The sequence below is a fragment of the Scardinius erythrophthalmus genome (assembly GCF_964197995.2).
Source record: "Scardinius erythrophthalmus genome assembly, chromosome: 2".
Classification (NCBI taxonomy): domain Eukaryota; kingdom Metazoa; phylum Chordata; class Actinopteri; order Cypriniformes; family Leuciscidae; genus Scardinius; species Scardinius erythrophthalmus.
This window is the reverse complement of record NC_138222.1, coordinates 25,208,655-25,314,892: the sequence shown is the minus strand read 5'-3', so window position 1 is coordinate 25,314,892 and position 106,238 is coordinate 25,208,655. Positions and strand designations below refer to the sequence as shown.

General features: G+C 37.8%; 1 protein-coding gene across 3 annotated transcripts; it reads right to left on the bottom strand.

The window, feature by feature from the left end:
• Positions 1 to 37,493: 37,493 nt before the first annotated feature.
• On the bottom strand, positions 37,494 to 97,579 carry stim2b (stromal interaction molecule 2b). Of its 3 annotated transcripts, none has more exons than XM_081357260.1 (13): positions 96,650 to 97,579; positions 96,342 to 96,455; positions 70,139 to 70,269; positions 66,948 to 67,059; positions 55,173 to 55,284; positions 53,265 to 53,380; positions 50,823 to 51,000; positions 48,168 to 48,345; positions 47,240 to 47,401; positions 46,712 to 46,812; positions 46,362 to 46,600; positions 39,190 to 39,370; positions 37,494 to 38,580 (listed from the first exon to the last, which is right to left on the bottom strand). In XM_081357260.1, exons 3-13 carry the CDS (start codon positions 70,238 to 70,240, stop codon positions 38,049 to 38,051), a joined length of 2,013 nt encoding a protein of 670 aa, XP_081213386.1. In that variant the 5' UTR covers positions 70,241 to 70,269; positions 96,342 to 96,455; positions 96,650 to 97,579; the 3' UTR covers positions 37,494 to 38,048. The 3 variants fall into 3 exon arrangements, with proteins under 3 accessions (XP_081213386.1, XP_081213385.1, XP_081213384.1); XM_081357259.1 differs by having other exon boundaries at positions 96,626 to 97,255; XM_081357258.1 differs by lacking the exon at positions 96,650 to 97,579 and having other exon boundaries at positions 96,342 to 96,607.
• Between the last annotated feature and the right edge of the window lie 8,659 nt (positions 97,580 to 106,238).

The following is a 106,238-nucleotide window of genomic DNA, read 5'->3' as shown; positions in this document are numbered from 1 at the left end:
CATTTTCAATTAAGTTTGTAAATTGCAAGTCTGGAAGCAATATCCTGTGTGCAGTTTCCCTAAATTTTGTAAGTTTAATATCTTACTACATGATCATTGTCTATCTTTTTATTTGGCTGTCTCTATATCTACATAGTCTGTGACTCTACAACTGATCTGTTTTCTCACAGGAAACATTAGACTGTCAGATAGGCCCTCAATCTCATTTAGGAGTTTTGCAAAGGTGTTACAAAGCTGTTGATATGCATCTCATCATGACTGAATTCCTCTTTCCTCTAGTCATACTGACAGCTAACGTAGCATACACACACACTCAGAATGCATATAGGGGTGGGCGGTATGGCAATATATACAATAGCGGAAATTAAGAGTGTCTATTGATAGAGATTTTGCTATATAGTTTAAATTGTGGTATGTAAAGCGAAAAAGAAAGATGCATTTTACACCTGAAGGGTGTACACAAGAAGCAGACGAGTATTCACATAAACACAGTTGGTCACATCTTAAAGTCCCACTGGTGAAAATGTCTATGTGGTGTTTTTAATGTGCTATAAGACAAACCATGTGGTGTTTTTAATGTGCTATAAGACAAACCATGTGCAAATTCATAAGTCAACACCATTGCTCAGTATTTTCTCTTTAAAACTGCAGTGAACTAAAGACAGTCTCAAAAACGCTGTTTGAAATCGCTGGTGTTTCTGACGTCACAAACTACCTTGTAACTCTGAGCTGGTGCGAGTGAGTGGAGGAGGGGCTATTGTAGAGTTCCATTCGAGTTATTTTAAGGCATGAAGAAGAAAAAAATTTCAAAGAAAAAACGTTTAAATATGTCATTTTGGTGATCAGAGATGAGTTTTAAAGGAATAGCTCACTCAAAAATGAAAATTAGCCAATGATTTACTCACCCTGAAGCCATCCTATGTGCATATGGCATTCTTCTTTCAGACGAATACAATCGGAGTTTTATTAAAAAATGTCCTGGCTCTTCCAAGCTTGATAATGGGAGTGAATGGCTGTTTGACTTTGAAAGTCCATTAAAGCGCATCTATTGCATGATTAAAGTCCTCCACACGGCTCTGTGAGGGTTAATAAAGGTCTTCAGAAGTGAAGTGATGTGTTTGTGTAAGAAAAATATCCATATTTAAAACTTTATCGACTAAAATAATAGCTTCCGGCAGATGGCCGCATCGATTTACGCCAAAAGTGGAACCCTTGAACTTGACGCACAATGGATATTTTTCTTACACGAACGCATCGCTTCACTTCAGAAGATCTTTTTTTAACCCCCCCCCCAGATCCGTATCGAGCACTCTAATCATGAATAGATGAGCTTTATTGGTCTTTCAAAGCCAAACAGCCATTCACTCCCATTATCAAGCTTGGAAGAGCCAGGACATTTTTTTTATATACAATCTCCGATTGTATTCGTCTGAAAGAAGAATGCCATATACACGGATGGCTTCAGGGTGAGTAAATCATGGGCTAATTTTCATTTTTGGGTGAACTATCCCTTTAAGGGATCAAATCATTGATTACAGGGGGACTTTGAGTAAATGTAAACAGTTATGTATCATTATATTGGATCTGTGCATTTAGGTCTTAAAGTGGCAGCAGCCTAATATACCTGTTGCTCTCTGTGTTGTTAATGTATTCAAACAACACAAGAATGAGAGACCCACTCACTGCTCTTGACTGAATAACTGTTGCAGCTTTAATGGGGATCAATGTCTATTTAATTCATAAGATTATTTGATTTCTGTAGTATGTTGTACCTAAATACTACTGTAACATAGTCCTACTTGAAAAACAAAGCATTTTTATTTCATTTGTATATTTTTATTGTATTTCTCCTATTGTTTTGTGTTTGCATTTTTCTACTCTAAGATTTTTTTTTTTTTAAATGAATAACTATCCTGATATTAAATTGTTATTGTGAAATAAGATTTTGAGCGCAATAGTAGTGAGTTCTGGGTGTATATTTGTACATTTTATAAGAACTTTATGATAGTTATACTTGTATAACACTTTGTTGTTTCAAAGTTAAGGCTTTAAAACATTTTTATTTCTCAGATTATTATGTTTTCTGTGTTAGGAGCACATTACTTTTCACTTTTGACAACTGGAAAATGAATCTGTTAACCTTTCATTCTGGATTATGAAGGCGTAATGTTTAAGCAGAATTATACTGTGAGATAGATGCATTTCCTCAGGCCGGTCAGGTTGGAACATTCATAGCATGTAGTATTTCAGATCTATTTTAAAACCACCTGGACATCCCACCTGAAGGTCACTGAGGTTAAGTGCTTTTCTTGAAGACCACACAGTGGTGATACAGCAAAACTGCAGTTTCACTGATTCTGCAGTTCACACGTATATGAGAACAAATAAGGCAATCCCCCTTAATTTATGGCTCTGGAATAGAGGACAGTAGCTGAATGACATTCATATATTGTACCTTGCCTTACTAGATTCACTTTCACTTTGGAGATTCACTCTAAATTTAATGTGGCAGCTGTTAGCTAGATATCATAAATACAGGTGTCTTGACATGGGTTGTGAAAAAGCAAGGAGAAAATTTGCAGCTGGAAAGAGGGAAATAGACGTGTAAAAAAAAAAAAAAAAGTGTGACAGAGTAAGAGAAAGAGAGAGATAGATGATGATTTGGAACAATAATCCAGCCAAACTCTCTCTCAGCCCCTCACTGTTGGCATCACCTTCAATCATGTGTAAAATATTACAGAGTAAAAACCCACTATTTTTCAAACTTCCCCAAAGGGAAAATTGGGATGGGAAAAGAGACGGAAAGAGAAAGGATCAGACACACAAACGTCAGGCTTTCCTCTGTGGATACATACATTCTCTTTCTAGTTCGGTCTGAAAATGGAGTATCTTTTTTTCTCTCTTATTCTGTCAGACATTTCCCCTCGACACGGTTATAGAATTACAAATTTACTTAGACCTACTGAAAACAGAAACATATACGAGCGTTTGAGTATTATTGAGCCAGCGAAGTAAGTGAATGAGTGTGTAGGAGGGACTCCATCTCCTTCGGGGGTCTATCTGGAAACTCAGGTCCTCAGTTTGTGCATCTTTGAAACACCTACACAAACACATTTAATTTAGTCTCACATACGAACTCTCCAACTAACTACACAATGGCAAGGTGCCCTACCACCTGCTGTTACATCTGAGTTATAATGTCCCCATAGACAGAGAAAGAGACAAAATTGTGTGCGAATCCAGCTTCTCATATGTTGAAGTCTTAATTGCACAGAGTAATTTAGCAAACGGGCACCTTTTGTGTTCCTGTGATGACTTTTGTTAGACTGGATCAGCAAATTTAACAATGTGTGAAATGTAGCTATAAAAGTGAAACCAGTAAATGTGGGTTTCATTAGAGAAGGCACTTTTTTTTAACATCTACAAAGAATCACAGGGATATATGCTATATATGTGAACATTGCATTTTCAATTTCATTTTCAGTACTTGTAAGACTTTCTAATGTTTTTTTTTTTATCTCATTGGTTGCATTGTCACAAAATCTCATTGGTTATGATTGTGTTAAGATTAAGATCATTACAGTTTTAAATAACTGATTTATACTCTAACATATTTTATAATGTAATTCATTCCTGTGATGAAAATGTTTAATTTTCAGAAGCCATAACTCCAGCCTTCAGTGTCACATGATCATTCAGATCCTTAATTTGGTACTCAAGAAATATTTCTAAATATTATCAGTACTGAAAAAAGTTCTGCTGCTAAATATTTAAACAAGAAAATTCAAAACAATAGCATTTCTTTGAAATAGAAACATTTTGAAGTGATGCACAAGTCTTGAAATGTCAATAAATGTTTCATAAGCACCAAATCAGCATGTCAGAATGATTTCTGAAGGATTATACGACATGTTTAAAAATATTAGGGGGAAATGTGTGTGCGTGCATGTGTGTGTGTGTGTCTGTGTGTACGTTATGAGGACCCAAATGTCCCCACAAAGATTGTAATACCAGTCATTTTTGTTCTTGTGGGGACTTTTTCGTGCACCAATATGAACATTTTGGCCGTTACAATAATTCTTTATATGTGCAAGCCAATAAGCGCTTTTTTTTTTTTTTTTTTTTTTTTTGAGAGCCTGATTCCAAAAACAAAAGGCTCACCATTAAAATCCATGTCCCAAGCACTTTAACATAAATCTAACATATAATGTACAGTGGCCTAATTTGAACCATTGTAAGATTCCTTATACACTCCTATGGCCAACTTGCTTTAAAAAAGATAGATAGATAGATAGATAGATGGATGGATGGATGGATGGATGGATGGATGGATGGATGGATGGATGGATGGATGGATGGATGGATGGATGGATGGATGGATGGATGGATAGATGGATGGATGGATGGATGGATGGATGGATGGATGGATGGATGGATGGATGGATGGATGGATGGATGGATGGATGGATGGATAGATAGATAGATAGATCTTAACTTAGAAATCTTAAATTAATATTACGGTTTCAAATAACAGCATTGCATGTTTGTGTTGCGTGCGCTGAAGCTGAAGAGCTGAATGAACACCGGGAAACTAGCGGGTTAAATAACTCAACGAAAAACATCCAATATCAGATTAATCCGATATTTAGCCAACGTAAAAATAATATATCTGCACAAAAAGACGTAAATGCCCAAGTGAACTTGAACTAAGCTAGGTGCTTCTCAGAATGAGTAACTGCTGTTGTGGATGCGCTTTACAACACTGGCCAAGAACATGCTGAACACTAAGTATTTTCCATCTTGTTGCTAGGACCTGATTTACTCCAATCTCAATAACTTGATTGAACCAAACATACACACGGAGACAGATTAAGGGGTGGATACGCATATATGCACACTTACACGCATCTCAACAGGGCATCCATTCCAAAAATCACGCAGTCCAAACACATGCACACTCATGTCTTGACAGCCTCTGCTCTCAGGCTGTTTGCCCAAGCTGTCTTGATTATAGTTGTTTGTGACACTCAGAGGTCCACTCTCTCCATTTTGAGTGTGGTTCACTCTCCCTCACTGTCCGGCCTTACAGGCTAATGGGAACTCACTAAAATGCTCATTAATCTCAATCTCACAGTTAGCTGCCTTCAATTCACCTCTGAATGATAGTATTTTCTTCCCTCTGAGAAAATAGCTTTTAAAATTGCTATTGTATGGCAACAAATCATATTTTGACATGCCCAAATACAACGGGTTAGAATCAATCAGCCACCGTCGTGAACTCTGACATTCAATAAACGTCAGCGATATTTATATGCACTGCTAAACGTCTGATGAAACCAAGGCTCATAGATTACTAAATAGGATAACAATTACTGGAGAGCTGGTCGTCCCAAGGGGTGTGGATCATCAATGATGAAGAGAAGAGCGCGAGGGGATGAGGGACGGGGAGGGGGGACCATCAAATTAGCCTGGTCGTTTACTTGAGTGCTATGACTCGTGAGGGGGAGAATTGCTTTAGACTGTTTGCTTCTAATGAAGCATGTGCATGTGTGAGATGGAACCCAGAAGTGTGAAATCAAAAAACAAGTTTAAAAATGAAAATGCAAAAACCCTCCCCCTATCCCCAAACACACATTTGCAAGTTATCTTGTACCCTGCTCGCCTTTTTTTATCTGAGGAAATGTCATTCAAGAAATGTTTACTTTGCAAGTTTGAGGTCACTGTGAGTTTGAGATGGAACTGTGAAAAACAGATCATAACTAAGATTTAATACGAGATGGAAAGGAAAGAGTGGAAAGCAGTGATTCCATAATGCACTGTCAAACATGCGAGCTGAGCCTGTGCCTGGACGAATACCTTAAATGGCACACATTTTTCACGTAACCCTTTTAAAGGTAGAGCTGCATTGGATCAAAGTAATGGAAATGTCACCTTGTTACATGTAATTGTTTTTTGTTTGTTTTTCAACAGAAAAAAATTATATTTGAATAGAGAACTGTATCTAATTTATTTTTGAGATACTGATAAGATACTGATAATTTAAGAACTGATAAGAATGTAATTGTGTACCTTGAAATGCAATATAAGTCGCTTTGGATAAAAGCATCTGTCAAATGCATACATGTAAATGTAATATTTATCTAAAAATAAGAAAAAAAAATCTGTAATCATAAGGTTCATTAGTTAACATTAGGTAATGTATTAACTAACATGAACAAACCATGAGCAATACATTTGCTATTGTATTTATACATCTTTGTTAATGTTAGTTAATACAATAAAAATAAAGCTGTTCATTGTTTTTTCATAGTGAATTAACTAATTAACAAGATTAATAAAGTATTAGTAAATGTTGAAATTAACAACATTTCATTCAGTGCAGTTCATTATTACTGTAGTTCATGCTAACTAATGTAGTTAATGCACCTTATTGTAAAGTGTTACCAATATTTCCTTAATCATAATATCGATAACACGTAGTTTAGGGTCCAATTCACACTATTAACTAGTTGCTTATTAACATGCATATTACTCTGCTATTGGCGGTTTATTAGTACTTCCAGTATAAAGCACATATTAATGCCTTATTCTGCATGACCATATTCTACATCTCTTACCCAATTCCTAAACTTAACAACTACCTTACAATAACTATTATTAACTATTAATAAGCAGTAATTAGAAGTTTACTGAGGCATAAGTTGTAATTAATAGTGAGAATGGGACCCTAAACTAAAGTGTGACCATAATATCTTATAAACAATTCCTAACTATGAATTAAAAGTTAAGCATGCCATTAGGCAATGACTTTGCAGGCAGTTTGAGCACGAAGGTACTTCACGAAACTGATTTCGGACAGACTCCTGAGGCAGTGTAACGGTTTAATGATCTACAACAAGAGAGAGCTTGGGTGACAAAGCAAATAATTTCTACAATACAAATTTCTCGCTATAAATGACACATAAACTGACCACCAACCTCAGATCTTTATTTTTTAGCTCAACTGTCATGAAATGGAACGCACATGACTGTGTGATATCAAAGGCAGCGAAGGATCAATCTACGCTGCCTTCAAAAATCGATGGGATGAAGGTGTCTGAGGAGACAGGATGTGGCACGATCATTGGATTCCGACATGCCTTATTGCCTTCCTACCTCTGTATCCTGCCTGCGGAGGCAGCATTTTATCCGTCCTCAACCCGAGCAACCAAGCTCCACTCTTCACTCTTAAACCGTCAACATGACAGAACATTGAACACTAACAAGTCTCTTCTTTTTTCTTGCTAAAAACACACTTTTGACATTCAGTCCCATGCTTGAAATCCTTTCTTTCAGAATGGGAAGTTTGAGTTGAACATGGTAGTTATATTAAACAAGAAGTCATTTTGTAAATAAACGTAAATCAACTCATTTCTAATATGACAAGACAAAAAAGGTAGATTTATCAGATCAAGTATAAAAGTTATTTTGTCCTTTGACGACCCATTCACACTTTTTTTATTTTTTTTTTTTTAAGCACGCTTAACCTATTATCCCATCTAATCGTGCCAGTCTCCACCACTGGACAAAGCAATTTCACAACCAATTGACCATTTTATTCATTTTATGATGGAATCAGATTTTGTGGCTGTTAGATTGAGTACAACACATGGGAAATAGTTTTGTTTCATATAGATAAAGGACAGGTCTTGCACAGTAACTCTTCCTCCAGTATACTGTTATATCAACCAGGTTAAATGCAGCAAGCCAAGCAAGATGACCATCAAATCCATCAGAGCTATCGGCTCAGACACTCAAATCACCCCATTGAGTACTGATGGCCTTGCCTGTCGGTTGTCTGTGTCTTCAGGTGGGGGGAAATAGTGGTCAGCAGCACAGAGCTTTCACTCTACATACATTTCTCACACTTTTAGGATGAAGACTTCATACTCGTTTAAAGCTCTGACTGCTTGTATCCTAAATTTGTTCAAGGCTGGCATTGCTCAAATCAAGCTGGTAGCTGTTAAAATCACATCACTCATATTTCATACACCATCATTCTACATAGACTAAATGCTTTCCTTTGGAAGTAAGCAAATACACATTGAAATACTGGTTGTTGTTGTTTTTCAGTACCTGTCTATGTGTGCTTGATTCAATGGGAAACAGAGGTGTGTGCAGTTTGTGTATTTGTTGTGCAACTTTTGAAAATGGTGTGTGTATGTGCAGGGTGCACATGCTTATGGTGAGTAAGTGAGAGTAGAATTGGAAATGGCACTCTTGGAAAATGGTACTCTAAGTGCCAGTGGAGCATCATGGGAAATGGGCTGTTGTTGTGGCGTTTCATGATTTGCAGATGATGTCATTTATTTTTTTATTTTTTTGATGTGCTGTTTTTTAACAGTTTTCTATTCTGTTGATTTCTTTAAAATAAAGTACAGTTTTATATAACACACTTTGTGTCTCTCTCCCTCTGAACGCTGGTGTAATTAAGGATTACCATAGAATTAATTAAAGAAGTTTTACAGGGGCTCCAAATGGCTGCTATAGAACATTGCATTTTGGATTATGATTCCTGCTGAGAAAAAAAAGCTGTGTAACATTTATGTGAAAGAGGAACTGTAGATAATAATGTAATATGCAGTACTTACCAAAAATCATTTAAATTATAATTTAAGTATAGCAATGATGTTTCTTCTTTTTTGATTACATAATAATGGCAATATATACCCGTCACAGTCAGTCATGACACTACAGCAGCTGTAATGTCGGATTAAACTGGTCCAGGTTTCATTTTCAATATCTTTTACTATAGATATTAGTAAACAAGGTTAATACACAACACACCAATCAGAATACAGTTTACAGATAGTTAAGGAATTTATTTTTATTTATTTTCCAAGTAGAAACAGCTTTTTAAACCAGCTTAAACTGGTTGAAAGCTGAAAAGTGCCCCCAAACCCCTCTAAAGCCACCAAATAGACAGCATGACCAGGTTTAAGATGTTTTTCTTTTTAGCGCAATTTTCCACCGGACAAAATTGCGATTGTTAACTCATGATTTCTGTTGTGCGTCTGTGCGCACCAATCTTGCACTTCTATCTACTCCTCAACCAGACCACCTAGAGACTTCGGGTTTTCGGCATTATGTTAAGGAAGGTCTAATCTCGGGAACGCACAAAAAAAATCCAGGAAAAGATTTACTATCTCTTAGTGTTGTGATCCCATGAGGTGAGAAAATTGCGCTAAAACACTCACCGAGTTTTTATTACTTGTTTATATAATAAGATGTGTTTTCATAACTTGTGGGGCCTTGTCAATGCCAAGTCATCACAAAATACAACTTCATGCCGATTTTAACTCCTTCCTACTTTATACAGTAGGGGGACGATACTACGCATACCGATATTCTGAAATACTGCTGAATCTCCAGATTAAAATGGGCAAAGAAACAAGAAACAAGCAACAGAAGCATTGCTTAGGCACATGTAACGTGATCATCAAACAAGTAACAGCACATCGAAACTGCCTAATGTTACCGGATAAAATGTCTGTGCAAGCTTTGGGGGTGTTGATGGACACAATATATTCAATCTATGTTTTGATCATCATTCTGAATCCGATCTGGACGTAGTATTTGACAAAAACGTATGCGATTTTCTCAGCTTTTTGTTTAAAATGGAGCTTTTTTTATGAAACTTACAAGTGTTGATAAAAAAGAATGCATGAATCAAGAATAATTTTGTTTGTTTGTTTGTTTTTTAAGCAGAGGGTCTGTTCTTTCTTTTAATATATATGTTCAGATATTCATACAAAAAATATATACTAGGGGCCATGAAAGTTTGTGAAAATGATAAAAAATGCTATACACTTGAAAGAGTTAAAGTGTGTGTGTGTGTGTGTGTGTGTGTGTGTGTGTGTGTGTGTGTGTGTGTGTGTGTGTGTGTGTGTGTGTGTGTGTGTGTGTGTGTGTGTGTGTGTGTGTGTGTGTGTGTGTGTGTGTGTGTGTGTGTGTGTGTGTGTGTGTGTGTGTGTGTGTGTGTGTGTGTGTGTGTGTGTGTGTGTGTGTGTGTGTGTGTGTGTGTGTGTGTGTGTGTGTGTGTGTGTGTGTGTGTGTGTGTGTGTGTGTGTGTGTGTGTGTGTGGACATGTTTTTCTACACCGGTGGGGACTTAAACCTGAATGCACACAGACTCATGGGGACTCATGTCACTGTGGGGACCTAAATTGAGGTCCCCATGGGTACAAAAGCTTATAAATCATACAGAATTAGTTTTTTTGAAAATGTAAAAATGCAGAAAGTTTCCTGTGATGGGTAGGTTTAGGGATAGGGGCAGTGTAAGGGGATAGAATATACAGTTTGTACAGTATAAAAACCATTACGTCTATGGAGAGTCCTCACAAAGATAGTGCACCAGACATGTGTGTGTGTGTGTGTGTGTACAATGACACTTAGTTGAGGGTATGATCTCCATTATCCAGATTCAGTGCTTTCTCTCTCTATCTCACTGTGACGTTTTCATTAAGGTCCTCATGATCACACTTATACAATCTCTCTGTCTTTCTTTAAGGTCACTGTGTCAGGGTCAAAGTGAACTTTGTATCATTGGCCTCAACTGTTTTTTTGAGTCAAACAGATGAAACAAGTCGAAGTACATTTAAACAAGTACACAGCAAATAACAGTCTAGAAACATACAGTGTTTATTTGCGTGAACCTACACTTTTTTTAGAGTACACCGATGATGGTGGTAATGATGTGCTCTCCCACACCTCCTTGTCTCCTCTACTGAGTGTGTATCCTGAGATGTGCCAAGCCATCTGCTGTGTCTGAGTGTGTGTTTTTATGTGTGTGCATGCAACCACTTTCTTTTGATCATGTCTGATCAAGTCCCTGTTCCCCATGTGCTGTTACTGACTTTGATATATTTTAAGGAACCACTCCATATTTTGTCAGATCCAATAATTCTGCTCACAGTTATCACCCCCCCCCCCCCCCCCCCAAAAAAAATAATAAAAGAAAAGCATTTCATAACGCCCACACTTTGAAATTTACTCAGCCAAAAACTGTCCTTTTAAGATCTGTGCTTTTTATTTGAATGAGGGACATGACTTAGAAAATACTTTTTGACTGGGTTTTGTGATTATGTGATTGCATTAAATGCAGCAGAGCAGCTAAAATCATAGCTGAGAGTCGCAGTTATGGAAAGAGAGAGTGCACAAACAATGTGTACTGTACATGACAGAATGAAACTGATTGTCTGAAATTGAATGGACATTGAGAGGAAGCTAGTTTCTTGTGAAATCAAATGGCTTGTGCTGCTACTTTACCAAGCATTCAGACTTATACTGGTAGATGGGAAATTTGGTTAAAAAAATCCCACATACAGTAGAAATACCGTGGAAAACACATAGAACATGGTAATGCACTGGCAACAAACTAACAGAGGTTAAGCTCAATCAACTTGTGGCATGAATAATGATCATCAAATAAATAAACAAATTAATTAATTAATGAATTAACAGTAGGGCACTTACAATGGAAGTGAATGGGTCTGATTTGTAACTACTCACTGTTTCAATACTATAGCTAAACAAGATTTTAGTGTTGGCAGAATATCATTACAGGTTAAAAAACAAGTCAAAATTGTTTGTGGTAATAGAAACATTGTGCTTTCAAATGCTGTCAGTTGAGCTGAACTTGTATTGAATCCAGAATATTCCTTTAAAGGTGCACCCGAAGTTATTTAGCTAGCATTAGCATTGTTGTTCTTCGTGTACTTCAAGACCCGACAGACAGTACAATACTGTTAGACGCTATAGTGTGATTCAGCATGATTGTCTCTGAGGTTTATGTAAATTGCGCTGATACTATTTCTAGAGTGGTGTCTACACAATTCATTCCCTTACCTGTCCAACAAAATAAGAAGAAACTTGGGCATCACTACTAAGCATTTTCTCTGTCATCAAATATTTCCACCTTATGTATGTCGTACCGATGTTTACAGTTGGTTTTTGTATTTGTCTGTCTTTATGTCTTCAACGTTTTTTCTGTCTTCAGACCTTTTCTGTTTCTTTGGCCGTACAGTTCTCCCATTGTCTCCGCTGGTACATTTTTTACTCTTTGCATCACAGTACTACAGTACATTAACTAGCATATCTACAGAAGCAGCAGCCAATCCCTGCTGAAAAATGAATTCCATGCTGGTCCAGAGGCCCGTTCTTCATACATGGATTACTCAGTTATCTGGATTTTACTGTTGACGATTTGACATGATCCAGGATTGTTAGGTTCTTTGAAGCTCATCCCGGAGTTGCTGTCATAGCAACAGGTCCATAAGCTCAAAACTGCCCGGGAGCCGGCTTATTTCATGTAAACAGGACAAGATTGCATCTTTTTAAGTGGAGTTGATACTTAAAGTCTGTCCCAGCCATTGCTACTTTCTTACAAGAGTACCCTACTGAACCAGTGACAATAATAATTTAAAAATTTATTTGAAAATAATATTATAATGTTGTGTGTCCTATCATAATATAGACACAATGACGTTTTAATAATTGAGAGATTTATTTGTGAGGGAATAATTACCTAATTATTTTATTGGAATCTTATGGTGCACAGTAGTCTACTATGCCGTGCATTAATTTCAACAGTGACAGCTATATTATGGGAGTGGCTTGATGCAGCAAGACATGCAGATACCTTAGTAAAAAATGTTGTCTGCTGTGCCATTAGAAAAATGCTCCATTAAGAAATTTTAATTAATGCTTTCACGTAACAAATCTGCTATACATGTCAAATTAAATGAATTGATCAATTAAAAATGTAAAGCTTGTACAAATACTAGAAATCGTGAAATAATGGAAATAACTGGGAATCATGTAACAAACCGTACACATTTCATTGATCTACTATAACTTTCATGTTGTTTTGGTCGCTTGGCTGTTTTCTTTATAAAGGTCCAGAAATTTGTCAAGTTTTTCGTCAGGTGTGTGATGTTCTTTTTTAATATGATGTCATTACGTTGCTGTCTTGCCGTCAGCCAATCACTGCATAGCTGATCATGGTTTCGAGTATCGATATATCTGCCAAAGAACACAAGAAAGCACAGTAATCTCAGACAAATTAATCCAGATATTTAATCAAATCCGTGAATTTGTTTGATAAACCAAATTAGCCAGAGATCAGTTTTCACGAATAGAAGATCTGGCATCTGTCAAATTATATTAGATGTATTAAGTGAGGTATGAGAAATGGGCCCCAGGCTGGTTTATGCATGTATAGTGCTGGTCTAACTGGTGGACCAGCATAATCATGCTGTTCTCAAGCAAACCGGAGCTGGTGAACAGTCTTGCGGGGTTGGGTGTGAGGCCAGTTGTCTGTATGCAGGCAGTGTTTTAGGGTAAAAAGCTTCTTTTTTTTTTTTTTTTTTTTTTGCTTCCATATTTCTATTTTAACACATTAATGATGTAAAAATGAAGAAAACAGCACAATCATAAGCAGTTTGTTCAATAACAGGTGTTATGAGAAGAGCTCTTGCTAAGAAAGACTCAAAATTGAAAGTTGCTGTTTTTAAAGACTTGAATGGTCATTTGGGAAATCCCATGTCAAAATCCAGCTGGGAGTCACTGATCCCAAAAATTGTACATAGTAAAAGGTGTAATTGCTGTCAGGAGCATGAAATAATGTAGTAAATAGTGATAGCATGCACTTTCAACAATTGCTGAAAGAGAACTAATTCAACCAAAGTCAAGGGCCAAGTGTCCTACTCAAAGTCACATAATGAAACACTCAAGCAGAATTCAACAAATTTCAACATATATGCAAGTTTTGTTGTGGTCTTGCTGGAATCATATCAGGACACAAAAGACAACATATGCTGGTCCACCAGCACACCTGTTTCTCATGCTGGGGACAGGCAAACCAGCAGCCAGTAAGGGTGTAACACAAAACTGACGGTCAGTACGTACCTCGGTTTTGATTTCACGGTTCGGTTTGCTATGCAGTGGGGGAGAAAACTAAACATAAAATTGCTTTTTTTGTAATAAACAGTGGCATAATGAGGCGCCTATATAGTGATATGTCATGCCACTTTAAGGAGCGTCAAAACGGCATTTATTGTTTTGTGATAAAATGGACATGATTTGAAAAATGACACTGTATCTTATCGAAAGTAACAAAACGCGGAGCATATTGTGATTATTGGTGGTTAATGGTGGTTAGGCTACAACGCTGTATTCGTCTTGTACACAAGACACAAGAATTTGCGGGATGAATACGGGTGCTGTTACACCCTAATTACTATTTAATCAAATGTCAAGGAAAAAAAATTGTTTTGTGACAGAAGGTAAAGTGCGGTCAACCTTAACAATGGGCTAGGGATGGGCAGGGTGGGTTCTGTATGCCATGAGAGTATCGCGCTTCATACCGTATCACGGTTTTTCGGTTCGGTTTGAATATTGTTACACCCCTAGCAACCAGCATCCCATGTTGGGCACCAGCAAACCAGCAACCAACATCCCATGCTAGGGACAAGCAAACCAGCAACCAGCATCTCATGTTGGGGACCAGCAAACCAGCAATCAGCATCCCATGCTGGGGACCAGCAAACCAGCATCTCATGCTGAGGACCAGCAAACCAGCATTCCATGCCGAGGAACAGCAAACCAGCACCCAGCATCCCATGCTGGGGGCCAGCAAACCAGCACCCTGCATCCCATGCTGGGGACTAGTGAACCAGCATCCCATGCTGGGGACCAGCAAACCAGCACCCAGCATATCATGCTGGGGACCATTACATCAGCAACCAACATCCCATGTTGGGGTCCAGCATCCAGCATCCCAGGCTGGGGACCAGCAAACCAGCAACCAGTGTCCCATGCTGGGGACCAGCAAACCACTATCCTATGGTGGGGACCAGCAAACCAGTAAACCAGCAACCAGCAAACCATAACCCCATGTTGAGTACCAGCTAGTCTTCAGACTGACGGCAGAAGGTATGGACTCTATTGCAGCTTTTCTTAGTCAAGGACCGCACAAGAGGACGTTTGAGTGACATGTAATGAAACCACAGTTTGTTTTGTTCCGTGTCAGGTTTTGGGGCGTGACAATCAAATGTTGATGTCCCTACAATAACAGACTGGCGTGCATCTAATAAATTATTCATTCAGTAAGTTTACATATAGTTTACATATAGTTACATATACAGTAAGTTTACAATAGTTCCGCGAACTTCACATACCAACTTCAAAATCTAGCGCTTAGTTGATCCTGATAAGCGTTCATTGTCACAGTTGTAAACACTACAGCGTTCTTCTTCCACAACGGGTTTTGGCGCCAGAGCATTTGTTTCCAGGTGGACCGTTAAAGAATGCAACACACACGTCTCGCAGACATCCTGTAGAATTCAACCAATCAGCTCGTGACCTCGAATCTCCTGAAGTGTTTCCAGAAAAGTGTGCCATATGCATCAGACATTCAGCCAGCGGTCCGTGGGTGTGACGTCTGAGGCTGAGACTAGGGACCAGCAAACCAGCATCCCATGCGGAGGACCAGCAAACCAGCAACCAGTGTCCATGCTGGGGACAAGCAAACCAGCACCCAGCATCCTATGCTGGGGACAGGTGAACAAGCAATCCAGCATCCCATGTTGGGGACCAGCAACCAGCATCCCATGCTGGCTACCAGCAAACAAGCAACCAGCATCCCATGTTGGGCACTAGCAAACCTTTTCAGCAGAGATGAGTGTGAGGATTCTCTTTGACGTTTACTTCTGCATGTCAATGTGGATGTCAAAATTATTAGAACAGTGTAGTAACTGAAAAATGACACATTTACATTGTTTGAGCCAGCCGCAGGAGGTGTGACCACTGCAGAAGTTAAAAGCCACCATCTCCATGACCCCAGTGGGTTGTTTGTGCAGGAAAAGAGTGGAGATATCAGGTATGACTGCAACGCTGCGGGACTTCGTTTCAACCATACATTTGTTGCATGACACCTACATTTTGCTGACCGCGCTGCCTCTGTCAACTTATCTGCTCTCCGTAGGGGCTCAGGCAAGTCCTTCATACACAATGGAAATTGACGGGTGAAAAGAAGGCATCATTTGAGCGGTTATAGTATTTTCCTGCGAACTAAAGAACGTTTTGAAGAATTAGTCCAAATGGACTCGGTTTCAAAGCTGGAATCCACTGTTCCAGTACAAATATAAACGTGACAGCGTGAAATGGTGCATGCTCACAGCCAGTATTAAAAGGCCATTTTGTACAGGACGCGGCAGTCATGAGCATCTAGTACATTCACAGAGAATGCATTTATGCATTCCAAAACACTGTTTTTCCATGTAAACCTGTACTAAGCGGACATGGTGGATGTCTTTTGCAGCATCTAATGCATGATGAAGCATTATAAACACATGGCCCTCAAGTTAAAAGAAGTTCAACATTTAAAAAAAACACACCTCTAGAAAAATAATTCAGCAGCAGATGTGGCCTGTTGAGGCATCTGTGCCTTTGTTCGTATGGACATCTGACTGCTAAGTAGGGTTTCAGAATGCACCCTTATTTTACTGAGAAAAGAAGGAAAGGGAAAAATCTGTAGATGGAAAATCTCCATACAAGTGCCTTTTATGCATTTGCAACTAAGTCTGTTTATTTATTTATTTTTTCTATTTGTTACTTTGCAAAGGTTTTTGTACAATTTATTCAACTTTTTCTTTTTTTTTTTCTTTTTTTTAGGATATTAAATTGTTTGACACTTTAATTCCAATATCTAAATATTCGTAAGAATTACAAGTTTGTTGTCATTTGAAAGTGTGTAGGCCTACTTGCATTATTATGCAGATTCAGTGGCATAAAATGGTCTTAAAATGACAATAATATATTGTTTATCTCAATTATTTCTGGGACAATATATGGCCCAACAAAAAGTAGTTATCGTGACAGGTTTACAGTCACAGAGACAAACTCCGTGGTTCCCTCTTCCGGCCATCAGAGCGCTCCCTCACCCGAATATTGACTCTTTTCACATGAATTCTACATTTCCCATCATCCCTGGCACTGATCATATTGCCCAGCTGTAGCCTATCTGCTGGTCTTTTTAAACTGTCTCTTTCCCATCCCTCTTTGCAAGGTCTTGTTTTACTACAGTTGACATTTCTGAGCGTTCATTCACGTTTTTGCCAGCCTGTTGTGACCCTGTTTGTACATTGTTTATGATTCACTGCTGCCTGCCTTTTGGATTATCTGCAATGTCTCTGGTTTGTGACTGTTCTCCGCCTGCCCTGACTTACTGCCTGTTTATCGACCACGATTGTGTTTTCTCTATGTTTGCTGGTGCTTGACCTTTCCCTGTTTGATCACGATCTTAATAAAAGCCTGCTTATGGATCCCTCTTCGAGTGACGCTTTGTTACACCTACATCAAAACTTTTATCAAAGATTCCATCCAGACACTTGTATAAAGTACATTTAACAACTAAACAGAGGTTTAGTATAAAATGTAAGCCCCTTTTTACCAGGGTGCTTTGAATTAAGAAACTGATGGCTTTGTTAAGCTGGTTAACTGACTATTACTGTACGTTTCCATAGCTTCAATCCCCTGTTTCTGTTTCATTCCAAACTACTGAATGCATCTTTAATACAGCTCAGTCCATTCCCTTGTTTTAGCTAAGCATGCATTTCACAGAGGTTGCATTCAACTGTGATGGTTTTTAAGAGGAATTCTTATTTGCTCATTATGATTCCACTCTATTCAGCTCTTCTCTGTAGCCCATGAAGAAGAAAAAGCAGAAAGATTAGAAGAACGGAGAGAGGTGGTTGCCTTTGGTCTGAGAAACATGATGTTATAACACTCGCACAAACACACACAATGTACGAACAGTGGTGTGTAAGGACAAAGATGCCAGCACACTTTGAGTAAAAGAAGAAGCAGTCTTTGATCTTGGAAGGTCTATTGCGTTTCAAAGCAGAGACAAAGCACAGAGTCAACACACACTGATACTTCACACACACACACGTATAGCGGCACTCGGCAGAACCCCACAGCACTGAATGTCCTTGAACGGCTGACTGACTGACAAACCAAGGCTTAGGTCACCGAATAGAGCCTTCGGCTGGTCTTACACACACACAACACTCAGAGCTGTCATCTATACTGTCACAAAAAGCGCCTCCATACCGCCAATAATAAGACTCACTTTATCAAATTAATGTGTCTCTCTCTTCTGTCTTTTTTTTCTACTGAGAGAATGAGAGATTCGAAAGGAAACCGAGGGAGTATATAGCGCAGGGCAAAGGGAGCGGGAGAGAGGAAGGAGATAAGGCTTCTCCTCCCAGGGCTCTGGCAGTGGGGCGACAGTGGAAGCAGGGACTGCTGGGGGAATGAAGGGATGCTAGGGAGATATTTAATAAGGAAGAATACAATGAAGGAAAGAGGCATGTATTATTCATCCCCACTCTCATCCGCTGAGTTTGCACAAATCAAATAGAAGCTCTCTTTGTTTGAGAGATCAAGCCTGGCTGTTTGACTTGTATAGAATTTATTAAATTCATTTGATCGAAGTCGAAGGAGGATGAGGAGGGAAGACGTGCTCCAGTCAAAGTGTGGAGAGGGAAATTTTGACCCTTAAACGGGACAGAGTGAATTGCAATGGAAGAATAAATTTAGACAGCAGGGACGAAAATGATCTTAGCATGTTGCTGTAACTCTGCATCGCTCTCTGAATCTCTGGAGGGAAGAAATTTCCTGTAGGTTTTCATGGCAAGCAGGCCGACAGTGTGCGCGCGTGTATTAAGAATGTAAGAAAAACACCCTCGGATTGTGATACCAAATGTGCAACATCTAAATATGCACAGCCTTATGGTGACATATCACTTACATAAATATGCTCATGCACTGCAGGAAAGTGTGACGGCGTGAAAGAAGCAGAAAGAAAGCGTGCGCAACATGGAGTGGAATGAGCCGGTGAACGTGCAAAAAAACGTACAGAGTGAGTAAGACAATGTACAGAGTTAAAGTTTCTGAAAGCTGCGGAAGAACTGTGTGTGTTGATATATTTTAGTTCTGGACACAAAATGGCTGCGTAAACAAATCTTGAGTAAAGGTACAGATACCCTCATAAAATATTACGCAAAGAAAAGGTATAGGTATTACTTAAGTATTAAAAGTAATTGATGAACCATGTTTATTTATTTTGGAAGATGATGAAGACATTGAATATGTATTGACCTGCAAAAGCAAAAGTTTTTTTTATTGTATTACCAAAGCACACACTATAAAAACATTAAACGTCTTCTTGAACAAGTAAAAATGTAGACCGGGACTGAATTTTTTTGACCATTGGGAACTTATTGGATTGTTGGGGTTTGATATGTACTCTTGTCATAAGGAATGCTGTTTCCGTGTCCAGGCCTCTACTTGTTTCACTTGAGAAAACTATCTCAAACAGCTGTTTTATGAGCTCTATTTATTCATATTACACATTTAGGCTAGGCATTTAAAATAGGCTACAGTCTCTAAGCTCACTGCGTTCCGGACACTTATATTTTAACGAATTAAAAAAGGATGAATCACTGTATGGCCATCTGGGATTTCAGTATGGAGATAAAGGTTAGGATCGTGATTTTTCAGTAGTTCGTTTCAGCACTGGTCGTTATTTTCTTTTAGATTCCGATAGAGCGTTTGGACCCTGAAGAGGTGACACGTGACAAACTTCACGAGCGGATTGCTGTGATCTCATGCGAGTGACAGGTTGCCCCGCCCTCATGCTGAAAAACACATCAGAGAAGAGAAGAGAAAAGATGTCATTCCAAGAGGGGAAGTTATTTTGACTAAAGATTATGATATAGCACATAAATGAAAAAATAAATAATGATGTTTGTGAATAAATCGTTTATAAAGGCCCTTGCACACTAAGTCCAAAATTCGCATCTGGAACTCGCATTTTGAATGGTGTTTATACTCAGTGTGCAAGGACCTTAATAAATACTGCAATATTCCATTAAAGGTCTGTTTTGATTTCATGGCAACTTTAGAAATTATTTAAAAATGGAGAAAAACAAAATGTGTGTATGTGGTGACAAATAGTAAACATACAATAAAACAGACATCACAAGAGCCAAAATGTGTTAACATTCTATAAAGAACGCTAGGCAAACAGACTAGTTTTAGCCTATATCATTTGAAACTGCCACAGCAGCTACGTGCAAAGATGCATGGCCATTTTTATGTTAATTTAACGTTATTTTTAATTAAGTAGCCAACCCCATTCAGACGGTGACATGCAACACGTCCACATTAAAGCATTTCATACAATGGGCTTTAACAGCTCACAGAAGATTTAGTTGACAAATTACTGAGAGTCAGGACCTAAATATGATTTCCTTTTACAATAATCACTCAAATTCGGCAATGTTAACTTACTTTTCGTGTCATTTGAACTGGACACTAGACCTAACCTGATCATTGAATCACGTTTGCATGTACACCAGTACGCTGATAACTCACAAAAATCAGCTTATTTAAATAACCAGTTGTGTTTACATGCAAACAAATAAGCCGACAACGCAAGTAAACTGCGTTTACAAGACTTTCTTGATAAATCAGGTTATTTAGCCTTAACTGATAGTGACGTCAAACCTAATCATTTGCGTATTGATAAATCAGGTTATTTACTGGTAGTGAAGTCAAAACCTAATAATTTGCGTATCTGGCGTATGAGTATTGAGTATTTAATTTATGTCGCTTGTGATTAAATAAAGCATTAAAAATCAAAGAAGAGTAGCCTACAACATGTCGGCAGGCTATATTATCCTCTCATGCAGTTACAGATGCAGCATTTTGACTGTAGGCCTACCACTTCTTCTGCAGCTGCACGAGATGAGAGCATTTTTATCATTTTTTGGGTCAAGAAAGAGTCTGAGTTTGCGATATGTTTCCTCTTCCCTTACTGCAAAACTCTTGCTCTGTCTGGATGCACTTAAATCCTGTCACATATCACACATGCGCACTTCAATAAGCTGACAGAAAGCAGGTTATGCTCTGCGAAATCACCGTATGGAGCAAAAATATAGCTGTGCTTAAGCCGTTTATGACCTTACTCTGATAAAGGAAAACGGGTTAACGCGTTTATCTATTTGCACAATTTAAAACACAGTATTGCATTGAACAATCAGTTGTCAAAATAATCTTTAAACCCTGAATTAAACTTTAAAACACTGCATAGTCTTCATTATATTAATTCAATATACACTATTCTTATTAAAACTGCTGAAGTTATTCAGTCAAGAGCAGTGAGTGATTTTGCCTTTGTCTTTTGTTTAACATTAATGACACAGACAGGTATTTGCATTAGGCTTTAAGACCAAATGCATGGATTATAATGGAATATAATTAAACACATCCAATTTCTTTACCAACTGTTTATTCACTTAAAGGATTAGTTCACTTCAGAATTAAAATTTGCTTATTATTTACTCAACCCTACGTCATACAAGATGTTTATGTGATTCTTTCTTCAGTTGAAAAGAAATTGAGGTTTTTGAGGAAAACATTCAAGGATTTTTCTCCATAAAGTGGACTTCAGTGGGGTACAATGGTTGGGGTACAATGGTTTGAAGGTCCAAATTGCAGTTTCAATGAAGCTTCAATGGGCTCCACACGATCCCAGCCGAGGAATAAGGGTCTTATCTAGCATAACGATCTGTCATTTTCAACAACAAAAAAATATAGAATAATAATAATTATATATATATATATATATATATATATATATATATATATATATATATATATATACTGTATATATACTGTATATATATATATAAATATATATAAATATATATATATATATAAATATAAATATATATATATATATATATATATGTCATGATTCTTGTCTTGTGTTCCACTTGTTTTGTGTGTTCTTTTGTCATTTCCTGTCTTGTGCTGAGTTTTGTAGTCCTTTGTAGTTTTTCTAGTTTATTAGTATCCCCAGGTGTTTCTCATTAGCCACACCCCCTTGTTATCTTGTTTAGCTTGTTGGTCCCTGTGTATTTATAGCCCTTGTGTTTCACTTGTTACTTTGTCAGTTGTTGTACATGTATGGGTGCTTCTAGTTCGGTCCTGCTCGTGGTTTTGTTTCTTTTGTCCTTCGTGTTCTTTATTATATGTACTACGTGTTTCTCTATTAAAATCCTGCAAATAGATCCTGCTTTCTCCAGCATCATTACAGAACAACTGACCACTATGGATCTAGCAGGTTTTATCGGGAACCCACTGAGCAAACTTTGTTCTATTTATCAGTATGATCGCAGAATTGAGAATTATGTGGAGGAGTTCATTTTTTATAGTCACCTTGTTCCTGCTGACGATGCTATGCTAAAGGACTGTTTCTGGAGTGGACTACAACAGGAAATTAGCTTAAGTTTGCCAGAGGAAGACCCCAGCTGGACCCTGGTACAGTACATTGACTTTGTCCTGCAGTTTTGTGGTTCCCCCTTCACTGTAGGGGAGGTGGAGACACTTCACGCCGAGCCTGCACTTCACACCAGTCCAGCCAAACCTGCACCCGTCATGTCAGCTGGGACTGAGGATGTCGCTTCTGCTGATCCAGAGACTGTTCACGTCGCTTCTGCTGATCCAGAGACTGTTCACGTCGCTTCTGCTGATCCAGAGACTGTTCTCGTCGCTTCTGCTGATCCAGAGACTGTTCACGTCGCTTCTGCTGATCCAGAGACTGTTCACGTCACTTCTGTTGATCCAGAGACTGTTCACGTCGCTTCTGCTGATCCAGAGACTGTTCACGTCGCTTCTGTTGACCCAGAGACTGTTCACGTCGCTTCTGCTGATCTAGAGACTGTTCACGTCGCTTCTGCTGATCCAGAGACTGTTCACGTCACTTCTGCCAATACAGAGTCTTCACCGCTGGTCCCGTCCAGTTCAGAGCCCTCTTCACCACTGGTCCCGTCCAGCTCAGAGCCCTCTTCGCCGCTGGTCCCGCCCAGCTCAGAGCCTTCTTCGCCGCTGGTCCTGCCCAGCTCAGAGCCTTCTTCGCCGCTGGTCCTGCCCAGCTCAGAGCCTTCTTCGCCGCTGGTCCTGCCCAGCTCAGAGCCTTCTTCGCCGCTGGTCCTGCCCAGCTCAGAGCCTTCTTCGCCGCTGGTCCTGCCCAGCTCAGAGCCTTCTTCGCCGCTGGTCCTGCCCAGCTCAGAGCCTTCTTCGCCGCTGGTCCTGCCCAGCTCAGAGCCTTCTTCGCCGCTGGTCCTGCCCAGCTCAGAGCCTTCTTCGCCGCTGGTCCTGCCCAGCTCAGAGCCTTCTTCGCCGCTGGTCCTGCCCAGCTCAGAGCCTTCTTCGCCGCTGGTCCTGCCCAGCTCAGAGCCTTCTTCACCGCTGGTCCTGCCCAGCTCAGAGCCTTCTTCGCCGCTGGTCCTGCCCAGCTCAGAGCCTTCTTCGCCGCTGGTCCTGTCCAGCTCAGAGCCTTCTTCGTCGCTGGATCTGCCCAGCACAAAGCCCTCATCGCTGGATCTGCCCAGCACAAAGCCCTCATCGTTGGATCTGCCCAGCACAAAGCCCTCGTCGCTGGATCTGCCCAGCACCGAGCCCTCGTCGCTGGATCTGTCCAGTACCGAGCCCTCGTCGCTGGATCTGTCCAGCACCGAGCCCTCGTCGCTGGATCTGCCCAGCACTGAGCCCTCGTCGCTGGATCTGCCCAGTACCGAGCCCTCATCGCTGCCCTGCACCGAGCCCTCTCTGGTACCCGGGACTTTTCCCAAGTATTTTTTTGGGGGGGGGCATAGGGCTCCGTCCTGGCCACTCGAGGGGCCATGGCCACCTGAGGGGTCCTCACCACCATGGCCACCTGAAGGGTCTTCGCCACCATGGCCACCTGAAGGGTCTTCTCCGCCGTGGCCACCCGAAGGGTCTTCACCACCATGGCCACCCGAAGGGTCTTCTCCGCCATGGCCACCCGAAGGGTCTTCTCCGCCATGGCCACCTGAAGGGTCTTCTCCGCCGTGGCCACCCGAGGGGTCTTCACCGCCGTGGCCACCCGAGGGGTCTTCACCGCCGTGGCTGCCCGAGGGGTCTTCACCGCCGTGGCCGCCCGAGGGGTCTTCACCGCCGTGGCCACCCGAAGGGTCGTCTCCGCCATGGCCACCTGAGGGTTCGCCTCCGCCCTGGCCGCCTGAGGGTTCGCCTCCGCCCTGGCCGCCTGAGGGTTCGCCTCCGCCCTGGCCGCCTGAGGGGTCGCCTCCGCCCTGGCCGCCTGAGGGGTCGCCTCCGCCCTGGCCGCCTGAGGGGTCGCCTCCGCCCTGGCCGCCTGAGGGTTCGCCTCCGCCCTGGCCGCCTGAGGGTTCGCCTCCGCCCTGGCCGCCTGAGGGTTCGCCTCCGCCCTGGCCGCCTGAGGGTTCGCCTCCGCCCTGGCCGCCTGAGGGGTCGCCTCCGCCCTGGCCGCCTGAGGGTTCGTCTCCGCCCTGGCCGCCTGAGGGGTCGCCTCCGCCCTGGTCGCCTGCACAGCCTGCTCCGCCTGCTCCGCCCTGGTCGCCTGCACAGCCTGCTCCGCCCTGGTCGCCTGCACAGCCTGCTCCGCCCCGGTCGACTGCACAGCCTGATCTGCTCTGGCCTCCCGTACTGCCGCAGTCTCCAGGTCCTCTGCCGTTCCACGGGCCTGGCCCTCCATCCCTCCCCCGTTCCGCCTCTGCTCCACCACCCTCCTTGACATTTATTTATTTTTTGTGGAGTGTCTGGAATCCACTCCTTAAAGGGGGGGCTCTGTCATGATTCTTGTCTTGTGTTCCACTTGTTTTGTGTGTTCTTTTGTCATTTCCTGTCTTGTGCTGAGTTTTGTAGTCCTTTGTAGTTTTTCTAGTTTATTAGTATCCCCAGGTGTTTCTCATTAGCCACACCCCCTTGTTATCTTGTTTAGCTTGTTGGTCCCTGTGTATTTATAGCCCTTGTGTTTCACTTGTTACTTTGTCAGTTGTTGTACATGTATGGGTGCTTCTAGTTCGGTCCTGCTCGTGGTTTTGTTTCTTTTGTCCTTCGTGTTCTTTATTATATGTACTACGTGTTTCTCTATTAAAATCCTGCAAATAGATCCTCACTTCCGCCTGCTTTCTCCAGCATCATTACAATATATACAATATATTTATTTATATATACACACACACAGATATTTTAACCACAAATGCTTGTCTTGCACTAGCTCTGCAATGCACGTATTACGTAATCACGTTGAATAGTCACGCGTGTTCCGGTTCAAAAAGGTAGGGTAGGGGAGGGTGAACATCTACTCCATTTACTCCAACTTCAAAATTGTCCGATATCGTTGTTTTATATATATATATATATATATATATATATATATATATTTATTTGTATTTTTGGGGGGGGAAATGGTGTTTGACTTAGGGTGCTTTCACACTGGCAGTTTGGTTCGGAAAAATTGCTAATGTGAACGCTGTCATGTGGACCCGGGTGCGCACGTAATGGGTAGGGCATCACAGAGCTAGTGCAAGATGGGCATTTGTGGTTAAAAAAATATATAAATGTTCATTTGCTGGGGACAGGTGAACAAGCAATCCAGCATCCCATGTTGGGGACCAGCAACCAGCATCCCATCAGCAACCAGCAACCAGCTACTTAAATGTTCATGCCGATCATTTCAAGCTGCATTGAAACTGCAATTTGGACCTTCAAACCATTGTACCCCATTGAGTAACTTCCAGTGTTTGAACGCTGTGTGGGAATGCTGTGCACAACTGGCTGCCGCTCCATGCTTCGTCATTTATTGTTTACATTTGTTGTGTTCGTTTCTCAGTCTGCTCTTTCTGCATCCCTCTACAAACTGGACTTAACTTTTTCTGCTTGGCTTGGCGTATTTTTCTGTTGCCGTTGGGAACTCTCTGTTGTCAGCCTGCTGCGAGCCCTCTCACCCTTCTCTCCTCCATCTGTTGGACTGACTGTGAGGTGAGTTAACACTTCTCCTTACCAGTAGTTCGAATGGCTTACTGTCGGGTCAGGTAGCTTTCCTCTCCGTAAACTTTTTATAGATGTTGCGATGGTTGTTGTCCTGGCTAACGTGACTTTGCTGACAGCTGACTTTCTCTTGGCTATTGCCAACATGTCAAAGGCTTTAGCACTCGTGCTGTCTCTGGTTTCCCTTATTTTTACCTGGTTACCTTCCAACATGGATATTGGATACCTGTCATGCGAACTCAGGGCGCTTAATCGGCACCCACGCCTCGATTCGGGATCATCCGGCACCCGCGCTACGTCGTTCAGTCCGAAAGATTTTTAATTATCAGTAAACAACACAAACTGTTATCCCGTGCATCTGGTCAAATAACAGAGCTCAGGTCAAACTGAAATGCCTACTAAGAGACTGTGGTCTGCCGCGATCACTTGTCTGCATAAAAAAGTCAGACTTCAATGACAATTTAACTGAAAATACAGATGTGCAGCAAAACCACTTTGCTCTGCTGAACTGTCGCTTTATCTCGGACAAGGGCCCCTATCTAAATGAACTTATTACCGACACAAACCTGGATATGATTTTTTTACTGAGACCTGGCAAACACCTAACGATTTCATGCACCTTAATCTGCTAACACCATACGGATACCAGCACCTGTCTAAGCCACGTTTATTAACCAGCTTTGAACACAGCTCACTCTTCCTATATCTCTAAAATCATTAATAACACAAACAACAGGCCTAAAAAACGATTTAACATTGTAAACAAGCTAGTCCAGGCACCCGTGCATAATACCTGTCAACAAGAATCAGGTGACTTGTGCTGTTCTTTTTTTGCACCACTTTCAGGGAAAGCTGGATGCTTCACGTGGGACTTTTGGTGATGAACTGACCTGTGAGCAAGATGAACCTGATGAACCTACTTTTGAGCAAGCTCAGTCTATACAAACACTTAATAACTTTATGTTGACCAACCCCATCTCAATTAGTGAAATCATATCCCACACCAACAATCCTAACCCTAACCCCTAACCCTAACCCTAACCCTAACCCTAACCCTAACCTTTAGAAACACTACCTCTGTCATTTCTGCTCCTATCTCACATCTTGTAAGTCCCTTCTCTCTGCCTCTGTTCCAGTTTCACTAAAGACGGCTGCGGTTACTCCCATCCTTAAAAAAATTAATCCGGACACAACTGACTTCGCTAATTATCGCCCAATCTCCAATCTACCGTATGTCTCAAAAATCATTGTTGCCACTCAATTGCAGTCATTTCTATCTCTCAACGATAGTTTTGATTTATTTCAGTCTGGTTTTCGCCAACATCACAGTACTGAAACTACATTAGTAAGGGTTATCAATGACCTCTTACTCTCTGGTGACTCGGGAAACCTCTCCATACTTTTATTACCCGACTTCAGCTCATCTTTTGATACTGTCTGTCATAAATTCTTATCCATGCACCTCTCAGATATTGGTATCTCAGGAGCCGCACTATCCTGGTTTTCCTCCTATCTGACAGGCAGAAAATACTATATCACCATGCACAATTATAAATCTCCCACTGTCGTTCTCAAACAAGGTGTTCCACAGGGATCAATTCTCGGCCCATTACTATTTACTCTTCACATTTTGCCTATCGGACAGATTATTTGCCGCCATGGTTTTTATCACCACTGTTATGCCAACGATATTCAGATATATACTGCTTGTCAACCGGACTCTATTCACCAGACTACATCACTATCATCATCTATTGATGAATTAAAGACCTGGATAAACTGCAATTTTCTCAGTTTGAATGTGACTAAAACAGAAATCTTAATTACTGGTCCACCATCTCTAACGAAAAATATAACTAATACTCCCACAGTTGACCTTGAAGCTACATCAATTATTCCATCTGCCACTGTCAAAACTAGGCTACATCGACGCTTATATTAGTCAACTCTGTAAAGCTGCCTTTTTTCAACTCTGCCATACTGCCAAACTCCGTCCCTATGTCAGCCCAAAAGACGCTGAATCGCTGGTACATGCATTTATCACATCTCGCCTCGACTACTGTAATGTTTTTTTTTTCTGGACTACCAGCACACTCTATCTCACATTTGCAATATATTCAAAACTCTGCCGCAAGATTGCTAACTTACACCAAACGATCTGCTCATATCACTCCAATTCTGTTCAACCTCCACTGGCTAGACGTGTCTTCTCGTATTTCTTAAAAAATTATTCTGCTTACATTTAAGTCACTCAATGGTCTTGCTCCTTCCAATCTCTCGGACTTACTTTCTCCTTATATTCCCCCTCGACCTCTCCGATCTTCTGGCTGTGAACTCCTCTGTGAGCCGAGATTTCGTCTTTCATCTATGGGTGGCAGTTCTTTCTCCGTTATAGCCCCTAAGCCCCTAAGCTCTTCCCTTGGCTCTTAGGACAACAGCCACGCTGCATGAATTTAAGTCTAAACTCAAAACCCATTTGTTTAAACAGTATTATCAGTCAGGACATGTAAATTATCAGAAATGTTTTTATTCTGAAGTAATCCTTTAAGACATAACTGTCTTTATGTAAATACTCGCCAAGACGGACAGTTTGACATATTTTTGAGTATATTTGTGACCCTGGATCACAAAACCGGTCACAAGTCGCACGGGTGTATTTGTGGCAATAGCCAACAATACATTGTATGGGTCAAAATTATCGATTTTTCTTTTATGCCAAAAATCATTAGGATATTAAGTAAAGATCATGTTCCATGAAGATATTTAGTAAATTTCCTACCGTAAATATATAAAACATGTATTTGTGTGAGTGAATGCAGCACAATCGCCAACATAAATGAACAACTTTAAAGGAGATTTTCTCAATGTTTCGATTTTTTTGCACCCTTAGATTCCAGATTTTCAATAGTTGTATCTCGACCAAATATTGTCCTATCATAACAAACCACATACATCAATGGAAAGCTTATATATTCAGCTTACAGATGGTGTATAAAACTCAATTTCAAAAAAATGACCCATGTGACTGGTTTCGTGATCCAGGGTCACATTTGACCATTTAGGCACATGCCTAAAACACCAAGTTCACTTTGCTTGTCCGTGTTCCGCTCCGTCTCGCAGTGCGCACACAGAAAGCGCGCGGGGGTCTCTTCCGCAGTTTAATGTGCTTTTAATAACTCTTTTAAAAATAAAGCATGTCCCACAGTAGACTGCATTTTACGACATTACACGATTTGACTGATTCGGACGTTAAGTTTAGGCTTTTAAGGAGGGGCGAGAGCATACTGCTTTAAAGGAAAGGAGCAGCATGCGGCACGATGATCATTTTATCTTGATTATCACGTTTTCATAATCGTTGGAAGTCAGAATCTGAACTAAAATTTGATTAATCGACAGCCCTACTGTGCAAGATTGCACTCTAGGGACAGCCAAATTTAAGCAAATTACAATTCTGCAGTACAGTACATCTTCGTTTAGATAAGAAAAGACAATGCATGTGTCCAGACAGTGTTTCCCCCCTTAGAGACCTGAGCTGCATTAGCTGTGATTTCTCTCCAGCAGAGAGAATATGAGCCACGGTGACACTTGAAAACCACAGCCCTCATCTTTCAGCGGTACTCTCCGCTCACCCAGAAGGAGCGTCAAAAGGTGTGGGTGAAAATCTGCTGTCGGCAAACCACTTATTACATTCCGCAGACATGAAACCATTCAGGAGCTAGTCACCATGACTCTGTCCCAATGATCTAGCACACCCCACATCCAAAGATGACTACCTCCCAACTATATAGTATGTGAAAAGCTATACGTCAAATAAATAGTATTTAGTCCATTGTCCAAATACACACCAAGCAAAAAAAATACCAGGATGACCTACTACTTCCACAGAGATAGAAGTATGCATTTGATGGACATTTTACTATCCAATGAGTCACAGGAAAGAAGTTTTCATTTTAGTAAACGTCGAGAAACAGTTATGCGGCTTACGTTGTAAGTCACATAACATTGTCAACATGATGGCTATGCCTGGATTAAATTCAAACTACACACGCATACTACAGAATGCACTTTATGAACTGTCAAGAATCACATTTTTCAAACGCAGTACTGACAGAACACAATTTACTTCGGTCATTGCAGGTGTGCACAGCTACATTGATGATGATGATGTTCCTGTGGTGACCTCATATGCAATGAACAAACACCATTATTATGCAAAATGTATTTCCCTTTTAAAGAAAAGACAAAAATCAATGAAAACATAAGCTTGTTTATGTTAGATTTAGTTTTTTTTTTTTTTTTTTTGTGAGATAGCACCAAGGGTCATTGTGGTTACAAACAACATATGCTGACACACGTACACACAGGAGACGTGTTAAACCTGTGAGCTGGGAGTGGTACTGGGGGCTTTACTTCATTCCACTACATTCCTTCAGTGGTACATGACTGCCATCTAGTGCAACATCTGTTTTTGCTGCGAGCAGGATCATTAAGAGAGACTTTGCAGGTTTTCTCTCTCTCTCTCTCTCTCTGTGTGTGTGTGTGTGTGTGTGTGTGTGTGTGTGTGTGTGTGTGTGTGTGTGTGTGTGTGTGTGTGTGTGTGTGTGTGTGTGTGTGTGTGTGTGTGTGTGTGTGTGTGTGTGTGTGTGTGTGTGTGTGTGTGTGTGTGTGTGTGTGTAGATAGAGAATGCCACTGAATGAACAAGAAAGAGAGACAGCATGTTGGGGAAACATATGAGAGCGAGCAAGGTTGAGTTGTTTTAACATTTCTCCTTCTTGCTCTTGCTCTCTCTCTCTCTCTGAGCAGACCATTCATCATAAGAATCTTCTCGGCGTATCTCTGTGTGGAATTGATGAACCATCAACACAATTCTCCTCACTTTCTCTTTATATTGATAAAGCAATCATGCATGTTTCTCCTCCAGTCACCAGTGCCCACTTATAAGATAAATGGGGTGTCACACAAACACATTTTTGCTTTTTCTATTGCTCTAATGTATACTTCAACCTCCCTAAAAGACAGAGAGAGAGAAAGACTGAGGAAAAAGAGGACAAAAATAGTATTCTCCACCATTTCAATACTGATTCTAATGTCTTAAAACTATTTTCCAGAAATGTGAATGCTTAAGGGTGGTGCAGAAATAAGTCCTAACCCCCGGGATATAAGTTAGCATTTTTGAACTTCCAGCCCATCATTCTGAAGTCAATTGGTTTTTAGAATATGTTTTGGGTTAAATCACTAAAATAAGGTCTATGGTTAACAAGCTCGGGATATTTTCACGTTTTATTCTACAACATAAAATAAATAATAGATATAATAGGTTATAATAGATTAAAGCTATTCACAAGGTTATAGTAAATGCCTAGTGGGCTGACTGAATTACTGTATGAGTTTCTGCCAATATCTCTCACTACAAATAATTAAAAATGTGCCAGGGGCTGAAGTCAGGGCTGTTTTTTTAGTTTTTTTTATCACAGAGCATGCAAATGTTAGGGGGGGTAGGGGGCATGGCCCAGGAATGCCACCCCCTTGTTGCCGGCCCTGCAAGCTGTGCTTCTATGTGAAAATTATCTTGGTGAACAAAATGTGTATGAGTCATAGTTTTGTTCATCACAGAGCTTGTTTTCTGCAATAATCCAAAAGCCAATGGAAAAATCTGTGGCTTTCCAAGGGAAACAGGGTGATGCTAACTTTTGAGTTTCAATCAAAAGTTTGAAACTTTTGAGTTTCAAACTGAATAAGTCCATTACAACCCTACTGCACGTTTCAAAGCATATAAATTTCAACCAATATAGGTTTCATATACATATGATACAAACTATGAATTCCTTCTGTACAATGTAGCTGATACACTGCTTTTCACATATCTAAAATAGCTGTACATTGGAAATGGAGCACAATTAAATTATACAATATGTAAAAAACTGTCTGATGTTAAGTGACTGAAAAAGGTAAGATTCTCAAAATACTATTACAAAGAGCTGGATACAAATCCCACATGATAACTCTTCAGTTTAAACTCAATTATGAGGTGCATTTGATTGTCTTTATTTTATGAATTTACTTACTTGATTAAATTGACCTGTGCTTTTTTTTTTTATATGCACAACGCATGATGTAACCTAGTCAGCCCGGATCCGGGCCATATCCAGATCAGATGGTGGACCTGCGCCTAGACACGTCCACAACGCATCCCTGAAGTGTCAGCAGAGGTTGTGTCAACTAAACTCTCCCTTGTGAAGGAGCCAGCGACACGACAGCCAACGGCACTGATCCTCAACAAACCAATTCCTTGCCACTGTCGCCTTTTCCACCTTTGTTGCCATTGGCTTGGCTTGCTTAGTTGGGGACATTAAATGTAACATTTAATTTAATATTCAACAATAATATTGATCTGTCTGCATTGACACTATTATACAAGAACTGAACTGAGCTGATGATGACATCACGGTTTACTCAAGAGCGGCTATATATATATATATATATATATATATATATATATATATATATATATATATATATATATATATATAACTAAATAACTACATAAACTAAATTAATAACCTTTTTAAAACAAAAATTAAACATCACTGAATTTACTAGCTTATTATCTGGACTGTGACACTATTTTCTTCTGGAAACAAACTTTTTTGCATTATTTTCCTGTTATCACTGGAGAGCTGCTTTGAAACAATCTGTATTGTAAAAAGCGCTATATAAATAAATGTGACTTGACTTGAAGACATTGACTAGCTTGTTCAGGTGTGTTTGGTTAGGATTGGAACTAAACTCTGCAAGTTATTTCCCCTCCGGGACCAGATTTGAGGAAGCCTGCATTATGTTAAGACTGTGGCTAAATCTGAAATCACCCCCTATAGCCTCAAATAGGGTGTTATTTAAGGATACAGCCATTTATAGTGGTGTCCAAAACCATAGTGGGTGTTACTGAGTGCACTCATTCTATCCCGATATATCAATACCGAGTGTACAGCCGATGTGCGCTCAACGGCTGTTCGAATTCGCTCACTCGTTTTCATTCGCTCCTTCAAGTTAACAGTATTAGTGGATTAACGTAGGGAATAGTGATTGAGGGTTTAGGTGGCGATTTCGGATTTAGCCTGTGTCTTAAAGGGATAGTTCACCCAAAAATGAAAAGGCTGTTATCATTTACTCACCCTAATGTTGTTCCAAACCTGTATGATTTCCTTTCTTCTGCTGAACACAAAAGAAGATATTTTAAAGAAGGTTGGTAATTAAACAGTTGCTGGTCCCCATTGACTTCCATAGTAGTTTTTTTTCCTACTATGGAAGTCAATGGGGTCCATCAGTCGTTTGGTTACCAACTTTCTTCAAAATATCTCCTTTTGTGTTCAGCAAAAGAAAGAAAGTCATACAGGTTTGGAACAACATGAGGGTGAGTAAATGATGACAGCATTTTCATTTTTGGGTGAACTATCCCTTTAGCCTAGACTAGAATGAGCAACTAGCGGTTAGTCAAGGGGCAATCAGTCTTACTTTTTAATATCAAATTAGACCAGTCTACGTTATGCAGCTGACTTAAAACAGATATTAACAGAAAAAATAAATGAAATGTGATGGCCTTTAAAACTATTGGCAGTTATGCAACTGGCCCCAGTACTGCTCTACAGAGCGGTGAAATCCTCTCATTCCCATATTAGAGAAACTAGAGTGATGATAACTTCCAGATCATTGCAGCTATGGTCAGGCAATCACTACTTACAAAAATTACAGCTGAAGTGTATACAGCTTTAAAAAAAAAAATAATAATTTTAAGTAAAATACTTATAGGTTAGACTTATAATAATAGGCTAATCCGCAACATGGCCTGGAAAACAGATACCCTGCAGAACTAACACATACCTTGTTTTTTCATGACTTCTGTGATGCTTCACCAAACGGCATGGTTTTAATGGTTTTTCTTTGTGGAACTCGACGAATTAAATTAATGATTCTGACCTTCCGTAATCTGTCTCTAGTCACCCAAGTTAGCTAGGATGCGCTAGGTGTGGGCAGATTTTACTAGCGTGACGTTGCAGAAATCATAGAAGAGAAGAGATACCTTTTATCGTTTGTTTAGGTTTTTTTTTTTACTTTATTTTTTAGCTTCAGCGCCAGTATGAGAGAGCGCCAAGTGGTGACAACTGTTCTGATTGGTCCTTTATGATTGATTGCGATGCGTCACGCCAATCACGCTTGGTTAGGACACAGCGACAGAGTTTTTTCTGACTGAAATCGGCTGTGTCAGAGTAATATAATAACTCACAGACAATGTTTAATTGATTGCACAGATGAGACTTTTGCCTCTTTTTTTATTAATTTGTTCTACTGTATACAAATATTCACACAAAAAAAAAAACAGATCAGCTCAATCATCTCAACATTCATGTGTCCATGTAAGTCACTGTATAAATATATATACACACAAACACACGTGTATATGCATAAAACATGTTTTCCCTTCATCTATGTATCAGCGTATACAATGCTGAGAGAGTGAGTTCTGAGACAAACAAATTTAGGCACCACTGTCACGCTGTCCTCTCTGGCACTGGACAAAGGTCTTGCAATTAAAAAAAAAAAAAACTGGGTTTTTTTTCTTCTTTTTTTTGCCAAAACATAATCAGTTTAGTGCCCCATTGTGGATGATTTGTATGAGTGGAGAGAGGTAATGATCACAGTGATGGTAACGCCCTTGAAACAGGGCACTCAGTCCAAGAGAGAGGGATTTTGGGTCAAAATCTGCATATACATTTGTCCTCAGAAAAAAATAAAAAATCTTTCCTCAGCTACCCAAAAGAAATCAAATGTCTACAATTTAATAATTCCTAATAAACATATTTATAATATTTCAGAGAATAAATATGGTAAGAGGCGTCAAATCCATCAAATTGATTTTTTTTTTTTTTCTGGCTCTGATATCAATTTGCTGCTTTTTAACGCATCTTTACAAATATTCTCCTTAATCTAACAAACATAACTTACTCTTATGCCGCCAAAAGCGACTCTTTCCCGGTAAGGAAAGCAATAGTGCAACAACCTTTAGCAGGATAATTCAGTAGCGCTTTCCACACAGCAGTTAGTCAAGACGCCTTATAAACGCCACACCTGAAAATGTCTTCAAAACACTTCTAAAGGTCAGCTGTGAATTTTATACTGCTATGAATTTGCTGGCATCAATCTTGTATTGCAGAATTGTGTTTTAAATCAAAACAGAAGAGTGTAATGATCATTAAAATATAGTGCTTAAGTATTTAATACATTTTAAGAACGTAAAGTAATTTTTATTAATTTACTAAACTATTGTGTTCATCATAGGCAGTCTGACATGCTGCTTTATGTTAAGTGTTACCTCTTTTTTTTACTTAAAAAAATATTGTCAAGTACAGGAGCTCTGTGGCAGTAAACAAAAATGACAAAGCTGAAAGCCCACCCTGGGCCCTTGAGAGGAGGGGAAAGGATTTTTGACGGTTTTCACACTATAGGAAAACCTCAACCTTACCGATGAACTTAATGTCAAAGGCAGGGATATTTGAAGCAACATCCAGCTGTCGTTGAAAGTATTGTGAATTCAAGGCCTGGTTTCACAGACAGCATTTAGATTAAGCCAGGATTAGGACATTTAGGATTAGTTCAATTAGGACATTTAAGTAGCTTTTATAAATGTGCCTTAGAAAAAAACATTACTGGCGTGCATCTTGAGACAAAACAATGACACCGACATATTTTAAGATGTGTCAGTGCAAGTTGTTTTCAGTTAAAACAGCTCAAACATGCATTTTAGTCTGGTACTAGGCTTAAAGGGATAGCTCACCCAAAAATGAAAATGACCCCATGATTTACTCACCCTCAAGCCATCCTAGGTGTATATGACTTTCTTCTTTCAGCCAAACACAATCAGAGTTATATTAAAAAATATCCTAGCTCTTCAAGCTTTATAATGGCAGTGAATGGCAGTCCTGATTTTGAAGTCCAAAAAAGTGCCTCCATCCATCATAAAAGTGCTCCATAGGGGGTTAATAAAGGCCTTCTGAAGCGAAGCGATGCATTTGTGTAAGAAAAATATCCATTTTTAAAACGTTATGAACTAAAATAAATAGCTTCCGACAGACGGCCGAACGCATCGATTTACGGCGAAAGAGTAACCCTTGACCTGACACATATGCATTGAAGAACACGGAAGAGCAGAGGATAGAGCAAAACAGTAGGCACGAATTAGAAGTCTAAAACAAGAATTTTTAAAGAGAAATGTCAGAGGTTTTGATATAAGACAAGAGGAGCTTGAGTTTATTGTCCAGCTCTATTTGTTTGAGCTTAAAGGGTTAGTTCATCCAAAAATGAAAATTCTGTCAGTAATTACTCACCCTCATGTTGTTCCAATCCGTAAGACTTTCGTTCATCTTCGGAACACAAATTAAGATATTTTTGATGAAATCTGAGAGCTGGATCACTCCTCCATGTGCTTCAACGTTATTGAAACTTGTCGTCCCAGAAAAGTTAGTAACGACAATGTTTAAAATAGTCCAAGTGACTACAGTGAATCAACAAGTTTATCAAGCGACGAGAATACTTTTTGTGCGAAAAACAAAACAAAAATAACGACTTTATTCAACGATTCATTTTCTTCTATGTGGGCCTCTTGAGTGAGTTCACGTAGTGTAACAGCGCAACGCTTCTGTGTTGTACGTCACACGCATAACACACATGACCAGCGTCGGCCAATAGTGAGCCTACGTGCTGACGTACAACACAGAGGCGCTGCGCTTTTACACTACTAATTTTCAATAACATAGAAGCCTATGGAGGAGTGAGACAGCTCTCAGATTTCATCAAAAATATCTTGATTTGTGTTCCGAAGATGAACGAAAGTCTTAAGGGGTTGGAACAACATGAGGGTGAGTAATTACTGACAGAATTTTCATTTTTGGGTGAACTAACCCTTTTATGCTACTCCTACATCCTACTTCACACATCGCGTCAGGGGTTACTCTTTTGCCGTATATAACGACTTGCGTAGGCTGTCTGCCAGAAGCTAGTTATTTTAGTTGATAATGTTTAAAATATGGATATTTATCTTACAAAAACCCATCGTTTTGATTCAGAAGGTCTTTATTAACCCCCTGGAGTCGTATGGATAACTTATGATGGATGGATGCACTTATTTTGGACTTCAAAATCAAGACCACCATTTAGGCTACTACCATTATAAAGCTTGAAAGAGCCAGGATATATATGTTTTTATATATATAACTCAGATTGAGTTTGTCTGAAAGAAGACAGTCATATACACCTAGAATGGCTTGAGGGTGAGTAAATCATGGGTTAATTTTCATTTTTGGGTGAACTATTCCTTTAAGCCTTGTCTGTGAAACCGGGGGAATATGTTACATTTTGGCATAAAAGAAATAGTTCAACCAAAAGTAAAAAAAAATCTGTCATTGTTTACTCTCCCTCAGTTCGTCCCAAACCTGAAAGCTAATAATTTCTCTGTGGATCACAAAATTTTTATATATATATATATATTTTTTTTTAATTGTTACATAGGTCTTGCCATACAACCACAGTTCATGATGTCCCACATACAAAAAACAAAACAAAAAAACAACATAGGCCTACAGGTTAAGAAGGGCATGATGGAAAGACAATAATGACTGAATTTTCACTTGTGGATCATCATACATTTAGGACAAATTTCAAGGAGATTTTTACAATGTTGATCGTCCAACATCCCCCCCCCCCTTCTTGTTTTTGGTATGCTTCCTGACCCCTTCCTAGTGACATCATTTGGGTGCACTTTATTGAAAACAAAACCTTAACAGAAGACAGTGAAAAGGCCATGTTCTGCAAAATGCTATGACATTTTCTGGCCTTCAAAGGCATACATGTGAGGCTAAAAAAAGAAATCACCATAAAAAAGGCTTCCAACCCAGGACTGTAACCAGATGGACTTACATTCCATTTAAATAAAAATAAAAAAGGACAAAGAAACTGAAAAATGTTTTGGCTTCTGGTTGACAGCATTACCCTCATTTATTTTGTTTTAAGGCTTCTTTTTCTCTCCATGTCATCCTCTTCTCTACTGTTCTTCACAGCTTTTTGCTTTTCTTGAACAAGCTCTTGATCTTGGAGCGTTTTTTCTCTCCGTTATCGCAAGAGTCCTGGGAGGAGGTGGTTTGGAGTTGCTTGGGCTCCTTGATAGCTTTGCTTTCTATGTCGAGTGAGCTAATCGAGGGGTAATGTCCCTCTGGAGGCGTCCCACCAGCGGGCAGCTGCCCCATGCTGTATGACTTTTCCAGAATGCCATTATAGGCCACAGCTTTGGTTCTGGGTTGAAAGGTTAAACTTTGAGATTCTGGGAGGACGGAATAGTGGGTAAGGTCAGGAGAGCCCTTGTGACCTAAGGAGGAGTCAAGAGGAGATGAGGGGGAGGATGTGGAAGGAGGTAAGGTCTCCATGGCCGCAGCCTGGGCCTCTTGCGCCAGGAGAAGAAGTTCCTCACGAGAGATTTTACGTGGTGGGGTATCCGTGCCCGTAACATATGTACTTTGACCAGAGAACTGCTTCCTGCCCAAAGAGGAACTGAGAGAGTCTGAATCTGAGCATGTGTCCTGAGGGTCCCTGTGAAACAAAAACATAAAAAAAACACAAAATGCATCATAATAATCTAAAAAAAGATACACTATCAGTCAGTAGTTTGGAATGATCCATTTGTTTTATGTTTTTGAAAGAAGTCTATTATGCTCACCATTTATTTGATCAAAAATATAGTAAAAATAGTGTTATTTGTGTAGCAAAAACTCAACGTTCATAATAATAAAAACCATTATTAATAATTGAGCACCAATAATAATTGAGCACCAACTGAGCATATTAGAATGATTTCTGAAGGATTGTGTGACTGGAAAAATAGCTGCTGAAAATTCAGCTTTGCCATCACAAGAATAAATAACTTTTCTAAAATACTGTTATACTATCTCACAATATTACAGTTTACTGTATTTTTTATTAAATAAATGCTGTGTTGGTGAGCATATGAGACTTTCAAAACATAAAAAGAAATTTGACCGGTAGTGTACATTCACAGACATTACTCACATACCTGTATACAATAAAAGCGATTTTTTTAAAGACAGGTAAGTTAACAAATTAACGTACAGAATTTTTAAAGCTTTATATATAAAATAAAATTCTAGTAAGATATGAAAAAAAAAGAAAAGCTGTAGATACCCCTTCCTTTCTACAGTGAAGAAGATGTGATCATCGTCTCCGTCGGGTCTGTAGGCCAGGGGGGCCGAAGCCATGGACAGCAGGTCAGGGTCAGCAGAGAGGGACGAAGGCTGAGACAAAAGACTTCTGCGAGAACGACAAACACTGCTGTTGCGGGTCAGAGGAGGTCGAATCAAAGAAGCTGTGAGGACAGATAGATCATTAGCAGTCTTTCATGGTATGCTTATCATAACAAAGAATGTACATTATGAATTAAAAAGAACTGTCCAATGAAAAGTCCAAACCAGATATAATAAAAGAACATTTCAAACACACTAGAATCTGACACACTAACACGGTGTCTGTACAAAGCACGCAAATATGTACGCGATTGGTTTTCTTTTGCTAAGAGTCTAGCTTTAACATTCTAACACCACATCGTTTCACACTGTACAAGTTTAGCACTGAAATGCAGGGTTAACACTGCAAAAGCTGTACTAACCCTGCTCCAGAGCATAACCCCAGGTAAAAAGCGGGCCAACCCCCGCTTCTGAATTACAATTGTGAAACGTTCCTTTAACCAGGGTTAAAGGGTTAGTTCACCCAAAAATGAAAATTCTGTCAGTAATTACTCACCCTCATGTTGTTCCAACCCCTTAAGACTTTCGTTCATCTTCGGAACACAAATTAAGATATTTTTGATCAAATCTGAGAGCTGGCTCACTCCTCCACAGGCTTATGGACACTATAACTTGCTGGCCCAGAAAATGTATTAAAGACATTGTTAAAGGGATAGTTCACTTTGAAAATAAATTTTGGTATGTTTTAGCTTACCTCAAGGGCATCCAAGATGTAGGTGTCTTTTTTTCCGCAGTAGTTTCAATTTGGATATTTTTAGGTCAAACCGTTCTTGTCTGTCAGTCGTATAATGCAGGCCGATGGTCACTGTATCAAAACACAAGCACAGAGTCCAAATTAAAACAATTCCCCATCGTCCAAATTAAACAATTCCCCATCGTAAGTACACATTGACGGCCTAAGACACGAAACGAGCGGTTTGTGTGAGAAAATGAACAGTATTTATATCGTTTTTTACCTCTTGTAACACAGCACGTCCAAATGATCTGACGGCGCGGGCGGGTATAGATATATGAATAGATGTCGCCTTGGCTACGGTTTCATTCCAATGAACTGCAGTAGCAAAGGCGACATCTAGTGTATACATCTATACCCACTCGTGGGCGGGTATAGATATATACACTAGATGTCGCTTGGCTACGGTTTCGTTCCAATGAACTGCGTAGCCAAGGCGACATCTATGTATACACATCTATACCCACCCGCGCCGTCAGATCATTTAGACGTGTGCTGTTTTCAAGAGATAACAACGATATAAATACTGTTCGTTTTCTCACACAAACCGCTCGTTTCGTGTCTTAGGCCATCAATGTGTACTTACGATGGGGAATTGTTTAATTTGGACGATGGGGAATTGTTTTAATTTGGACTCTGTGCTTGTGTTTTGATACAGTGACCATCGACCTGCATTATACGACTGACAGACAAGAACGGTTTGACCTAAAAATATCCAAATTGAAACTACTGCGGAAAAAAAGACACCTACATCTTGGATGCCCTTGAGGTAAGCTAAAACATATCAAAAATTAATTTCAAAGTGAACTATCCCTTTAATATAGTCCAAGTGACTACAGTGGCTCAATCTTAAGTTTATAAAGTGGCGAGAATACTTTTTGTGCACAAAAACAAACAAAAATAACGACTTTATTCCACTTTTCATTTCCTTCTCTCTGGGCCTCGAGTCTTTTCACGCAGTGTTTTTACGTAGCGCGTCTGTGTTGTACGTCACCACGCATCACACACATGACCAGCGTTGCCCAATAGTGAGCCTACATGGTGACGTGCAACACACTACATAAACTAACTCGAGGCACAGAGAGAGAATGAAATGAATAGTGGAATAAAGTCTTTATTTTTGTTAGTTTTTGCGCACAAAAAGTATTCTCGTCGCTTGGACTACATTAACGATGTCTTTAATAAATTTTCTGGGCCAGCAAGTTATAGTGTCCATAAGCCTATGGAGGAGTGAGACAGCTCTCAGATTTCATCAAAAATATCTTAATTTGTGTTCCGAAGATGAACGAAAGTCTTACGGGGTTGGAACAACATGAGGGTGAGTAATTACTGACAGAATTTTCATTTTTAGGTCAACTAACCCTTTAAAAGCAGTGTTTTTAGAACGACCATAACTCGTGGATAATCGCAGTGTGTTCTTTTTAACTTTCTATTTACCCAAAAATCCTGAAAAACAGTACAGTTTCACAAAAAAAATAAATAAATTATATATATATATATATATATATATATAAAGTCATGTGAAAAATAAAGAACACCCTTTAGAATTGTAAAATTTTATGTATCAGAACATAATTTAATAATTTAACATTAAATAATCTGGTCGTTAACAGGTCTTAAAAGTAGGTAAATACAACTTCAGATGAACAACCACACATGACATATTACACAGTGTCATTATTATTTAACAAAAATAAAACCAAAATGGAAAATCCATCAGTGACAAACTACAGCCTTTAATTCAATTGCTTGTAAAGCCACTTATAGCAGCAATAAGTTGAAGAAATCATTTTCTGTATGACAGTATCAGTCTCTGGCATTAATCTGGAGGAATTTAGGACCACTCTTCTTTACAACATTGCTCAGTTCATTGAGGTTTGCAGGCATTTGCTTGTGCACAGCTCTCTAAAGGTCCCGCCACAACATTTCAGTCAGGTTGAGGTCTGGACTTTGACTGGGCCACCAACACCTTGATTATTTTCTTTTTCAGCCATTTTCTAGATTAGCTCTTCCAGCAGCGCAGCCTAGTCCCCAAAGGACCTCTGCTTCGTCCCACAAAGCTCCTCAGTGATGCAGCCAGTCTGCAAAAGACCCTGTGAATATTCAACAGACCCAGCTGCCCAGTCCACCATCCGAAGTTCAGCATCCTCCAAGCCCAGCGTGGCAATGACTACTGGATTGCAACTCTGCGCCCTTCCCACTGCACGCATCACCAGTGGAAGACTGATCACCCGACTGTGTGGAGCGTAAATATACACTTATCAAACCTCTTTCTAGAAACCTTGGCATTAGTTTATACCTGCAGCCTATGTTTTTCTAACTTGCTTAGATAACAATTACCTGGGGTCAGTTTGTTACAAATAATCGGTATATTATTTGTTTAATGATAAATAAGCTAAGATAAATTTGTTTAATGATAAATAAGTCTCGTGGTTCCATCACAGAAAGCCACAAAATCACTTTCCAGAACATTCTCATTCACAGTTCCATGCTGGTGGAATGCTCTCCCCACCCTCATCCGGAATGCAGAATCCCTGACAACATTCAAAAGACAGCTGAAAACCCATCTCTTCCATGAGCACTTAACCTCATACATTTTTTTTTTTATTATTATTAAAAAAAATCTCCTTTTTCCTTTAAATCCTCGCTTATCGGGCTTATGCTACTCTGAACAATGCCTGAACTTCGTATTTTGAGCACTTCTTGCGTTGTTTCTTGCCTCTTCACGATGACTCACTTAATTTAGTCCTAATTTGTAAGTCGCTTTGGACAAAAGCGTCTGCTAAATGACTAAATGTAAATAAGCATTTATTTATCACCATTTTGTCACAGCCATCTAGGTGGTTTCTCATAAGAAGCATTCCCATACAATTCTCTTCCATCGCTACATTCAGTTCAACAACATTGTATTTATCCATTCTGTGTTTACATCATTTGTTTGTTTTATTGTTTAATTCAGTACTTTCCCTTTTGGTTATTAGTTTATTATCCTATAGCAGTGCATATTCATTATTAGCATTATTAATCATTGTGGTATTTGCTCTTGCATATACTATTAATACATTTCATTAAATTAATTACAACTGTGTCTTCATTGTGTTGATGATCAAATCCTTCAGATAAATCATCTGACCAACTCTCTCTAATTTACATTCATTCTAAATTATTGAGCAACTCTTTTGGGAATTGGGAGTGCTAACCACACCTTAAGTGAAACATGATAAAAAAATCATTGGTCATCAAGTCATTGGTGAATTGAGTAGAAATCATTACAGTTGTAATTTTGCAAACCTAAGCCGTGCAACCAAGTTCTTTTTAGAGAGAAGAGGCTTTCTCCTGGCAACCCTTCCAAACATGCCATACTTTTTCTTTTTCTAATTGTACTGCCATGACCTTTAACATTTAACATGTTAACTTAGGCCTGTAGAGTCTGAGGTGTATTTCTTGGGTGTTTTGCGATTTCTCTGAGCCTTTGCACAGTCTGACCTGGGGGTAAATTTGCTGGGACGTCCACTCCTTGGAAGATCTTCCTCACTGTAGAATGATGGACTTTAAAATGGTTTGGAAATAGCCGTATAAGCCTCCTCAGATTGATGGCAGCAACAATTGCTTCTCTAAGATCATCGCTGATGTCTTTCTCCTTGGCATTGCGTTAACACACGCCTAAAGGCTCCAGACCAGCAAACTGCCAAAACTTCAGCTTTTATAGAGGTGATCACACTTGCTGATGATCAGTTAGTCAAAGACATTTGATTAGCAGTGTCTGACTGCTATTTACCCTTTTCATTCCTATGGAAGCTGTAAGGGTGTACTTAGTTTGTCACCCATGGCTTTTCCATTTTGGCCTAGTTTTTGTTAAATAAATAATTACATGGTGTAATATGTCACATGTTGTTGTTCATATGAGGTTGTATTTACCTAATTTTAAGACCTGCCAAGGACCAGGTGTTTTTTTTTTTTTTTTTTTTTTTTTTTATATGTCCTGATATAAAACCATAGAATTCAATAGGGAGTATGTTGGCCATTCTACAGAATTGATGTTGGCCATTCTACAGAATTGGTGCAAACTGCTGTCCCACAACCAAAAATGTAAAAAGCATTTAAGTATTCAAATGTTAAATGTTTACTAAGATCCTTCTATTATCTATTGAATACACAATAATATGTATAGCTAATAAGGTTTATATTCATAAATGTTCATAAAGTTTTTTTTTTTCATTGTTGTTTTTAAAAATAAAGTTAAAATTTAAAAAAAAACATTTATTTAATATTTTATTTTTAAATCATGAAACTTTATGTTAAAAAATGTGTCCAGCATTTTTCTGTCCCTACCGAAACAGTGTGTGTTTTATTCCATTGGCTGAGATTTTAACCACAGCCGTACATTTTTGATCAGGAAATATTCCTGTGTCACTCTCTCTTATAGCCTCTCTTACATTGTAGATATTTCGCAAATCATTTTGAGGGAAATGTGTTCAAAAGTCTGAAAATCTGTGTGTAACTTTAAGGAACGTCACTACCAAACACCTTTTTTCTGCAATTAAGTAAACTTTGTTGGGTGTTACTCCATAAAATTTAGTTTGTATGTGTGTACAAGTGTTCAGAACTGTGCTAGGTAACCATGTGCTGGTTATCACCTTTGAACTAGGCTCAAACGTATCTAAAATTGTCACTACCGAAACAGTCACTACCGAAACATGTTATGCAAATCATTAGTATCTTAGTATGTTTTAGTAGTGTTTTAGTATTTGAGTTAAAATTCTGTAATGTGATATGGTTGCAACCAAACATTACTGTCACTACTGAAAATGTGCCGCCACGACCGAAACATGGGATGTTTTGTCTAAAATAAAGTATATTGAATTATCAACTAAGATGTTATTATAGTGTTTGGTTCAATGTATATTCAGACTAATAAATCATTAACTTTGAAATCAGTATGATTAACTTAATGACTTTTACAAAGAAAGATTGTATTGAAAATACAACAAATCTTTTAAATTACACTTGAAATATTGTTAAAATTGTAATTGTTATTGATTTACCTGTGAAAACTTTTTTTTAAAGCTACACTGTGTAATTTTTTTAGTTGATTCTTAGCAAAAAAACACTTAGTTCTTTCAAAAATATATGTGCTCATTAATGTATATTTACTTCTTTCAAGTAATAAAGTATTCTCGTAAGTTTATAATCTGCCATTGAATGTACATACGGGTGAGGGGTTCGAATGCCGGTCACCATGTTGCCCCTCCATCTTGAAACTACATTAGCCAAAGAGGGACATACCTGTAAATTCAAGCTTCGCCTTTCGCGCTTTACACTCAGTGACACAGAGACGAATGCGAGGGGGAGATTACTCGCGACTGCCGGCAGATTTGAAAGATTGCTGATGGAGGATCATGCCTATTTTCGAGGACATGTAGCAGAGTCGCCAAGGAAGCGAAAGAGAGAATTAAAACGTCAACGCGTCAGGCAAATTAGCAAGACCAAAGTCAATACTGGAGTAACTTTTCCCAGATGGAAAGAGCTCATGAGGAGCAAAGATTTTAAAACGGACGGCAAAGTTGCCTGCTTTCTTCTCGACAGGTAATTCAGCCTATTTGTGTAAATTCAAAGTTTTATAGTTGCTTGTCTAACCATAGCATGGTTGTGCATAACGCCAGAACGACCTCTAGTATAACTTGCGTTACTTTCCTCACGTCAATGGTGAAAAAGTATTGTTTACCTTGTAACATAAATCTGTGCTGCGACGGATCACAGGTGATGAATAGTTTTAAAGGCGCAATTGGACGAAGTCGAACTGGAAGCCATGTTAATTTTGGAATAATACGGCCACCGTAGGAGTTAAAATGCCCTCGAATTTGAAAGGAACAGAAACTAATATTCACTGGGTAGTCATATACAATTTCACCGCTAGATAGGGGAAAATATCACACAGTGTAGCTTTAAATAGCAAAAAATATATTTACAAGGTAGATGTAAACAAAATATGAATAGGTCAATATAAGCCTTCTTATTAAATAATTTATTATTGTGTTTGGGTAGTGAAAAATTTGGGGAGAGGAAAAATATTCCAAAACTTTCTGAAAATACAATATGATAAATAACTGCACAGTTACTAGAAATGTGTACCATGGATATTATACAATTTGCATAGATAAAAAATTTGTGGGAAAAGACCTTTTTTTTTCAAGACGTTTCCAACTCTGACTTTGAACCAATTCTGTTGAATGGCCCATATATGTGTGTGTGTGTGTGTGTGTGTGAAGTCACATTTTCACAACATTTCTCACAGTTTGATCCTGAAGAGAGAAACTTACAGGTGAACTGTGGAATGATTGGTGGTGTGTCCTCGTCAAGATCGTCCACCCCGCCAGCGATTGGGTAGGGTGGCACCGACATCCGCGGCATGACCACCCAGCTGTGGTCAGCGTACAGGGAGGCGGTGAGGCTGGGCAGCCCAGAGTTATTAACTAATGGAAAGCAACATAATTTCTCTATTTGGTGCCAGCGGTGGAGACGTTCCCGCAAACACGCTGTGACCTCTGATAGAGATTTTCTAAAAAGCAAAAAACACTGATAAGCTTTCATGTAATGCGAGAAACCATTAGCTTTTTGTGTGGGTGGTTGGTAAAGTGACTGCATGTCTATTGCTTATAAGTGTGCTTACTTAGCCTCAAGTATTTTGTGGTCTACTTCATCCAGCGATGAGCTGTGTGCAACATGGAGGGTACCAAACACAGAGTTCCTCTTCTTCTTGATCTTTTCTGCCTGAAATTCACACAACATGAACATAGAAACACACAAGTGATGAAAACACAAAGATACTGCATGGAAATCGTTGGTTGACCTGAACTCAAGCTCTTCTCTCCTGCTGCAGTGGCTGCTAATTGCTTTAGTTTAACTGCTGATGACTCATTCCAGAAGCAAATAACAAACGGAAAAACAAACCATGTAGTTAAAAGGTAATTTAACCACATCATTAGAAATCTAAATTAAAGGGGAGAAGTTTCAGCTTCGTTTGTGTTAGTCTCTGAGAGAGAAAGATATTTGTTCAGGTAGTTTAAAACTGAAAAGGAAACTTCACTTGTAACGCATAAGGGTTGAAGTACAACGTAAATCTTTTAGAAACTCAAAGAACCTATAATTGTTTGGTCATTTCCTGTCCTAACAGGAAGTGACAACATAAATCACTCACCTCGTCCTTTGCGACCATGAGCTGCTGTTCAGCATTCTGTTTTTTAATGTTGTAGTACTGCACTTCCACCTCATGTGTGAGCTGTAGCCACATCTGCAGGGCTTCAGGCACCGACCAATCTGACTGCATCTCCTTCTCTGCTCTCTTCAGCGCCATTCGCACCTGGAAATACCCAACAAACACTCATTATTAATTATTAATCATTATTATCAATATTAATCCTCAAGGCAATTTTAATAGCTTGAAAAATATATTTATCATTACTGTATCATGTCCATAGCTCATATGTACTGTATTACTTTTAGACAGACAGAAATTCTGACACACATAAAATAGTCTATTATTGGTTAGTTATTGTGTTAAAATAAAATAAAAAATAGCAGTAATGACTTTTAAATTGTTAAAAGATTAGTATTTCTAATAAATACTTTTCTTTTGAACATTCTATTCATCAAAGAATTCACCTGACACTGAAGACTGGAGTAATGGCGGATGAAAATGTAGCTTTGCCATCACAGGAATAAATTACATTTTAAAATATATTCAAATACAAACTTGTAATAATATTTCACAATTTACTGTATTTTAAATCAACTAAATGTAGTCTCTGTGTTTCAAAAACATTTTTAAAAAACGTACCAATCCAAAACATCTGAACGGTAGCGTATGTATACTGTACACGGCCATGTATACTGTACAAAAACACACCAATCATGCCAATTATTACAATTTTATTGTAAAAAAAAAAAAAAAATAACTGTGGTTGTAAAAAAATTTAACTGTGTTTTACATGACAGTCAGGCTTTTTACTATGTAGGTGGGAAGTTCTTAGCCAGAATAAACTACAATATGAATAAAGTCTGGCTTATCACACTAAAGACCAACTCACATCTATGACAGACCTTGTGTGATTTATATTGGTTCCTACCTGCACTAGTTCCTCCTCTGCGTACTTGAGTCTGCTGAGTTCACATTCAGCCCCCTCTCGCAGCTCTCGCAGTCTGCTAGCTTCTCTCTTTGCTCCGTTGATCTCATCACGCATCTTCTGCTCCAGGTTCTGCTTCTCCACCGCCACTGTCCGGTTCTCCTCCTGAGCCTTTTCCAACCTGATGAAACCACAGAGCAATTCAAGTCACATCTGAAATCTGGTGTGTTAGAATTTAAATATATTATTAATGATTAGTATTATATTCTGTCATCATTTATTCACTCTCATGTTGTTCCAAAACTTTGACTTCTTTCTTCTGTGGAAGATAAAAGAAACGGTATCCTATCCACTCTTTTCCATTTAATGAAAGTGAGTGTGGATATAGGCTGTAAAGCTTCATAATAGTATCATAAATAGAGTTCACATGACTTGTGTACTATATTCCAAGTCATATGATAGCTTTGTGTAAGTTTTGTGTAAGTCTTATACCTTTATGAATGTAATGCCAACATCATTGACAGTGTAACATCAAACATGACATATTGCGTCTACAGACTCCATATGTAGTATCTTAGATCGATTACAAAATTACACTGGTATTCAGGGACAGGCATTAAGGTTGTTTAGATCCTACCTGTCTGACCGTTACCATTTTATTTAAACAGGGAATTATCTAAGTTAACGCCAGTATATTATGGAGTGCCGCAAGGACCTGTTTTAGGCCCTCTGCTATATTAATTATACATGCAGCCCCTTGGTAATATTATTAGAAAACTTGGAGTTTCCATTGCTATATGCTGATGATACTCAGATAATTTTGAAATTTCATCTGGTCTTGATGAAATATATAACTAAGTTGACAGAATGTGTTAAAAATATAAAATACTGGATGACCAGATTAGACAGAGATATTACTTATTGGAACGAATATCTGTACACGGGAGCTCTTAGAATACAATTTGAATTACATAAGACAGCAATTTGTCTATTGAAAACCATATTTCACAAGTTACAAAAACATCATTCTTCCCCCTCAGAAACATCGGCAATCTATTCTCTATGTGTTATCTGTATCTGATGCAGAAAATCTAGTTCATGCATTCCTGACATCTAGACTGGATTACTGTAATGCACTACTATAGGTGGTTGTCCTGCATCCTCAATAAACAAGTTACAGTTAGTCCAAAATTTAGTTGCTAGAGTTCTCACCAGGTCAAGAAAATATGATCATATAACCCAAATTTAATGCAAATAAAACTAATATAGCTGTATTAATTAAGTTACAAAAAAGAGCTATTAGAATTATTAATAAAGTAGGATATCGTGAACCAACTAACAAACTATTTATTCATAGTAATACCTTAAAATTTACAGATATCGTATACATAAAAATATTGGAAATAATGTACAGAGCACTTAATAAAAGTCTTCCATCTGGTATTCAGAAATTATTTAAGTTACGAGAGGGTAGATATAACTTAAGAGGCCTGTTTATGTTTGAATGTGGAAAAGAAAGAATTAATGTAAAATCTAGATGTGTATCAGTTATAGGTGTGAAATTATGGAATTTACTAGAAGATGATTTGAAATTATGTACTTTTCTGTTTAGTTTAAAAAAAATGTAAAAAGAAAATTGTTAATGAGTATTCAGTTAGTATGTACATTTTGTTAATATTATGTAAAGGAAAAGAAAGGGAGAAAAAAAATGTATGTGCAGTATTGTATTGTATGTATTGTATAATTATGTATACTGTTATTTTTTTATTTCATTTTTTTTATAATTTATAATGCTGATTCTTCAGGTATGTGGTAAAATAGGGTAGGCAAATATAAGCCTCGGCTTCAGCCTACTCTTTTTTTTTTTTTTTTTTTTTTGGTTATTTCATTGTTAAATTTACCAGAAAAAAAAAATTAAAATAAAATGTCATCATCTCTACACTGATTACCTATTAAGTTTCGTATCAATTACAAAATATTGCTGCTCACTTATAAGGCACTAAATGGTTCAGCTCCTGTGAATTTAACCAATCTTTTATCATGCTTTTATCAATCATGTTCTTTAAAGAGTCGCAAAACTCTGGACTTTTGGTGATGCCTAGGATAGCAAAGTCCACTAAAGGATGGAGGGAGTTTTCACATTTGGCTCCTTAACTCTTGAATAGCCTTCCTGATAATGTTCGGGGCTCAGACACAATTTCCCAGTTCAAATCTAGATTAAAGACACACCTTTAGCCGAGTACATTGTACATTTCTGCAATATGAACATTACTTTCACACCTCTGATAGTGTATAGTGTGTGTGCGCGTGGATACAGACAGCTAAATTTAGTTTGTTCTTCATATACAGCTATAGCATGGCTTCAGAATGGACAACTTTTATGGTGCTTTTGCCATATTAAAGCTAGTCTCTCCTTTTGTGTTCTACAGAAGAAACTCATATGGATCTGGAATGACATGATGGTGAGTAAATTGATGATAGTATTTCCTATTTAGGACGAACTATTGCCTTGAGGAATAGAGGAATAAAAGAGCTTAATGAGCCTTCTCATAACAAGAAATGAAATATGATGTTATACAGATGAAAGAATAAGGCAGAATATCCCATGGTTTTATTCAGACAGGCACAGTCTCTCTTTCACTGTCTGTTTTTGCTCACCGGCTCTGTAGCTCTGTCAGGCTCAGTTCAGCATTCTGTAGACTCTCCAAATCTTTCATCATCTGGGAGATGTGAACTTTAGACGATTTGTTCTGTATGTATGCAAACCAGCAGCCCCCAACACCAATGATGATTGAAATCATCAAAATAAAGTCCTTCAGCCAGTGATGGTGTGGACCTAGAGGGAGGAGACAGGAAAAGAAAGTATTTAAACAGATACTTTTATACAATCATTTTGTATAAAACACTAACCAAACTTTATATTACTTATAGTGAGCTGTTAAACCTATAATCCACCCAAAACTGAAAATTATGTCATCATTTACTCTCTCATTTCGTTCCTGTTCAGTTGGTAACTAAACAGTTGCGGCTTGCATTGACTTCCATTGTATGGACAAAGAAATATATAATGTAAGTCAATGCGAACCAAAACTGTTTGGTCAACATTCTTCCAAATATCTTCTTTTGTGTTAAGCAGAAAAAAAGAAATGCATACAGGTTTGGAACGACATGAGAATGACAAAAATGATGACATAATTTTCATTTTTGGGTAGATTATCCCTTTAACTGCTGCAACCGGATGACTGAAACGGTTGTAAAAAGTGATGACTCAACTTAAAAAAAAGCGAGGGAATTACCTTAAAATTATTAAGTAAATAAACTAATTAAAAAAATTAAGTTATGTGGAATTGATCAACTGATCACTTTTTACAGTGAATTTTATATCATTTCCACCTGCTTTGAGAACGGGATCAACTGATTCATTAAAAAGATCTGACTCAAAAAAGAAAAATTAACAATTCATTAATAAATTGCACATTGTACTTTCTCTCATTAACTTTTGAATGTACCAATTGTGGTCTGTTCCTTGCACAAAGCTGCTTGACTGCAGAATAGCCCAGAAGAATTCAGCACATACACTTCCATTCAATTTTTTTTTGAAATATGATTAATTTAAAATAAATGTATATTTATTTTAAATATATTTTTAAAAATGTATTCTTGTGATGGCAAAAGTTAATTTTCAGCAGTCATTCTATTCTTCAGTGTCATGATCCTTCAGAAATCAATAAAATATGCTGATTTAGTGTTTAAGAAAAATTCCTTGTTATTATCTTTGTGTATTATTGTGCAGCTTAATTTTTTTAGAAACCATGACACATTTTTTAAAGATTTTCTTTTTTTTATGGATAGAATGTTCAAAAGAATGTTTAAAAGGGTAACACTTTACTTGAAGGGGTGTGCATAAGACTGACATGACACCTTCATAATCATGACATGGCAGATGTCATAAATATGAAGGAGGTCTCATGCATGTTTATGACAACTGTCATTAAGTGTCATTCGCTCAATTATGACATTTTTAATGCAAATATGACATTCATTGAGATGTCTTTGTTATGACAACTTGACATAAACCAATACATCATAACCTGTCAGTGTCTTTGTCATGACAACTTGACATTACCAAGACAACATAAATTGTCATAAATATGTCATAAACATGACATAGCAGATTAATTATCATACTTAAGAAACCACTTAGCTTTATGGGTTAACATTTCATTAAACTGTCAGGTGGTTGGTTTTGACATTGGCTGTCATGAAGCCTTTACAACTGTGTCATGAATGTTTTTCTTGACCTCAACAACAGTGGTACAAATTTAATTTGTCATTAAAATGTCATAATGGCCTCATGACAGCCAATGTCAAAACCAACCACATGACAGTTTAATGAAATGTTAACCCATAAAGCTAAGTGGTTTCTTAAGTTTGATAATTAATCTGCTATGTCATGTTTATGACATATTTATGACAGGTTGTGTTGTCTTAGTAATGTCAAGTTGCCATAACAAAGACATCTCACACAATATCATACTTCCATTAAAAATGTCATAATTGAGCGAATGACACTTAATGGCAGTTGTCATAAACATGCATAAAACCTCCTTCATATTCATGACATGTGTCATGTCAGTCTTATGCACACCCCTTCAAGTAAAGTGTTACCAATAAAAGTATTAATTTATCTCCAAATAAAAGTCTTGCTAAATAAAAGTATCAATTTCTCTACTGACCCCAAACCTCACTGTAAAAATATATGATCAATAAGTTATAACAACATATTTTACATTGCTTTAAGTTAAGCAATTTTCAACTTTCTACATAAGTTAAACAAGATTCAACTACTTTTTTAAAGTCAGTTTAATGTAATTAAAGTTGAAATGACCTAAACATCCAAGTTATACCTAAAAAAAAATGTATTTTACAGTATAGTGTAGTCATATGAACTACATACATTTTGACTGCATTGAAAAAAGGACTAGTACGTTATTTGTTTTCCAAGGAAGCAAAGCCAAATGGTTTTGTAACAACATCCATTTTGGGCTGAACTATCCTTTTAAATAAACAATTAAACTAAACATGTCTCAGTGCACTTACGTAGTGGAGGTCCAAAAAGCACCGCGTCCAATGCTTTTAGATTTAATTTCTGTTTATGTCGTTGGTCTAATATCTTTAGCTGCATAGACATAAACGACGGTTCATTGGCCGCTAATCTGTAACAGAAAGGAAAAACAATGCAGGTCAGGAGTAAGAATGTGAGTCAAGATCACACAAAATCAGCCTGTTTCTACTGACAAGAATCATAGTTTGTGATCCCTCAAACAACCGTTACTTTGAAATGTTTAGTGCAAATCAACATAAGTACATCCAATAAACGGTTACACTTTATTTTGATGGTCCCCTTTAGACAGTAATGTAGCACCAACACTCATTAGAGTATTAGATGAGTATTAGTAGAATGTTAAGGGAAGGGGTTAGTAGAATAAGGGGTTCGGGTTCCAAAGTTACTTAGTCAGTAGAATGTCTGTTGTGGGACCATCACAATAAAGTGTCAGCAGATTTTAAACAATCTACTAATGATCTAATGAGAGTTAGTTGACATGTAGGTGCAACATTTCTTACAGTCAACAGAATGTCTAAAGGGGACCGTCAAAATAAAGTGTTACGCAATAAATCTCATAATAAAAATAAAGCAAATCCCTGTAAGTAGAAAACTATCCTATAATGTGTGTGTGTTTGCACAGCCTATGTGACTGTAGTATGTGTGTGTATGAATGGCAAGTTCAAGCTCAAAGACTAATTTTAAGAAGTGAGTACTGTATGACTGAAAGATCACATGTGCTGCCACACTCATACTGGGCATAACTGCAGGTGAAAGGTGATCTAATGCTGTGACATCATTTCATGAGTCATGGAGAAGTGGTCGTGAGGGGAAACTCAACACCATAAACCTTTCTTTGCCCCCCACACTTACGCAGGTCTTCACTGTCTGTGCACTGACACGTCATCACCACTAGGGGGAAGCGCTGCTGTTAATCTCACATTTGGTGATTATTATTTTTATTATTTTTATTGGTGTATCAGCATTGAATAGCCTAACTAATAAAAATTAATATTAAAAAATACACAAAATAAATTCTTAAAAGGCTCTTTTTTTACTTTTAGCGGTAACACTTTACAATAAGGTTTATTTTTATACATAATGCATTAACTAGCATGAACAACGAGCAATATATTTGACAACATTTAGTATTACCCTTTAATGTTAGTTAATAAAAATGTTCATGATAGTGCATTATCTAATGTTAACAGGTTAACCTTTGTTTTAGTAAATGTTGAGATTAACATTAAGGTAAGTAAATCCTGTAGAAGTATTTTTCTGTATTAGTTCAATGTAGTTAAAGGAGAAGTTTACTTTTAAAATGAAAATTCTGTCATCATATACTCACCCTCATGTTGTTTCAAACCTGTATGAATTTCTTTCTTCTGCTGAACAGAAAAGAAGATATTTAGAAGATTATCAGTAACCAGACAGTTTTTGGGTCCCATTGACTTCCATAGTAGGAAAAATATATACTATGGAAGTCAATGGGACCCAAAAACTGTCTGGTTACTGATAATCTTCTAAATATCTTCCTTTCTGTTCAGCAGAAGAAAGAAATTCATACAGGTTTGAAACAACATGAGGGTGAGTATATGATGACAGAATTTTCATTTTAAAAGTGAACTTCTCCTTTAACTAATGCGAACAACTGAAGCTTTATTGTAAAGTGTTACTCTTTTAGAGAGAAAGTTAAGATACTACTACTAGTTTCAACTCTCTATAAGGTTCTGTCACAATAAGTGTAGCTTAAAAATCACACTCAATAATGCATGAATGAAAAAGAAAAAAAAAATTGTGTGAGGCTGTGTTAGGCTTAGGAGTAGAAAGGTTGTTATAACTCAGTATAAAAACAATAGTCACTGGAGTCTATGAATGAAACACAAAAGTGCATGCGTGTTTACCGAGGTATCGTGTTGCCATCTACTTTAAAATCTCTGAAGTTTGTTTCATACTGAGGAAGCTCCACCGACTCCTTCAGCCATTGAACGGCATCCTCCAGTGTCCAGTTGTGCACTGAGAGCAAAGACAGAGGTGAGAAGACACATTTCAAAAACAAATTTGTAATCTTTTAACATGTTTTGAACTGAAAACTTCAACAAATAGGAAAAAAATTATTCATGAGCTCAATATTTAGTATTCGTTTCATCTGTGGCCTTTGGTCTACATACTGTAGTAGTGAAAAGAGATGTCAGGCCTAGGGAAATTGATTCAAATATTATTATATTTGTACGTGTTACAATTATGTTCTGTCTAATCTGCACCTGTTCTTGTTAGTCCCTGATTAGTTTACCTTTCTCCACCTGTGTCTAGTTAGTTTCCTCATTTCCTCCTGTGTATTTATATGTTCCGTTCAGTCCCTTGTTGGTTCTTGTTTACGTTGAATGTGGTTGTGTCTGTCCTGCCAAAGTTAGTTTCAATAAAAACCAAGGAATATGCTACAGTCCTTGTATGTTTTTCCCTATGAGCTATTTGTTTTTCAATGCATTATTTTCATTGTAAAATAAAACCCGAGCTTGCCTTTTTTGCCAGATAACTTTGTCAGATAAATACCTTAACCAAGTGTTTTGTTCTTCCCTCATATTCAATACACATATTTATTTTTGATGGTTTAATCAAACTTGTAGGGTCATTAAAAACAAATATCTCCGCCAGACATCGCTTTTAGCCACTACTGTATGAACATCAGTGAATAACATCATATAGCTGGGTTCAAATGCGTCCACAGCGACTTTAAACTTAAACTTTAAAAAGTCATGAAGAATAAAAATATATATATTTTTTTAGATTCTGTACTATTTCTATAGGTCACAAATAATTAAATTGTGGCTCTTTGTACAGATGGTCAGATGTTCTTCCACTGAAGCATTGGATCATCACAAATCATGCTGGAGAACAGCAGCCTGGACATCAGGTTTGACACAAACTTGTAAGAGTTCATGCAGCTCAAGTGTTGTTGTCATTAAAGGGGTGATGAACAGTAACAGAGGTGCCAATTGTGGTGATGGACAAGTGTAAACTCCAACAGGTGCTTTTACTGTGGTACAGTAAGTGCGAGGGCAGGGGGTGTTATATAAATTGGTCAGTAAACTGTGCAAAAGACATAGGGCAATATATATATTTACGAAACACCATGTAGTTCAGTTCTCTTGGTTTTTTTGGTCAGAACCAGAAAAGAAAATTAAACATTTATTGTCATGGTTCACTTAACATAAACACTATCATTTTTAACATAGAAAAAAAAGCTTTTATGAGGTGAGATCAGAGTGAGTGGGGCACTTTTTGCCACCCAGTCAACCTGAATTCACCCTATATTTTACGACGGACCTTTCCGAACATCCAAAGCAATGCTGTGTGCTGGGTGTAAATGTGCCTTGTTGTACATGTTGGTATTTTTACCAGCAAAGAACTCGCAAAGAGCTTATGAAATGTGCAGACGAGTCAAAAGTTCGTTTGGAAGCTGACTGAGAAACGTCACCCGAAAACGTGGGTCTCTGTCTGCTTGTTTGGTGCGCAACAGGGGCCGGATTCACAAACATTCTTTTTGCCGATTTCTTCTTACTTTCTAACTTAAAGGAGAACTCCGGTCAATTTTAACATTGAGCTCATTTTTTTGTACATTTGGAGTGCTGTCAGTACAGAGAACAACGACAAAAATCGGTGTTGCCTACACCGTGTTATCCTCTTTTTAAAATTTGCACCCTGTTGACTTCAATGGGGCAAGTTTTAATCCTGCTTTTAGTCTCTTAACATCCTTGATGTGTCATTACAAGTGCACAGAAAATGTGAGTTATTCCTTCAGAGTGATCACGGGTGAATCTGACTGCAGTAGATGTGAAAGATATGAATAAAAATGATGTTATTTCAGCCAGCGCACATACCTGTATTTTCTTCCTGTTTTCGGTCGAAGTCCATAGTAATCGATTGTCGAGTTCACGCGCGTGATCATAGGTAACTAAACCTATGCGGGTGAACTCGACAATCGATTACTATGGGCTTCGACCGAAAACAGGATGTAAATACAGGTATGTGCGCTGGCTGAAATAACATAATTTTTATTCATATCTTTCACATCTACTGCAGTCAGATTCACTCGTGTTCACTCTGAAGGAATCACTCACATGACCTGTGCACTTGTAATGACACATCAAGGATGTTAAGAGGCTAAAAGCAGGTTTAAAACTTGCCCCATTGAAGTCAACAGGGTGCAAATTTTAAAAAGAGGATAACACGGTGTAGGCAACACAGATTTTTGTCGTTGTTCTCTGTACTGACAGCACTCCAAATTTACAAAAAAATGAGCTCAATGTTAAAATTGACCGGAGTTCTCCTTTAAGAATAAAGATGAGAATATTTTGTATTCTCAAACTTTTCTTTAGAATGTTCTTATCTTTTTTTCTTAAGATAAAGATTCTTTTAAGTTCAAATTTAAGAAGTATTCATATTCCCAAAAATATTGTTGTTTTTTTAAATCCTCATAAATAACTTCATAAATTTAGGATAACCTCCAACCTGTTTTAAATCCCCAAAGGCAAGATGTTCAATGAATTTATTGGGTTGTTTCAAATATTAAGCATTATAACATAACACTAGCTACACGTAATACAAATTGTGGATGAGTGACACCGATTGCTCATGAAAATCACTACTCTAGCTAGAACTAGTGAGGCAGCGCGCATAGATACAGGACGAACTCACTCTAAAGAGAGAGCACAAAAAAGACAGAGTGCAAATGAATGGGAAAGACTGCTGAATCTTGAGACATGGGCTCTTTAAAAATAACTATTTAAACTTGACACTGTGCATTAAAAACGCTGTGATTAACTCCCATCAAGCTAGTTGTGATGACTACACGCTTATACATATCTAAGTAATCTATAGGCAGCTCAAAAAGACACACTTTGAGGTTTTAATTCACTGACTCTCCAGCAAATACCTTTCAATCAAGCAACACAAAAGACTGTGGTTTTCTTCTTAAGAAAAACATTCAAATGTTCTTCAGAAAATATTTGAACTTCTTAGGAATTTGCATTCTTCAGAACTGCTTAGAGGTTATCTTAAGAATTTTCTTAAAGGAGAACTCCGGTCAATTTTAACATTGAGCTCATTTTTGTGTAAATTCACATGGCTGTGCACTAGTAATGACACATCAAGGATGTTAAGAGACTAAAAGCAAGTTTAAAACTTGCCCCATTGAAGTCAACAGGGTGCAAATTCTAAAAAGAGGATAACACGGTGTAGGCAACACCGATTTTTGTCGTTGTTCTCTGTACTGACAGCACTCCAAATTTACAAAAATTGAGCTCAATGTTAAAATTGACCGGAGTTCTCCTTTAAGGGGATTTTCGTGAATTCGGCCCCAGGGTTCAGTTGGCAACCGCACAAGAGTGAATTATTTTAATCAAACCAAACATGCAAAGTTTTGAACACAATCTACATGTCCCCACATGAGAACCTGAGTCAAATACATATCATTGTTTCAATTTCCATCTGACTAGACATACTCGCTCAAATTATGTTGACAGTATAATATGTAATGAAAACAATTGTCTCAAATGCAAAAGATTTTAGGACCCAACTGTACAGTATGATTTCTCAACTTGTAGTTGACATCAAGAGAACAGAGTGAACCTGCACAGGTGTTGTACAGGGAGATGGCCACTCATGATAGTTAATTACTTAGTTGTGAACAAAATCCATTGCCAATTAATATAATGACTAAACTATCATATTTCATACTCCAACTGAAAACCAGACTACACAACAGGGCAGTGTCTCAGATTACATCTCCGAGCCTCAACAGAGCCTGATGCTGTAAGATGCCATCACTGTATTAGAGGCTCAGTGGGTAACACACAATCTTTGTTTAGAGCTGCATGTGCAAGATTAGTCAATTCAGTGACATCACTCCATTCAGACTCTCATGACATCACCACTAGGAAACCCTGAGACCAAACACGTAACTGTCCAATTAAATTAATTTTATACTAGTCGCTACATATGAGCGTGTGACAAAATAATTTTATATCACAATAACAGTACACACTACCGTTCAAAAATTGAAAAGAAAATTGTATTTCTGTTCAAAAGAAATTTTTTATTTAGCAAGGACACACTCAAAAGTGATAGTAAAGACATGTATAATGTTACAAAAGATGCCTATTTTAAATAAATGATGTTCTTTCTATTCGTTATAGAATCTCTATGAATTCTGATAATAATAATATTTCACACTAATACTGTTTTATCATATAAATGCAGCCCTGATGAGCATACGAGACTTCTTTCAAAAACAAAAGTTTGAACAGTAGTGAATATGGTTATATTGGTAACACTTCTTGTTAGTTCACAGTGCATTGATTACTGTTAACTGATTGTCACATATTGTGTGGTAGAAGATAACAATAACAGTCTTTATTAAACTTCACAAACTCAGCCCAAACCCTAGAAAAAAATCAGGGAACAATGACACCATACATTAACGAGAACCGACCAAGGCTGCGTTTGAGTCCATTCTTCTATGCCCTTCCCTCGGTAACTTCCCTCCAACTCGTTCACTTGGATGTACGTCATTGCTTACGTTGCACGAGTGCACACTACTGGCGGAACCCTTGCAATGTGTTTAAATGGTATAAAAAACAGGGTTTAAATACACAGAGCAAGCAAAGGGAGCTAAATGAAATGAAGGTGAAACTGCGAAAATTAATAAGTAACTATGGAAACAAACTAGGGCATGATCAGTAACTAAGTTCACACTCATTCCAAATCCGATTATTTGTGTATGGGTCAATGACGTATAATGATTTTCGACAGGCCAATTTTAAAATACAAAAATAAATACCTGTTGCAATTGTTCAAACATTAAGGATGTTGTGTACACCTAAATTCATTTAAAAAATGTAATTTAAGTGATTTTAGTGTTTCTTCATCTAGATGAATTGTCGGTAGCCTTAAAAAATGTCATGTGGTGCGACCGTGATTTATCTTAAAATTAATTAATTTCCTTAACATGCTTAAACATTTTTTTTACAAGTTCTCAGTAATTAAAGTGTTTAGAAACCAAATGATTTCATCATTTTTTGTTCTATAATTTCTGAGTTGCCTTCTTAAATCTAGTTAACAGACTTATTTTTCCTGTAAATCACATAAAACTGATAAAAAATGTTTTAAAAATATCATTTACTAAAGCATATTGGAATCTGATCTAAAATTATTGACTGTCCACATTGTGTATCGCAACTGTTCAGATCTGATTCGTGTGTCCATGCCGCTCTTGCGTTTTATATCTGCATTGGTTTATACGATCGAAACACGATCAGAGCATTCAGACTGAAACAGATTTCCAGAAATGCGATTTGAATAGGATTTCAAACCACATATGAATATAGCTCGAAACGGATTTATGTGATGGGATTTTTTGTGTTGAATGTGATATTTGGCCAATCGCACTTGCTAAATCTGATCAGATTTCAATTGGATATGCACAAAAATCTAATTTGGACTGACCGTCTGAACGTAGCCTAAAGGTCCCTGCACACAGAGTCTGAAATTATCCTCCGAAATGTTTGCAGAGTTAAAAAATAAATACGACCTCATGTTGTGTCAATCACATTTACACACTGCCACCGAAATTTACATCCATCATTAAAAAAATTGGATCGGGTTAGATTTTATGCGTTTTTTGTATCAGTAGCAAGCATTTTGAGAGGTGTTTTGACAATTCAGAGCCACCGAATGACGAATACGAAGAAAACGCATACGAAGGACCTTAAGAATGGAAACACAGGCAAACAGGAACAAAACAAAACCAAACTAAAACACAAACCTGACACTAATACAACTTTTGATCCTAAAATCTATTAGTAAATGTTGAGATTAACATTAAAGGTGCAGTAGGACATCTGGGAAGATGCTAACTTTAGCCTGATAGCACTAAAAGTGTACGTCCCACCCTTCTTGCAAATCGCCGTCCAAAGCCACGCCTCCTGAAAGCATGAACACGCAGAGCCCAGAAGAACCGAGACAACGTTACTGCAATACATCATGTGTCATTCACCAGTGAGAAAACTTTATAGTACAGTTAGTAACACTACAATACCAAACATAAACAAATTCTTAAAAACGGAATTAGATGCAGCAAGTTTCGGTTTGTTTAGCTAGCAAAACTTGTCAGTGTTCCATGCCAGGGGTTCCCCGATGAGAGTCTGGTTGTTGTTACTGCTTGCCTGCCATTCTCACTCTGTCTGCACAGCGTATGTGAACGCGCTGATGACTTTTTGTGTCTGCGTGAGCAGTGTTGTGCAAGCACACATTAGCCGCTTTCCGACCAAGTAGTTCTAGGAACTTAGTTCTAAGAACTACTCTCCCCCAAACTCGGTTTTGCTGTTTGCGTTCGCACTGGCCAAGTGGCCATAGGAACTGGTAGGAGGGGTAAGGGAGTGACGAAGCACGGTGACTTTTATTTTGACGGCGCTGAGACGCCAGAGCAAACAATGCTCGCATTCTCTGTGTTTATTAGTTAGCGATCTGTCAAACAGTACTGTTTAATATCTTATTAGATAGAACTGTTATAGAAAGTTGACAGTATATGAAAAAAGGTTATTAGCCTACATAATCATGTTTGGCTTGGTCCCCTCAAAGTTGCGTTGGATTTTCTCTTCAGCATTTAAGGTTTAGAGACCCATCTATCACTGTTTTCCATGTTTGTATAGTTAGTTTCTGGAGTAAATATATAGGCTATAATCTGTGTTTACATTCTAGCTGTTTTAAAAATGCCAGGTGCTGGTATTTTGCGTGCGTTCGGTCAATCAGCGTACACTAACGTCACGGATAGTTCCTATAGTGCTGGTTTAGACCCTACTCTGAAGTAGGACCTAAATTAGTTCCTACAAATGGAGTTCCTAGAACTAAAATCGTTCCTAGTTCCTGCGGTGCGAACACGCTAACATCCGGGTACTATAGCCAATAGTTCTAGGAACTATGAAAAGGTTCCTCCGGTCGGAAAGCGGCTATTGACCGACAGGGAACACGTGCTATAGGAACGTTTGGACCGAACACAATGATTGAATGAACATTATATGGTCGATAGACGACATATATTTATACCGAACACAATGATTGAACGAACATTATATGGTCGATAGACAACATATATTTATAAAAATACATTTAGACCGCTTAACAGAGTGATTGCTATGAGGATATGAGGAGACTTTCAACCAGCATAAGAAAAAATGTTTCTGCAGAGAATCACCTACGGCACCTTTAACTAAGATTAAATGCCGCAAAAGTATTTTTCATTGTTATCTCATGATAACTACTGTAGTTAACTTATGTTAACCAATGAAACCTTACTGTAAAGTGTTACCGTTGTTTTTGCTATAAATTCAAAAAAAATATTTTATTACATGAATTTGACATGAAACTGATTTCTGGATAATCCATTTCATTATTATAATTGTTAAAGTTTTATCAACTTTAACATCAACTGAATTCTATATTGATGTGGCAAAGTTGGGACATTAATGCATTAAAACAAGTCATTTCTCATCTTCATTAGTTTGGGACACAACTTGCTCAATTTTTTCAAATTATTCCATGTTTTTGCTCTCATAGGCCCTGCCCAATGATATTATGGAATAAACAGTAAATTAAAATGGAAACCTAAACTTCCGGTCTAAACACTTCCGGTGTTTCTTTGAACGCTGTGTGGGAACGCTGTGCGCATCTGGCTGCCGCTCCACGCTTCGTCGTCTATTGTTTCGTTTGCTGTGCCCGCTTCTTGGACAGTTGGTGTTTCCCTCTCTGCAACCTTCTACAAACTGGACTTATTTTTATTTTATTTTTTCTATCTACTTGGCTGAGCGTACTTTTGTTGTTGTTACCGCTGGGAACTCTCTGCTGTCAGCCTGCTACGAGCCCTCTCACCCTTCTCTCCTCCATCTGTAGTTGGACTGACTGTGAGGTGAGTTAACTCTCTGCTTACCAGTAGTTCGATTAGCTTGCTGTCAGGTTGGGTAGCTTTCCTCTCCGTAAGCTTTTATAGATGTTGTGATGGTTGTGGTCCTGGCTAACGTGACTTTGCTGATAGCTGATTTTCTCATGGCGATTACAAACACACCAAAGGCTGTAGCACTCGTGCTGTCTCTGGTCTCCCTTATTTTTACTGGGTTACCTTCCAACATGGATTTTGGATACCTGTCTCGCGAACTCAGGGCGCTTAATCGGCACCCACGCCTCGACTCTGAAACGTACGAGCACTGCCGCTCACTCGGGATCACCCGGCGTCCGCGCTACGTGCACCGTTCAGTCCGAAGGATCATTAACTATCAGCAATCAACACCAAATGTGATCCCGTGCATCTGGTCAAATAACAGAACTCTGGTCAAACCGAAACGCCAACTAAGCGACTGTCGTCCACCGCGATCGCTTGTCTGCGTAAAAAAGTCAGATTTTAATGTCAATTTAGCTGATAACTCAGATATGCTGCAAAACCACCTTGCTCTGCTGAACTGTCGCTCTATCTCGGACAAAGGCCCCTACCTAAATGAACTTATTACTGACAAAAACCTGGATATGATATTCCTTACTGAGACCTGGCAAACACCAAATGACTTCATGCATCTTAATCTGCTAACACCATACGGATACCAGCACCTGTCTAAGCCGCGTTTATCTGCTAAAGGGGGTGGCCTTGCGGTCATCTTTCGCAACTCCATAACACTTGCCCAACTGGACTTCCACACTACTACGACTTTTGAATATATGGTTTTGAAAATTTGCTCGAACAGTCCCCTAATAATCATCCTGATTTATAGACCACCCAAACAACAAAACGATTTTTTCTCTGAACTAAGTGAACTACTAACGCTAGCCTGTGATTCATCATCCAAGGTCATCTTGCTTGGTGACTTTAACATTCATGTTGATACCCCCTGTTCAAATAGGACTCAACTAATGACTGTTCTGGACTGTTTTGAACTCTATCAGAATGTTAACTTCCCAACTCATACTCACGGCCACACGCTTGACTTAGTTTGTACATCTGGCTTGAATGACATCTCCATCAATGGTCTGGTTACTCCTATCTCTGATCACAAGCTTATTACCCTTGATTTTACATTAACTTGTCCAACTAAATGTACTGACAATATTAACATCTCTTATCGTAAGATCAATGCTATTAATGCTAGTGTGTTTGCTGCATCTATTACTACTTCTGCTATTTCTGATGTTTTTGATTTCACCTGTCCATCCAAAATATTTGATTTGTACCATTCTGCTATTTCTGACGTTTTAGATGAGCATGCTCCAATTAGGACTAGGTCTGTTCCTTTGTCCCACTCTTCGCCGTGGTTTAATGCTGAGCTACGTGCTATGAAAGCAAGAGGCCGACAGCTGGAACGTCTTTATCGGAAAACCAATCTAACTGTACACTTTCAAGCATTTTCGGACCATATTAAGCTTTACAAAACCGCCTTAAATACAGCTCACTCTTCCTATATCGCTAAAATCATCAATAACGCAAACAACAGGCCTAAAACACTATTTAGCATTGTAAATAAGCTTGTTCAGGCACCCGCGCACAACGCCTGTCTACAAGAATCTGACAACTTGTGCTGTTCTTTTCTGCAACACTTTCAGGGAAAGTTGGATGCTTTACGTGGGACTTTTAGTGATGAACCGACCACTTCTAGTTGTGAGCAAGCTCAGATACAAACACTCAATAACTTTATGCTGACCAACCCCATCTTGATTAGTGAAATTATACAGAAATCCAATTCTTCTTCTTGCCGGTTGGATCCTGCACCTACAACCCTTCTGAAACACTGTACCTCTGTCATTTCTGCACCTATCTCACATCTTGTAAACATGTCTCTTCTCTTTGCCTCTGTTCCAGTCTCACTAAAGACGGCCGCAGTTACTCCTATTCTTAAAAAAACAAATCTGGACCCAACTGACTACGCTAACTATCGCCCAATCTCCAATCTACCGTATGTCTCAAAAATCATGGAAAAGGTTGTCGCCACTCAATTGCAGTCATATCTATCCCTCAACAACAGTTTTGATTTATTTCAGTCTGGTTTTCGCCAAAACCACAGTACTGAAACTGCATTAGCAAGGGTTATCAATGACCTCTTACTCTTTGGTGACTCGGGAAACCTTTCCTTACTTTTACTACTCGACCTCAGCTCAGCTTTCGATACAGTCTGCCATAAAGTCTTACTCATGCGCCTCTCAGAGATTGGTATCTCAGGAGCCGCGTTATCCTGGTTTTCCTCCTATCTGACAGATAGGAAATACTACATCACTATGCACAATTACAAATCTCCCACTGTCACTCTCAAACAAGGTGTTCCACAGGGATCAGTTCTCGGCCCGTTACTATTTATTATTTACGTTTTGCCTCTCGGACAAATTATTCGCCGCCACGGTTTTCAATATCACTGCTACGCCGACGATATCCAAATATATACTGCTTGCCGACCGGATTCTATTCACCAGACCACATCACTATCATCATGTATCAATGAACTAAAGGCCTGGCTCAATTCCAATTTTCTCAGTCTGAATCTGACTAAAACAGAAATATTAATCACTGGCCCTACATCTCTAACAAAAAAATTAAGTAATATTCCCAGACTTGACCTCGAAGCTACATCAATAATTCCATCTGCCACTGTAAAAAACTTGGGTATTATTCTTGACCCTGCACTGACGTTCGACGCTTACATTAGTCAACTTTGTAAAGCGTCCTTTTTTCATCTGCGCCGTATTGCCAAACTCCGTCCCTATGTCAGCCCAAAAGACGCTGAAGCACTAGTACACGCGTTCATCACATCTCGCCTCGATTACTGTAATGTTCTTTTTTCTGGACTACCAGCACACTCTATCTCACGTTTGCAATATATTCAAAACTCTGCCGCAAGACTACTAACTTACTAAAAAAACTGCCCATATCACTCCAATTCTGTTTAAACTGCACTGGCTACCCGTGTCATCCCGAATCACTTATAAAATTCTTTTGCTTACCTTCAAGTCACTAAATGGTCTTGCTCCAGCCTATCTCTCTGACTTACTTTCTCCTTATATTCCCCCTCGAACTCTCCGATCTTCTGGCTGTGAACTCCTATGCGAGCGGAGATTTCGTCTGTCGTCTATGGGTGGCAGGTCTTTCTCTGTTATAGCCCCTAAGCTATGGAACTCTCTTCCGTTGGCTCTCAGGACAACAACCACGTTGAATGAATTTAAGCATAAACTCAAAACACATTTGTTTAATCAGTATTATCAGCCATGAAAATGTTAATTCGACATAACACAGTCACAATGTTAACTTAGGTACCAATAATCTACTGCATCTTTACTCCAACTGCCCACCATGCTGTCTGTAATTAATGTTTGTTGCCTCTGTTTTTATGTTTGTATTGCATATGTAATGTGATTTGCAACTGCAATCACTCACTACTTGGACTGGGCAAATGTCCATTGTCCGTTTATTTGTAAACTGCTTGTTATTTACTGTCATTGTGAAGCGTCCTTGAGCTTGGGAAAGGCGCTATATAAATTAAACTTATTATTATTATTATTATTAAAATCTCTACCAGTGGACACATTTTTTTCTGTCACTCAAAGCTGTATCCGCCACACAGCCCATGTTTTCTCTGTCCATCTCTTTTTACCTTCTGATAGTTTCCAGCTCTTCCACAGCTCCTCCACTGTGATGTGCTGGTCCTCTCGGTGAAGATTACTGTGTTTATTGGTCTGTTGCTGCTTCATGTCCTCTATTATAAACTGCAGAAGAACAAGAAGATAACGTGCTCAGACCATAGGAAAATGACTTCTTATGAATTAGTTCATGCCATATCATGTTTTATTTGGCTTCAGGGTGCAAGCGACTCTATCGGAGGCTTTAAAGGTTTCAAAAAATATCTTTTAATATCATGCAAATATTTTCAATGCAAAAAAAAGACACAAGAGAAACATCACATGAATCTCATATCCATTGAGTTACATGACAATAATTCACTTTTCAGATGCTTTTAACCAAAGCGACTTACAAATAAGGAAAAAAAAACAAGTGATTAATCATAATGAGCCAACAACATTTGCAGTGCTAATGACCAGAAGAATACATAACTGGAGCAGAGTTTTATAGCACAATAAAGCTATTAGAATAAAGCAAACTAGATAAGTGTGAAGCTCTCTGTGGTCAGATCTGTGTAAACTGTGTATCTCTCTGTGGTTCAGCTTATTTGTGTGCTGCACATACATGATGGAAAATGTCCTTATCCCTTAAACTGTAACATCTTTGGTGTTCCTGGTCAAAAATTACCAGCCTACAAAAAAATAGCTTATAAATCTCTTGTTATGCTATATTATCACCTAATTTTGGATTCAATCTTTATATCAACTTGTTTTCTTTTAATTAGGACAGGTTTTGTATTTATTTTTGAAACTGATTGATCTGAGCCTCATTGATATGAGAATAAAGTTCATCTCTTTGTGAAAGAAAACACGTGGACAAAAAGATTGAATCCAGTATTTGGTGATATTATAGCATAACAAGAGACTTATACCCCTGGTTTCACAGACGAGGCTTAAACCTAGTCCCAGACTAAAATGTATGTTTGAGCTGTCGAAACTGAAAGCAACTTGCACTGACATATATTAAAATATGTCAGTCCCATTGTTGTGTCTCAAGATGCACACCAGTAATGTTTTTTTTTTTTTCTCTAAGGTGTGTTTATAAAAGGTACTTCAAATGTTCTAATTGAACTAAGGCCTAATCCTGGCTTAATCTAGGCCCTATTTGTGAAACCAGGCCATTAGCTTTTTTTTTTTTTTTTTTTTTGCATTAAGTATAACAAGGTGAACATTTTGGGAAGTAGTTCTACCCTGTGTGAGCAAAGTCAGAAAGTTTAAGTCCAATGCGATTACATTAACTAACATTTTTGGGAAAAAGAAAATCCTCTCCGGGTCAAAATGACCTGAACACAACATAAGGGTTATGCAAATCAGCGGTTTGATTGTCCTTTCTGTTTATGAATTATGTTGCTATCTTCAAATACTCATAACCAACAAACGAGAGGCAAGACATCTTTAAAGTCGTGTAGGCTTATTTAGCAACTCTCTCTCTCTCACACACTCTCACTCTCTTTCTCTCTTACACACACACACACACACAGACACAGGAATCTGCTGTGTCCTGAAAGAGGACACCAACTTTCAGTCGCTGTAAGGAGAAATTCTTGGGCCTCTTCTTGAAACAGTTCTTGAGCCCAGAAGCACCTGCCATGACCAGAAACAATACTCAAAACACGTCACGTCCTCACTTACCTCACGTGTATATATACAAAAATTATCACTTAAAATCAAAGACAGCTGAACAGACAAAAAAACAGGAAAGTAAATGATATTTTCACTTTTAATCTTGTGGTAGTGAGCAAACCTGAAGGCAATGGTGAAGGTCACTGGTGAAGTCTGTACATTTTAGTGTGGAAAAACTAGAAGACACTAGTTTACTACCTCTTGTGAAGCATTAGGATGTTAATATTATTTTAAAAGACAAATAGCAATTTATAACCTGTCATGTTTACTTCCAGTTGCAATAAAATGTAAAAAAAAGAAAAAAAAAAAAGAACTGAAGATCCATGTAGTACAAGGATTACAGCAGGGCAATGAGAGAAATCAAACTGAGAGGTGCATTGTGGGATTTACACTTTTGAGTAGAGTCTGTTATTCCATATACATAATGATTTTTATACGGTACAAACTGTATATTCTATCCCCTAAGCCTACTCATCACAGAAAACTTTCTGCATTTTTACATTTTCAACAAATATCACTTTATAAGCTGTTCTCCTCATGGGGACCAAAAACCTCACAAGGACAAGGATTTCAGATATTGCCATCTTTATGGGGTAACGTAAGGTATGCCTGAAGCACACGCGCACACACACACACACATACACACACCTCATAACTTCTAACAATGGCTGGAGATATTTGAACTATTCAAAAAGGTTTAATATTCAATTCAATAACATTAGTTAATATAATAGCTAACATTATTAACCAGTACTTTATCAGCATTTATTATTCTATGTTGAAGTAAAATTCTAAACTTACTAAAACATTTTTATAATTTACAGTTTCAATTATTTACCGTATTATGAACAAACATGCATTAACAAAGAAAAATAGTATACATAAATTAACATTACCTTAGATTAATAATTGCTGTGAAATGTTCATTGTTAGCTCATGATAACATGGTAAATTAAAACGTCCATCGTCTTATAATTCCACATAAATATTCATGATTGTGGATTCCTTTTATTGGAAAAGATTTGTATCCATCTAAACACACTGTTTCTGTGAAACAAAATGGCAATTAGCATGTAAGGTCACATACAGTAAATCATGTCAAAGCCAAGATTATATTTAACTGGTACAGAATGTGTTGCATGTTTCGATCACGTTTAGGAAGATATGCATATGTATGTGACACATGCATGTGACATAAAGCTTTAACATCTCATGAAGCAAATTATGCAAGGATTTTTCATCATGAAAACCAACACACACACACACACACACACACACACACACACACACACACACACACACACACACACACACACACAGTAATATAGTAGCCCTATGGGAGAAGTACTCAGATGTCAATGGTCTCTTCTTGCAGGCAAGAATCAATGTCAACTTTGCCCTTTGAGGTCCCTGGTAGGTTTAAGCTTTAGTAACCTGTTTTTAAGCCCCCTCGACCCCTTCAAAAAATGCATGCACACATATAGAAACATGCCCCCTCCCCACTCCAACAAATGCATTATTGTATTAAATGACATATGCTCACCTCAACACTCTCATTCACTTCAATTCCTCCATCGTTGTCGTCGTCTAGCTGCTTGTGAATGTGCCGAAGCGCCTCTAAACTGAAGCGGTCGGCTTCGTTCATACATGGAGGGACGACTGTCAAACACGGGTCTGCAGGAAAAGATACACAATCAACCTTTGAACATAATTCAACTCAGCATTAAACTTCTGCTTTTCTACACAGTTCATTCCAAGTTTATTGCACACGCAGACATACATGGCAATTTTCATGCCTATGTAAACAAGACTTTCAACTAAAGATTGCTACATAATAATATTACTCATCAAGTTTTTAATCGAACTGTCTGTACGTGTGAGCATGTGCATGTCTGGGCATCTGTAGGGTTCTGTTTACACTGGTGTGCTTTCACCGGTCTTGACACGCTTATTAGGTTGCAGACTGTTGATATGGCAAATGGTGCTTGGATCACATCATGGCTCTTATTTAAGAGAAGACGCGTGAAGGAAGACGAATCAATCCTGTTTTAACAAACTATTACTGGGAAAGAGCCCTGATTGGATGAAACAGCACACATCACTGAGAAGCCCAAGTATATTTCCCAAGAGACAGACAGATTAAACAGAATTTTGTTTTTTAAATATATGATATTCTTCCTAAAATATAAAGGCAGCTATATATTTGCTTGTATGAAGACCCATGTATACTATATGAGAAAAGTATGATATTATGAAAAAATAAATGTTTTATATTGTTACTATAATTAAAATATCATCTAAAAAACTGACTTATTATTATTAAGAATCTTTATTCTACAAACTATTGCATCAAGGTTATGTGTACTGTATGTGTACTGTACTGTATCAAATACAACTTGAGGGTGAGTAAATGATGATTAATGATTTTTGGGTGAACTATCCCTTTAATTCCATGTTATTTACAATTACATTAAATGTATTATAGTCGACATTAAATGCAATTTTAAGACTTAAGTGTTAAGCGTTTTTAACCCTCTTAAGTAGGACTTGACTACATCTTTATGTAAGGTGACGAAGCAAATTTAACCCTCCTCAATAAAATTCAAAATGCAAAATGCTGCTAAACAAAATTAAACAAAAGAAGGTCTTCTCTTAGTATTTGCATTATGCCTTGCATGTGTTCCCCCATCGGATTGCATAATCATATTTGTGTGCCAGATGTCCCTGTCCACCCTCATTTCCATGTGTGTTTTTTTTTGCATAGAACTCACTTGTGCTGATGGGTGACATCACAGGAACACTGTGACAACAAGTAATGTCTAACAATTACAAATACGGTTTGTCAAACAGTAGGGTCCAAACTTTGAAAATGTGGGGTTTTGTTTGATTAAAACATGAAAAAGATTGTGGAAAAATGAAAACTGTTATGTTATGTTATGTTATACTGTAAATTAATGAGAAATATTCATATGTCGAGTAAATTAGTGACATAGATCAGGTGAGAATTTGTACAGACAAAAGTATTTGTTCTTGCTTCCATTCCAAGCACAATATGCTCTTTGGAGAACATGGTCATCAAGTTGGACGCACAAGTTCATGCAGTTCGAGTGCCGCTGTCATTAAACATTCTGAAATGTGTTTACTTTTCAGAAAAATTAATGTAATGACAAATTGTATTCAATTAAAAAATGATTCAAAATGTCCTACTTTTGGAGTCCACTGTACGTATCATTAAAAGTTTTTTAACAACATGTTTAGATTAGCAAAGAAAACAAAAAAAGACTACTGATGATATGCAGGTCACTTTTCATTCGTGACATTGCTGAACTTACTAACAAACCTCACCTAATACATACAGGATGTGGCAGGAAGTGACACGGTGAGGGGGAGAATAAATAAAACCATGTAGCAAAAATAGTTCTGAAGAACAAAATGAGTGGAATTAGGACACGCAAAGCTATAAATAGATTTTTGTTTCCAGTTGTCAGGAAGTGGTTTATCTAAATGACAAAGAACAGTACGGGCCTCCATGAGAAATACACACACACATACACAAACCTTTGAAATGACAGAGGCAGGAGGCACAAGTTACAAATAAAAGATAAACCGCCACTTGCTAAAACTTTCTTTCCATGATATAAAGGCAAGAGAAACTAGAGTCCTCAAAAAATCTTCAAAAGCCACTTTTTACTTAAGCTACGAATGACATGCCACAGATCCCCGTCTGATCAATTATTCTTCAGTCTATTTTTAATGGTGAAGGAAATCATTTTTCAACTGAAAAATTACACAAAAAAGTTGGTATATAAATGCCCAATCAAGAGCGACAAATGTCTATACATAAATATATCATAATATATATAGAAATTTCTAATGCAGTGTACAGATTTCAAATTCTGGGTCCCTTGGATAGGTCGCAAGACTTTAAAAATAGTACATTAAAAAGTACATTTCATTTAATTTATTTAAAAATAATATATATATATTTTTTTTATTACTTAAAATACATTCTAAAATATTTTATTAAATAAATAAATAATATTCATGCTGCTTATACACTAAAATTGACAGAAATTGTACCTTTAGGGGTACAACTAAGGCTGGCTATAGTTAAAAAAAATCGATACAGTTTCTGTTCTGTTTTCTGAGTCAGTTTTGGCAGTCTCAGTCGAATTGGTTCATTTAAAAGTTAGACATTTCAAGCTCTCTATATGCCTATTTCTCATGTCTGTGAGGCAAGTAGCCTATACGCTGAGTTTTGGTTCATTTGTGACAAGCTCCAGTTCTCCAAATAGTTGAAGACGGAGCAACTTTTTCAAGGCAATTCGGTCGGTGCCTAAACAGTATCGAACTCGACACCCAACCCTAGGTACAACAGCTTGTCACTAGTGCAGTACTCTTAAAGAATATTGTTGTAAAGTTTATCCGGGCCTTCATAGTAGTAACCTTTAACATAGTAGTACTAGGGCTGTCAAAAGATTAATCGCGATTAATCACATCCAAAATAAAAGTTTTTGTTTACATAATATATATGTGTGTACTGTGTATAATTATTTTGTATATATAAATACACACACATGCATGTATATATTTAAGAAATATTTGCATACATATACTGTATATATTTATATATAATTTATATTATATATAAATAAAAAAATTTTATATATAAATTACACATTTTTCTTAAATATATACAAGCATGTGTGTGTATTTATATATACAAATTTAATTATACACAGTACACATATTATTTAAACACAAACTTTTATTTTGGATGCGATTAATCACGATTAATCTTTTGACAGCCCTAAGTAGTACACATTATTACTACTCAAAAGTACTAATATGCACCTTTAGAGGAAGATAAGGGACAAATGTGTCCCTCTAAGTGTACTACCGCCGTGACAATCTGTACCCTAAAGCAGGGCAGGACCACTCTGGCCCTCAAGATCCATTTTCCTGCAGAGTTTTGCTCTGACCCTAATCAAACACACCTGAACAAGCTAATCAAGTTCTTCAGGATTACTAAAAACCAACAGGTAGATGAGTTTGATCAGGGTTGGAACTAAATGGTTCTCGAGGGCCAGAGTTGCCCAGCCCTGCCCTAAAGGTAAAATGTTTGCATATTTTTTTTCAGACAGTGTATGCATCTCTCTAGATAATGATAGGACTAAATGTAAAATAAATTTGCGTTCAGTTCAGAACGCAATCACACAACATTTTCCACAACCAAGTTATGCTACCCTTTTAATCTAGCTGGTAATTACAGAATTGCAAGAGAGAAAGCAACGTGTAAAGTAAATGCATACTGTGAGAGATCTGATATGTGCCTGGGACACTCGGATTACTGTTGGATGTCTCGCTTGAACAGAAGCAGGCACACTGCTGAAACACATAGCTTCTCACTTCCATCGGCTTTCAGAGGAAGTATGTCGGGATAGAAACAATGTGAGTAGAATTAAATGTGATATGAGCACTCAAAGAGTTTCTGTATGTGGAACCCGAAAGGAAGCTGACAGGCTGACAGAAAGTGAGACAATCTCTTTCTGTCCAACACACACACTGGGCCTCTCTAGAGACCGTAAGCTGAGAGGGTGAGAAGTCCAGTCAAACAAGAAATGCAATGAAATGCGTCTTTCAGTAATATATCACCTTGCTGCTAACATTACCTCAAAGAAAGAGAGAAAAACTCTGAGAGAAACAGGAATGTCTCATGTGTCTTTCCCAGCAAACTCTGCTCTGAGATGCTGTCATAGAACGGGAATAGTAGCCTAACCAGTTCTGGATCAGGGATCTCTGTTAGTTTTGGATCTCCGTTGTTTTCTCATGCTTCTAATATCACAACATGTCGACATACTAGGTAAAACAATCGTGTTGCTTTTGCAGTTTCATTACTTTATATTTACTGTAAAAGTTACATAACCAAATTCAGCAATCCACATTCACCGCACAAGATAACATATTTAAACAAAATGAATTAAACAAACTCAAAAATGAAAATTAATACAGTGCAATGTATTATTGCGATATAAATATACATAGCAATATTAAAGTTACAGAAAAGATTACAGATATTTTCTTCCATATTGTAATGTATTATTAAAAAAATGTAGGGCATGGAATTGGTTTTATCCATCGTTGATGATTCGATGGAGGCAGATCTGAATGCGAGCTTGAGGTTGACTGTAAGAAAGGGGTGGACTTTAGGCACACTAAATGATTCAAAAAATTGAGTTTAAAAAAAAAATTTGGTTTCCCTTTTGGGAGCTTTGTTTTTAAGAGTTTGGTGTAGTTCATGCATACATCAAACGCACATTATGCATGTTACTCAATCCAAATCTTAAACTGCACAACAAAAAAAGACAAAATTCCCTGTTATACACACAGATCTTGACCTCATTTTATTTTGCTGCATTTCCAAGCTTCCGTTTTAAAATAGCAAGATCACCAAATCGCAATACCAGTATAAAAACAGAAAGACACTTTTCTATACATGGGTGTGAAAACCACATTCACCAAATCTATTCAATCCCCTTTGCTCCTGTCTTTCTGAACCTCCATAAAAAGGCATATTATTCCTCCACGGACGGGGCACCTATAATCCTCTGCTTATGACATTGCATAAGTGTGTTAAAATATTTTTTTCCCCCTCAAAATCTGACAAGGCTCACAATCCAGGAGTTCAGACTTCCAGAAAAGGAGACGGAGCTTGTGCGCCATTACAGTGGGAATGTGCGGATTGAAGGTGAAACCCGAAGACCTGAGTGACTAACCACCAAAGCAGAGAGACCGTTTTAATTAGAGCAGATACTTATCTGTGATTGTATAAGCAACACTGAAGAGTGAAGAACAGTGTTTGCACTAAGAGGAAAGAGAGAAGTGCACATTCATGAGAGGAAGAAGAACCACACATCATCTGTTTGTGTTTGCAGATGATGAGTAGAGATATTAGTCACATAGGACTTAAACATAAAGACAGGACATCCAGTGATGAACTGCCTGAGGGAACTTCTCTTTTAAGATCAGTCAGTCAGAGGGGAGGAGGTCCACCCACGTACCTTCATGACCTAATGGCAAATGCAGAAGTCTGAACTGACAGTCAAAAAGTCAAAGGGGTCACAGCAAGTCGACTAAGACCTGGTAGATCATTGCTAGATTTTTAAAGGATTTTGTTTGCCCTGCCATCAGTTTCACTAGCCTGGTTCTACCAGACTCTCGTACATTTCATTTGTACAGAGAGTCTGGCCTCTCTCCATTGACAAGCGTTAACTTCCTTGTAGGCGGGTATTCTGTTGAAGTTTAAAACTATTGGATCTGCCCAGAGTCACTCTGGATCTGCCATAACCAATCGCTAACCTTTGGTCGTGACGTAACCCTACAACTCAAACTAACGCACGACATCAACGTCATCGTTCTCAGCCACTCCCTCTGTTCGCTGATTGGGCCGCCAAAAACCAAAGAATACACCACAATCCCAGACGTAGTACTGAAGGGAAATAAAATTGAGTGGAAGTACGCAGGAGGGCGGAGCCAGGCTACAGTTTCACTGGTCCCACCACTAAATATTATAGGCTACATTTTACTTTTAGTAATGAATTTTTTATGCACCAGAAATGCTTTCTTTAGATGAATAAAGTAATAAACAAGTACTGTGTTACAGTAACAACTCGAAATGATGCAAAACATTGCTGGTTGTTTATTAATTTTCAACCCACTCTAACTGATGATTTCAAGATTATCTCAAGTTTTTCATTTACAGTATGTTGGCTAGCAACATAATAGTGACATTTAAATAAATACAATCCGCAACAATAATATTCAGTCTCTAAAAAAAGTAGTGGTGGGCCGTTATCGGCGTTAACGCAGCTCTTATCGCGCGATAAAAAAAATATCGCCGTTAATCTATTCTCCAAGTTGGGTTCGGAGCTGGCTCAAGCTACACAAGCTATGATGACGCAATCTACCCGCGGCCACGAGGAACACCCGGCTGCAACGCATATTCGTCGTCATCTTAAGTAAACACTGTAACACAGCTGAAAGTGAAAACTGGTGAAAAAGATCGGTGCAACGAGCAGCAGCAAACTATATAGACAGTGTGTGTGAGGTAACAGTTCGGTAAGTTAAAACGTGACTTATCCGTTCTACCACCTCAAATTCAAAACGAAACATATCACTGAATACCAGCGCGCGCGTATTATTCCCAATATATCTGAGTGGTGTAGAACATAATCTCTGTCTGCGCCCGATTTTAAGAATCGTTGTTGTGTTTCTTTTTAACTGAAAAGACATCAGTTAGACAATATTCTAATTTTAAATTTGGGGTTTCATAAGCTCCAAGCGATAATAAACATTAGACCTACTTAAGTCTCTGCAGCTAGTGTACTTACATTTTATTTATCTGCAAAATTATGTTGTATACTTACAGTTTTGCACAATATATGTTCTCAAAACTACATACACCCTTTAAAAAAAAATACATTTAGCAGTTGTTTAGCAGGGTCTGTGTAACCTGTTCTGAAATGGCTTTATTATAATATCGTTATCGCAAGAGGCTGCAATGTATATCACAATATGGATTTTAGGCAACATCGCTAGTAGTTGATAATAACATAGGCCTACCTAATGTTGCCTACGGACGGTAACAGTACAGTAGTAACCTTTTACAGTGAGTAGAACAGCTTTCTCAAGCAGTTTGGGATGCATTTTGGAAACAGGAGATGAGCCCCTGGTCTAATGCGCCACCTGACTTGAGAAACCCGTTCTCAAAGACTTACTTTTATAGTCATTATTTGGGTAGCACACATATTCTGAATGCCTTTGGCAGAATTCAAATGAGCCATTTTAATCTAGATTAAAAAAATTAATCTATGCCCACCTCTAAAAAAAAGACATAAAAACGTATTGTAAGATTTACCCTGTTCTTACTGTTGAGTTCTGTATGAGTTTAAAATACTGCATTGAGGTGGACAAAATGAAGTGTTTAGTATGTTACAGATGTGTGAACTGCTGGTTTAGGTGTAAGAGGAAACCTGTAAAGTCAGGATGGTAATGTCCGGTTTTACAGACAAGGCTTAAACCTAGTCCCAGACTAAAATGCATGTTTGAGCTGTCGAAACGGAAAGCAACTTGCACTGACATATCTTGTCAGTCCCATTGTTTTGTCTCAAAATGCACACCATGTTTTGTTTGTTTTTTTCTAAGGCACGTTTGTAAAAGCTACTTAAATGTCCTAGTTAAACTAAGGCCTACTCCAGGCTTAATCTAAGCCCTGTCTGTGAAACCAGGTCTAAATATACTGCCCGGTGGTCTTATACTAAAAAAGGGGGCAATACTGTAGATACAAAACATACTTTGAATAGTTGTCTAAATATAAAAACACATGCCTGGTTAACATTTGTATACACTAAAAGCATTTGGTTATGGTGATATTTGCATTTATGTTGACATAAGAAACTGCTCTAGTCAAACAGTTCTTTATTAGTCTGACTTTTCTCGAAATAGCATAATCATTGTTGATTTCAGTAACATCATGAATATTGTGAGTAGGCTACCCTCTCGAGTTCCTGTTTGAGAACTGTGACTTCCTGTTTGTTTGGAACCACTTCCTGCAAACTCTCCTACAGATTCTCTAAAATGCCGCCAACACAAATATGACTTCAGCAGTTATGCAGGGAAATACGTCACCTATGATACAATATGAGCTATAAACACAATTAGACCTTACAAAAGCTGCCTACAGTTTCACTCCTTTTTGATTTCCATTTTAGCTTTACAAAAGGTTTAAGTTCAGGGATTTCTTGTCAATTTTCCCACAAGAGCATCTGGGCTTAATTTATCCAGTTGTTGAAGAAATTCTGCCACTTATTCAATGACTTCAATAGCGGTCTGATGGCAAGTCGACATAAAATTTCATGAGATTGAGAAGGTACAGATGGTGCAATAACATTACAAGTAGCTGAAACATTATATTTCAACGTGAATGTGGCAGACTGCAGATTAAGGGTGTGTTCACACTTGTAGTTCGGTTCACTTGGTACGTTTGGTCTGAAAAAAATTTTTTAAGAGCTTATTAAGGAGTCAAAACAGCAGCAGGAATCCCTCTGTCACACACACATATGAAGATGTGCTGCAAGGAGACGTGGTTTTGATGCCTGTACCAAACTGTGATGGGCAACATCGTGACTATGAGAAAATACAGGTATGCTTTAGCATTATGTCCTTTTAGGGTCACATCTTGGGACATTATGTCCCATTTTTGGTTCGCTTACATGTCTTTGGTCAGTGTTGTGTTCATATTTCATTTGAACCACACCAGAGTTCATTTGGAAGCGGACCGATACCCATATTTTCAGCGGCCTCAGTCCTCTTGTTTGGTGGCAGCATTCACGCTTATTCAAATGAACTGCACTAACAGAGCAATCGCACCAGAGTTCGTTTTAATCGAACCAAACATGCCAAGTGTGAACTTGTGAACTAAATCCCCTTTCACACAGAGCGTTGATCCCAGAAAATTACCATAGATATGCTAGAGTGTCTTCTGTGTGAATGTACACACATCCCGGGATTGATCCCGGGATGGGGACCTAGTAACATTGCTGGGATCAGTCCCAGAATGCGCCCTGTGTGAACAAAAGGAAGGACCAATGCCGTAAGGGGTGTGCCGTAGTGATGACGCATGTATCGTCACAATGACGTAGTAATCGTGCGACTCTTTGACCAGGGTTTTTTTTTTGTGTGTGTACTTCAAGGAACAAAGGAATTAAGGATGAAAGTTTGCACATCAACATCTAATGCCGGATCAGCTGCCATGTTGTTCAAAGCAATGCAAACTCTTCCGCTGTTTTACCTCAACAGTAACGTTTGCGACACGTACATTACAAGTCACATCCTGATGTCACGTGTCTTTACGGGATCTTTGCGGGATGTGTGTGAACGCACGCACAGATTCCAGAAAATCACTGGTAGTGTGAATGAACCAAAATTAAACAATCCCAGGACAAATCCCTGGACATATTATTCCGTTTTCCAGAATCTCTGTGTGACCTGCAGTATAGTGTCTATATCTTATATGGATGTAATATGCGGCATCCAGCATGATAGTGCATTCCAGCATAATGGTAGTTTAATTTGATGATAAAACTCCACTATAACACAGTATTTCAGCATTATGACAGCACACACCTCGCTCACTGTCCAAAGAGATGACATCACAGCATGATGGATTTAACCTTTGACCACATCTTAGGCACCAGTGGAATAATTAAGCTCTCAGTCTATCCACAATCAATTAGCCGAACAGAGTTATGGCGGAAGTGCAGCACATGGCAACACAGATAGAGAATGTGTAACTCTAGCGGTTTGTGAAGCCGGATAAGCGGCCCATGAGAACGCACCTGTTTTGGGGAGGGGGGGTGCAGAGCTGGATTACCACTAACCTCAAAGCATACGCTGACTCATCTAGCACTTCAGCCCACTTTACCCACAGTGGAGAGTAAAATCTCAATAAAAGGTGGCTTGATTTAGCGTTTCTCACTGACCACTGCTTTAAAAATATATAGCTGAATATATGTATGTGTGTCTATACACTACCGTTTAAAAGTTTGGAGTCTGTAAAATGCTGTTGAAACATTAAACATTGAAACATTTTAAAGTCTCTTATGTTCACCGACGCTGTACAGTACAGTAAAAATTGTGAAATAATTGTTTTCTATTTGAATATATTATTTTAAAATGTGATGGCAAAGCTGAATTTTCAGCGATCATTACATTACAGTCTTCAATGTCACATAATCCTTCAGAAATCATTCTGATAAGATGATTTGGTGCTAAAGAAACATTTATTATTATCAACGGTTACAGTTTTGATGCTTATTTTTGTGGAAACGGTGATCCATTTTTTCAAGATGCTCTGATGAATACAAGGTTCAAAAGAGCAGCATTTATTTAAAACAGAAATCTAAAAAACACTGTATGGTGGCGATACTTGCTGAAAAGCTGTGCGATAAGAATATATGGTGTATTATCAGCTGATATTATACTAGTGCCACTCCTGAAATACTCACGGTAAAAGCATAAGAAAACATTTTGAGGAATACTGGGTCTGATAAAAAAGAAAGTGATGTCTGTCACATACTGTAGAAGTGTTGAGAGCCAGTCATTGAAGTTAGAGATAAAGGAACTGAGAGCGTGCCAATGTGACATACATTTTTCTCGATTGCTTTCTATGGTTAATGAGCAGGTTGTTTGTTTAGTGACAGGTTTTTTTTTTTTCATAGAACACACACTTTGTTAGCATTCTGTATCTTTCTATGTTGGTCTTGTTTACAGAGACGAGATGTACAGTAAGACCCACAGTCTCTCTCTCTCTCTCTCTCTCTCTCTCTCTCTCTCTCTCTCTCTCTCTCACTCTCTCTGACCCTGAAGAAAAAGGAAAGTCCCTGAAATGAGAGGCTGCCCTATTCCTTTCATCTGAAACATCCCTTCATCTCAAATGTTAACAGCACCACTTCAAGTTTTCATAATACATATATGAAAATATGTTTCTAAAAAAAAAAAAAATAAAAAAATAAATAAGTAAGCAGTTTTGGACATAAAAGCATAGGCATGCACTGTAAAAAACAAAACTTTAATTTTGTTTATTTGTAAATAAGTAAAAAAAAAACTAAGATTATTGGAGTATATTAACTGAAATATTAATTCAGTCTTTCTAATTCAAAATTGTATTTAATTCAATGCTCTATTTGCCTTTTTTTTTTTTTTTTTTTACTGTTTATAAAATCTACTATCAAAATAGTGAAAATTGTTCCAACACCTTTTTTTTTTTCAGTGTGACTGTGTAAAATGTCTCTCATGCACCTTGAAAGTCTAACACCATGGCAATCTGTTGTGATAGATGAGCAGTGGCCAGTTTTCCATCCAGTCTTCCAATGAATACACACAACTATACTCTCTCTTGGCTTTTTGTGATGCCTGACACTTATATTATTAATAAAGCAACCAATGTAAATAAAACCTGATACAGATGTTTGAACAGTTCTGTTTCACTCGCAAAATAACAGTGACGGTGGACATTTGAGACATTCTAATGCAGGCAGCTATAAATACAGAAAAGAATGAACAGAGACTAATGTAACATGACATGAGCTTTACAAAAGGAGAAATTACACCAAGCAGCTCACTCAAACTATATAAGAAAATATCTGTTAAAATAAAAATATCTGTTTTATGGACAGCAAGCATTCTGTGTGAATGTGAGAGTGTGTAAATGAGTGTGAGTGTGAGTGTGTAAAGAGATCATGGGCATGTGGGACCACAGGTGGACTATAAAGTGTCTTTATCATCCTCTGTAGTGGGTCTTAGCACCTTCATGTCATTCCCTTTTTAGCATCACGCCAGCGGATGTCACAGCTGAGTGCTTGGCATGTTTTCAGGCTCCACGATATGATACCTGTGTTATATTGTTCTAAATATATCACAACCCCAAATAATCAGGGTTACTACAAGCCATTCGGAAATGAACTGAGAATTCTACTGAAACTGCAAATCCATTCATGAATATGAATTGAGTAAGCAAACAGGATGCGAAATTATAAATTGAATTTTAAAGTGGAATTAAAATGAAAGGATATTCAAAGAAGTGTAGTTTTTAATAATGCATTTAATTTTTGCGATATAGGCTACATATAAAATTCAGGTATTACTACACACAAGTTAAAGGTGCTGTATGTAATTGTTTTGACAAAACAAATAAATAATTAATAAAAAAAAAAAATTAAGCACAAAAATACCTTAATTATTTTTTAAAAAATACCATAAGATTTACATCTGTTCACACCTCAAGTACTTGTTTCTCCAAAAAGAAACCCTTTTTTGCCCTAGGCTAGGCAGTGAGCCAAATAAACATAAATAAACATACTTAAGACAGGAGGAAGTATGCATTTCTGTTTATTTTGCTTACCACCTGTACATGTCTTTTTTTTTTCTTTTCTTTTTTTTTTTTTGTACAGACCTTTTTGTTTTTGCACTTTCAGCAATTTTCTTGTGTCTTCCACTACAAAATGAGTCATTTCACTAGAGTGTATTTACACCAGTATCCTGAAATGCACCCATCACATTGTGAAAGCAGCTAGTCAGACCAGACTAGAAATGACAAGAAAACCTCACAGCCACATGCAGCGTATCACAAAGAACTCCTTCAGTTCCTCTGAGAATGGCACAAAACAAGCTGCACAGTCCAGCTCAATACAGTGACCTACATTCCCATTGGGGACAATTTTCTGCATGATCTGAGATACCAGTTGGACGATGCAAGGCTTCAGAGAATAGTTTCAGTTAAATTAAAACATTACTCTTGCCATATTATTCGTAAAAGAGGCCACTCTGGCCTTAGATAAGAACAACAGTGTCTGGGCTCCCATCAAAGACACATGAGAATATGTGCAATTACAGTATGTGGATCTTAACTGCTTTATTCACAAGGATCCAAACAGACTGAAGATCTGGAGATTTTATTATTCATGTTTGCAAAGGAAAATATACCATTGCTTATATGGATTATTATTTAAACAGACCCCTTACTCTAAGTATTAAACTTAGACAACTTATCTCGCAGCTTAAATTACACCTCTAGTGCAGTTCGTTTAGTAGGAATGTTACTATGTTTCTTGATCAGGCTTACGAATATCATATTATTATGATATTGCCTGATAGACAATATAACAGAACAAAATAAATAGACTTACATTGTTATACTTATGGAGAAGAATGGAAACCATATTTTCAGTTGAATCAGTGTTAGCCTGGAGCACATACTTCATAGAAGTATGTGTTTGTGACTGTGAGAACTAATGTAAACCCTCAGGAATTTAATTAATTACCCCAAGAGAAATAGTGTCTGTCATACTGTTGTGATGATGGTAGATATCAGACATGCAGGATATTCTCAAACTGTTACTGAGTAACCAAATGAATTGATGGCATCTAGTGTTCCATCTGAGCAGACGTGTGTGAATGTGTTCCACTAGATTGTTTTTTTTTTTTTAAACCGTCAGGGCAGTCTAGGTTATGACGTCTAGTTCTAGCACCCAAGTTTGGACAGCGATCAGTTGTCATTTGATAATATTAAACTTGAAAAATGTGAATATATAATAGCAGCCTCATGTTGTTTCAAACCTGTATGGATTTCTTTCTTCTGTGGAACCCAAAAAGTATATTCATGTATTTTAGAATTTAAGTATTGCTGGTTTGTGTAAAATTCTGAGATAACATTTCACTGTTTTTATTCATGTTGAGGAATACTGAATCTGTTTTTGTGCAAGTGAGATGAGTAAATTCCTGCTTACATTTAGTCTAAGACTACAATAACCATCATGTTTACACAGCGCACAAAACCTCTGTACCTTACTCCCAATTTCTCTCAACATTGGGAGAGAAGAGGTGTCAGTCAATAAATGGGAAAACCAAGTAACTTGTGTTACTTATTTAAAAGTAACCCATATATTTTGTTGTAAATTTAGTGTTACTTTTACGTGTGATTACGTAACTCACGTTACTTGTAATGTGTTAGTTACCCCACGACACTATAGGTTACATACCTGTCAACATTTGGATACCAATATACGGGAGATCTAAAGGGGTGGGGGGTGGAGGGTGAGAGGCAGGCTAAATATGCATTAATTGCGCAGATATTAACATAAATAAATACATAATCTCTGTATTACATACATAATACATTACATAAATAGTCTCCAATGCCATCTCTCTCAAGTTCGTCCATCCTCGTTATGCTGCTCTTCTCGCTTTTTTTTCCCCCAAACTACTTCAGCGGACCTTTAAAGGAGAACTCCGGTCAATTTTAACATTGAGCTCATTTTTTTGTAAATTTGGAGTGCTGTCAATACAGAGAACAACGACAAAAATCGGTGTTGCCTACACCGTGTTATCCTCTTTTTAAAATTTGCACCCTGTTGACTTCAATGGGGCAAGTTTTAATCCTGCTTTTAGCCTCTTAACATCCTTGATGTGTCATTACAAGTGCACAGATCATGTGAGTGATTCCTTTAGAGTTAACACGGGTGAATCTGACTGCAGTAGATGTGAAAGATATGAATAAAAATGAAGTTAATTCGGCCAGCGCTCATACCTGTATTTACATCCTGTTTTCGGTTTAAGTCCAAAGTAGTCGATTGTCGAGTTCACGCGCATATGTTTAGTTACCTTTGATCACGCGCGTGAACTCGACAATCGACTACTTTGGACTTCAACCGAAAACAGGATGTAAATACAGGTATGAGCGCTGGCCGAATTAACTTCATTTTTATTCATATCTTTCACATCTACTGCAGTCAGATTCACCCGTGATCACTCTGAAGGAATCACTCACATGACCTGTGCACTTGTAATGACACATCAAGGATGTTAAGAGGCTAAAAGCAGGTTTAAAACTTGCCCCATTGAAGTCAACAGGGTGCAAATTTTAAAAAGAGGATAACACGGTGTAGGCAACACCGATTTTTGTCGTTGTTCTCTGTATTGACAGCACTCCAAATTTACAAAAAAATTAGCTCAATGTTAAAATTGACCGGAGTTCTCTAAGTAACCGGGGTTAAGTAACCTTAACCAATGAAATTAGCTGCAGGGCGGGATATCTGCTTAACTGCTTTGCGCCCAGTGGGATTTTTTTCCCAGTGGGAGAATCCCGGGAAAAACAGGAGGGTTGACAGGTATGATAGGTTAGGTTGTAGGTTAGGGTAAGGGGTTAGTATTTGTTTCAGCATTGTGAAGGCAATCAGGGTTTGGGGGGGCATAAAATGTTGCATAAAAACAGACCTATAACATACCAGCTCTGATCCACCTCAGCCCTGCATATTGAAGGTGCTCTGATGCTGCTTCCAGAGCCTTAATAGCTCTGTTTGTTTTGAGACAATGTCTATGGAAAACAACTGCTCTGGTACAGAGTTCCTTTTAATAAGACCAGATAAAGAGATTAACAGACAAATGAATGGAAATGTAAAGGGACAACAGTGTTGCAACACAACGGCGGTGCTGCTGCTATTACTGAGAGACTACTACTTTGCGATGGACACAAATGCTTATGATCCCCTTTAGATGCAGTTTTTGTGCACTATTTAGAGAATGATACACATTATATAACATGTAGTACACACAGACTGACACCATCTAAGCATTCATTCTGTTGCTGTTCTCCAGGCAAGAGACAGGAGTGCACTTGTAAGCCTATAACTTTTGGTATTACATTGATGTCAATCCCACTAAAAGACAAAAGACAAGAATGTTGCACTACAAGTCTGTGTCTACAATTGAATGGCTGACGTGACACAACCAGCATTTGAAAGGCTGCTTTCACAGCATTGCTTACTTCCTACTTCAGACTTATGTAATGATAATACCTCTTGTCTAGAGAGAAAAAGACACAAAACAAAGATCATCTGACACATTTTTAAGGCTACATTAAATTACAATTCCCAGACTCATGCTTCCAGGACAGAGTGTCCCTCAGAGAGGCAGTTTGTTTGTTGAGAAGCTAAACAGTCTAAATACACAAAGGCATTTAATGTGAGAATGGCCACGTTCACAGGAATATCACTAAGGGGATTTCATCTGCCAACTCAACAAACATTCAACAACAGTCGATTTCCAAGGACCTCCTGAGAGATTTATGTTAGTTGTAAGATAGTGTCAGCCTCAGACGCCATGCTTTTACAGACCGTTGGCCGAACGTCTGATGCATATGGAACACAAAATTGGAAACACTTCAGAAGTTACGAAGTCTACATCTAATTGGCTAAATTCTACAGAATTTCCAGGAGATGTGCGAGTTGCGTTCTTTAACGGCCCGCCTGGAAACAAAGCCGCCGTGACGCCAAATCCCCTCATGGAAGAAGAAAGCCGTCGCGTTTACTGTGACAATGAGCACTTACAAGGATCAACTAAACCCTGCATTTCAAAAGTAAAGTTTTGCAGCTCCACCTTTTAAAGTTTGCAGCTCCATTATTCAACGTTCTTGAATAAATAATTCATTAGATGCACGCAGGTCTGTTATTACATTTTCACCCTCCCAAGCATGACACAGAACAAAACAAACTATGACTGGTTGCATCACATGTCAGTCAAATGTCCTCTTGGGTGGTTGTATGAGGAACTGCGACTGCTAAATGTGGTAAATGTGAGAACTGTTTTCAGTCTCTTAAAGGGTTGATATAATGCCCTTTTCACAAGCTGTAAAATAAGTCTCTGATGTCCCCAGAGTGTGTATGTGAAGTTTTAGCTCAAAATACCCCACAGAATTTTTATATAGCATGTTAAAATAGTCATTTTTTGAGGGTGAGCAAAAATGCAAATGAGCTGCTGCTCCCGGCACAGGGGACGGAGCTAAAACAGCTCATTCTTAGCAGCTTAGATTATCTCACACAGACATGCACTGAAAATTTCTAAAACTTTTAGCCTTTTATGTTCAAACCGAAGTAAAGACAAAGATGGATAGACTCAAGAAGAAGTGACAACATGCAGACAACATTTTTGAATGGTTAGTTGATGAATTTATGTAGCTTATGTGTAGTTATCTTCTAGTCACTGATTAGCATATTCTGTCTTGATCATTTATGAATCATGCTCCGGGGGCGGGGTTTATGTAAATTCTAGGGTTGGTGATTTCACTAACCCGGGAGGAATGTCCTGTAGTCCCTACCAGCCGTTTGTTGTAGTCCTTAAAAAAATATTTCTTTAAAAGCAAATATCTCCTTTGCTTTGAACTTTGAGCGTCGTAACTTTGCAGACGTTGTTTATGCTCAAACAGCAACATTACACACTAACTTTAGAAAAGTTAAAAAAGTGAAATCATAATCAACCACCCCTTTGAAAATAATAAGTTATGAAAAAAAATCCTTATCTGATTTAGCATTTTTATTTTTATTAAAAAAAAAATTCTTGTTCATGGTGAGAGCCAAGTTTAGTTATTCAAAAATAAAAATAAATAAAATTTTAAAGATAATTTTTTTCTAAAAACCTTAAGACTGGATTTACTTGGTTAAAAACCTTTTCAAAGGTATCAACAGAATATTACAGAAGTATTAAAGTCAAAATATGTTGAATGGACAGTGTATTCTGGCAAGATGAACACTTTGGTGAATTTTCTCCTGATAATAAAAAATTATTTGTGAGTCTCGAGTTTACTATCCGGCATCGTGTGTAAATGACTTGATCCCAGCGATTATTAAAATAGATTTTTTTTTTTTCCCAAAATCAAGATTTAATGTAGTTTGTTGTTTAAGCACTGATCCCATTCCAATTGTCATTTATTTTTGGTGTATGCATTCAATGTTGGTCTCAGATCTGTGAAAGGTATCGTGCATTTTACTGGTTCTGTAGATAATGCTTATTTGGCAGCACGGTCTGCTTGCTCATTTCCACAGATTCCTGAGTGGCCAGGAGAAAATAATATTAAAAATCTTTGATTCAAGAGATGACAATTTGATTAAAATCTTCACAGTTGTTTGGTGATCAGTTTTTATAGATTCCAATGCTTCAAGATATGATTTTGAATCAAATATTATTAAAAAATCATTTTGCACAGGAATCTCAATGGACCTCAATGGCAATAATATGAAGGAATGAAGGAAGGATGAACTGCATTCATTGGGAGTACCCTTAAATTGATAGCTCTCACACAAAAAAAGTTAAATTCTATCATTTACTCACCCTCATGCCATTCCAAACCTGTATGGAACACACCAGTAGATACTTTAAGAAATGTTTTTATGTGCGTAGAATGAAAGTCAATGGTCAACAAAACGGTTTGGTTACCAATTTTCCACCTGGGACAAACAGTTCAGTTGTCCCACCTTATCAGTGGTCCTAAGGGGGAGTAAATGATGTCAGAATCTTCATTTTATTGTGAACTATCACTTTAATGACACTGGTTTATGGACTGATTAAACAACAGATAAAAAGCACATCAACAACAGTCATTACAAGTTTGCCAGGGATGACCTGGATAATCCAGTGACTGCATTAAAGGGATAGTTCACCCAAAAATGAAAATGCTGTCCTCATTTACTCACCCTCATGTTGTTCCAAACCTGTATGACTTTCTTTCTTCTGCTGAACACAAAAGAAGATATTTTGAAGAAAGTCGGTAACCAAACAACTGATGGACCCCATTGACTTCCATAGTAGGAAAAAAAAAATACTATGGAAGTCAATGGGGACCAGCAACTGTTTAATTACCAACCTTCTTTAAAATATCTTCTTTTGTGTTCAGCAGAAGAAAGGAAATCATACAGGTTTGGAACAACATGAGGGTGAGTAAATGATGACAGAATTTTCATTTTTGGGTGAACTATCCCTTTAATGGACAAGATCAAAATGACCTTGTTTGGAAAAAAACAAATTGCTGTTCCAACAGACAAACTTTATCCCAGCTAGGATGGTGAAAGTTGTACAGTTTAAGATTACTACGAATTACCTGCAGTCACTAAAGGAACTGTGATGTAGTAATGGATTGTACAACACATTTTAGAATGGTCAGTTTCAACTGAAATATCCTAGCATGGCCTAAAGTAACCAATTCCTCCTCTCATCATGTAGGACAATCATAATATGGGACAGCCACCAAAAAGACACTGATAAACAAATGCATCTAAGCCTCTACAACGAAGCATATTCAAATGATCTGAAAGATACACAAAAACAATCAACCTTTCACTCAGAGCTCATTTCATGATAGTCATCTGTGGGACCGGAAATTCCTTCATTACTGTGCTTACAATTGGGAGACCTTCACTGAACAAGTAGCTTAACACATGCCACTCACACAGACACAAGCAGAGTCTACTCATAATCACTTATGTGCTCTTTCTTTAATTCTGTGGTGAAATATATAACAGTAGCCTATCTTTTTCTCGCTTATTCTAGCTTGTAAAGCAGCAGATGACCACAGTCCGGATGGGAAGTGGGTCGTTGGGTCAACACCAGAGGGGCCGTTTGACACACAAAGAGGCCAAAGACAAACTCCCAGCACACACGCACATAAGCACAACGCCGCCAGAGGAATCGTCACACGTCTACACATGTGCGTGCATACCAACAGCTCAAATTCTCATTTAGCATTTTAAACTGAAATCATATACACTGACATTCTAAAATAACTGTACATACAATGTTAAACATTAGTAATAAAAAATGAAAATAGTCCTCCATGAATTCAACATAAAAGCATGTTTATAGATTCACTGTAAGTTACCATATCATATACAGTACAAATTATATATTTTAAAAGCCAATAGATGTCATTTTACAGAAATATTGTAAACAATATTTGGAATGTATGAATCGCACAATTAGGCATGTGCCGGTATTCGGTAATGCGATAAATCGCGGTAATGAATATGCACGATATTGTTATTGTGGGCACTTCAAAATACCGTGAAAAATAATAGATCAGAATTTATATTTATAGAACGCGTATTAGCTTATTTTCCATCAACCGCAAACACTGCGTATGCTGCGCGAAACACGTGCGCACTCTGATGTAAACAATCCCCACATGTATTGTGTGCATGCGGCGCTGTGCGCACTAGAGTCTAATGTAAACAATCCTCACATGGAGAAGAAGCATGGCGGAAGGAGGCACGCTGCCGACGATTCATCCATAGACAGTAAAATAAAGGATTTATCCCCCTTTTAAAAGCAGAGCTGTCAATACGCATTCAGCGTGAGACTCACGCAATTTACACTTTTCAAACGCTCTCGCGCCACATGCAGTTTCTCAGAGAAAAATCGCGGAGCAAAGAGGACACGGAGACCGACAGACTAGACAGAGCAGGTTATTATGGTATGAAAACAATTCTCAGCTCTCATGTTCTGTCCATTTTATTACGAAATTCAAACAATAAATACTGTTTTGGTGCTTGTAAATGTGACTTGACAGATCACTGTAGCGCCTCAGTTCAAGTAAACCGATCATCTGTTACTTTTTATTTAAAGATACAGTAGGCTACAACTTACCGAAAGGTATATATGCCTCATACATAATATCGATCATTCAGTGTTTTTCAAACACGGAAATAGGTCAATAAAACTGCAGGTGAACAATTATGTCACAGAACGTTACATTTACCTCAGGAAAGCCATTTAATGACCAACACGTTAGTTGACTAGAAAAAAATAGCTATAGAGAGGAGTATTTTGCTAAATATGTGCACTATATTACATTTGTATTATATTTTTACTTGTGTCATAATTGTTATTATAATGAAAACCAAATTATATTTAATTTGTTAATTTTTAACCTTTAATAATACCAGCTGACAGGGCTCTCTGTATGTTTACAGCATTATGTGAGATATATTTTTTCTTGAGAAAAATTAACGTCTATCTACTGTAGCCTACCTAATATTTATCCAAAAAGTCAATACTGAATCAAGATTGAAATCAAATCCCAAGAACTGAAAGCGTGAAAATTGTGTAAAATTCTATTTAGTTACCAAATGTTTTGACAATCACTATTGTAATGCAAGTATTTTTTTTTCTACATCCCCCCCACCAATCCATCCAATTCTCTTGAGCAATTAAAATATCGTGATAATACCGTATACCGTGGTAAAAGCTCAATCAATTAATCGCAGCATGAAAAGTTGATACCGGCACATGCCTACGCACAATACAGAGAAATATTATATTGTTAATAGGCAACACATAAGGCAAAGGTGTATGTAAAATACATTAATCACCTTATAACGTATGGGCAATCCCAGAATTACCTGGACAGACCATCAAATTTATTTACATTTCATTTAGTTATATTTCTTCTTATTTTTGTTATCAGAATATGTTATGCTAATGCTGTGCATTCTAGTATCATGTGTGTTACCATGGTGGTGTTGTCTTTGCTTGACACTGTTAAAGAGCAACTTTGATGACCTATAAGTCATCACGTGGCCATTCATAGTCCACTTGCGTCATTATCAGCACGTTACAGTAGCAAACATTTTAATATCTCTAATATTTTAATAGCTCTAATAGGATGGTATATTGACATTATAGTTTACATACAGTTAGGAACAGCAAAACAGTAATCAAAATGCCTCACATAAAGCTTGTAGCATCATAATTGTATTTTTACAGTGAAGTTCTGGCAACCACAGCTGCCAGTTTTTTACTGTAGATTTTTTTTTTTTTTTTTTTTTTAAGGGTATCTGACATGACAACTCATCTGTGTTCTACTAAGCAACAGAACTCCAAGAAGTCCTAATATTCCTCATGGTTGTATCTCATGACAACTGCACCCTTATTGATATAGTGGAGACTTTAAGTACACAAAAAAGCAGCTTGTGTAAATATGTATCAAGACAAGCACTTAATTTGTCACTCACTAATTTTATCTGCCGGACTAGCAGGACTGCATGTATCCCTGTATGTGTCACGTCCTACTGCTCAGGTTTGACAGCGTTCATTTAATTTAATATCCACTGTTGCTTGTGCATATTCAGTAAATTAATGAGTAAAGCACAATTCACAAAGTATGCATGCCAACACAGCCACTACATACACATTCACTGATATTTAACCTTTAGTTAAAGTCCCCCTGTGGTGAAAATCAAGTTTTTAATGTTGTTTATATGTTTAATGTGATTTAAGACAAACCGATTTAAAACAAATTCATTAGTCAACACCGTCGCTGGTGTTTCTGACATCACAAACTACCTTGTAACCAATCACATCAACGTGCTATTTTTGCTGATATGAAAAATCGGGTAGATTTAGCAATATAGCGGGTGTATGATGTATATTACAATGTTATGATGAACTATATGCCTTTCTCCACTGACGTTCTGAGTTGTTCAAAGCGTTTCTGATGATTGTTAGAAGGCAGACTGAAATGGCGAACGGGAACATGGTTTGTTTGACATTAGCAACACGTTATTAGCTGTTTGATAACGGTCAAGCAAAAGGCTAATCATATTAATTACCATTACGTGTCCGACGTTGATAAGAGCAAGACCATTGTGCAGTGTTTACCTCAGTAAGTTGGCCGAGTGAATCTGTGAGCTGGCGTAATTGAGTGGGGGCGGGGCTAATTAGCATATTCATGGATTCACGTTTACTAAATGAAGTAATGGTGTAGAGTTACATTCAAGATTTTTTCACAGGAATTTTGTTTTTAAATATGTCATTTTTGGTGATCAAAGATGAGTTTTAAAGGAACACTCCACCGTTTTTTGAAATAGGGCTTATTCACCTTCTTTCCTACAATTAGATAGGTGGGCAAATGCATTTTTGTCTCAGTGCATGCATTGTTTTAGTTTGACGGTCGGCGCTAGCTTAGCTTAGCATAATGAATGGAATCCTTTGTTGCCAGCTAGCATGTCCTGAGTAAAAGTGAAAAAAACCCCACCTAATTACTTCTTGTGACCACAACAAGTACAAATAGCGATGCAGATTAACACTAGGCGATTTCCTAGGCAGATATTGACTTATATATTAAGGACTATATTAGAGGGAAGCACAGGAGAAGCACTGCTACTTGGGCGTGATATCTCTGCCCCCAAGTAGCAGTGCTTCGCCTGTGCTTCCCCCTAATATAGTCCCAAGTCAATATCTGCATAGGAAATCGCCTAGTGTTAATCTGCATCGCTATTTGTACTTGTTGTGAATACGCAGGCCACAAGAAGTAATTAGGTGAGTTTTTTTTTTTTTTATATATCACTTTTACTCAGGACATGCTAGCTGGCAACAAAGGATTCCATTCATTGTGCTAAGCTAAGCTAGCGCCGACCCTGTCAAACTAAAACAATGCATGCACTGAGACAAAAAATGCATTTGCCCACCTATCTAATTGTAGGAAAGAAGGTGAATAAGCCCTATTTCAAAAAACGGTGGAGTGTTCCTTTAAGGGATACAATTATTGATTACAGGGGGACTTTAAACTCATCAGTGGCTTGAGTACAATACTGAAAAAAATGCCCTCTCATTTTGATGTCCTTATAATAAACACGTGTGTGTGTGTGTGTGTGTGTGTGTGTGTGTGTGTGTGTGTGTGTGTGTGTGTGTGTGTGTAGTGACTCATTTGAAGGTTGATAAAATCAGCTCCCTAAAAAAGCTGTAAAAAGGTTGTGTAATGGTCAATTATATTTTTGCTCCAAAAACCTATATGCAATTCACTGCAGTTTTAACTTTTATTCCTTTCAACACAAATTATGATTACAGGGGCAGATTATTGATAACGTATTGTTGGATGGTTCCTTGCACAATGCCATGTCATGACCTCAAACACTTTACTGCATGATTTGCAAAGTAATCCATTTGTTTGCATCACATAACCAGCCCCATGTTTGGCTTTTCTGATGTATGTATAGTAAACTTGCTTGGTAGCTCACCTGGTACAGCACTACACTTGTGATGTGGTGAGTATTCGGTACGAGTCCAATAAAACACGTCACAATATAAGAGCTCAAAGACTTGTAGAAGCAAGCAAAAAAAGGTATGGTTGCTGCAGCAAATGCATTAATCTCACATTTGTTTTAGTTAACACTTTCAGTTAATAATACCTATAGGATTTAATGTAGACAATACGCTATTTTCAAACACAACAGAGCATATTCACCTTTTAATGCCACTCGCCACGGCAGCTGTCACAACCAACTTAATGCCAGATTCACATTCATCTTTTTCGGATAAAACTGAACGTGATTTTAGTTTTTCACTTTGAAAGTGTTCCGAAAAGTGCAAGAAGCAAAATAATCATTTTGCAGAAATGTCACTCCAGGCATGTTTTTCCAATGAGCTTGTTGGCTTTTTAATGTTATATGACTTTCAGTTAATACTGTAATAATACATGCTTTATGTTGAAATGTGACTACAAAACCTAGGGCTAAAGTCCACCATTGACAGTATGTTAATGCTCAAAATGTTGTAAATGCGCCATCAATCCCCTACCTGAGTCAGGAAAACCCCAAGTGTCATTGCACTTACAATTATAACTAAGGGTTTCCTGAATTCAATGAGTTTGTTGCAGGTGGGAACAGTTAGTGCACTTGTTGTCCTTAATCAATAATTACAAGTGTCCATTAGAGTGCACTAAACTATGGCACCAGCTGAAATAATTTGTCCAAGGGATTTAATTTCTGATGACTCAATTACCATTCGCATGCAGGTTATTTACCCATCTAATTAAGTCTACATTCCAGTATGACCACAGATCTGGATTGCATTCATCATATGAGCAGTTCATAGCTCTGTACAGACAGCAATCTGTCATCTCACCCTGTGTCCTCAGCAAGCGCTCTGACCAGACTTCTGCTCGTCAGAAACGATTCACTGTCATTAAAGGCATGACTAATATTGGGAAAACAGCTGTGGGGTTATGAACCAGAATAGGCTGATTGACTAACTGAAACAGTTATGTTTGTTTAAATGCTAAATGTCAGTATGGTAAAAAACCCAAACCTTAGTTTAGCTTTTTTTTCTTCTTTTTTATTTGTCTGACCTAAATTATGGATATATACATGAGTGACCTAGAATATCTCTATCAGCAGACCAAATGTCCATTTGAAGAGATTATATACAGTCTTCACCATATTCACAGAGCCCAAAGCTGTTTTTTTTTTTTTTTTTTTCTAGTGGGGCCCCGTCTCCTAAAAACTAGGCTATACCATAGAAGACCTTATTGGGTCACCCTCATTACAGGGCCCAGGACAACATTCACAGTTGTCCCACCCATGGTGACAACCTTGTATACAACTGTGAAAAACATCCAGTATATCAGGGGCATAAGTTAATCTGACAATATTTGGATGTTTCAGAATGTGTCATTAGACAATGAATGGGTGAACTGCCCCATCAGTTTTGACAAAAACCTTTTTAAACCTACAATGATCAACTAGAAATATTATAATAGTCCAATTCAAATATTAGAAGTTGATTTAAAAATGACCATGATATTTCTCCTGGGCTAGTTACTAATAACTAAATAATGTATACTAGAACCTATTTAAGTTACTTTTTTAAAAAAAAAAAATGGAATTAGCCACAATGGAATACTTATCTGTCACTATTGGGATAGTGAGAGACAATAAAGACTAGTAGCAAAAGTACTAGTGACTGGCTGGATAGACACTAGTCACTATGAGAATAAGTGCTAGTTTAAGGGGAGTTACTATTGAAAAAGATACTAGTCACTATTGGATTATGTATTAGTTATTAAAAAAAAAATACTAGTAACATAAAAATAGATACTAAATAAAGCAATAAATGTTAAAATGGCTTGCCATTGAATGTATACTGTTTAAATTGCTTACTGAATATTGTGTAAAATAAATGTCAATTTTGAAAATGCATAATATCAGCCAGTGGCCATGGAAAACCCCATCTCGAGGTTTCTCTTCATGAAGGTGCTGCCTGGTGACTGTGGGATTCCCTCCTGCTCTCTCATGCCAAGCGTTTATTGGTGGAACAGCAGGAATTCCATGTGGATGTTGTCCTGACCTTCAGCATTTTCGTAAACAGTCACACATACAGGAAGGATACGATTCTCTAGAATCATCCAGAAGCGATGGGAGGATAAGAGAGACCATGCCCACATCAGGACCCATGGTGCCGTGACAATGTCAACATTCCCATCAAAACAGCAGTGACAATCGAGCATATGCGTTTATCTATGCATATATGGTGCATAGAATAGCGCAGGTTGCTCAGATTTGTGGTTTGTTAGGATGCGGTGGTCTTACCTGTAGGAGCAACCGCTGCTGGATCTGGAGTGACTCGGTTCGACAGTTCACTCGTGTATGAACTCTCTAAGCCCAATACCGCAGAGATGACGAGTCCACGCAGCAACAGAACCGCTGCCCCGGACAAGAAAGTCATGGTGTGCAAAAAAAGCTTTCAACGAACAATAAATGAATTAAACAAGAGATCACACAGTATTTTCACCCAGTGGATCGTCAAAACGAATCACAAGAATGAAACGTGTGATTTCAACAGTAGTTACACAGAAAGCAGCGAGTTTAAATACCCGAAATAAACGAGTAAATCCAACCTGTAAAAATGTAGGCAAAAAACAAGTAATCCAACCTAAAAACGATCTAAAAATGCATCCACACTGTCCAAGACGTCAAAGGAAGATCGCGAGGTTAAACTCCATCCAAAAGAGATGGTCAACTCTTCTAATATGACACATTGAAATAGACATCAGAGCATTCCGACATCAGATACACCGGACTGGGTTGGAGGATCTGGCTGTATCCCACTTTAGGATCCAAACAGATGAGTGCAAAACTGACGTGGAATCCCCTGTTTTAAATCATCGCCCCAAGGAGCTTTTCCCTGCTACCAAATAGCCTACCCAACTGAGTCCAATGCGAGCTTCCAATTCTACACGGGAAGTAACCGCAAACAGTCACGGTACATCCACAAGAGCCGGCAGATATCCAGCATAGTAAACGCTTCTCAGAATGCAAGTGTCAGATCCCAGTGTTCCGTTTAATCCAAATCCATCGGGACCATCCGAAATACACGCGTGTGTCGTTCATGTCCAATATTAAACCGAGTTTAAATGTCAAGTCCGCAAGACTGCGCCTGAAATGAGGGCTCAGGTCTGCCCACTCTGCCTTTGCTAACGTTAGTTGATGCAGAAACTAAATTCAGGGGGCGGAAGTCCGTATGCAAATCATTTGACAACAGGACGCCGGCTGTTTGATTCTCCCTCTTCGGCGATCTCGCCTAAAACTCTCATTTGACTCAAAGCCTGCAGCTGGTGTGAACTGAACGGGCTGTGTGCGGCAACAAGGGGCTGTGTGCTTGGCAGACTATCGGTATGCAAAGAGCACGAAAGTTGTTCGGGAATTCTGGCGCCTCCCGGAAACAGCCCGCTCTATTGTTCATCACTTCCCACTTTTATTTCTCCCATCGCGACACGCAACAATTTACACCCTGAGAATCATCCGAGACAAGTTTTCCTCCTCGCTGTGGGCTGCGATTGGTTCATCGGTCCCAACATGGCACAATCCGATTGGCTGACAGCGAGAGTGAGACGTGAGCTTTGAAGGCAGACCGCGGTTGAAAGCAGGCAGCCAGATAATAGACTGTGTCTGCTTGTTTTGAGGGTTAATGCTCACCTAGAATATGATTCAGATACAAAAATCTTTTCCTGTCATATGCAATTGTGTGCATACGATTCAGTATCAAAGGTGGTGCTTTGCTTTATGATTTAAATGAAGTATCTTGCCCCAGACAATGTTTTCATGTTTTCTACATGAAGCAGGCCGCCCATGTTGACATCACATGACCAGGGCTGCCAACTCTCACGCAATAGACACTTTTCACACGCTCTCACGCCACACATCCATTTTCTCACGCACAGAAAAATTGCGGAGCAAAGAGGTAACCTACTTTTAATATTAAACTAATTCTCAGCTCTTAGATTTCATCAATTTTATTACGAAATTCAGACAAAAATACGTGTGGCGCTTGTAAATGTGACGTGACAGATCGCTGAGCGCCTCAGTTCAAGTGCACGTGAACCGATCATCTGTTACTTTTTTATTTAAAGATGCAGTACAACTTACCGAAAGTATACATAATATCGACCAATTAGTGTTTTTCAACCACGGAAAGAGGTCAATATTATGAAGGACTAAAAATGACAGAACGAAAAATAAATAAATAAATAAATAAAAGTAGAAATAAATAAATAAATAAATGCAGAAATAATAGTAAAAATAAATACATTTTGGTAATATAAATGGCTATTTCTGTATTTTTACATGTATTTATTTATTTATTTATGCATTTCTATATGTATTTATTTATGTATTTATACATTTATTTATATATTTATGTATTTATATATATATTTATTTATTTATATATTTATATATGCATTTATTTATATATTTATTTATTCCTACATTTAATTATTTCTGTATTTCCACATTTCTACATTTATTTATTTCTGTATTTCCACATTTCTACATTTATTTATTTCTGTATTTCCACATTTCTACATTTATTTATTTATTTCTGTATTTCCACATTTCTACATTCATTTATTAAGCCACGCCCCCAAACGCGATGAGCCAATCACAGTACGCATAGCTAACCCAATACACTTGGACATTCTCTGCTTCCTCGTCCACTGCAATGCATTGCAGTTATCAGTTTTCATTCGTTTTTATGGTTTTTCTTGTCATTTTGGCTTTTAAACAGCGTGTGTGTGTGATTTTGGTTGGGTGACAGTTGTAGGTTACAGTTTGACAAGAGTTTACAGTTTGACAAAAGCACAATGTTGTGTTTTACACAAATATAAGTAGGCTAAACACTTTGCAGTTTTAATGATGTCCTGTATGAACAAAATGACGGAGTATGTTTTTATGTTTCCACTGTTCGATCGCGCCCGTGCCTCTCTCTGACACACACACACATTCCAGCAATGCAATCTTGACATCGCAGCCTGTTCATTATTCTGCGCTCCCACCAAACGCGAATAGAGCGTCAAATTCGCGCGTATCCGCGTCTAGTTCGACGCTTGAACATTTTGAATCCAAAGCGAATAGGACACGCGTATAAAGCGAGCGTTTGAAGCGAAATAGCACCAAACTATAACGTTTACACTGTGAACTGTAAATCTTTGTTCTGGAGCTGAAGCTTATCGGCCTTCTCAACAATAAAATTATTAATATAACCCTCCAATGCATATTTAAGGCCCTTTTGGTGACATCGAGATGATATATAATCTTTCTGTCTCCAAAAAATCATCAATTGCCTCCTATGAAATGTCTCCTACTGTGACAGCTGCTGTTACCGAATGTTGACTGAGTGAGTGGAGGGGGCGTGGTTAGCCATTGGTCAATTAGCATACATGCGCAGGGAAAAATAAATGTAGATATGTGGAAATACAGAAATAAATAAATGTAGAAATGTGGAAATACATAAATAAATAAATGTAGAAATGTGGAAATACATAAAAAAATAAATGTAGAAATGTGGAAATACATAAATAAATAAATGTAGGAATAAATAAATGTATAAATAAATACATATATAAATATATAAATAAATAAATATATAAATACATAAATATATAAATAAATGTATAAATACATAAATAAATACATATAGAAATGCATAAATAAATAAATAAATACATGTAAAAATACAGAAATAGCCATTTATATTACCAAAATGTATTTATTTTACTATTATTTCTGCATTTATTTATTTATTTCTACTTTTATTTATTTATTTATTTATTTTTCGTTCTGTCATTTTTAGTCCTTCATACAATATAACAGCAGGAGAACAATTATGTCACATAACGTTACATTTACCTCAGGAAACCCATTTAATGACCATAGCATGTTAACTGAATAGAAAAAATAGCTAGAGAGGAGATTTTGCTGAGCACTATATTACATATTTATTATATCTTTACTTATGTCATTAAATATTTGTTATTATAACAAAAACTGCATTATATTTAATTTAATTTGTTATTTTTAACCTTTAATAATACCAGCAGATTGGGCCCTGTTTACAGCATTAGGTGAGATTATTTTTTAAAATAAAATTTAAAATAAACATGTATCCAAATTAGTCAATATTGAATCAAAATCGGAATCAAATCACAAGAATGGAATTGAAATCTTGAAATTTTTGTCAAGCAATATAAAACTAAAATAAAAAATAAAATAAAAACTGTATCCTATCAGTCATTGTACAATGTAAACATTGTAACATGTTGTCACTAAACTTCATAAAATTATATTTAGTTACCAAATGTTTTGACAATCACAATTGCATCGAACAAGAGAAAAGCCCTGAGATGTATATTTATACTACTAGTATACAGTTTAGTATACTACTAAACTGTAACAAAATATTCCGTTACAGTTTAGTAGTAATGATTTCATGAATTTTTTCACTGAGAAAATAGAAAACATCAGATCCACAATTGTAAACGTTCAATCTTCAATCGCGCCTTATAATTCAGCCTCGATTATCACCCCGCAAGAACAATTACAGTGCTTTACAACTATAGAACAAAAAGAGTTAAATAAATTTATCATTTCCTCTAAAACAACAACATGTTTATTAGATCCCATACCAACTAAACTATTGAAAGAAGTGTTACCTATAGTGGAAGAGCCTCTCCTCAATATTATTAACTCGTTTTTATCTTTAGGTCATGTTCCAAGAACATTTAAATTGGCAGTTATAAAACCTCTCATTAAGAAACCACAATTAGACCCAAATAACCTAGCAAATTATAGACCCATTTCAAATCTTCCTTTTATGTCCAAAATATTAGAAAAAGTTGTGTCTGCCCAACTGGGCTCTTTCTTGCAAGAAAATGACACCTATGAAAAGTTTCAGTCTGGGTTCAGGCCGCATCATAGCACTGAAACTGCGCTCGTTAAAATCACAAATGATTTACTCTTAGCTTCTGACCAAGGCTGTATCTCAATACTAGTTTTACTTGATCTTAGTGCTGCGTTCGATACTATAGATCACACAATACTCTTAGATCGGCTACAAAACTATACCGGTGTTCAAGGACAAGCATTAAGCTGGTTCAGATCATACCTATCTGAACGCTACCATTTTGTCTATTTAAACGGAGAAAAATCGATCATAACTCCAGTAAACTATGGAGTGCCGCAAGGATCTGTGTTAGGCCCTCTATTATTCTCAATATATATGCTGCCACTTGGAAATATTATAAGGAAACATGGAATTAGTTTCCATTGTTATGCTGATGACACTCAACTATATATTTCATCACGGCCGGATGAAAACGCTAAATTATCCAAATTGACAGAGTGTGTTAAAGATATAAAAGATTGGATGACGCACAATTTTCTTTTATTAAATCCAGATAAGACAGAGGTAATACTTATCGGTTCAAAAAACCGCCCACAAAACCTCTTACAATACAACTTTAACATAGTAGGGTGTCCTGTTACTTTATCCTCTACAGTAAAAGACCTGGGTGTTATATTAGATTGTAACTTGTCTTTTGAAAATCATATTTCATATGTTACAAAAACAGCATTTTTTCACCTTAGAAATATTGCTAAATTACGTAACATGCTATCTGTTTCTGATGCAGAAAAGCTAGTTCATGCATTCATGACCTCGAGACTAGATTACTGTAATGCTTTATTAGCTGGTTGTCCTGCATCCTCAATAAACAAGCTACAGTTAGTCCAAAATGCCGCCGCTAGAGTTCTTACTAGATCAAGAAAGTTTGACCATATAACACCAATTTTATCATCACTACATTGGTTACCTATAAAGTTCCGTATTAATTACAAGGTATTGCTACTGACTTATAAAGCCCTAAACGGCTTAGCTCCAGTTTATTTAACGGATCTTCTATCGCCCTATAATCCATCGCGCTCTTTAAGATCACTAAATTCGAGGCTTCTGGTCATACCTAGGATATCCAGATCCACCAAAGGAGGGAGAGCATTTTCACATTTAGCACCAAAACTCTGGAATAGCCTTCCTGATACTGTTCATTGCTCAGATTCGCTCTCCCAGTTTAAAACTAGATTAAAGACGCATCTCTTCAGCCAGGCATTCATATAATATTTTAATCTTACAGTTAAATCCGGTCTCTACTTCATAAACGCCAGAGGAGAACTGGCCCCCGACTGAGCCTGGGTTCTCCCAAGGTTTTTTTTTCTCCATTAGGTCACCTAATGGAGTTTTTCGGTTCCTTGCCACTGTTGCCTTTGGCTTGCTCAGTTGGGGATGCTTAAATTGATTAATCGATTCACCAGTGCTATAGGCGGATCTTTTGTGGCGTCATTGTTTATGTTTGCCGCGTTGCATCATGGGAATCGTGTGGCAGAAAACACCGCTAGATACATGTAAATTGATTGTTTTGCACGTTTGGAGGAGGATTTAGAGAAGAGGATGGTTCACTCTTGCTGTGTGGTCGATTGTACGGCTCGTTGGGGGCCTGATAAAAAGTTTTTTCGAATTCCCTCCGAAAAGGATCGTGAAAAACGAAAGAAATGGTTGTGTGCAATTAGGCGATTGAACCTGGACGCTCCGAAGCCTGGATTCCTAACGTTACTGATCGAGTTTGTGAGGCTCATTTTGTTCATGGTAGGCCTAAGTCTTAGTGACTATGTATTTATAGAAGATTGAATAAAATAAAAAATAATAAAACTGAGTCAAATCAACCGAGTCATATGTTTTCGCGTTCTGATTCAGGTGTCCCAAACCGCGATCCACAGCACCCAGACCAGGGCTTAATTTGAGCCGGAACACGCCGGAACATGTTCCGGCACCTCCGACATTGGATCCGGAACCTTTTTTATTGGATCCGGCACCTCCCGTGTCAATAAAATTAATTGCCTAAATAAAATAAAATTACTGTTTTAGTGTTCAATGTTTGTGACACATGACTTGCGCGCTTGTTGTACGAGTTGAGATTGATGTTAGCCTCGATCGTTTCACTCAGGGGAAAAATGTCAAAAAGACGCTATAGACAGTCAGATCCCAAACAAGCAAAAATCGTTTCTGCTGATCAAAAAGGAGACCACGGTGGACACAGTAGCCTAGTATCGACATTATATCTCGTTATTTCGACATAATAAGGGGACATTCTAATCTGCCACATTAAGCGTTCTTATAATGGTTTTCTATATATGGGAGGAAAATGCTTAACGTGTAAATGCGTTCATATTATGGGCTCATCTGATTTTTTGTACATAGCATATTTGTCAGGATTTTAGTATCATAATGATTAATAACGCACAATTATCCGTGAACTTGATCTGAACAAATGCCTTTCACTTGTGTGTGCAAAATTCAGAATTAAATTAATGTGCAGAAATGTGTACAAATAGAGAGTATGTAGGCCTACTATGCCGTTGTAGCCATTAAAAAAGCACATTTAGTTTCATATTTGTTAAAATATTATAATGTTTTTGTTTTTTTTTCATTTATGTTGATTTATGAAAAGTGAACAGCACGACCGAGTAAGATAGGATGCGCAATATGAGACATGGAGCGGGTCAGACATGATTTTGTCCGTTGAAGTTGAAGTTGTTTAGAAAGCCTTTCTTTAAAGTGAATTTCGTTTTGTATAAATTGTATCTTAATTTTAATCAAATTTTCATCAACCATTTGCCTGTAGGCCTATTTATTGAATACGAAAAAAATATAACGGAGGCGCCAGCGCGCTCACTTGCATTGCACGTGAACTGCAGCACGAAACTCAGTGTATGCCTCACACAGACATGACAAATACATCAAATACACAAAGCTTGAAATGTCTTTAAACGAAATAATTCAAAACGAAAAAGGAAAAAGGCTACTCTCTGATTATGTAATCCATTAGGCCTATTTATGTGCATTTCTCTCTATAAGTGCGTTCACACGGAGATGGCGATCGTCAACTTCATCTTTGCAGCTGAGTCGACACTTTTAGAGAAAACACTTTATTGTTTTTATTAATAAAAATCAATACACGCGTCACCGGATTTACAGATGCACGCACACATATTATTTCGAAATAACGAGATATTTTGTTGAAATAACAGTCATTATTATTAATTTATTTGTTCTATCTGTAATAAAATAAATAAACATTATTATTAATAATAGCCTACATCTTTTAGAATATTTGATTGAATGCTGAATGTTATTTAAGTAGCCTACTTGTTCAATTTAATAAAATTAAAACTTTAATTGTGATCATTAACATAACTGAATATTAAATATTTAGTGGCCAAGTTTTGCGCAGCTCCCCGTCAATGATCTATCTATAGCACCCACTCAGCTGGCGCTGTCCCTGCAGAGAAGCTACGTAGGCAGTGTAATTATTATTTTTTTTTTTTTTTGTTCCGTTACCTCCAACCCCCGTTTTGAGTCGCCGGATCCACCCCCCCTCTGCGCTCCGGGACCTCCCACTTTACAAATAAAGCACTGACCCAGACTACCGTATTTTCCGCACTATAAGCAGAGGCGCACCTTCAATGAATGGCCATTTTTATAACTGTTTTCATATATAGGGCGCACCGGATTATAAGGCGCATAGAATAGAAGATACTGCTGTCAAACGTTTGACTGGGTTTGCGTTATGCAGTGGTCACCAACCTTTTCAAGCCTATAAGATCACATCCAAGTCCAAATGTAAACCAAGATCTTCCACTTGCAAAAAAATATGAAAAAACAAGTGGCTGTGCTGTAAAACCTTGTTTATACTCGACGCGCCCGCATGAGCGCGAAGGTAATAAAAAAACTAGTAATATCCGCCTGCTCGGGCAGATTCGGCTTTACAGCGCGTGCGCCTCCGCATCCGCAGATGCACGACTTTGAGCCGAATCTGCCCGAGCAGACGGATATTAGTACATCTCATCATCACCCAGTTTGCGCGTCTAAATCAGTTGTATGGTCTGGTGTTCAGTCTAAAACAAAACAGTTGCGTCAAGTATAAATGCCTCGTCTGTTTGGGGAGTTGCACGCACAGTCAGCGGAGATCTCATATGGGCTTTGAATAACTTCGATTTTGTCACCAATACAAATTTTGAGCTTCTCTCCAAACCTCCTCCGGTCTTCAGATGTTAAAGTGCTTATATATTGTGGATTTTGCCCGCTAACTCTCTTGAAAGTGCTCGTCGCGTCTTTACAGCCCGCAATACTGTTTGATTTGTTGCCACACAACCACTCGCGCATGCGTACAAAGATGTCAACAAAGATCCTCCTATTGATCTGCATTACCAAACGTGGATGTTTTACACCAGAAAAAAACACTGATGTACTATTTTATTTAATACTGTGAAGCTGCTTTGATATAATCTGTATTGTGAAAAGCGCTATATAAATAAAGTTGACTTGACTTGACTTGACATGTGTTTTCGGTGATCCGATCACAAGTGGTCAGCCAAGACGCATTATGATGAGCAATTATGCCTGGGCCAAAGTGAGCTGGCACTTTCATGTAGGGTCCTTCACTTTCCTACGTATTCATTAGCCTATAGTCAAAAGCAAACTAACAGATTTAATATTCAGGTCATTTCAATATATATATATATATTTTTTATTGAAATAAACCGTAGTAGAACACATGTAGGCCTACAGTACAGTAAAACTACCACGTCTTCGTCACAAACACATTCAGGGAAAAAGCATGCAATGTCAACATAACTTAAATTTATGTATGACTGGCCCAAGCAATGTTGCAGATTACATGGGTCATTCTAGAATTGGGGGTACATTTCGAGTCTCCCAGATAAACCTTCTTTTATTTAAATAATAAAAAACTTTTTTGAATCAATTTTGAATAATAACACAAATTATATTACACTATCACTAAAATAATGCTTTATGTATATTTAGGAATACAATTTAATGGGGAAATGTTAACTAAATGACTCCCACTGCACCTATTATTGACTGTCTCCGCCTCCTGATTCATACATTCAACTTGAATTATCATGAAACAATTAAGTCTATTTTTCAAATATTTTTTGTGTTTACTCTTTTAAACAATTGCATAGAATATATATTTTCTGTATTATTTGTAATTTAATTAATAAATAAATAGATTTTGTGTTTGTCCCTACATTCTGGTCAACTCTGTTACCTGTGATATCTGTGATATTACAGTG

Coding starts and splice junctions, on each gene's coding strand:
- stim2b (XM_081357258.1), bottom strand. CDS start 96,477: ATGACTTTCTTGTCCGGGGCAGCGGTTCTGTTGCTGCGTGGACTCGTC. Junction 70,270..96,341: donor AGCAGCGGTTGCTCCTACAG/GTAAGACCACCG, acceptor CTTTTCCTGCAG/ACCCGTGTTTGACAGTCGTC. Junction 47,402..48,167: donor CAGAGGAGGAACTAGTGCAG/GTAGGAACCAAT, acceptor GGGTATTTCCAG/GTGCGAATGGCGCTGAAGAG.